The following is a 125,738-nucleotide window of genomic DNA, read 5'->3' on the forward strand; positions in this document are numbered from 1 at the left end:
ATTTTCGGCCACACGTTGGCAGCAGAGAGCAAGAAATAAAAATCCCTAAAAATAATTAAAAATTGATTGCAGTTCCGATTTTTGGCCACAGGGTGGGATCAGAGACCAAGAAAGAAAAAACATTAAAAGATACAAATAAATAAAAATTGGTTGCAGTTCCGATTTTTGCTCACAGGGTGGCAGCAGATCTCAAGCAATAAAAATCCCTAAAAATAAATAAATAAATAAAGTGGTTGCAGTTCCGATTTTTGGCCACAGGGTGGCAGCAGAGACCAAGAAATATAAATCCCTAAAAATAAATAAATAAATAAATTGGTTGCAGTTCCGATTTTTGGCCACAGGTTGGCAGCAGATCTCAAGCAATAAAAATCCCTAAAAATAAATAAATAAATATATTGGTTGCAGTTCCGATTTTTGGCCACAGAATGGCAGCAGAGACCAAGAAAAAAATGACTAAAAAAAGGTTAAAAAAAAATTGTTGCAGTTCCGATTTTTGGGCACAGGGTGGAAGCAGAGAGCAATAGATAAAAATGCCTAAAAAAAGGGAAAAAAAATGGTTGCCGTTCCGATTTTTGGCCACAGAATGGCAGCGGAGAGCAAGAAATAAAAATCTCCAAAAAAAAAAAAAATTGCCTGCAGTTCCGATTTTTGGCCAGAGAATGGCAGCAGAGAGCAAGAAATAAAAATCCCTAAAAATAATTAAAAATTGGTTGCAGTTCCGAATTTTGGCCACAGGGTGGGATCAGAGACCAAGAAAGAAAAAACATTAAAAGATACAAATAAATAAAAATTGGTTGCAGTTCCGATTTTTGGTCACAGGGTGGCAGCAGATCTCAAGCAATAAAAATCCCTAAAAATAAATAAATAAATAAATTGGTTGCAGTTCCGATTTTTGGCCCCTGGGTGGCAGCAGAGAGCAAGAAATAAAAATCCCTAAAAAACGTAAATAAATAAAAATTGATTGCAGTTCCGATTTTTGGCCACAGGGTGGCAGCAGAGAGCAAGAAAAAAAATGCCTAAAAAAAGATAAAAAAAAATTGTTTGCAGTTCCGATTTTTGGCCACAGGGTGGCAGCAGAGAGCAAGAAATGAAAATCCCTAAAAAAAAAAAAAAAATTCGTTGCAGTTCCGATTTCTGGCCACAGGTTGGTACCAGAGAGTAAGTAATAAAAATCCCTAAATAAAATTAATAAATAAAAGTTGGTTGCAGTTCCGATTTTTGGCCACAGGGTTGGAGCAGAGAGCAATAAATAAAAATCCCTTTAAAAAATAAATAAATAAAAATTGGTTGCAGTTCCGAATTTTGGCGACAGTGTGGCAGCAGAGAGCAAGAAATAAAAATACCTAAAAAAAAAAATAAAATGAAAAAAATTGCCTGCAGTTCCGATTTTTGGCCACAGGGTGGCAGCAGAGAGCAAGAAATAAAAATCCACAAAAAAAAAAAAATTGTTTGTAGTTCCGATTTTTGGCCACAGGGTGACTGCAGAGAGCAAGAAATAAAAATCCCTAAAAAAAATTAATAAATAAAAATCGGTTGCAGTTCCGATTTTTTCCACAGGGAGGCAGCAGAGATCAAGAAATAAAAATCCCTTTAAAAAATAAATAATTAAAAATTGCCTGCAGTTCCTATTTCTGGCCACAGGGTGGCAGAAGAGAGCAAGAAATAAAAATCCCTAAAAAAAAAAAAAATTGGTTGCAGTTCCTATTTTTGGCTACAGGGTGGCAGCAGAGACCAAGAAATAAAAATACCTAAAAAAAAAAAATAAAATAAAAAAAATTGGTTGCAGTTCCGATTTTTGACCACAGGGTGGCAGCAGAGAGCAAGAAATAAAAATCCCTAAAAAAAGGTAAAAAAAAATTGGTTGCAGTTCCGATTTTTGGCCACAGAGAGGCAGCAGAGATCAAGAAATAAAAATCCATTAAAAAATAAATAAAAATTGCCTGCAGTTCCGATTTCTGGCCACAGGGTGGCAGCAGAGAGCAAGAAATAAAAATCGCAAAAAAAAAAATAGATAAACATTGCCTGCAGTTCCGATTTTTGGCCACAGGGTGGCAGCAGAGAGCAAGAAATAAAAATCCCTAAAAAACATAAATAAATAAAAATAGATTTCAGTTCTGAATTTTGGCGACAGTGTGGCAGCAGAGAGCAAGAAATAAAAATCCAAAAAAAAAAAAAAAAATTGGTTGCAGTTCCGATTTTTGGCCACAGGGTGACTGCAGAGAGCAAGAAAAAAAAATCCCTAAAAAAAATTAATAAATAAAAATTGGTTGCATTTCGGAATTTTGGCCACAGGGTGGCAGCAGAGAGCAAGAAAAAAAAAAAATCCCTAAAAAAATAAATAAATAAAAATTGGTTGCATTTCCGATTTTTGCCACAGGGTGGCAGCAGAGAGCAAGAAATAAAAATCCATAAAAAAAAAATTGGTTGCAGTTCCGATTGTTGGCCACTGGGTGGCAGCAGAGAGCAAGAAATAAAAATCTCTAAAAAAAAAAAAAAAACAATTGTTTGCAGTTCCGATTTTTGGCCACAGGGTGGCAGCAGAGAGCAAGAAATAAAAATCTCTAAAAAACATAAATAAATAAAAATTATTGCAGTTCCGATTTTTGGTCACAGGTTGGTAGCACAGATCAAGTAATAAAAATCCCTAAAAAAAATTAATATATAAAAATTGGTTGCATTTCCGATTTTTGGCCACAGGGTGACTGCAGAGAGCAAGAAATAAAAATCCCTAAAAAAAAATTAATAAATAAAAATTGTTTGCAGTTCCGATTTTTGGCCACAGGGTGACTGCAGAGAGCAAGAAATAAAAATCCCTTTAAAAAATAAATAAATAAAAATTGGTTGCAGTTCCGAATTTTGGCCACAGGGTGGCAGCAGAGAGCAGGAAATAAAAATCCACAAAAAAAATAAAATTGTTTGCAGTTCCGATTTTTGGCCACAGGTTGGCAGCAGAGAGCAAGAAATAAAAATCCCTAAAAAAAAAAAAAAATTGGTTGCATTTCCGATTTTTGGCCGAGGGTGGCAGAAGAGACCAAGAAAAAAAATGACTAAGAAAAGGTTAAAAAAAAATTGTTGCAGTTCCGATTTTTGGCCACAGAATGGCAGCAGAGAGCAAGAAATAAAGATCCCAAAAAAAAAAATGTAAAATAAAAGCAATTGTTTGCATTTCCGATTTTTGGCGACAGGGTGGCAGCAGAGACCAAGAAATAAAAATTCCTTAAAAAAAAATAAAATAAAAATTGGTTGCAGTTTCCGATTTTTGGCCACAGGGTGGCAGCAGAGAGCATAAAATAAAAACCATTAAAATATATAAATAAGTAAAAATTGGTTGCAGTTCCGATTTTTGGCTACAGGGTAACAGCAGAGAGCAGGAAATAAAAATCCCGAAAAAAACATAAATTAATAAAAATTGGTTGCAGTCCCGATTTTTGGCCACAGGGTGGCAGCAGAGAGCAAGAAATAAAAATCCACAAAAAAAAAAAAAAAAATTGGTTGCAGTTCCGATTTTTGGCCACAGGGTAGCAGCAGAGAGCAAGAAATAAAAATCACATAAAACATAAATAAATAAAAATTGTTTGTATTTCCGATTATTGGCCACAGGGTGGCAGCAGAGAGCATAAAATAAAAATCCCTAAAAAAATCATAAATAAATAAAAATTGGTTGCATTTCCGATTTTTGGCCACAGGTCGGCAGCAGAGAGCAAGAAATAAAAATCCACAAAAAAAAAAAATTGGTTGCAGTTCCGATTTTTGGCCACAGGGTGGCAGCAGAGAGCAAGAAATAAAAATCTCTAAAAAACATAAATAAATAAAAATTATTGCAGTTCCGATTTTTGGTCACAGGTTGGTAGCAGAGAGCAAGTAATAAAAATCCCTAAAAAAAAATTAATAAATAAAGATTGGTTGCAGTTCCGATTTTTGGCCACAGGGTGACTGCAGAGAGCAAGAAAAAAAAATCCCTAAAAAAAAAAAAAAAAATTGTTTGCAGTTCCTTTTTTTGGCTAGAGGGTGGCAGCAGAGACCAAGAAATAAAAATCCCTAAAAAAAATTAATAAATAAAAATCGGTTGCAGTTCCGATTTTTTCCACAGGGAGGCAGCAGAGATCAAGAAATAAAAATCCATTAAAAAATAAATAATTAAAAATTGCCTGCAGTTCCTATTTCTGGCCACAGGGTGGCAGAAGAGAGCAAGAAATAAAAATCCCTAAAAAAAAAAAAAAATTGTTTGCTGTTCCTATTTTTGGCTACAGGGTGGCAGCAGAGACCAAGAAATAAAAATACCTAAAAAAAAAATAAAATAAAAAAAATTGTTTGCAGTTCCGATTTTTGGCCACAGGGAGGCAGCAGAGATCAAGAAATAAAAATCCATTAAAAAATAAATAAAAATTGCCTGCAGTTCCGATTTCTGGCCACTGGGTGGCAGCAGAGAGCAAGAAATAAAAATCGCAAAAAAAAAAATAGATAAACATTGCCTGCAGTTCCGATTTTTGGCCACAGGGTGGCAGCAGAGAGCAAGAAATAAAAATCCACAAAAAAAAAAAAAAAATTGGTTGCAGTTCCGATTTTTGGCCACATGGTGGCAGCAGAGAGGAAGAAATAAAAATCTCTAAAAAACATAAATAAATAAATATTGATTGCAGTTCCGATTTTTGGCCACAGGGTGGCAGCAGAGAGCAAGAAATAAAAATCCAAAAAAAAAAAAAAAAAATTGGTTGCAGTTCCGATTTTTGGCCACAGGGTGACTGCAGAGAGCAAGAAAAAAAAAATCCCTAAAAAAATTAATAAATAAAAATTGGTTGCATTTCCGAATTTTGGCCACAGGGTGGCAGCAGAGAGCAAGAAATAAAAAATCCCTAAAAAAATAAATAAATAAAAATTGGTTGCATTTCCGATTTTTGCCACAGGGTGGCAGCAGAGAGCAAGAAATAAAAATCCACAAAAAAAAAATTGGTTGCAGTTCCGATTGTTGGCCACTGGGTGGCAGCAGAGAGCAAGAAATAAAAATCTCTAAAAAACATAAATAAATAAAAATTATTGCAGTTCCGATTTTTGGTCACAGGTTGGTAGCAGAGAGCAAGTAATAAAAATCCCTAAAAAAAAAAAAAAACAATTGTTTGCATTTCCGATTTTTGGCCACAGGGTGGCAGCAGAGAGCAAGAAATAAAAATCTCTAAAAAACATAAATAAATAAAAATTATTGCAGTTCCGATTTTTGGTCACAGGTTGGTAGCAGAGAGCAAGTAATAAAAATCCCTAAAAAAAAATTAATAAATAAAGATTGGTTGCAGTTCCGATTTTTGGCCACAGGGTGACTGCAGAGAGCAAGAAAAAAAAATCCCTAAAAAAAAAAAAAAAACAATTGTTTGCAGTTCCGATTTTTGGCCACAGGGTGGCAGCAGAGAGCAAGAAATAAAAATCTCTAAAAAACATAAATAAATAAAAATTATTGCAGTTCCGATTTTTGGTCACAGGTTGGTAGCACAGATCAAGTAATAAAAATCCCTAAAAAAAATTAATAAATAAAAATTGGTTGCATTTCCGATTTTTTGAAACAGGCTGGCAGCAGAGAGCAAGAAATAAAAATCCCTAAAAAAAAATTAATAAATAAAAATTGTTTGCAGTTCCGATTTTTGGCCACAGGGTGACTGCAGAGAGCAAGAAATAAAAATCCCTTTAAAAAATAAATAAATAAAAATTGGTTGCAGTTCCGAATTTTGGCGACAGGGTGGCAGCAGAGAGCAAGAAATAAAAATACCTAAAAAAATAAATAATTAAAAATTGTTTGCAGTTCCGAATTTTGGCGACAGGGTGGCAGCAGAGAGCGAGAAATAAAAATCCACAAAAAAAATAAAATTGTTTGCAGTTCCGATTTTTGGCCACAGGTTGGCAGCAGAGAGCAAGAAATAAAAACACCTAAAAAAAAAAAAAAAACTGGTTGCATTTCCGATTTTTGGCCGAGGGTGGCAGAAGAGACCAAGACAAAAAATGACTAAGAAAAGGTAAAAAAAAATTGTTGCAGTTCCGATTTTTGGCCACAGAATGGCAGCAGAGAGCAAGAAATAAAGATCCCCAAAAAAAAGAAATGTAAAATAAAAGCAATTGTTTGCATTTCCGATTTTTGGCCACAGGGTGGCAGCAGAGACCAAGAAATAAAAATTCCTTAAAAAAAAATAAAATAAAAATTGGTTGCAGTTTCCGATTTTTGGCTACAGGTGGGCAGCAGAGAGCATAAAAAAAAACCATTAAAATATATAAATAAGTAAAAATTGGTTGCAGTTCCCATTTTTGGCTACAGGGTAACAGCAGAGAGCAGGAAATAAAAATCCCGAAAAAAACATAAATTAATAAAAATTGGTTGCAGTCCCGATTTTTGGCCACAGGGTGGCAGCAGAGAGCAAGAAATAAAAATCACATAAAACATAAATAAATAAAAATTGTTTGTATTTCCGATTTTTGGCCACAGGGTGGCAGCAGAGAGCATAAAATAAAAATCCCTAAAAAAATCATAAATAAATAAAAATTGGTTGATGTTCCGATTTTTGGCCACAGGTCGGCAGCAGAGAGCAAGAAATAAAAACCCTTAAAGAAAGAATAAATAAAAACTGGTTGCAGTTCCGATTTCTGGCCACAGGGTGGCAGCAGAGAGCAAGAAAAAAATGACTAAAAAAAGGTAAAAAAAAATTGTTTGCAGTTTCGATTTTTGGCCACAGGGTGGCAGCAGAGACCAAGAAAAAAATGACAAAGAAAAGGTAAAAAAAAATTGTTGCTGTTCCGATTTTTGGCCACAGGGTGGTAGCAGAGAGCAAGAAAAAAAATGCCTAAAAAAAGGTAAAAAAAAAATTGGTTGCAGTATCGATTTTTGGCCACAAGGTAGCAGCGGAGAGCAAGAAATAAATATCGCAAAAAAAATAAATAAACATTGGTTGCAAGTCCGATTTTTGGCCACAGGGTGGCAGCAGAGAGAAAAAGAAAAAATTGCCTAAAAAAAGGTAAAAAAAATGGTTGCAGTTCCGATTTTTAGCCACAGGGTGGCAGAAGAGAGCAAGAAATATAAATCCCTAAAAATAAATAAATAAATATATTGGTTGCCGTTCTGATTTTTGGCCACAGGGTGGCAGCAGAGAGCAAGAAATAAAAATCCCTAGAAATAAATAAATAAATATATAGGTTGCAGTTCCGATTTTTGGCCACAGAATGGCAGCAGAGAGCAAGAAATAAAAATGCCTTAAAATAAATAAATAAATAAATTGTTTGCAGTTCCGATTTTTGGCCACAGAATGGCAGCAGAGAGCAAGAAATAAAAATCCCCAAAAAAAAAAAAATTGCCTGCAGTTCCGATTTTCGGCCACACGTTGGCAGCAGAGAGCAAGAAATAAAAATCCCTAAAAATAATTAAAAATTGGTTGCAGTTCCGATTTTTGGCCACAGGGTGGCAGCAGAGACCAAGAAAGAAAAAACATTAAAAGATACAAATAAATAAAAATTGGTTGCAGTTCCGATTTTTGGTCACAGGGTGGCAGCAGATCTCAAGCAATAAAAATCCCTAAAAATAAATAAATAAATAAATTGGTTGCCGTTCCGATTTTTGGCCACAGGGTGGCAGCAGAGACCAAGAAAAAAATGACTAAAAAAAAGTAAAAAAAAATTGTTGGAGTTCCGATTTTTGGCCACAGGGTGGCAGCAGAGAGCCAGAAATAAAAATCCCTAAAAATAAATAAATAAATAAATAAATTGCTGTTCCGATTTTTGGCCACAGGGTGGCAGCAGAGAGCAAGAAAAAAAATGCCTAAAAAAAGGTAAAAAAAAATTGGTTGCAGTATCGATTTTTGGCCACAGGGGGGCAGCAGATCGCAAGAAATAAATATCGCAAAAAAAATAAATAAACATTGGTTGCAGTTCCGATTTTTGACCACAGGGTGGCAGCAGAGAGAAAAAGAAAAAATTGCCTAAAAAAAGGTAAAAAAAATGGTTGCAGTTCCGATTTTTGGCCACAGGGTGGCACCAGAGAGCAAGAGAAAGAATTGCCTAAACAAAGGTAAAAAAAATGGTTGCCGTTCCGATTTTTGGCCACAGAATGGCAGCAGAGAGCAAGAAGTAAAAATCCCTAAAAAAAAAAAAAAATTGCCTGTAGTTCCGATTTTCGGCCATGCGTTAACAGCAGAGAGCAAGAAATAAAAATCCACAAAAAAAAAAAAAAATTGGTTGCAGTTCCTTTTTTTGGCTACAGGGTGGCAGCAGAGAGCAAGAAATAAAAATACCTAAAAAAAAAAAAAAAATTGGTTGCAGTTCCTTTTTTTGGCTACGGGGTGGCAGCAGAGACCAAGAAATAAAAATCCCTAAAAAAAATTAATAAATAAAAATCGGTTGCAGTTCCGATTTTTGCCACAGGGTGGAAGCAGAGAGCAAGAAATAAATTCCCTAAAAAAAAAATAAATAAAAATTGGTTGCAGTTCCGATTTTTGGCCACAGGGAAACAGCAGAGATCAAGAAATAAAAATCCATTAAAAAATAAATAATTAAAAATTGCCTGCAGTTCCGATTTCTGGCCACAGTGTGGCAGCAGAGAGCAAGAAATAAAAATCGCAAAAAAAAATAAAATAGATAAGCATTGCCTGCAGTTCCGATTTTTGGCCACAGGGTGGCAGCACAGAGCAAGAAATAAAAATCCCTAAAAAACATAAATAAATAAAAATTGATTGCAGTTCCGATTTTTGGCCACTGGGTGGCAGCAGAGAGCAAGAAAAAAAATGCCTAAAAAAAGATTAAATAAATTGTTTGCAGTTCCGATTTTTGGCCACAGGGTGGCAGCAGAGAGCAAGAAATGAAAATCCCTAAAAAAAAAAAAAAAAAATTCGTTGCAGTTCCGATTTCTGGCCACAGGTTGGTAGCAGAGAGCAAGTAATAAAAATCCCTAAATAAAATTAATAAATAAAAGTTGGTTGCAGTTCCGATTTTTGGCCATAGGGTTGGAGCAGAGAGCAAGAAATAAAAATCCCTTTAAAAAATAAATAAATAAAAATTGGTTGCAGTTCCGATTTTTGGCCACAGGGTGGCAGCAGAGAGCAAGAAATAAAAATACCTAAAAAAAAAAATAAAATGAAAAAAATTGGTTGCAGTTCCGATTTTTGGCCACATGGTGGCAGCAGAGAGCAAGAAATAAAAATCCACAACAAAAAAAAAATTTTTTTGCAGTTCCGATTTTTGGCCACTGGGTGGCAGCAGAGAGCAAGAAAAAAAATGCCTAAAAAAAGATAAAAAAAAATTGTTTGCAGTTCCGATTTTTGGCCACAGGGTGACTGCAGAGAGCAAGAAATAAAAATCCCTAAAAAAAAATTAATAAATAAAAATTGGTTGCAGTTCCGATTTTTGGCCACAGGGTTGGAGCAGAGAGCAAGAAATAAAAATCCCTTTAAAAAATAAATAAATAAATATATTGGTTGCAGTTCCGATTTTTGGCGACAGGGTGGCAGCAGAGAGCAAGAAATAAAAATACCTAAAAAAATAAATAATTAAAAATTATTGCAGTTCCGAATTTTGGCCACAGGGTGGCAGCAGAGAGCAAGAAATAAAAATCCACAAAAAAAATACAATTGTTTGCAGTTCCGATTTTTGGCCACCGGTTGGCAGCAGAGAGCAAGAAATAAAAATCCCTAAAAAAAAAAAAAAATTGGTTGCATTTCCGATTTTTGGCCGAGGGTGGCAGAAGAGACCAAGAAAAAAAATTGCCTAAAAAAAGGTAAAAAAAATGATTGCCGTTCCGATTTTTGGCCACAGAATGGCAGCAGAGAGCAAGAAATAAAGATCCCAAAAAAAAAAATGTAAAATAAAAGCAATTGTTTGCATTTCCGATTTTTGGCCACAGGGTGGCAGCAGAGAGCAAGAAATAAAAATCCCTAAAAAAAAAATAAAATAAGAATTGGTTGCAGTTTCCGATTTTTGGCTACAGGGTGGCAGCAGAGAGCATAAAATAAAAACCATTAAAAAATATAAATAAGTAAAAATTGGTTGCAGTTCCGATTTTTGGCTACAGGGTAACAGCAGAGAGCAGGAAATAAAAATCCCGAAAAAAACATAAATTAATAAAAATTGGTTGCAGTCCCGATTTTTGGCCACAGAGTGGCAGCAGAGAGCAAGAAATAAAAACCCACAAAAAAAAAAAAAAAAAAATCGGTTGCAGTTCCGATTTTCGGCCACAGGGTGGCAGCAGAGAGCAAGAAATAAAAATCACATAAAACATAAATAAATAAAAACTGTTTGTATTTCCGATTTTTGGCCACAGGGAGGCAGCAGAGAGCATAAAATAAAAATCCCTAAAAAAATCATAAATAAATAAAAATTGGTTGCAGTTCCGATTTTTGGCCACAGGTCGGCAGCAGAGAGCAAGAAATAAAAACCCTTAAAGAAAGAATAAATAAAAACTGGTTGCAGTTCCGATTTTTGGCCACAGGTTGGCAGCAGAGAGCAAGAAGTAAAAACCCTTAAAGAAAGAATAAATAAAAACTGGTTGCAGTTCCGATTTTTGGCCACAGGGTGGCAGCAGAGAGCAAGAAATAAAAATCCCTTAAAATAAATAAATAACAAAAAAATTGTTTGCAGTTCCGATTTTTGGCCACAGGGTGGCAGCAGAGACCAAGAAAAAAATGACTAAAAAAAGGTAAAAAAAAATTGTTGCAGTTCCGATTTTTGGCCACAGGGTGGCAGCAGAGAGCAAGAAAAAAAATGCCTAAAAAAAGGTAAAAAAAAATTGTTTGCAGTTTCGATTTTTGGACACAGGGTAGCAGCAGAGACCAAGAAAAAAATGACAAAGAAAAGGTAAAAAAAATTGGTTGCTGTTCCGATTTTTGGCCACAGGGTGGTAGCAGAGAGCAAGAAAAAAAATGCCTAAAAAAAGGTAAAAAAAAATTGGTTGCAGTATCGATTTTTGGCCACAGGGTAGCAGCGGAGAACAAGAAATAAATATCGCAAAAAAAATAAATAAACATAGATTGCAGTTCCGATTTTTGGCCACAGGGTGGAAGCAGAGAGAAAAAGAAAAAATTGCCTAAAAAAAAAAAAAAACAATTGTTTGCAGTTCCGATTTTTAGCCACAGGGTGGCAGCAGAGAGCAAGAAATATAAATCCCTAAAAATAAATAAATAAATATATTGGTTGCAGTTCCGATTTTTGGCCACTGGGTGGCAGCAGAGAGCAAGAAATAAAAATACCTAAAAAAAAAAAATAAATAAAAATGTGGGACTGTAGGACTCGGATATGGGGCTGGAGGACTGGGATGTGGGCTGGAGGACTGGGATGTGGGGCTGGAGGACTGAGGTGTGGGGCTGGAGGACTGGGATGTGGGGCTGGAGGACTGAGGTGTGGGGCTGGAGGACTGAGATGTGGCGCTGGAGGACTGAGTTGTGGGGCTGGAGGACTGAGATGTGGGCTGGAGGACTGAGATGTGGGGCTGGAGGACTGGGATGTGGGGCTGGAGGATTGAGGTGTGGGGCTGGAGGACTGAGTTGTGGGGCTGGAGGACTTGGATGTGGGGCTGGAGGACTGAGGTGTGGGGCTGGAGGACTGAGATGTGGGCTGGAGGACTGGGATGTGGGGCTGGAGGACTGAGATGTGGGCTGGAGGACTGGGATGTGGGGCTGGAGGACTGAGGTGTGGGGCTGGAGGACTGAGATGTGGGGGTGGAGGACTGAGATGTGGGCTGGAGGACTTGGATGTGGCGCTGGAGGACTGAGATGTGGGGCTGGAGGACTGGGATGTGGGGCTGGAGGACTGAGATTTGGGGCTGGAGGACTGAGATGTGGGGCTGGAGGACTGGGATGTGGGGCTGGAGGACTTGGATGTGGGGCTGGAGGACTGAGATGTGGGCTGGAGGACTGAGATGTGGGGCTGGAGGACTGAGTTGTGGGGCTGGAGGACTTGGATGTGGTGCTGGAGGACTGAGGTGTTGGGCTGGAGGACTGAGACGTGGCGCTGGAGGACTGAGGTGTGGCACTGGAGGACTGGGATGTGGGGCTGGAGGACTGGCAGAGCACAGAGGGTCGTCGTTGGCGGTGCAGAGTCTGGTTGGAGACCTGTAACCAGTGGTGTCCCCCAGGGGTCGGTGCTGGGTCCGGTCTTGTTCAACATCTTCATCAATGACCTTGATGAGGGGATGGTGGCCACCCTCAGCAAGTTTGCTGATGATACGAAGTTGGGAGGATTGGCTGACAGCCTGAAGGCCGTGCTGCCATTCAGCGAGACCTGGACAGGCTGGAGAGCGGGGCAAAGAAAAACCGGATGAGGTTTAACAAAAGCAAGTGTAGAGTCTTGCATCTGGGGAGGAATAATTGCATGCACCAATACAGGTTGGGGGATGAGCTGCTGGAGAGGAGCTCTGCGGAGAGGGACCTGGGTGTCCTGGTGGATGACAGGTTGCCATGAGCCAGCAGTGTGCCCTTGTGGCCAAGAGGGCCAAAGGCATCCTGGGGTGCATTAAAAAGAGCGTGTCCAGCAGGTCGAGGGAGGTGATCCTCCCCCTCTACTCTGCCCTGGTAAGGCCTCATCTGGAGCACTGCGTCCAGTTCTGGGCTCCCCAGTACAAAAAAGACAAGGATCTCTTGGAAAGAGTCCAGTGGAGGGCCACAATGATGCTGAGGGGCCTGGAGCATCTCTGCTATGAAGAAAGGCTGAGTGAACTGGGTCTGTTCAGCCTTGAGAAAAGAAGACTGAGAGGGGACCTGATCCAGGTCTATAAATATCTAAGGTGTGGGGGGCAGAATGGCGAAGCCAGACTCTTTTCAGTGGTGAGTGGAGACAGGACAAGGGGAAACAGCTGGAAATTGCAGCATAGGAAGTTCCGCACAAACATGCGCAAGAACTTCTGTGCAGTGAGGTGACGGAGCACTGGAACAGGCTGCCCAGGGAGGTGGTGGAGTCTCCTTCTCTGGAGATGTTCAAGACCTGCCTGGATGCCGACCTGTGCGACCTGCTGTAGGGAACTGCTTTGGCAGGGGGTTGGACTTGATGATCTCTGGAGGTCCCTTCCAACCCCTACAATTCTGTGGTTCTGTGATTCATATCATCCTATTTCCAAAACACACAATCAGATGATAAAACGATAGGTGAAGTTTTCTCAAACACTGTTTTCACTCTCTGCGGCTCTGCTTGAGGAGCATTTATTGTTCGTATAACAACAAAGAGAAGTATAATAACAACATATATACAACATAGAGTTCGTATAATAACAAAGAGAAGTAAATTATATACAGAGCTTCTCTGTGAGAAGGAAATTCTTTGTGAGAAGGACACTTGGACAGCCTCCTCTCAGAAGATGTAGGGTTTGTGACTATGTATAAACCTTATTTGGAGCCAGTTGTTGCCCTTCTTAGAAAAATTGTAATGTGATCAAAGGCTGAGCCTACCCTTTGAAACACAGCATGACTAATAAGGTGATCTGCAGAGAAGAGATTCAGTGACAGTTACTTGGATTGTAAGAAGACAGATGATGACAGCTGGTGAGTTTATGTTTTTATCATCATGGTTGTCTGTGCTTCTGTTCTTCCCTTGGTTCCATCTTCATGCATGTCAGTGCTGCAGCTGTGTTGATTAAGTTCTGAGAATGAATTTGTTCTCTTGTTATTTCAGCCACATATAGGGTCCTGTTTGTAGGTCTACCCAGCAGAGACGTGAGGAGTTTGAGCTTTAAATGTTCATTTGTTTTGCTCACCCTTTTCTGATTTGATTGTGGTAGTTCAACAACTTAATTTTAACTCTTATTGAATCTTTAGTACTGTGCTTAGCAGGACGAGCTGCCAGCAATGGTTGTGTTGCGTACAGCTATCAGGATTAGTTTCTAACCGTCCAGCTGTGTTGCAGCACAGAATTAGAAAGCTGTCCAACCAACACTCCGCTCTACTCTGCATTTTTCCTACGTGAGTTATTTTACTCAGTATCAAAACTGTAGTTGTTGTCTTCATAACTGTTCTTCCCAACCATTGAAACACATGTGAAAAAGGACTGTCTGTAGGCTACACAAATTTAATTGAGGTACCAGGTGAAAGCTGAGCTGAGTTTCCCAGGCTTCTGACGGTTTTCTTGATACACTGCTATGTCTCCCTGGCTTTCTATGTGAAAAGAAGCCTGACAAAGTCACAAAAAAACATTACCTGACAAGAGCTGGATAACCTACCTTCTCCTCAGCTGTGGGTTTTGTTACCCCCTCTTTGGCATGTGCAATTGTGGAGAAAGTTGACTCAGGACTGAGAGCAGTATGGGAGCAGTTAAGTCAAAGTACTGAAGTCACTGCGGATGACAGCAGTTTTTTTTTCCAGGTCTTTTTTGCTGCTGCTTTTCTGAAGCCTTGGTTAATCTGGGCCCCTTGTATTTCCAAGGTAATAAAGCTCCTCTCCCTTTCAAGCTTAGTCTGCCTCTGTGGTGTACTTCAGGTACAGGCTGTCCCTCTTAGGCATACAGGGATGTGCAACCCAGCTGGGATCCTGTTTTGATCAAATCTTGACTGCCACAAATGGATAGAATTGACTAACTTTAGGCAACTCTTCTCCTTGAGCAGGTTACTAACACTGTTTTGTTGTATAGTTTTGGTAAAAAAAAAACGTAGGTATGGGGACCAGACAGAGCTCTCTACTCATATTTTTTCCTGTTGTTCTTTCACAGGTCTCTACTAATAAAGGATCTTCCAGTTGTTCTGCTGAAGGACAGACTTCTTAAGAGTCAGCCAACTGCAGTTCTCACAACCCTGTCAGCATGAAACCTGATGCCATCTTTTATTCCCATTTCACAGATAATTAAATGTAAAATTCTCTTTTGATCTTGATCCCTGCCCACTACACTTTCCATCTCTCAACTTGTATGGGAATTGTTGAATCACAGCCTGAACCACTGTTTGATCACCTGAGGCAAGCAGTGAGTCAGCCACAGGAGCACAGGTGAAGGCAATTCACCACCTGGCTGCACCTCTCCCAGACCCCATTTAAGGGCTAACTGCCACTAGAGAAGCATCTCTGTTTGGAGATAGTGATCTTTGGAGTTTTTGCTGTAAGCCGAGGATGTAGGTGAGTATTTCATTTATTTTTGATTATCACTTTCCACCACAATGATCTTTCTAGTTATACAACCTGAAAAATACTAGCCTAGCTATGCTACTCTGCTAATTGTGTTTGTTGAGAGTACACAGCTCTCACTTCATACAGCTGGAATGTTCCTGAGGATGAGGACTGTCCCCATGCTCTCATTACAGTAAGTATGTTTGAGATTTGCTGCTTGATTGAATTCTCTTACTGTCTTGGTTTAATTCATTAGCAAATGTTCTGCAGGAAGTTAGTTTGGAACTGATGTTCCCAGGTATTCTGGATCATGTATGAACATATTCTCTTTCAGACAGGCATCTAATGTTCCTCTTAAATTTGGACTTAAAACTGTATACCCATTATGAATTATTTACCAGCACTCTTCTGGCTGCTCATGGGCTATGGAGAGTGTTTGGGAATGCAAATGAGGCAATCTCATTGTTCCGCCTGATCTTAAAATCTAGTGAATGAAACTTACAGCAACACTGTAATTTTCAGTCAATCCTAACACACTTAAGCAGTGCAGAGGCTATTTCTAAGTGCCTTCAGAATGTCTGTTGCCTGGCAATTACAGAAGAAGAATACAGTAAATAATATGGAATGATAATATTTGAAGAATGTGTATTTTCTCCCACAGTTCTTGAAGTTTTAATAGGGGAGAAGTATTCCTGCCTCTCATTGAGATACAGCTGTACCTGAGATGAAGGGCAGCAAATATTTAACAGACTACTAGAGTCTACAGTTACAATAATTCAAGGCCATTTCTAAGGGATAATGTGTACAAAGATAGAGAGTAATGGAAATTTCATACTGTTAAAGAGATGCACTCCCAAATGGCATGTGGGCATAAATAGAGGTAGTGGCTGTATTCTGAAAGTATTGGCACAAGCTCCTCATTTCTGTTTTGTTCACACAGTGGTGCCTCTGTTGGCATAATCTTCTCAAATGAAATGTACAGCAGATTGATCAGGGGCTGTTCACAGGGAGGAGCGTGATACGAGAGTAATCACTGTTTGCTATGGAGCTTGGTTTGATGTTTGTTTTTTTTTAGGTTGGCTTTTTTTTTTTTTTTGTTCTGATTACACTCCCGATCGGATCAGCAGGTACCTTCAGAAAGGAATCATTTCCACTCTTCATCATGACAGAATTTATAGATTTCTAGCTCTTAGGCTGTAGTTCTCTGTACGTGATAAGGAACAGGGGAGAAAAGGACGCCAAGGAAGATCACTTCACCTGGGCAGTAATTTTCATCTTCCCAAGATGTGAGTTTTGCTTCTGCTCTCTGAAATACAGGGTCACTCCCAGTGTCTTAGTAAGTAATTCTTTTTTCTTTTTTTTTTTTATTTCCTAGATTTTATTTCTGTCATGTAGCTTCCCTTGTCTTTGCCTTTCAGTGATATCCAGCTCAGAGGCAGAGCCTAAGCAGTCCAGGAGAAGTTCTGCATCCATAACACCTAAGAAGGATGTGACACCATAGTCCACAGGATCTTTCTTCTCTTACATATTCCTTAAAGAAACCAGAGAGGTGGGTTTTCTCAAGAGAAATATTTTCCATAAGTGAATATCACAGCCTGTCTGCTTTCTGATCTGATGTTTAAAATATCTATTTCCTAAAGTTCAGTTTCCTTCTCATTTAGCTAATCATTGTGTAATAGGCATTGCCTTCCTTTTTTAGCCAATGCTGTGAAGAGCTTGATATCCTGGAGTTAAAATGTCACTCACAAAAACCAAACTGTTAATTGAGCTTTCTTTCCTGAGAAACAGACTGCTTTCTGTTTTTTAACTACCTGGTTTGATTGTCATTCTTGCATGTAGCTGAATTACCGTAGCCAAAATTGCAGGCCTCGGTTTCCTCTGGTCGCTTTGTTATCTAAAGGTCATATTCATTCTGCTGTGTTATTCTCAAATGCTCTGCTATCAGGTGTTTGTGTTCCATTGCACGGGAAACCCACAGCAGAATCAGAAGAGAACAGGAATCAAAACTGTCTATTTTTTTTTTTCTGCATTGTCTTTATCCTGAGGATTTAGCCATCCATCTCAGTATTTTAGTGAGGTGTTGTGCAGCTCAGAAGTTTGGAATAGGAGACTTCTGTGGTTATTATATTTACTGAAATCTCTTTGCTTAGGCACATGCATTCAAAGCAAACCCTCCTAGTCACTGGCCTTCTGATCTCAGTGTTCACTTACCATTGCTGAAAACACACGTGGTGGGTGATATAGTGGTTCTAAGTGACACTGGGCATCTTGTTACAAAGCCTGGTGCTTCATAAATACACAGAATCATCATGCTGCATCATCATTTTCCTCTTCTCGGCCATATATTCTGTATGCTTTTATTTGGTGGAAAATAATATCCCTTCACCATAAAGAGCACAACATCTAAGCTGCAACTCATATTACTGCATTTAATTTACTAATGCTGTCATGCGGCTCCTGCAAGTCATAATTTACTGTGCGTATCATCACAGAACAAACTTGCTGGCCTTGTAATTGTTACTGGGTCCAGAAAAATGAGTTGCTGACCTTTTGCAAGTGCTATTTCTGTTGACTGCTGAAAACATTCAGAACAAAGTTACGTGTTTCTTAGGGGTGCAAGCCAGACTCTTATCTGATTGCTAGTTCTCCAAATCTTAGCATGCCTGTAATGACAGCATGAGAGACGTCAAATAAGTACTCAATTTATCAAGCGTATACTCTAAGGAAAGGTGAGCTTCAGACCTTGCCAAGCAGTACTGAGATAATGTCCGTTCTTTCTCCTTTAGCAATTGGTTATGGTGAATTGTGTCAATGTAGCTTACAGTGTGCTTTTAACAGAAGAGCAAGTTTATGTCTGCCTGTATGTTTCTATGTAGACATACTGCTGGCCAACGCACAGCCTGCTTCACTGAGAGGTACTGTTGGTGGGGGTAGCCCAGTGCTGGTCTGCACTGTAAGGTCCTGATTAGGAATGCAATAGTGAAAAGTAAGAAAGGCATTACTTATTCCAGTGGCTCCAGGATAACAGTTGCTGAACACCTGTGATTCTGTTCTGCATCTCAACTATTCTGGGTATTACTTGTCCATGCTAGTTCAGAGCTAAGACCTCAAGCTTCTTCTTCAGTACAAGATAAAGGTAAAGGAACTGCCAGTTTCACAGTCCTGCAGATCATATAAGAAAACCACATCTTTCTAAATACAGTGGAGAAGAAAGAGTCCTGCGAAAGATTTGATAGGAAATTTCAAAACCAGAAGCATATGGAAGTTCCCTGCATTTTTCAGAATGAAGGATGATGAAGCCATATTAGCTAAACTGCATTGGAGAAATCTTAAATATTTCTTTGCTAAGGATTGTATCATAGGGGGGACGCTCTCCTAGCTGTTGTCTTTCAGAGCAGTAGGGGGGAAAGCTGAAGCAGCACAAAGGCAACAGTTTTGATGCTAGAAGACTAAAGGAGGGCAATGAAAAGCTGAAATTCCCACCCAGCAACTTAGTTTCTGGTGCTGTAGAAAGATCAGTCCAGCAAATACATAGCTTACTCTGCTGTCTCTAAAATGAGGATAAAGATCTTGCTATTCTTAAAGGAGTTGCTAATCAAATTGTGGGAAGGTATATATGTTATCTTAAGTAATTGGGGTTAAACTGATTCTACATAAAACAAACTGAAACAAGGTTTTGGGAAGCACAGTGCTGCTCTCCAGATATCAGTGTTCATTATCCTAATGCTCATTCCTTAGCTGGGTCCAGTGTGTCCATTGTTCGTAGACTAGTGGCTTTCAGTTCCTCATACTGGCACTTAGGAAATGTTTAAAAAATGCTTAGTATCAGCTGTGATTAAAGGTTTTTGATGAAGCCAAACAAAAGTGAGAAGGGAATGGTTTTATCCGCCTCTTTCTGTGAATATCTTATCAGCGTAGAAGAATAACACAATTAGTCTAGATAAGCAACACAATTCTTTGTTACTCAGCTATTTTCAACCTTGAGCAAGGCTCATTACTTTTGCTGAAGGTAACAAGTTTAAATTAAGTTGTTGACCTATGGGTTACACTAGCCTACTAAAGCAAAAGCATAACTGCTTCCTCTGGTGAAATGTTCAAATATTTGGCAAAAGCCTGGTAACTGTTGTTAACATAGTTGTGTGAGGAAGAGGGAAGTGGTTTCCAGAAGCTTCCATTTCTCAGAGCAAAGTTCTGTGCAGTTGATATACAATTTTCAAAATCAAGTCTGAAGCCTGCATTCAGATCTTAGCAGCATAGCTATAAATCTCATTACTGCAGGAACTAGTTAAATAACTACAGATTTATTTTCTGGTATTAAAGCTGAAACTGGAATGTTTACTGTCATAATTTTCAAATTACTGGTACAGCACATACATATTTACCTCTAATAAAAGCCTCAGGTCCTTCCTGCCATTATGTTTAATGTGGATATGCAAGGCCTGGATTCTGTCTTCAGTGAAGTCTTTTCCAATCCTTCAGGAGTCATACGGTTAATGTAAAGTGACAGCCCTTAGTAAATGTTTGACTCTATTGCCAATTGCTTTTACAGTCACAGATTTAATGAAAGTTTAAGTATATCACCTATGTCATATAGGCCAAAAATGCACAGTAGGCAAGGGTTAAATAGGCTGTTAGCAAGTTTTAACACTTATGATTTCCCTCCAAAACAATGCAAAACAACAGGACAGGTTGTAGGAAGCTGGGAGGGATGTGGAGCTGGAAAAGCAAATAATTCTGAGGATGTGAGTGTGTGTGGGGGGGGGGAAAAAACTCCAGTCAGAAGAATAGACAAACATACATATTGATGGGCCATGATCAAACGGTGGGAATTTTTATGTTGTACACAGGCATATGTTGAATAATTTGGTAAGGATACGTGAGGAGCTCATGAGCCAGCATTATCACTCAGGAAAGCTGCTAAAAGTCCCTTGCCCGAGAAATGGCTGAAGAGCCCTGGATAATTCCACAGTCAAAGTTAGAGTAGTTTATGAAGTGCCTGGGGAATGCAAGGCGAGATAGTGGGGTACCTGGCAGCACACTACACCCAAAGCATGAGGAAGAGCAGCATGCTGCTGGTCTCTTAACATTCCTGAAATTCTTCGAAGGTTTGGCAGAGGTATTTCTTAGAGCAAAGACAAGCAGACAACAATTAGCTGACTGGGGGAACAAAAACGCTAGCCATTCGGGAGTTTTGCATGTCTTTTTGGCAACTTCATGGCCATGGGAGTGTGCAAGTGTGTTCTGTCTTTAAAGGATATCAAGGTGCTGACTGCAGACCTGTTGCTTCCTGTAATGTTGGGTGGCTCTGCTCCTTTCACATGTGAAATTCAAAGGTCAATCAATGACTATGCTAGTAATTTTTCATCCTTCCTCCCAGGGATTTGCTTGTGAGATCCTCAGCCTGGGTAACTTTCACAGTATGATGGGGACCCACGAGGCTTTTGGTTATTTCTACTTTTTGCTCACTTGTACCCAGTCTTGGATTTTTCAGTGATATCTCACCTCTGTGCCCCAGACTGGGTAGGCTGAGTGCTGTGGAAAATAATAGCTAATGATAAGCCACGTTTTAAGATGCAGCGCATGATGAAGCAGGTGCTAAGTAGGAGATGTGATTAAGGAACTGGTTTTGGTGAAGTGACAGAAGACTTTTTCCACCTCTTCTGTAACAGAGCACTCTGGGACAGGTGCATTCAAAAAATGTCCCATTGCTGAGGCCTTTCCCTTGCCTGGCAGCCCTGTATAAGCTGGTGCTGGGCCAGGGTATCATGTTGCCTACTGCCATGAAAAGCTAGAAGTTTGATCTGGAAAGAATTAGAACTGCCCATGGAATGCTGTCAGACACATGATCGGATAGCAATTTGCTGAGAAGAAGATGACTGGGCCTCAATGTTATCTGAGATCACTATTGAGAAAACAAAGTTTGCAACCATGGCAGCAACTGCTGTCTCTTAAACATTATCCTTGACAGGGCTTGGCACCCCAGTGTGTTGTAGAGACTGTTAGCTCTGCTAGTCCTTTTTGTAGTGAGTGAATATGGCAAAAAAAAAAGTGCTGAAAGACCTTGTAGGAACAGGAATGGCTGCTCTTTTTGATGTCTGTAAGTTACACCTGCCCATTTATCTGCAGATGTATGCTTAGTGCGCACACTCTGTTATTTCTCTACCATCATTATTGTGGTGCTGTGATAATCTCTGGTGCCAAGAACAGAAAAGTTGCCTGTCAGTTATGCTAAGCACCTGAAGACTCTTGGCTCTCAGCCTGCACAAGGTGATTGTTATCTTCTACTATTTTCAAATAAGCTTCTCAGAGCAAAACTAACGATTCAGATAAGCTGCTGAGATCATAAATCATTTATAATATTAATGATGTTTACAGTCCTTTATTTAGTTGCTGAAATATTGTAATTTTCACAGCTATTCAGCTAAGAAACCTCATTGGAAAACAATCTTCAACTTGCCTGGTTCTAGGATCTGTTTCTGTTATTTAGGTTAACCAAAGTCTTTCTACATCTAAGGCACCTCTATAAATCCTTGGTACATAAATACCAGTGGATTACTTTGTTCTTAGGTTAGCCTGTGTTAGTAGGATGTATTTTTTTCAAGGTTTGAAATGTGAACAACTTCAAATTTCTTCTAGAAAGCATTTGTGTTGCTTGTGAGGATTCTCCAGCTCATCTTCAACTCAGTCATTCACATCCATGGAAAAAATGGCGAGTTCCTTTCTCTCTCCATATCTTTGGGACAGCAAGGACGGTAACACTTGATAAAGAACAGAAATGTCATCTGAAGTTAAGTTACCAGATTATGGGCAATAAGAAACCAGATAAGGTTTAACAAAAGCAAGTGTAGAATCTTGCACCTGGCAAGTATCAGAACTTCACAATGATGGTGATGAAGCACCATCAGGCTGCCCAGGGAGGCTGTGGATTCTCCTTCTCTGAAGATATTCAAGGCCTATCTGGATGCCTACCTGTGCACCTGCTATAGGGAGCCTGCTTTGGCAAGAGGGTTGACCTCTATGATCTCTAAGAGGAACCTTCCAACCCCTACAGTTCCATGATTCTGTGATTATGGTGAGAGGGAGTTTATCCTCCTCACCTGGGCAGAACAACCCCACAACTATCGGGCTGTGCTCCCCTGCTTTCCTTACACTCATTCAAGTACAGCCCCATAAGCTTTGGAGGGATAGCTCCTCTGACTGCTGGGAGAGAACATGCTTTTATTTTCAGACACTGGATAGTGGGAAATGATAAACATGATCTCAGATTTCCCTACAAGATATTGTTTCCCTAAAAGATATTGTTCCAGTGTGGAAATATGAACAGTATCTTGTGGTTTACAATGCTCAATTGTAGTATCAAATGTAAAAGTCACCAACAGTACTCTCCAGAGAGATCTGGTAACAGAACCCCATAACATGTCCTAGCTACTGTGGAGTAGGAACCCCCTTCTTTCTTTATATGAGCCTTCAGCCTTTTTTAAAAAAAAAAGCCTGACAACAAACAGAAATCACACCCACCACCTGTTAGAAGATATCCTGTTATATCTTCTGGCAGAAGAGCATAAAGGGTCTTAAAACCTCAGCAGGTGGAAAAATTAAGTGACTTGTACAATGACTGCTGGAAGGTCAGGGGCAGAGGGAAGATGAACCCAGCGGCCAGTCCCTGCACTAAGTGCAAGTGAATGAAAAGAGATTCAAGGAACTAAAACTTAGAAATGAGATTCAAGTGGAAACAAATCTCAACTACAGAAATCTCTCTGGGAATGACTTAACGTATGCTCTGGGGCACAACTGGTTTTAAGGGCTCTGGAATTATGACTGCAACATGGCACTCTGAGAGATTGCATAAAGAGCACTTGCAATCTATTCACATGTGCACTTGCTAACAATCATATTTGGTGCAGTTAAGTGCAAGGCCTCTGATCTTCAGAGCATGCATAGCTTTGATTTGTATGTCTAGATTTGAGTACATGAGTACAGCACTGGCATGTGTATGTCTTGTGTACTGCAAAGCACGCTGTTATGTGGGAACTGAAAAGACATAAACATACTATATTGTTACACTTCACTAGAAAGCATAAAGCAGTTCTGAAAGTAGCAAAGTAAAAAGTATGCTGACAAAGTCAGCAAGGTAGTTCCTCCACTTCAAACTTTCTCTGATTAAGGAGCATGCAGGATGTCACGTTTCTGTTTCATGCTCTAATGAATAAAGGAACATGGTCAGCAGGTTGTGGGAGCTGATTCTCTACTCATAGGGAAAGGTGCACATATGTGCATTTCTTCAGAAGTTGTCTCAGAGCCAGTTATCACCCTTTGTCTTCGTGTCCTTCAGGAAGGAATATGTTCTGTTTACTTCGGCATTGTCATGCAAGCAACCGAGGAAACACGAGATGATGACCTCTTCGCTTGCTCTCCTCGTTCCTGCCAGACCACCATCTCCTCTTCACTCCCTTCACACACAAGCTCTGCATCATCCACCTCCTCCAGGTCCGGTTCCGTAACACAGCCTGCAGCCCGCCACTCCCGACCTTTCCCTCAAGGGCGCCGACAGCTGTGAACCCCCACTGCCCCCGCTCCTTCTCCCTCCCTCTTTCGTTTGTTCTCTAGTGAAATTACATCTCCTCTGAAGGAGCACACACTGAGTTGGGCGGCGCTGGGCAGTCACTCAGCTCCTGGTTTGGTTGCCCCGGTGCCCCGCTACGGCGCGACACTGCTGCAGTGACGCCGCCGGGCGCTCTGCAGGCTCTGCGGAGCTTTGTGTCCACGCTGTGGGAGCGAACCGGGCTCCGGCAGCCGTGGGGGCAGGCCGATGCGGGGGTTGGGCTTAAGAGCGGGTAAGGGGAGGTTTTGTGCGCGCTCCGAGGGGACGAGAAGGCGGTGGCAGCAGGGAGAGATCTGTTCGGATTACTGAGCCGTCGGCTCCCGAGTTTCCCCCGAACCTATTTGGCCGCACCACAGAAACTGCGGGCCGTGAACACCATGGCTAGCGAGATCGACAACCTGAACAGCCACGAAGCAAAGACGGTATGCGAGGCGTTGGGGCGCTATGAAGACACGTTGCGAGGCGCTGTTCGGGAGATCCATGTGGACATTCAGGTGTTCAAGCAAGGCGTGAGTCGGCAGGTGGATGAGGTGCTGCGCCTCGCTAGCCCCCTGGCTCGCACCGTCTCAGAGCTGCAGCAGGAGAACCAACGCCTGAGGGTGCAGCTGGAGCGTCTTGCTCGGCAGGTGGAGGCCCTTAGCCGGTCGGCGGGACTGCCGCAAGAGTGGCAGGAGGAGGCAGAGAGGAGCCCTCCAGGTGTGGGACCCAGCTCTCCAGTGCCGGCTTTTTCTGCAGACAGGTTCTCCACCCTTGCGAAGCTAGCAGTGTCTGGTCGGAGCCAAGTAAGTGCCGGCTGTGGTTTGGGGGGCAATGTAGGGAGGGTCATGAGGATGCATGAGCACTTGATGTGAGTGGATGCGTCTACACTGAGCTGTAGGTAACACGGGGGAATGTTTACAATCTTGTGCATTGAATATTTATGAGCTTTTGGAGGGTGTCTAGAGAAATGGTCTTGACTGTTATGCCAGCTGGAGATGTTTCTGATTATAGTGCTACTTGGCCAAACTGAGATCTTGCTTAGAGTGGTAGCAATCTCTCAGTTGAGTGTGGTTAGAAGTAAGAAGAGACGTTGTGGCAGTCTCAGCTATCAGTATTTATGTGTAGGTGAATGTCTGTATATCCTTTTAAGATTCAGGGGGGACCTGTGTGCCCGCAGTGCTGTTTGTCAGTTGCCAAGCTCACAAAGGAGAAAAACTCAGCATATATGTAGCAGGTAATAATGTGCTTACCTAACACAGTGACTTAGTGTGCTGAAGTGTGACAGTTTTGAGGCACAAGTGCTGTCCTGTACTACTTTGGCTCAATTTTAGAGAGGTGTGCCCCATGCAAGCTGTCATGGTCTCCATGTCCTAAACTAGCACAGAGATGTTCTTCCCAGTGGTAGAACTGCTTCTGTGAGATGAAGCCTTATAATGTGGTGCATGGAAAGCTCAGTTAGTGGGAAGCTCATATGGCACTGAGCTTAGTGTAATACTTTTCTAGTGCATCTGGTTCTGTGGAAGGAGCTGAGAGTTCCTGTGCAATCCTTGATGCCAAGAGATTGCCTCCAGACAGTACATGATGATTGTTATGTAACTATGTGGTATTAGAGAGCTAGCTTTCAAAACTGGCAGCCTATTTCATTTAATATTAATCTATCTCTTGCAAGATTCTTAAAGACTTGGAGCATGGACAGTTGTGGGATTGGCTATCCAGGCCTTGGGGATAAAAAGTAAAAGCTTGGAAACTAAGCTAATTTGAAGTTGTTTGGGTGCAATTGAGCAGAGTCAGTACAACATTCCAGCCCTTTTACTTCCCACCAACCCGAAAGTATTTGGCAACAGCTGGCCAAATGAAAAGGCAAAGCAGCCACATGCAGTACTGTTCCAATGCTATTGTAGCAGTTGCTGCCTTTTCTCCCAAAAGATCAATATGAACAGCTTACACAACTTCTGGATCGTTTGTTTGTTTGTTTTGTTTTGTGTTTTTTTTCCTCCATGGAGCCAGCCACACTTATTACATTGCAAGAAACAGAACTAAGCTCAGTGACAGGGAAGGGATAAGAGGAAGTGGTGCCTCGTACAACTCACCTTCTCCATTGCCACTGCCTATTTGTGGTGGGTACTCCATGCTCTGTGATAAGGTTTGCACTGAGGCTATAGCATTATCCAGCTTTAGATAACAGTCTAGGCTGAAACACAGAATGTGCTTTTGTTTTGGCTGGAACCTTCTTACTTAGCTTTGAGGGTTCAGGGAAGATCACAAAAGTACTGTTAGCTCCCCAGTGTCCTCCCAGCAATTTTCCCCGCAAGGATGGATGCCTTCCAGGGTTAGCATAACTGACTGTAAAGGAATCTCAGTACTAAGAACCATGGGAGATGCAGCTAGAACTACACACACCAAATGCATGCAGAGATTACAGCGTTGATCAAAAAAATATGTAATGTGGCTGTGCTCAAATGACTAAGGAACAAGCCTTGATCACTGTGTTGGTCACCCAGTTTCTCTGTGGTAATGAAAATATTCCCTGAATTGTCTGAAATTTCTATTTGTGCAACAGAAGCACTTGAAACAGAGTATCATTGTACGAGAACTGCTGAATCATGGCCTGAACCTCTGATTGATCACCTGAGGTGAGCACTGAGTCAGCCCTGGGAGAACAGGTGAAGGCAATTCAATTCACCTGTGCTGCTGGAAGGGGTGGAGCCTGGCTGCACCTCTCCTAAACCCATTTAAGAGCTGACTACCGGGGGAAAGGATCTCTTCTGGAGATCCCTCCTTTGGAGTTTTGCAGTGAGTCCAGCATGCTGGTAAGCTTTCTATCTATTCTCTTTTTGTTATTATAATCTGCTTTGCCAAACTCTCCTCTTTATTTCATAATTGTAACATCTTTATATTCATTGAAATACAACCATAAATGCTACTGTGTTTGTTTTCAGGTAAATTAGTGGTTGTGATAAAAACTGATGAGACTTCCATCCGCAGTAAATGCTTATATAAGTCTGAGATAGGAGAAGCAATTAATATATTTCTGGAAATAGCAGCGAATAAGAGTACTCTTTTGCTCCTGAAAAAGATTTATTGGTTGGGTTTCTTTCTGGTGTGTAGTTGATGCAGCTCTTATCCCAGTAAGGAGTCGAGTTCTGTTCCCTTCAACGCTTCTATCAAAATGCTCCGGATGAGAGTTTCTTTCTCAGGGTGAAGATTAGGTATTGAAGATTCTGAGCATCTTTATTGTGTGAATTGTTGTTTTGTAACATTGCTAGATTACTTTTAAAGGTGATTTCATTGAGAAGAAAATGTGGCCAAGGTGTTCTGAGCATAATTAAATAGTAAGGGCACAAATATCCTTTTAAATATAATCTTTGGCTAGTCTCTGCTACACCGTCCTTGAAATCTGATATACGACAGTCTATGTGCTCATTTAGATGGACCCAGTTGCCTGTCTATCAAGTGGGGTAGACTAACAAGATAACAGTTTTAGCCCGCATTTCCTGCATGCAACACAGCAGTGACAGTGTTACAAAGGATTTGCGTTATCTGCCCGAGATCTACATTGTACTCGAGACAGGGCTCTCCAGGTACTCCAGGAGAAGGCTGTTTTGGGGGCGTGGAGTGGGGAAGGGAGTGTGTTCTTCGTGCTTTTGCTCCTTGTCTTGTCTTTTGTCTTTCCCCCTCCCCTTTCTGAGGTTTTTTGTTTGTTTTCTGTTTTTCTCTCTCTGCGAACATTTCAGTTCTGCAGAGCAGGACGGTTCAGAAAGTAACTTGTTAGTTCTAATATCAGGTGGTCATTTGTATCCACGGTTGTTACGCTGGCAGTTTTATTTGCCCTGTTCTTCCAAGAGATTACACATGGAAAATTGCTCACTTTTCCTTTTCCATCTTGGGTATGGATGGATTAGAAATCTTAGTAATGAAAGGAGAATCGCTTTTTGTATTTGCAGTGCTTTAGTAAACCCACTTGTTCAGTTGCTACAGCTAGATCTGTAAATTTGTTTTGACTTAAACTTCAGCTAAGTAGATTTTTCTGAAAAGTCTGAACTATTGAAACTGAATAAAGATGAGATCTCCTATCTCTTTAAAAATGAATAAACAATAACCAAGTATGTTTAAAAGTAGCTCTGTGGAATGTTCCAAGGTCTTTAGATTATAGCTGCTGAGCTGAGAGGGAACATCCAAATCCAGCATGGACAGTAGCCAGTATACAAAACTAATGTCAGAACTGTAGGGATTGGCTTAAAATTATTATATGTAAAAATTTGGATTAGTTTTTTGCCTTCTGAGTTAATTTTTCTTAAAGCATTTATGCAGCACTTTTGGCACATAGATTTTTCTTTTCCTTTCTTTCTTTTTTTCTTTTCTTTCTTTCTTTCTTTCTTTTTTTTTTTTTTTTTTTTTTCCTTTCTGTAATCATTGGAGCCAGGAAGCTGGTGCAAGGCTATTGGATAGCATAAGTTCTGGAGCTGGAACTACATGGATTGAACAGGATTCTGAGTTAATCATTCTGCAAACTGGATGTGATTTCTAATTATAACATGGTTACATTTTTAAGAGAGATACATTTATGTATCAAATAATACCAGCATAGTAGAGGCACTCTTGCGTGAGACTCGAACGCTACGTTAATATGTTCTGTGTGGTTTGGATGGTGTTGAGCGAATTGCAGTATATATTAAAAAAAAAAAAAAACAAACCAGGATAAAATCAGCATTACTTTGGAAGTAGCACCAACTTGTTCCAGTGATTTTTGTCAAGGTGAAAGAAAAGGACCTTGCTTTCTTTTTTCCTATTTGAAGATGTTTCTTTCCAAAAAGTTCTCTGCTTCTATGGTTTTATGTTTTTATTTTGGCGAAAGATTTGAGAATAGCTTTTTAGCTATTCAATGTGAGACTTGTTTTTGGACTCGGTGATCTTTGTAGGACCCTTCCTACTGAACTGTTCTGCTCTGTTCCGTCCTTTTTCTGTCTGCAAGGAAATACAGTACGAACTTGACTGAATTCTTGTGTTTCCATTGTTTGTAGAAGCACAATATTCTGAGCTCTGTTCTAACTGCACAATAATTTGCAACACGGCGAAGATCATGTTTCATTTTTTCAATTACATCTCCTGACAAGTCATTAGTTCCTTACTTTGTTTCTGACAATTTTTGGTCAAAGCTTTCGCTGCTAGTTACCTATAATGTCACTCTCAGCAGCTAGTTTTGCATATCTTCTGTGAAAAACAGGGAGAACAGCACAGAGGTACCTTTAGCAGCTAAAATAGATAGTTTGCCTATTACAGTCAGTGTTTGTGGTGTTGGGAGGGGTGTATCTGTTGAATACAAAGGCTGTGGAATTCTAAGGGTAGAGGACAGATTTTAGTGAATTAGAGTGTCCCCCTATTCCTTCCTTCTTTCCTGATGCCTAGTTTTTCACTTTTTGAATGTGAAAATTGTGGTAGAGCGCTGAAAAGTTCTGATCAAATCTCAGGTTTGGAGGATGTACCTATGAAATTCAGTTTCCATCAGCTCCAGAGAATTTTGACTGATAAAGGCAGTAGGAGAATTATCACTTGCTTAGGTCCTGCTCATCTGAAGATACTAAGTTGTTGAGTTAGTGTCATATAAACATCTGTGATTAAAAGGTCTACAAACATGTCAGCCCAAATTCTTATCAGGCTGGATCTAGATCAGCTTGGCTTTCAGATGGATAAAAAGCGATAGTACATTTCCACTTTCTTCTAATCTAGCATTACTACCCTGAACTTAAGCTTCCTCTGTCCAGAAATTTACTTTTACCTTGAATCAGGCTAGTAAATTGCACTTGTCATGATGAATCAGTAAGTATTAGTCAGTTCTTCCTTGAATAGAAAAGTCTGCTCACCTAGCCTTGCCTATTTTTTCTTGGTGTGACCTCTGGAGAAGCTGTATATGTAGATTATAGGACTTATTTCTGTCAGCTCCAAAGTCTGGAGAAGTTTGAGATTAAAGGTGGTAACCCGGACGCATTCCTTATGCGCATTCCTATGATGAGTCTGTCATGTAAACAGTCTGCTGATTTCCAGGGATTGAAGTGCCTGTTAAGAGTCTTTAGTTGGCAACTTCCCTCAAAGCTGAGGAAAATATCATTTAATTGAGAGCATAAAAACTAGGAAAACTATGTGTTTTCTCTTCAAAAACACATTGTTTGTAGATTGTCCTTGACTCAGCCCAGCAGTGTGCTCTTGCAGCTCAGAAAGCAGATGGTATCCTGGGCTCCATTAGAAGAAGGGTGGCCAGCAGGGACAGGGAGATGATTGTTCCCCTCTACTCTGCTCTTGTGAGGCCCCATCTGGAGTACTCTGTTGAGGTCTGGAACCCCCAGTACAAGAAAGATAGAGCTGTTGGAGAAGGTCCAGAGGAGAGCTATGAAGATGATCAGGGGACTGGAGCACCTCCTCTACAAAGACAGGCTGAGGGAGCTGGGCTTGTTCAGCCTGGAGAAAAGAAGGCTGTGGGGTGACCTAATTGCAGCTTTTCAATACCTAAAGAGAGCCTACAAACAGGAGGGGAATCAACTCTTTGAAAGAGTTGATAACAGCAGGACAAGGGGAAATGGTTATAAGTTGAGGGAGGAAAGATTTAAGTTGGATGTCAAGGGAAAACTCTTTACATTGAGAATGGTGAGGTGCTGGAACAGCTGCCCAAAGAGGCTGTGGATGCCCCGTCCATCCCTGGAAGTGTTCAAGGCCAGATTGGATGGGGCCCTGGGCAGCCTGGTTTAGCGTTAAACGTGGAGGTTGGTGGCCCTGCGTGTGGCAGGGGGATTGGAGAGTCATGATCCTTGAGGTCCCTTCCAACCCAGGAAATTCATTCTGTGAATTCTTTCCCTTCTTTTTCTCCTTCCTTCAGTCAATGCCCTCAGCCCCTAGAGGGACTTCCAGAGTCTACAGTTCGCCACGGTCAAAGATAAGGGCACCTCTAATGCTCCTTGGGAGGTCTGCTTGGGAAAGGTGTGGCTAGTCTAGGTTTCTGCCTCAGCTTGGCTGTTATGGTGGGCAGAGGCCATATTGGTTTCAATAGAAAGCTCTTCTCTGCCTCTCCCTGATGAGAAGAAAACAGGCTGCTTTCTGCCCTCACGATGTTCCTTCCAGAATTTTATACTTTTCTCCCTAGAATTTTTCATCAACCACATTATTGCTTTTCCATGTGTTTTGTTGTTGTTTTTTTTTTTTTTTAAATGTAAGTGTGATGAAAACAGGTGAGATCTAGCTTATAGCCCCACATATGTCATGAGGAAATGCCTGAAGATTTATCTGCAATAAGAGAATGACAGAATAATCACATAAATTAGCAAAGCTCTGTTTGATGCATCTTCTGGTTGTGACATAAAAGGAATATGACAGGTAAGCAGATGTAGAACACAACGCTGTATGAAACTGCTTACAAGTATGGTGCTCAGTATTCCAGTCTACCAGATGACTGTGCTTCTAAAGCCAAACAAAAAAAGAGAAGTGTGCATTCATGTGTTAGTTGTTAATCACAGTTGTTAACAACAGTCGGTCTTTCTGGTATTTTGATGCCAGATTTCAATTTGGTTCTCTAACCAGGCCCAATACTGAGATTTGCTTTTGTCAAGCTATCAGTTACAGATAGGTAATCATAGAGTCATAGAATGGCCTGGGTTGAAAAGGACCTCAAAGATCATCTAGTTTCAACACCACCCCCCTCCAGTCCCCCCCTCCTGGCCCCATGGCATGGGCAGGGTTGCCAGCCACTAGACCAGGCTGCCCAGAGCCACATCCAGCCTGGCCTTGAATACCTCCAGGGGCATCCACAATCTCCCTGGGCAACCTGTTCCGGTGTGTCACCACCCTCTGAGTGAAGTTATGTTTGAAGGATGAATTTTAAAGCAGAATCGCAGAGCTGTAGCTGTGTGACTGAGTATGCATCCTTTGTTGAAGGATTTCACAGAATTGTAGGGGTTGGAAGGGACCTCCAGAGATCATCAAGTCCAACCCCCCTGCCAAAGCAGTTCCCTACACCAGGTTGCACAGGTCGGCATCCAGGCAGGTCTTGAACATCTCCAGAGAAGGAGACTCCACAACCTCCTCTTGCAAGCCTCCTTCTACCTGCCAGTGATTATTAGAAAGGATGAGTTCTGACCTTTTTTGATGAGAAAATCTCACATGTTTGCAGGAGCACAATCATTAAGAATCTTTCTGCACTGTTTGTGGTTCAGCATGATGTCTTTGTGAACAAGGAGGACTAAAATTATAAAAAGGATGTTCTATTTTGACACTGTCAGAAAAGTCTCTCTTTAGTGTTGACAGACTGCTGAAAGGACATCTGCAGAGAACCAGCCTGCTATGGGGAAAGCAACAGAGTGATTGCCTAGCTGGCTATGATCGCTTACGAAGATCTAAACAAACATTATTCATTGGCATCTGGGGGCCTGATGGCACTCAACAGTGCTGGAGTAACTGCATGAGACACAAAGACCTGTAGTATACAAGCAGACAGATTAAATGCTCCAGAAGTCAACTTGCATTGTATACCATGAAGCCATCTCTGCTCGTGTATTTGACCAGGAAGTTTGGTCGTTCTGTTTATTTCTTCTTATTTTCTTGCAATTCCTGTAAGTGTCTTGTAGGAATAATTCCAAAGTTACCTGAATCTTCATTTAGGTGATTTGTTTGCCTGTTTTGTTGTTGTTTTATTGTGATATAGTGTGAACACCTGCTGAAGCTATAAATGTAGAGTTGTTTTCTCTCTTGTCAATTTTTTAATCCAGGTTTGCATCAAAATAAGGTTTTGTGAAAAATGCCTCTACGGTTTTTCTTCAGAGGTTACTCCATATGCAAAAGCTTTCTAATGCTGTTCAAGGCTGCTGCTTCAAGCTGAGCAGTTGGTTACAGAATACTCCTGTAATCTGACAGTTTCTCTGTGCTCTAGTAGAAGAACTGAGGAATAAGTGTGGTGCAGTTCTCATTAATGTCTAGCAGCCTTGATTGTCGTCCCTTACACATCTCACTTTTTCCCATTTCTGATGTATCAGTAATCTCCGTATGCAAAGCACATAGAGGCAACTGAGGAGCTTGCTTTTACGAAAATTCCTCTTTCAAGAGGTCTCTAAATGAAAGATATCCCACAAAAAACAGTGGACCTAATAGTGCTTTTGCTTCTAAGAGAGTTTTAGATTTTTGGACCACTGCTATTTTAGGTGTATATGAAACCATACTGGGGCATGAAAGAAAGTTCAATTGTCCTAATAGAGCTATAAGGCACGTTGTGTTAAAACTTGTGGTTGTGTTTGGTTTTGGCTTGTTTTTACAAAGCAGTACCTTTTACACATTTTAACAGTAAACAGACCAAACTTGCCTTGTTATGTAGCCTCCAGACCTTTATCTAGCAGAGCACAGAAGTGCGTATGTAACTCCAGCAAGATCACTGACTCAGAAACAGTCAGGAGAAGTAAACTAAACCTATTGTCTGAAAAATACTGAGTAAATCAAGGTTTTCTTTCCAAATAAATGGTTAAGTAAATACCAGATACATTCACCTATCTTTTCTCATATATAGATGGAAATTTATGTCCTCTGAAGCATCTCAGATTTCCATGTGCTCCTAGTATGGTGGACGCCCTTACTTTAACACCAGTCTTTCTGGTTCAGTATTTCTGATGAAATAAAAGAAATAGAACAGGAAGATTTGATCTGGAGTTACACATCTCGCATTTCTCTCGTCTCTCAACTATTAGACAGGGTCTTCAGTTTATCACAGTCACAGTGGATACTGATAGCTTTATCTAACAAAAGTGGACGATCCCTGCTAGTTGTATGGGGCCTGCTGGGACAAGTATGTGAGGATTGATGTGAGTTGTACATTCCAGTGTTCCGTTTTCAAGTTCTGGCCTTTGGAATTAAATAATTCCTCCCCTCCTATATCATGATCACTGGTAAAGGAAGGCCTGTTCTTGGCTGGGGTTTCTGGATAATTTAACTTTTGATGCTGTTTAAAATTTAGTCGTGTCCATTTTCTGTTCTGACAGAGTGTAGACCTGGATGACCACCACAAACCTGAGTTTAGAAGAGTTTGTAGTTCTTCCATCATTGAAAATGGGCATCAGTCTTCATCAGGTAGGAACAGGGCAAGAACTGAAGGATTACTTTAAAAAATACCTGATTCTGGCAGTCATAGAGCAGCTTTTGGATGTTGGAACCATTAAAATCTGAAATGGTTTCAGGATGGATTTTGTGCTGCGGCTGTTTATTTCCTAATTAGGAGTCTAACTTTTAATGTTCAACTTCAATGTTAAGCATGCACTGTGTTGTTTCATAAACTGGAGACTATAATCTCAGTGCCCCCCTGATAATAAGATCAGCTATTCTGAGTTCCATTATAGCCTTACATCTCAAAACATCTTGCAAATTACCAATCTATTTAAATCATCCTTCACTGGGGGCGTTTGCTTCTGATCTATATTTTAGAGAAAACTGAGGTGCCCAGCATTTTGTGAAACTAGAAAAGAACAAGGATGCTGATTTCTAATCTGCATCACGTGGCTGGGTTGCACAGAGGAAGAGGAGGAGCTTACCAAATGTAGGTGCTAATGAATTAATAATCTGAAAAGGCTGTTTTTGCTGAATGTCATGCAGGACAGGTACCAGGATTGTACTTCAATTTCTGCAGGGTGCTGTAAATGGTGTAATGTCTCAGAGGGAGAACTGGGTAGAATACTTTGATTGACTTTGTACAGAGTTTGTAATTTTATTACAAGTATTAAGTAGATTTATTTTCTTTCTGCTTTTCTCTTATTCACCAGGTCAGGCAAAAGCCTCCCATGAGCTGACCTCTTCTTATATGTCAGACTCTTCCCCTGAGGCCCATGCTCCTGTAATGACCTTACAGATGCCCCACCTTCCTGTTACTGCAGTAACCAGAACATCAGAGAAGTTTTCAGGAGAAACCGTTCATTCAGCAGGAACAACTAGTGCATCCACTGGCCTGCTTGGACAAAACCAGAGCAAAAATGAGATGGCATTGAAAACTTCTAACCAGTCAGGTAAAATACGGGGATAAAAAAAAAAAAAAAGCAGTATGTTTTCTGAAGCTCTGTTTCATTTCATTACTTCAAGAAACTAGGGATGTGGAGATTGTCCTGTAACCTGGAAGTAATTATGTAACCTTGCTTCTATGGCTTCCCTTTCATAATGGGATGCTCCGATTTGTAATATTGTGGGTCCCAGTTGGAGGTTGAGTTTATAATGTCACATCTTCTGAGAATTTTTGTTGCCTAATATAATTGAGTTCACAGTGCAACCTAATATTCTAGTACAGTTACTGAAGAAGTATCTTGAGAAGTTAAGGGAGTATTTGCTAACAGGTTTAAAAATTGTTTGGAGGGAGGAATGACTGACAGCAGACTGACAAATAGACAAAGTTACTGCAGAATTTTATCTGTAAGTTAGATTTTTTAAAATAAAAAAGCTCATGTCATTTGATTTATAGTCAGATAATTTGTCTTTGGGCTGTATTTTGTGTGTGTTCAGTGTTGGTGATGCTTTATTGATCAGAAACAGTAGAGATAGATCAGATGGAATTGCCAGTGAGAAACAGAGTATTTGCAGTTTCATCTTTCAAATTTTATCATATTCAAGCTAAGAATGTAGGAAAGCATTCCTCTGTTGCTTCCCCTCCCTCCCTCCCAATTTCAGTGAGAACAATGACTTCATCTGCCAATGGAAGTGAGTATTCCCACCAGTGTATCCTTATGCAAAGCATTTTGAGAGGGATTCCGTGTTCCATATCTGGGGGATTCAGATCTGAGCATCTAGTTCCATTTAATAGGTACGTGACAGTATTAAAATCGCTAACAAGATTGCGTGCAGATTCAATTTTCTGGGTATCGTGGATCCTTGTTTTAGTTTATTGGGCTCTCCACCAGTTCAAAGCAAGCGGGCATCTATGTATATCTGCGTAGTGGTATGCATGTGTAGTGTTAGGCATTCTCTACAGTGGAAAACAATAGGTGCCAGAGAAGAAGGTCAGAATGCAGTTTCATTGGTGAATGTCTCAGATAATCGGAAAAATGTGACTGAATGCAAGCTAATGACAGCTGGAAAGTAGTGGGCCCACTCTGGATTTTAAAGCAAATTTATCTGAGCAGAAGAAGAGTTAGTAGTCTGCATGTGTAAATGCGTAAAAGGACAAGATGCCTTTAGGACTTTTTATTCCAGTAGAAATAGACGACTTGAGCTTTATCTAAAACTGCTTCTGATTTATATCACCAAGCTGTTACCATTACACAATGTACTGGCATTTCACAGTGATCTCAAATCACACTCCTCCCCAGCTTAAAACCTGTGAGATTTGTACAGCTGATTGGCAGTTGTTTGTGGTTCCAGATTTGCTTCTGTATGCTGACATTTAATGGAGTGTTATAAATGAGATGTCTAGTTGATCTGAGTCCTTTAATAGGCCAGCGGTTCAGTGCCTTCATAGAGTGATTTGGACAGCAATTAGGTTGAATTGCTTCCAAGATGTCAGTCTTTCATCTTTGTCTATGTGAGAAGCCTTCCATAAATGAAGAAGCCTTGTACAAAACGTTTTGGCTTTAGTTAGTGTTAAGTCTGGACAAGTCACTCCATTCTCCACATTTGTGGTGCCTAGACTCCAGTATGGGGCTCTAAGATGGAAAGCACAAAAGATGTAACCTCAAAAGCAAGAGGAGGAAGATGCAAGGTTGATTTTTGAGCTACCTTTGGAGTACGTTCTACTTTAAAATTAGAAAAGTTCCTAGTGTAAGTTAAGATTGGGTAATTTAAATTATGCTGTCAATTGTGGTAGACATCCCAATACTGCTTAGATATGCCAAAATGACTGTGGTGAGCTAAGTCATAGCACACTTCTCTCCTTCCAGTGAAATATCCATAGCTGTATGCCCTCCTCTAAGGTCTGCACAAGGGCCTAGAAGGACCCAGTGTTCCCAACGCAATTTCACCAAAGGCATTTTCTTATAGACTTTTCTGGCCTGTTAACGCAATCTTTGCTGTAGTGCAACAGTGTTGCTGTGGGAATGAATCCCTGGGGAAAATCTTTACCCGGTTTTTTAATTTACAATAGGACCTAGACAGAGGCCTGCTACTTCTTACCGCAGTGGGTGAAAAGCCGTGCATGACTGTCTTACCAGGAAATGATTTGAAAAATCATGAGGGAAGGAGAGAAAAATGTTTCAACGTTAATACTACTTTTTTTTTTTTTTTTTTTTTGGTACAGTGAATGCCACGTCTGTCACTAAGCCTGTCTCTACTGCAAGCTATGAAGCAAGTAGTGGAAACAAAACTGGTGAAAGGTAAGCATTTACCTTGATGTTTTGTTAGGCCATTGTGTTCTGTATATTCTTGAAGTATCTTGCTGATTTATAGAACAGGTGAGTCCCAGATGCTGTAATTTAAACACATTAAAGTTTGTAAGCCTCCATGAGAGCTTTGTGGAGCAGAGATGAGAAGGAAAGAGGGAAAGAAAACAAAAATCAAAACCAACAATCAACCTTTTGTGGAGCAGTTTAAAGCAGACTTAGTTGTGGATTTCACATTTTTTTAAAACGTGCTACTAGCACTACGCTACTCTGCGGTGGATTTTTGTTAGGGGAAGAGAGATCTCAGGCATTTTGAAAATACTTTTAAAAATAGTCAGATGTGTCAGTTTCTGCTTTGAACTTATATTTTGAAAACCAGCGAATGACTGCCATCAAACATCCATAGTTTGGCTAGACTAGAGTTTGGTTTGTAGATAAACGCATTGCAGGATACAGAAGAGTTCTAGCTGTCTTTTTGGGGGGGGAAAAAAAAAAGGTTACTTTTTTTTAATTAATACAGTCACAGTTCCCTAGTATAGTGTTATGTGGTATGGCAATTACTACAGCCATAACCAGGCAATCCTGGCATGCAAAATATGCATCAAGAAAAGGGAAAGAATAGCCAATTTAAATCTCTTAAGTTGAGCTTTTTCATGCCTTGAAAATCATACAGATTTTGACATAACGTTTCTTCCAAGTTTGTTCCAACATTTGATATACCAAGCACTTTGCAGATCTTGCTGTCAGGAGAATGACCTCCAGATATATCAGAACTTAACAGTAAATTCAGTGTCACACTCTTTGCTTCAGTTTGTGCATCATGGGGAGCACTTTCAAAGCTAAGCCTGGCTTACTTCCTTAATTCTGATGCAGTGGTTTACTGCTCAAATAAACACGAATGAAAATATAATCCTTTATATTAATCATATTTTCAAGTTGCAATCAGTGAAGCAACACCAATGTGCTAAGGATTCTGTGTACTATAACTAAAATTTTCAAAATTACTTCCTGAATTGCTGTTCAAGTTTATTTTTAAAATGTGAATTAAATCTTCTGGGAAACGAACAGTTGGAAGTTAAAGGGATTCAGTACTTCTGTGTCTCCACAACTTTTGCTTTAATTTATGTGTTTTCTTAAAGGTGTTGCTGTTCTTCTACTCTGGGCTGTAAAGCCTTTGTGGCTTGGCTAACTATGTCTCATGCCTAAAAGTACCTCAGAACTTTCTGTACTTGAGTGCTATTGTCTATTAATAGAACTTTAACCTTCACTTAAATTACTTTTGACCCATTCACATACTCTTGAAGTTTCTGTTTTGACAGGCAACCCTGGGAATTTATGCTGACTGCTGGCACTGCAGAGTGCTACTTTTATTTTTTCTTTAACCACATAGTTTTCCTGTAATTCTTTTCTAGTGCAACTGATAGTTACTGTGGTGTGACACCCAAGCCTCACTCCTCTCCTCCTACTGTACATCGTCAAGTTGAAAGAAGGCGAGAACTGGTACGGTCTCAGACGCTTCCACGAACTACAGGAACACAGGCCAGGAAAGCACTTTTTGAGAAATTTGAGCAAGACAGTGGAAAGTATGTCACTCTCTTACATCTCCAGAATGGATTTGTTTATGGGAAACTAATTTGTTGATTGTTGCTAGCAGAGGGCAACTTGGTGGGAAGACTCTTACAGTGTAGAATTTTGAGCTCAGGGGGCTGTAAAGAAACGTACAGATTTGCTGACATTGCAAATTGAGCCCTGGAAATTTACAGGTACCGATTTCTATCTTTGAAGTTGTTTAGCTGAAGAAGCTGATGCCTTTTATTAGGAGTGTTGTGAAAGCTGCCTTCTCTTCTTAAAATAAGAAACTGAGGATCTTTTGTTGTCATTTGTTAAGGAAGAACAACAAGGACTACTCTTTATACATCATGATAAGGGCATGATTTAAACAGAAGAAGACTCAAAATCCTGGCTTCAGTGACAAGAAAATGTTTTTTATTTGTGGAACCGGCATGTTGAAATTTTAGCCATGTGTTTCTCAAATATCATCTGATCAGGGAGTGAATCTGGGCAAGGTTGCATATATGTTGCTGACAAGTAGGTTTAAGTTATTCTAGAATGTAATTTAATCCAGTCTCTGTTAATTTTCCAGAGGAAAAGGACAATCCAGACCTAAACTGAAGAGATCACAGAGTTTTGGGGTTGCCAGCGCTAGCAGCATTAAGCAAATTTTGTTAGACTGGTGTCGCTCAAAAACCATAGGATACAAGGTGAAGACATTAGCACTTCCAGCTCTCTTTTTCAGAAGAACCTACTCAAAAACTGAATGTAAAACATGCTAAACAGTGAGTTAACTTCTCCCGGTGTCACGGTGTTCTGACATCATGTTGCGTGGGCAACACTTCAGGACAGTCATTGCATGAATGAGATTTTTCTATGTCTCTCAAAGCATTGCAGCAGTGTTTGCTCTGGAAGCTGACATTTCCATGGTTACATATGTGGACTTCACTATACGCATGTATTTTTCTTAGATGCAGACTGTGATTTTTGCATTCTCATCACATAAAGTCTGAACAGTATTTTTCCAGTACATAGAACCTGTCTCATTTTGGCTGCACAAAAGACCAAATTATTCTCTTCTGATTTTAGATAAGTGAATTTTTATTAAATATTTGAGAGAGAATCACAACATGTTAGTGAATTAATTTCTGTAAGGCAACATCACAGTAGATAAGAGAATTCAGTTGCTGAGATCTTCAGTAATTTTACCTGGCCTTAAGCCATAATTCCCAAAGCAGTTTCAAGGGGGAAGAGAAAAATTTTCCAGTTTTGTTTGTGGCTTTTTTTTTCCCAGTAATGCATGTTCTTCAGCATTTTGTAAAATGTGCTAAATCACAGTATTTTCCAGCAGAGCTAATGAACGTGACTGTTAGTTGTTAAAGAGGAAAGTTGGATTTCAAATTTTATATGATGCGAAAGCAACACCAGCAGAGAACCAAAACATACTTTGTTTCATTCTGGCAGTTGAAAGTAACAATAAACATTAGTTCTAAGAAGCAGAGTCTGCAGTAGGCCTAACTCTTCCAGTATTTCTACTACTCTGTATAATAAAGAAGCAATGAATTAGGCCTTACTGAGCAGCAAGTAAGCAGGTCTTTATCCAGTATTATTTATCACAAGGTGAACCATTTTTCAATTATAAATACTTCACAGGCATAAGCAATGTCCTCACTGTACGTCGACACTGAGCTGGTACATTGGGCCTGCTCCAGAGCTCACTGAGTTTCACGAGATTCTTCACAGTATTTTACTAGCTTTTGGGATCAGGGACCTTGAGTGTATGTTTGCTTTGTATCTGGGCACGTCAGGCAAGAGGCCCTTTCTTCTCAGAGTACAATTAATGTATTGGACATGCGCAGAGGGGAAGGAAAACCACAAAGCCTGTGCTCTGTTACTCTAGTCAGTGGGAGAACAAGACAGAAAACTACAGTGAGTGAAAGCAACTGCTCTTCCATGTTCTCCAGCACTGCATTAATGTGTGGTTTGTTTTCGTTGTGACAGCACATTGATCTCCAGAACTTCTCCTCAAGCTGGAATGATGGGATGGCATTCTGTGCTCTTGTACATTCTTTCTTTCCTGAAACTTTTGATTATAATAAGCTTGATCCAGCTAACCGCAAGCAGAACTTTGAGCTGGCTTTCACCATGGCTGAGTGAGTATTCCTTAAATCTCTCTGAAGTGCTTGCAATTCCAATCTCATGAAGCTGGACAGCAGTGAAGAGTTTAATCATTCTTTCCGTAGATCCTATATCATTAACTTAAGTGTGTTGTGCTAAAAAATAAAGCTCTGCACGAAGAATGCATAGAACAGCAACTGAAAATCAAATGTGATTTTGCCAGACACAGAGTAGCTGACTGGAGTCCCATGTTCAGAACTATCTTTGAGTGGTACTTCAATTCTGCTTTCTCACTTCTGTGATCCTAGAAGCAACTGCTAGAACATGTGACTGCTGCAGCTTCTGTTAGCAGTAGGTTTTACTCACTGCATTTTACCACAGATGATATTGCTAACAAGACTGCTACTGCACAAAGCCATTAGCTTCAAAGGATCTCTGGAGTCCTTAATTCTGTTGCTTCTCATTGTTCCCTGATGCTGTAAGACTGTACTGTAGTTTTGATCTTACATTTGTATGCATTACTGGCTTTTTCAGTATGTTGTATGAGTGTATGTGCAGTCACTGGATTTCAGTTGTGCTCTACATAGATGTAGAAATTCACAGCTTGCACTTGTCACACTTCAAGGTGCCTTATTAACATCTGCTGTAAATGCTTGCCTTCCAATATTTGGTAGTGTGTATTGATAAGAACTTCATTACAATGGGATGCTGCTTTTAAAAGAAAATAGCCCTGGCAAATATATTTTATAGAGGTTGTTACTGACAGAATATTATTTCTCAGGTCATGTAAATGACTACCTGGAAAGTTCCTAAACCGTACATATTTGCATTCTCTGGGACTTACAAGACAAAACCCAAAGTGTATATAGCCCAGCCCATTAGAAACACAATATAAACAGAACAGATTGCATGACAGAAGTAATTGTTAACAATCTACTGGATGGCTGTGTGTTGGTAAGCGAGACTTGCATACTTTTATCTTGCGTGATCTATGTTTAGCTGTCCGAATAGTTTCCAGAAAAAGAAAGTTGCAACCTGTAGATTAAAGTACATTTTAGATATTTACTGTCTCTGTTGTGATTTTTACATTGCCAGTGGGTGTGCAGTATGACTTCTGCGTCCTTGCATTTCTTAATTGAGCAGTTTGGTTTCTCTGTTAGCTTCTCTGCGGCCAAGGAATGCTGAGTAGAAGCCATGTTTGGCTTCTACTTACACTGATGTTTGCCTAGGTCTGCAAAAGGTTATTAACAGGGAGGAAAGTTGTTCAATTATCAGCCTGCCACTTCATTTATCATGTATCTTTATTTTTGTATGGATTTTAGTATCAATGACAGTTAATCTTTCACATAGGCTATTATTAACAAATTCTACTCGTGCAGAATTACAGGGGTTTGCATCTGTGGAAACTGATGCTCAGACAAACTCAGTTCAGCCTAGTGAATGTATTTGAATACTACATACCTGTAATACAAATAAATGCAAATTACTCCTCAGTCTTCAGAAAGATTTATTCTGCATCTCTTTTATGTATTACTTGGGGAAATAATTATTTTGGTGATAACTAGCATCACAATGTTATGTATTTGATGGTTTATTGATCGGGGCACTGCAGTGCTCTCTCCTGATCAGATGAAGTGGAGACTAACTTTTAATTATGGGCAGAACTGATCTGACTGTGTACTCAACTGCAAAGATAGATCCCTCAGGTTCCCACAGATGCTTCTTTTGCAACAGACTGGTGTGTACCAGTTAAGATGGCATTTCTTCTTTCCCTTTCTGAAAGTAACAGGAACAAAGCTTTGGCTTCATCAGTGTTGTCGGGACCATGTACACCATTATATGCTATGCATGTAATGGAAATAAGGGTGTTGTAATGGAGAGAAATAGAAAGCGCAGTACTAGTGAAAACCCCGTGTCCTATCTCTTTATTGTTCTGTAACATATTCAAAGTCAAGAGGTCTGAATTGCATTATAAAGTGACTTCTTTCCAGTGTTCAAAAAAGATAAATTGTAAGCATGGGAAACTAATTTATAAAGAATAAGGGAGAGGCAGCCAGTGCTATAGTTCATGTAGAACTTATATTTCTAGAAATGTAAAGAATTCTATTGTGTGGTTCTCTGTTTAGGCAAACAAGTGCAGATCTTCAGCATTTCAGTGTAACTGTGCAATTAACATTGCAGTTGCTATACCACAAACATGTCATTTAAATTGGAAAAATTTAGTTGTAGTTACTTTGTCAGCCTTAGCTAAACTTGAGAAAACAGGCTAATGAGTTCACCTTAGAGGAGTAAAAAGCCAACCGCTGTATACTACTTCTATGTTTGATTTTTTTTTTTTTTTTTTAATTATTGGGGGAGAAAGTGTTGTTTGTAGGTTTTTTGTTTGTTTTTGTTTTTTTCATTTTGTTTTTCAAGTAATTAAGAAGTCTTAATGGATTTGTCCATGTCAATCATAAGAAAGGAAACTTGAATTCATAGAGCACAATGCATCCAACTTTTACTCGACAGCCCACTGGGACTGGACATTCAACTTGTAGCTTCTTTGCCAATCCCACTTGCACAAAACATGATTTGAATCTCAGGCATGTTAATATATGCAATGTCTCCAGGAAAATCTGTGACCCTTAAAGGGGAAAGAGCAAGCAAATTAACTTTTGGAATTGAGTTTTGTGTGAGGGTTCATAGAATCACAAAATGGCTTCAGTTGCAAGGAACCTTAAAGATCATCTAGTTCTACCTCCCCCTGCTCTAAGAAGGAATGCCAGACATTAGATCAGTCTGCTTACAGCCCCACCAACCTGATCTTGAATGCCTCCAGGGAATGGAGCATCCACAACTTCTCTGGACAACCTGTTCCTGTGCCTCACCAACCTCTAACTAAAAAATTTCCTCCTAATATCTTACTTAAATCTCTCTTAAGACCATTCTAACTCCTTCTATTACTATTTGCCCATGTAAAATATTTGGGCTTTTTTTTTTATAAGCCCCCTTTAAGTACCAGAAGGTTGCAATGTGGTCTCCTCAGAGCCTTCTCCAGGCTAAACAACCTCAACTCCATCAACTTTTCTTCATAGATGAGGTGCTTTAGCTCTCTGATAATCTTGGTGGCCTCCTCTGGATCCTCTCCAACAGCTCCATATATTTCTTGTGGTGGGAGCCTTAAGCTTGAACATGGTACCTCAGATGGTGCCTCACAAGGGCAGAGTAGAAGGGGACAATTGCCTCCTTTACACTGCTGGCTGCTACTTTTTTTTTGAGGCATTCAGGATGTAGTTGACCTTCTGAGCTGCAAATGCACACTGCAGGCTCATGTTGAGCTTTTCATCCATCAGAACCTCCAAGTCCTTCTCTTCATGGCTGCTCTTAATGAGCTGTTCTCCCAGTCTGTACTCATGTCTGAGATTGTCCCAGAGAAAGTGCAGCACTTTGCATTTGGAATTGTTCAACCTCATTTAGTTCATGTGGGCCCACGTCTCAAGCTTGTCCAGGTCCTTCTGGATGGCATTCTTTCCTTCTGTTGCATCAACTGCCTTGCAGAAGTTGAGGTAGATGACATCAGTTGCTCTTCCCTTGTCCCTATTCTAGCATCTGGCAAATTATTTATGTAATTTGTGAATCACAGTTTTTTACACAAATAAGCATACACAAATTTTCTTACACATCAGTGAGTTAAAATGACACTACAGCATTTTCAGATGGTTACTCTCTGAACTTAAAATATATACAACTCTCAAAATCAAAGTGTGCTTTTACCTCAATTTCAATCTAGCAATAAGTATAAGGAAAAGTCAAGAACTTGAGCATGCACACAAAGAGAGACATTGGGTAAGAAATATCTACAGAAATTACTTCTCCTTAGCTGTGATGGCATCTAAACTGTTCTCTTATTGCCAGAAAAGGTTCTCAATTATTGCTGTTAGCCATAATGTGAGCTCAACAGCTCAAATGCTTACTGTCTTTGTGATTTTTAATCCTAGGCTTGAGCAGATCTTTCTTTTTCTTTACAATGCTCTAGATCTCAGGTTTATGCTCTCCAACATGACGGTCATCTTGGACAGCAATCCAAGTTGCTCATGTAAGGACAGGGGAAAGCAAACAAGAAGAACCTATGGCCACTTTGGCTTTTAATGAGCACATCTGATCTCATGTTTTCCTATTCTTTAGAAGTTTTCTGTTTAATAAGTAGAAAAACTCACAGCTTGCAAACTCATTTTGCCCTGTTTACTAAGTCTTGGGCACAGGAATGAGATTATATTACATGCCACAGAAACATAGGACAGTGAAAAAGGCCATACAAGATTGGGTCAGATCACAGTATAGAGGAAAAGAGGGGAAGAACAAGTATTTTCCATGATCGCTAAAATAACAGACTCCAATATTACCTCAGCCTGACCATTTCACTGTTCCTGATAAATCTCAGGATTTCTTATATCCCTCAGTGATGCTCAACTCAGAGCAGCAAAGAATCTTGGAAATAGTTACAGGCTTTGGCTTTAACTCTTGATTTGCTGAATCTGTTTTATTATCACTACAGGAAAATGGCTCACTGTGATCGTCTGATAGAAGTGGATGACATGATGATGATGGGCCACAAGCCAGATCCCATGTGTGTCTTCACTTATGTCCAATCTCTGTATAATCATCTACGACGCTTTGAGTAAAACCATCACCACCCATCCAGCCAGAATGATCAAGTATATTATGCTAATGGGAAGACTGACATTTTGCAAATAGAACACTGTTAGTTCTTGCAAGCATGTGGACAGTGAAAAGCATTCAATTGTATTTGCTGACTGAAGTGTTGCTGAGCAGTGCCTATGTACTTTTGGTGCTAATAGTAGGTTTAATTTTTAATATTCTTTCAAAGGTTACAGGAAGCTAAATCTCAGCTCCTGTCTCTGTTAGAATTACAGAATGGCTTGGGTTGGAAGGGACCTTAAAGATCATCTAGCTCTAATCCCACCGCTGTGGGCAGGGTTGCCACTCGCTAGATCACGTCGCTCAAAGATTCAGCCACCCTGGCCTTGGATACTTCTGGGAATGGGGCATCCAAAACTTATCTGGGAAATCAGTTCCGGTACCTCGCTGTCTTCATGGTAAATAATTTCTGCCTAATATCTAATCCAAATCTCTACCCTCTTTTGATAGGGTAACTCCTTGTCCTGTTGCTACATTACTGGGCTAGAAACAGTTTTATACGCTGACAAGTAATTCTGCTATGAAGATGTTCCCTCCTAAAAATACAGGTAAAACTCTAGGAGGCAGCTACTTCACTTCCACTTCTTTGCTCAGTATACCACAGAAGTAATAGACAGACAAGAAAAATCCTGTTTAGCAAATTTAGCAATATTACCCCTCCACCATCTCCATCCCACTTCAGTGAACGTGTGCATGCACACATGCGCATGTGAAATAGGCACTATTCTAAGCTCTGGAGAGCAGAGGTCCAGCATGGACAGGAATGAAGCCTTTACAGCTTGTTCAGTCCCCATGTTCTCTCTCTAATGTGGCCAGGCAGTGTTCCAAAAAAAAGTGTGAAATACGTGGGAACTCTAAAATGCCTTGGGCTAGTATCTGGTTTCAATTAAATTAATGTTAAATCAACAGTGTCTCCATCAACTAGAGTGGGTTTGCGTCAGAATTGCTAGACATAAAGTTCATGTTTTATCTTTTCTGATTTTCTGTTTGCTAAATCAACATAGCTTTGTTCTCCCATTGAACACTGTAAACAAAAACACTAAATAAGCTTTTTTTTTTTTTTCTAGGGCTTTTTAATGTATTTCTATTCTAAGAATAGTCTATATAAAGTAAAAACAGCCAGCCACAAGCCCTCAACTCATGCTAGAGAATGGGTTTTTAACCTGCATTTATTTATGCTCTTTGTAGATAGTTACAAAGATGACTTTGGCTCTGTGTTGATGACAGTTTATAATAAAACATATAAAATGTTCTTTAGAATTACTGCTTCTTTATAGAAGGATTTTATTTTATCCTTCCTTTCCAGTGAAGTTTACTTAAGAAACCATGAATGAAGCAACCGCTTTATCAGACAAAGTCTGAAAAGAAAAAAACATGTAAAGGTAGAGTATAAGCTAACTGCTGAAGAGCTGGATCACCAAAAGCTGTCCACAATGTGCCTAGCCTGTTTCTACAACATGCTGGAAACAGCTTGAAAGCATGTTTTAAATGTGCATCTTAGTATGTTTCTGAAAGATATGTGATTAAACTAGTAGTAATCCCAGGCACTGCTCATACAGGTTTAGTGCAAGTGGACAGAGGACAGGCAAGGTGTTTGTAATGTGTCTGCCATTGTCTTTGGTTCCTAACTTTCTTGAATGATCATAGTTCTGATGAATAAATTGTTCCAACAAACGCTCTGTAAACTAGTTGTGTTTTGGAGAAATGATCAAATTAGGCACAATGAGAAATGAGTCTGCAGTAGGTATGTGATGTGCATATTTCCATTCTTATAGCAGAATATTTTTCATTGACTAGCAGAGCCAAGTTCCACTGCAGCTATATTACTGGCAGCAGCAGCTTTATACATTTAATTTGTACACAGTCTCAGGTCATGAATGATTGTCCTGTGTGATTTGAGTGCTGAGGACATGGTTAAGTGCTTGGCCAATTTTGGTCTAGTAGCAAATAATTATAAAAAAGGAAATTCTAGGCATAAGTAGTTTTGCCAATTCATTAAGGGGAATTAAGGCTTTTGCTACAGTTTAGCTTGTTCACATTTACCCAAAAGCTATTTGTGCAGTTTCCAAAATTTCTCCCATTTTAAAGAGACAATCATAAAGGTATCTTGCCAGCTGGGGAGTAGAAGACAGGTTTTAACTCCTGATGGTTTGTATATAAGGACATGATAGATATGGTATTATCGCATAGTTACAGAAAAGTACAGTGCACTAAAATGCATTAGAGAATGCCTGATCTATAATATATAGCCTGGATGAGCTTGTATGATTAAATTTAATAATGTATGTAAAGTATGCCCCTGATGTTTTTTTAGTGTTTCTAGTTAAAAGTAATACAGTGTGTATGAATATGATGGTAAATGTGTTTAACATGAATGACAAAGGAACAATATATTAAGTCAGCATATTGTATTTTACACAGATGGAGTGTCTTGGATTTTTTTTTTTTACAGTTTCTGCACTGTATCCAATATCCAGTACTATCTCAGTTTGTTGGCATCTTTATCCTACTTCTAAAGTCTGGATCAATTTTTTTTTTTAATGTCAGATTTTCAAAATACTCCTAGCAGAGCCATTACCTACTGTTTAGGTGATTATATTTTTCCTTGTTAAAACTTTCAAAACCCTCACACTTTCAGCCTTTAAACACATTTTGTTCTCTTTAGTCAGTGTTGTTGTTTACAAGCCATTTCTGAGCAGTTTTGCCTTAGAACATAGCACTGAAATAAACTACATGCCGGAGGATTAACCTACAAATGCTGTGAGTAATTCTGTTCTTAAAAAGCAATGCAAGTGACTCTCTATCTTATTGTACTAGCCGTATATGAAATTAACAACAAAGACAAAAGGATAGCTGTTAAAGATGCGCACTGAAATCTAAGCAGTGCAAGCATTTTCTTAGGCCGCAGTTCACTGCCACTGTCTATTTGATTTTCACTTTTGAAAAAGTATCTCCATAGGTGACTTTCAAGTAACCAAATCTATTGACCCATCCTGAAGGCACTGCATCTGCTACAGAGAGATATTATTACAGTAAGATTAAAATGGTAGCCCAAGCAAGTCCAAGGGATCTATCCCAAACCTGTCACTGGCAGAGGTTTCCAATTTGTTGAGACTCTACAGCATCTCTGCCTCTAAAAATCCTGGCTTCTAACAAGGACTTGTAGACATAAATGGTGAATGCCATTAAATCAGTACTCATAAGACAAATAATGATAGAAGTGGAGGAAATATTCTATGAATATAGAAGATTCTTGTTTTATTGAGCAAAGCAGCAAGAAAGTTCTGATTAGCCTACACATTCTAGACTGAGGGAGGAAATACAGGTCAAATTCCAGTTCCACTTTATCTGCATTCTGATTTTGATGCTCTCCAATGGAGCACTGTCACGAGTGCTGACTGTAGTAGCAGTACCAAATACACTGCTGGGATCATCACCTGATCAAGCATGGATGGAAGTAGGGAAGAGATTGGGACAGGGCCCTAGGAAAGAATATTCCATGAACTTCAGCTTTTTAGGGAAAAAAAAAAAAAAAACACATTCACTTTTAGAACTATTCCTCACCTCTGGTTTGTTAGTGTTAAAGCAGTTTTTGCCAATGATGAAACATTAAGAATGCTTTTATGGAGGGAAATCGAACACTCAAGCTAAAGGCTTAGCTGGTTTTTAAAAGTATACTTAAGCTGCCATTCCAACTGCTGATTTTGTCTCAATATACACAGTTAAAGAAGTTATCACAGAACAATCCAGTGGCCTGGTTTGAACCTTATGAACAGGAACTGTCAGGCCCCATTATATTCTACGTAAACCTATAGAAGATTATGTCATTTCAAATTTGTTCATGATTCAAAAAAAGCTTAAAAAGGACAAAAATCAGGCTGCATCCTGTAATTCCATCAAAGAAAGTGCCTTCTTATGTCCACGAACACGTTACATAGAGGCAGTAATACATAATAGATTTGTTATAAAAAATCATACAAAAGTCATACAAATCATACATGATTCACCATGACAGAGAACTACTGCTGTCATCACAGTCTTATTCCCATTTCTAAAGCAAACAGTGGTGACGGGGTGATACTTTGATATTGTGAAGCAAGTGTAGTACTTTGCCTTTGGCAAGGGAATAGGCTACAGTAATCAAGATAATATTAAACAATAATACTTTTCACGTAATAATACAGATTTACAATACTAAACAGTGTTTGTGGTAAGAGTCAAAATGCATGTTTGAAGTAGAACACACAAACTCATCATGCAACTCTGTAGCCGAATACCACATTCATTCATCTTTCCTCTCATTCCTGTAAGTTAGTTTCAGCTAATAATCAGCTGCAGTCTCATGCTTTATCCTAATGCCAGTAAAATGTGAAAAAGCAAAAAACCCCCACCCTACAGTAATCTTTAACATGCGTGGGTCAATGAATAAGAACCATGCAGGAAGCATTTATTGTTACTGATAATAAGTTCATATAATGTTATAAAATTCATCCCATAAATCTGGGCTTTTTAATCATAACTACTAGACAGCTCAGTTTACCTGACATCACATTTTGGATTATATGTATTATATACATCAAGACACTGTGATCTTGGATGGTTAACTTTACACAGTGACCTGCAAGGCAATGTACAGACTTCAGTCAAACTTTTTCTCATCAGATTTGTAAAATGTTAGCACAGTAAACACAGAGTTTGATCTTTCAACTGCATTGGAATTGGTTTTGACTTACGTCCATTTCTACTGATTGTGCTGTTAAATTTATTTGCAACTGCTTTTTTTTCCTGTTGTTGTTGTTGGTTTGTATTTACACGCGTGGGAATTTGGATATAGTTTTCAGTATACCCAGCAGCGTCATCTACACAGTTCACAGTGGAAAGCTTTGTACATCAGGAAATACCCAGACAGCAGCTGCTGTGCCGCACCACCTTTCTGAGAGGATGATGGTAAAGAGAGCAGGTGGTGCTGGAGCATTTAATATAAATTGCAACAAACATTAAAATACGCCTTTGTGAATTTAGAGCTGGAAATGTGTATGTTTTTGTTAGCATAATGTCAGTGTCAAGATGGTCGTACATGACATCACAAGCACCACCTGGGCGTCAGTTCCGCCGTTTCTCTGGTGCCGCGGTTTCCGGGGTGCCCGGTTTCCGGGAAATCCCGTGACCTCGCGCCCGTTCCGCGCCCTTCCCGCAGCGAGAGACTGGCAAGTACCGGGGAACGAGCGCGGCCGGTGAGCCATAGAGCCGCGCGAAAAGCCAGAGGCCACCAAAACACGAACTGCGGCCGCAGCAGCGCACGCATACAAGCCTGAAACCGCGACCGTTGGTAAGAAGCGCGTTGGGGGGCGGGCCAGGCTGTGGAGACAAACCGATTGGCTACGGCAAGTCAAGTGGCGCCTGCGATTGGCTGGCGGATGTTTGGGTGAGTGGAGGCGTTGCGCTCCCAGCGGGTGGGGTCGGTTTGTGCGGAGCGGGCAGGGGCGGCGGGCAGGGGCGAGCTTGGTGTTCTCCTTTGAGGAGTGATGGGGCTATTCCGGAATTAACAAACCACTCTAATTTCTTTATAAATTATCGCAGAATTGATTTTACCGATCGTTTGATGAACAGCACGCTCAGGAAATCTACTATGACTTAAGCCCTGAAAACCACCTGAGGTAAAATTTTCTTCTGTTTTAGAATTTGTATTAAGGGACAAGTTGTACATGGAGTGTTAATTTAGACTTTAACTTTAGCATCTAATGTAGTGTTTTTCTGTCTCCTCCATTACTTCTCTCAGGCTCCTAGTCTTTTGTCCCAGGTAGGTCAAGAACACAGTTCCCATGAAAATGGAGTAGAGAAAGAATACTGCTTAAAAAATATTGTAAAACTGAAACTTCAGATAGGTGCACAGCACACCTTTCATTTGATTTCAGATTTTTAAAATGCATTTCTGCAATATATCCATTAAAAATTACTGTGGAAACCATTTCAATTAACATACAATAAGTTTTTATTTCTAGACAGACCTTATCTGTCAGAGAGTGAAAGGAAGTACTCCTGTACTTCCACCTGATAGAGCAAAAGCTGGTTGGTTTGCTAGAAGCCATGTTGCATAGCAACCACTTTGTTGATCTCCCGTGTCGTTCAGAGCCCCCTCCTGGAATATTTGTCTCACATTTAAAAATGCACTGTGGTGCTGCTCTGAAGATAGAGATGCAGATAGAGACTCCCAACAGTTGGGAGCAAATCCCACAGTGAAGGGAAACAGAAGATGGGGCTTTTAGCTGGGGTCTGACCTTAGGAATAAGCAGTGTGAAGCAGTATCAGTTAAGGGGAGAAAGAGATGTTTTAAGGATGCCTGTGCTAGAGCAGGGACAAACTGTGTGTTGCAGAGGAACTGCTGTGTTTATCTGTAGAGAGAAGTTATTTCAGAAACACTGGAGAAACACAGTGCTCTAAAAGAAAAACTGATATTGAACCAAAATGCTATGACTGTGTTTTGGGGACACTGGTTTTAACTGCCTTAGAAGTGTCCCTTTGTTCTTTGTTCTTGTTTAGCCCTCCCTAGACTTCTCAATTTACTTTTATCTGGTGTACTTTCTCCTTCAGTTTTCCAGGTCTTGTTGTCTCATATTTTTCCAGTGACTGTGCTGCTGCTGCTGGTGTTTTTCTTTACAGTCTACCACAACTTGCAGGACACTCTTAAACTCTTACATTTGTTAACTTTTTTTTTTTTTTTTTTCCTCCAATTTGCTATGATTGTTTTTCTCTTCTTCTAACTTCCATTTCCAAATTCTCGTTTCTTCATGCTTTTTTGAAGGTTAAAGGGACAAGAATTTTTTTTACCTTCCTGGACCCATCCTTATATATTTTTGCTTCTGCAGCCAAATATAATCCTTTTCCTGTTTTCAGGCTCCACATTCCAAAAATTCACCTGTGTTACATGCAGAACCTTTCAAAAACCAATGGCCAGAATGCTACAAGCTCCACCCAAGTTGCATTCTTCAGAATGGCACGTTGCAAACAAGATGCAGTGTGCCAGTACAGAGTCTCAGAAATCCAGTTCAGAGCGCTTAGTAGCTGAGAGTCGAAGACTGGTGGATGAAATAGAAAAGACAACTCAGAAAACCCAAAGCAGTGTCAACAAGAAAATAGGTAATCCCATGTATACTTTTCAAGTGTCATTTGAGCTAGGTGTTTAAGAGGGACTTAGAAAATTACATGATTGTGAGTAAGAATATATGTCAAGGGCATGTTATCTGATCTCGTGGAGAAGTCAAGATATCATCCAAAAATATTTTCAAGTGGATTCTTTATTTTGTTTGAAATTATGTCTCCATACATCAGGTCCAGCATGAAATTCACACAATAATGAAGTCATTCTATTTCTAGCCATATCTAAGATACGACCAACAATGCTCTGGCTTTTATTAACAGTTGTTTGAAATTTTCATTCTGCAGAACAGAGACTGGAAGAAATAAAGTTCTGGAAGCAAGAATTAGATAACAAACTTGAACAACTTGTTAATGAGACAGAGGTACTGTTTACTTTCAAGATCAGGCTGGAGAAAGCCTTGGAGAGCTGCAGAGAGCCACTTGTAATTTCCCAGAAGTGTCTCCTGAACAGGTGAGATTAAGAGGAAAAACATTCACGCAGAGAAGAAAATCTATGTAACAGACCTTTAACAAATACAACAGTGGCAAACTAAGGGCCTGCTTGTGCAGCAGAATCACTGTCTGGTTTGTGTTATAACGTTAGAGGCAAGGAGAAGCTGTGGATACAGAATGCTGGGCTTCACCACTGTCTGTTAGCTATAGGCGTTTTAGTAATGTGACTGATGCTTTTCTCTTTCTATTTAGGCAGAGACGAGCTGGGACTGACTTGGTGCATGATGAAGTGGAACAGGAATTGGTCAAGGAAGCTGGAGTTCTGCAGGGGGTTATTGCTTTGCTTGAACGTACATTAGAACAAACGAATGAGCAAATCAGGTGCAGAGACAAAGAGCATAACAAACATGGGTTAGCTGAAAAGCAGGGCTGTCATAATCTTGAGAAGTTATGTCAGGCTGAATGCGGGGCCAAGATTACCTTCAGCGCTACACAGTTATAGAAGTCCTGTTCTAATCCATAACATTTGATAATTAATTGTAAGAAGTTCTGTTAGAACTGAAAGTACTGCCACATGATCTACAACCTTCTCAGCCAATCCTGTGGCTTTAATTCCAATTGAAATTATACCACTGATTTATACGGAATTTGAACCATGCTCTAGGTCTTGGGACGTTGCAAATAACAGTTTGTGAATGAGGAATTTTGAGCAGCATTTGCATTGCCTGGTGTACCATTTCTCACATGCATATTAGGGAGATCTATAAGAGCTTAGACTTTGGCTTAGAGTGCGATCATTTCTTCCTCTAGACTAAACCGTTCCACAAAATACAACCTGGAAATGGATGTGAAAGACAAGTTCACAGCTTTGATGATTGACAATTACTGTGCTAGCTTGACAAACAACACTCCTGATGTCAGATACACTGATAAAACAGTGGAAATAGAAGGAAAGTAAGTGGTTATTTAACTTGATGGATATACGTTAATTATATCAATTATAGGATGAACTACTGCAGCAGCAGCAAAATTAAAGTAGCTGTGTGTAAGACAATTCATCATTGTTCTGTTGTACTTGTGTAATTTTTTTTATACTTCTGTCCATCATTTTAGTATCTGTGTAATACATTGTTGGAATAAGCCACAATAATCATATTTCCAGTGAATTGCTGTTCACCAGAAGTTTTTGAGTCTCACAGATAGCTATAGTAAATTCTCACATGGGTTAAACCCAGAATAGATTCCTCTAACTTCCTCTCCTCTCTCAGGGTGTCCAAGCAGGTCAAATGCTGGACTGAGGCAGATGAGGTATGTGAGGTTAATTCATCTGTCCAGTGTGCAGATGTTGTGTGAATTAGTGGTTTCGATGAAGAAATACCTACCACAAAAGAACAGACTGGCAAGAAGAAACAGGCTAAGTAGCGAGCTGACTTGCTTGGAATACAAGGGACTGCCAGCTCTTCCCACTAGCCCATGTTAGTTGGGGTTGTTTACGGGTTGTTTAACTCAGACCATACCCAGAACAGCGTTCGCTGCTATGTACGAGTAATGATTATTGAAATGAAACAAAGAAATCTCTGAGGGACTTCCCAGAGACCTGCCTACCAGCCACTAGTGCACAGACAGTACTCTCCCCTTCTGAGGATGGGCTTCCCAACTATTGCTGGAAGTGACTATGTAAGCATGTAGGGGTGTCCTGTGTGCACAATTAACGTGTGCATAGTAAGTTGGTGTTAATAATACTAGCTGAATTGTATTACTTGTAATACCTTCATTGATGAAAGATGTTCCAAGAAATACTGGTTATTATATGTGTCTGCCTATTTGTCCATATCTTTCCTTCCTATCTGTCCATATCTTTTCTCCCTTTTCCTGCTATAAGTCAGTCTCTTATCAGGAAAGGAAAATAATAACAAAGTTGTTTTGAGATTGTAGCAAAATGATTTTTTTTTTTTCCTTTTACACTCGTGCTTGGTTTGTGGAGTAATTATAGATTTATGAAATAGTGGATGCTGCCAGCTGATGACCTTTTATTTTGAATCTCTTTCAGTTTTGTTAGCCCTGAAGACTGGATATATTTCTCAAACATAAATGTTGAAAAGGCTGACAAGCAGAGAAACAATTCAGTGGCACTAAGGGTGCTGATTGACAGCATCCTCTCCCAGGCAGTGAATGACATGTGCAAGCAATATGAGATAGTGAATATCGCATTTAGAAATAGAGTGGAGGAAGTCAGAGGTGCCAAGCACAAGCTGGAGACACTCCTTGCAGTGGTAAGTTGTAGGAGATCATCAGTGAAAAGATGTAAACAGTAAGCTTTGGTTATCAACCAGTTGGCTCAGTCCAGTATATTGAGGTGTCTTGAGCTACTGTGGTTAAGAATTTTACCTTTGCAATACTGGCAACAGCTGCAACACAAGCTTGCCTCAGTTTCCTTTAACAGTCATCTTCGATTTCATTTACTTATCCAAATGTGCACTGCTATAAAGGTGTATTCCTCAAATCAGTCAATTGATTGAAGTATTCTAGTAGATTTCACTGAAGCCAGGACTTCCCTTGTGATTTTTAGATACATGGGGCTGCTAAGGGTTTTTTGCGATTGTGCTGTAAGAGTTTAATGGCTTATAAAATCAGGGCCAGTGTGATTGAAGTTCAATGTATGAAAACTGTGCTTGAGTTCTAAAAGTTAACCACTGAACTTAAAGTGATGTTGGCCCCTCTCCAGTCATAATCCTGGACAACCTTTGTGAAAATCTGTTGATAAAATAACACCTTAACATAATGAGTGTTACTGTAATTACTGTTACTACAGCTATTAAACAAGATGTTGAGGATTTTGCTGATTGTAGGAGAAAGTGTGCTGTGCTTTCTTCTGTTGGATTTGTTAAGGTGATGAAGGAGGCTGCCTCGCAGGAGATGAACATTGTAGCTTTAAAGAAAGCAATTGCTGATAAAGAAGGACCTGTTAAAGTGGCTCAAACCCGCTTGGAGGCAAGAAATCATCGCCCTGGAGTGGAATTATGTTATGACACAGTGCAATATAGGTTGACCGGTGAAATTCAAGAGATTACAAACAACATTCAAAGGCAAGTGGGAATGACGAAAGAGTGGGGAAATCTGTGGTACAGATTATTTGGTTAAATAAATAGTCCAAGTAACATTGGGTTCCAGCTATTCTCCATGAAATTTTGAGACATGCTTTTTCCTTAAGGGTAGCACACTTTAAAGCATACTGCATGGATATTGTCTGATTGTGAATCCCCGTCCTTGTTTTTTCACTTCGAATTACTTTTGTGTATGACAAAATATCGATGTATTCTCAACTAACTTCTGGCTGTATTTTCCCTGTTAGGTTAAAGGACACACTGGCACTGGCTGAAACAGAGCTGAAAGGTCTGAGACGTCGGCAGCTTTCCCTGGAGGAGGAGATCCAGATCAAGGCAGATACATTATACATTGATGAAGTGCTCTGCAAGCCAATGAGAGAGTCTGTTTGCATTAACAACTTTTAAAGCCATATTACTGGACAGTTCATGCTGAGATTTTTATTGACAAACTCCAAATTTATTGATTTGAATTAATGCTGTCCTCATTCTAGATGTGTGAGGCAATTAAAACAGACAGTACTTACAGCTAGGACTGTGCTCTTGAATGTCTGATGAAATCTCCCACTGGGCAGTAAAGTTCCAGAATAAGAGGGAATGTGGGAATGTGCTTTCCATGTTATCTCAGGTACAAGCAATGATATTTTTTGCCATTGAGAGGTGTAGAAGTTGTGGAAGCTAGAGCAGTTCTCTCACAAGACACTGGTAAGCTGGTCAAGTGGGAGTGTTGACTGCCAGGATTAGCTGCGGTATGTTTTTTTTCTTCTTAACATCTGCTGTTAAGAACTGGGCAGAGAGTGTGTTATTAAACTCAACAGGAACTAGGGAATGATGATGCGGTGGAATGGAGTACCTGACTGCATCTGAATCAAGATGAAGCCAAGGCTGATTTTGGGCTAATCGTTTCCTTACTCCATGTCTCAGTTTTCCTATTTGTAAAATGGGAACAAACAGATGGCCTCACTGGTAAGCTATTTGAAACTCTACAAGGGGAAGTGTTGAATGAAGAAGAGGGTCTTATTCTTACTAGAGGTGCCAACGAAGGCTGAGGAAAAAGCTCACTGCTGCTTCTGGTTCTGGTGAGGGAAAACAAAAAAACGGCAAGAATAAGTGATACTGGAGATATAAGAGGCTGGTTGCCAAGTCCAACACTTTAATCCAGGGCATAGTAAAATTGTCCTTTGCATACGATGGTATCTCCCTTTCAGAGGGATGCTGACAAGATTCAGTTCTCCTATTAATGCCCTCCAAAGGATTTGTTCATCATTTGCAGATGTAACTCCTTGTGGCTTTACTCCAGTGGATAGGTGATGACAAAATAGTTAAGCTCTGAGTCAATCAGATTTTTAAATTTCTTGTAAATATTGTGCAACAGCTGCTTCTCTTCACTGGTCTCCCGTCGGGATGTGTAAATCCTGACCTGTGAGCATGAATGGTGGTCATGTCTCTCAGATATGTGCAGCAGTCTCAGCCCATTAAAGCTTGTGGCAAAAGTAAGCCTTTGTTGCTACTGAAGAATATGGAGAAGCCAAATTCTTAGAATAAAATCCTAAAATTTACTTACAGTTTTCACTCTGAACTGAGTGAAAATTACGACTCATCTTCTGCCAAAGAATTTTTGGGAAGAGGAAAGTTCCTTTTACCCTCAAGATTGACACATTCTTGGAATATGCATGGCTCTGGATCTAATACATTTACAATTCAGCAAGCAAAATAGTATGACAGTATGGTTTACACCAGCTGCATTTGTGGAGTGGCCACATACAATACAACATCCCTTTTTGGCGAGATGTGTTTATATCTTTTGTTTAATGAGATTCAACTGTCATGCTTCAATTTAAGCATAGATATGAGTACGAGGACTGAGTGGAACAGACAATCCCTAGCTTAATATAGGAGGTGACAGAGGGAACCCATGGACTAGCATAGATTTGTGGAATGGTTGGTGCTGGTAATTAAATTTACATAGTATTCTGTAATATTCCTACTTATGGATTAGTAGGTTGGAAAGACCCATTTCTAAGTGGTTCTCAGGATTCTTAAAATGCTAAAACATTATATAGGGAAGGTAGTTATGCTAACATTTCCTTCTCCAACCTTACTGCGGGATTATAGGGACCTCAGCATTTCTCTGGATATGGAAGAGAGGAAGGTAGATAATGGGAGTTTTGAAGCATCGAGTCTTACCTTTATTGTAGTCAAAAAGCATTTCCTTTCTGCACGATTCTGTAGCAACCTCTCCACAAAAGTAACACTAAGAAATGCCCAGACTTTCAGAAAAAACAATCTCCTGCATGATAAGATAAGCTGTAGCAGCTCATCATCCAGCAGCTCATTGTCATTGTTTACTTCAAGGGTTAATTTCTTCAAAAAGAAAGAACGCAGTCAGTTCTATGAAACAAGGCTTGCACTAGCTAAACTTCAAAGTGTTTCCCAATTTTACCAACAGAAGTGATTGACAGCAGATCAGCTGTGTATCTTGACATTAGCAGAGAACCTTTTTTTTTGTTACGACAAAAATATATGCAGTGGTAATTTCCATTCTCCCGTAACGATGAGCTTCCCATGTACGTTATATACCATCCTAAGAGACAGACAACTTCCAGTGGGTGCTATACCCACAACTCATGCCATGGTACTATTTTGCATACCAGAAGTAATTCAAGATTAAAAGTACATCAAAAAACAATTTCTAGAAAGCTTTACTGATCTGTGGTGTCTATTGCAAACTGCAATGCATTAGGCCTTAGAGAAATCTGTCAGTAACCATCAGTTATGAGGCCACGTGCTTCTCTCAGGCACACACAAACTTGATGCTCATTTATATGGGTCAGGTGTTGAATACCTTTCATGATACATCCTTGGTGATACCAAAATGCTTTGACTGAAAAGCTTTCCTACAAAAATAACGCTTTCCTGCCTGAAGGTTCCTTTTGCTCACAGCTGGCTTTACAACCACCAGTATTTTTTGAGTGTTTTAGCATCTTGTGCTAAACACTTTCATCATGCTAAAACATGCTTGGCAACCTGACATAAGTGACATTTGTGAAGAACAGCATAACGGACATTGTAACAAGAACAATCACTTGAAAGGGACTGTATAGCTGGTACACTGGAATGGCTAACTCCTAGGGTTATGTAGAATGCCTATAAAATTACTTTGCTTAGCTTTGTGCAGCGAGTTGTCGTGACTGCTTGCCTTACCTGCAGCGCATGCCAGTAGGCTGGGAGGATGTTGGTGAGAGTAGGTCTCATCATCCAGTCTGGGTTTCTGAAATAGCAGCTCCGTAAACTGATGCTCCTAACTGGTATCTCCACTAGCAGGATCCTGGCTAGATGGTCATGTTTCATGACTCTTTCAAAGTAGAAGTTCACATTCAATTTTGAGGCTCTTTTGGCCAAGTTGGCCCATGACATTCCCTGGACCACTTGCCCATGGGGGTCATGGATATGACATTTGATATTCAAGGTGCACAGGGAATGAGCACTGTTCTTACAGAGATTGTCCAGCAGTTCATCAGAAACACAGTTATAATTGAAAGTCAGGATAACCAGGCTGTGGAACTTGGACACAGTATGGTGGAACAAGGTGCTGCTGTAGACAGGAAGATGGAGACTGAAGAAATCCTCAATGTTTATTTCGGATATAAAGCTTTTATTAGTCAGGTAGCTCAGAGAATTCAGAAGCTCACAGCCTTCTTCCAAGGTTACTCTTGCTCCTTTTAAGTTGAGATAATTAAGCTGTTTGCTCATTCTTTTCAGAAAGGTACCTAAGTTCTTGATAAACTGAGCCCTGACTATGTTTTTCCAGACCAAGCGATCTAATTCCAGGTGCTTGATGCTCAAGGATATCAGGCGACAGTTACATTTACCCAACTGTGAGAAAAGGCTTCTCATAGACACTTGAAATTTTCGGGTAAAGACAGTACTGTTAGGATGCAATAGCTTGATTTTGAGGTGTTCCAAATACTTGCCAAATTTCTTGACGTACCATAGTGCAGTTTCATATTCAAATGCATGTGCCCTTGATGGTTGGCCATTGAATGTGATGGTTCTGGTTCTCCAGAGGGATCCTGAGTACATGGCTTGATTCCATTTTTTACAGACCAATGCAGCTTGAGATCTGTCCTTGTCATCTAACCAATAGAAGACATGCCTCAGACAGACATCAGGTAAATTAGCCCAGGAGCTCTGCTTAAGGTCACTGTCATCCTCCATTGAGGAAACACTTCTTGACAACTCTTCTGAGTGCAGAACAAAACCTAGATGAATCAGTTTGCTAGCTAAATGGCTTGTAATCCCCACAGGATATGCCTGTAAAGCAAATAGCTAAAGGTTGCCTTTTTTGCATCCAGTAGCGATAGTCCTTTTTTTGCCTCTGTACTCAAGTTGTCAGGATCCAAGTTCTTACGTCTAAACTGTGGTCTAACCTAAATCAAAAGAGAAAAACAAACAATGAATAAAAAACAACCACAGTAAGATAAGAGCACAGGACATCATTGAACATTTTGGCTTTTAGTCTGGCTAAACAAGGAAACGGTATAATAGAGCAGTTGTTGCAATTGATAATGGCCTGGGGCCTTGTATGGGAACTGCTGAATCACGGCCTGAACCTCTGATTGATCACCTGAGGCAAGCAATGAGTCAGCCCTGGGAGCACAGCTGAAGGCAATTCAATTCACCTGTGCTGCTGGACGGGGGTGGAGCCTGGCTGCACTTCCCCTAGACCTGTTGAAGAGCTGGCTGCCAGTGGGGAAGGATCTCTTTCTGGAAATCCCTCCTTTGGAATTTTACAGCCTGGGACACAGGTAAGCACTCTATCTGTTTTCTTTTGGTGTAATAACCTGCTTAGTCAAAGTCTCTGATACGTTTCATAATTATAACATCTGTATATTCATTGATTATAAAGGCCTGATACCTAGCGTTCTGGGCTATACAGAGATGAACAGTGATCTGTGCAAAAGCAATGCAAATGACCATTCTTAGATCTTCAGAGTATTTGTCAAGAAAACCTGAGGTAGTACCCTGCTGTAGATGGAGGTACAATCCCTGTTGAGAGTAATGAGCACTATAAGCTGTTCTATCTCTTTGCAAGATGTTTAGCCATTTTCCTCCAGTGGATAGGAAGGAGACTGAACAGGAGATCAGGTGTAACAGTAAAACACAGAAGAAAGTAACCACATTGCAAGAAATTACCAGTTCAACTCTCAAGGCTAGGCTCTTAGTATTCAGCTGCCTGAGCACCTTTCCAGATTTGATAGTTTCCCACCTGTGTTCATGATTTACTTTCTGTACCTCCTCCTGCCCCTTCCTCTTCCAAGTTCAGTCATTGCTATGAAACCAAGAGGTATTCTTTGTGATGTCACAACTGAATTTATGCTAGGGCAAACAAAACTGACTTGAACCAAGTTAACTGGGCTGAGGTGAAGACACTGGAAAAGAAAGATTTGCTTGGTCATCTCAGGAACAGAAAAATACAAGCCATAATCTACAGACATAGGTGGAAGCTATATGTTTGTTATTAGCACTTTTCACCACCTGGATAAATTGGATCAAGCAACTGACCAGTAAAGATCCAAATAGGGAAACAATGCATTCCTATTTCTTCACTTATGATTTGCAAACTTTAGCTGTGAAATGCAAATTACCTTCCATGTATCTGCTAGATGCTTGCTTTCATAAGATCTTTTATACAGATCAGGGTATCAGTTGTCTCTGCCAACAGCCATACACGGGGAAAACTTGTATTTTGTTAGTACTTCTGCAGTGAGGCAAAAACGCAGAATGCAGGTACTTCCTATCTCTACAGTGCGCATATTACCATGTCCGCTTGGCAAACCACTGCTTAGCTCTTGAGAATTTAAAAAAAAAAAAACAAAAAAAAACACCAAACAAACAAAAAAACAAAACCACAACAGCTGGGGATACTGATCTATATGATCTACTCCAAAATCAAGGCTTAGTTGCTAGCATGACCAAAAGACAAAACAACTAAAAATTAGGTGATGCCAGTCTTTAAACAGTCTCTTTCCTCCTTTGTATGAGAAATTTCCTTGTTGTAGTGGAAATGCTAAGTCAAGTTTGTAGAACACTGAAGCAGTGATGGAGCAGCTGGTGTGAAGGCAAGGCTAGCCCAGGGAAGCTCAGCTGCATGCAATGTACCTGAGTGACTAGAAGGGCTGGAGCCAGCATTCCACCCCTTCTCAGACTTCATTTAATGGTTGGCAGTGGAGGTGAGGGTATCTTGCTGGAGATCCCTGCTTACCTGAGGCCCTCCAAAGGTATGCAGCTTTTTACCTTTGTTCCTGCAAAAGCTGCATTTCATTAACAGGCCTATAAGGTCAGGCTGGCTGCCCAAATCAACTTTGCCTTGCTGCTTCCCTTTTGGATTGGGACTGTTCTGTCATACGTTATTTCTGCATTAGAAATTAGAAACCACCCTCCGTTCTGTTAGCACCATGTCTATTCCTAGTTTCTTTCCCTCTCGGTACAAAAATTCTAGCTGTCAGCAATGATCCTTAAATAAGTCATGGGGCTGTAATTACTACCTCGCTTTCATTGTTATTTAGGACTCACAACACTCCTCACCCCACAAAGAGTTTTGTTTTTAGCATTTTTTTAACTACCTTGAAACCTTTCCTACACGAATGCAGGTTGGGGGCAAGGGGATGTACAGTGGCACATAGTTAAGATTTGTTGTGCTTCTTCCTATCTGGAATCCTTAAAGTGAATTGGCAGGGGAAAAAAAAAAAAAGCATATGTGACTGTAATATATAGAAATACATTTCTATTAATAAGGAATTATTTACTGAGATGCATTTGCTCCTATGGTAGCACATGAATGCAAAAGGGTATAAATGCCATTGTGTAGAACTTACCAAACAACAACAACAAAAGCAAAAAAACCCAACAACAAAAAAAAAGTAGTGCTTTAGAAGTCATGAAAAGTATGATTACAAATCAATGGTGGGACTCACAAAGCACTGTCAATTGGCAGACAGCTCTAGGATAAGGGTAAATTGTGTGTGTGTAGCAGTCAGCTGCTGAGCTTGAAGGGAGAAAAACATTCTGGGGTGGAAAGAGGGAACAGAAGCTGCCAAGAGCACTTCTTCAGGCTTCAGGTAAAGTACTCACCAAGAGCAATTTTTCAGGTAAAAGTGTTTTTACTAACACTCTTTATAAACGCTCTACACACAATCTTATCTTTGTTAAGATGAAAAAAGACCTCAAATATCACAAAGCACAACCCCCCCCTTCCCACTAACCCCATCTCTTGGTGCCACATCTCCACAGTTCTGGAACGCCTCCAAAGACGATGACTCCACCACTTCCCAGGAAGGCTGTTTCAACACCTGGCCACTCTTTCTGAGAAGACATTTCTCTTAATATCCAAGCTGTCTTGTTTTCTTTTAGGGTAGGATTGTAAGGAATGCAGACCACTTTCTCAGCACTTTGGTTTTTTTATCTGCCTGATTTGCTGAAGGACAGTCCAAATGGTTTCTGGTCCAGCACTGTGCCATCTATCTACATCTCTATCTCCTCCAGCTGCAGAAGACAGTGGGTGGTGTCATCTGAAGTCTGGAATCATCAATGTATCAGCGGAAAGCAGTAATTAAAAAGCTTTCCTAGGCCTCTGGCACCTAATGGGTTATCAGAAACAAGAATTATGTGGCCACCGACCACTGCACAGCACCTGCAGCTTCGTTGCAGAGATGCTCCCGTTGCTTGCTGGGACGTATCATCGCTTATGCCCTTTTCACATCATTCTCCGTTCCCGCATCTACTCGCGCTCGTCGCGGCAGGCGACACCGCCGCGCAGCACCATCGCCCCGACCCCACCGGGCGCGGTCACCTCACAGTCTAACGGCCGCTGCGCGAGCGAGAGGCGGCAGCCAATGGGGAAAGCGGGAAGCGCCGCCGCCAATCAGAGAGCAGGCGGGGCTGGATTTGAACGCGGCGGCCGAGACGGTTGTCGGCCGGCAGCAGTCTGTCCCCTCTCGGTCTCCTGCCTGCGTAAGTACAAACCCAACGCAAGCGATGGGCAGTTGTCCGGTTGCGGCCCGTGCTTCCTGCCGTAAGAGGAGACTTTGTCTCCTCCAGTCTTAGTATCTATCGCCTTTACTACCCTTCTTGTTGCGGTTTCAGCCGTGCGGTGCGGAAGCTCGCGGGGCAGGAGTGGCTCTGCGGGTGCGGCCACGGCTGAGAGCGACCAGCGGGGATAAACAGTGCTTGACAGCATCGATTAACCAACAGTAGACGTCATCTTATCACAAAGAAGCGGGATCAGGGCGTTGGACTCCATGATCTCTGGAGGTCCCTTCCAACCCCTACAATTCTGTGATGGCTCGGTGCTCTCGCCGTATTGATATATCTCGGGTAGTTGGTTAACTTCTCAATTACAAGCCTTTCCTTGCTGCTACGTGCAAAAATGCACTGAAGGCATTAATACCCTGAATGTTTTTTGATTTAGAAGATTTCATTAAAAGATTTCTTGCATTTTGAGATAAATTAGAACACTTCTGAGAGGTGGGGTCTATTTAAGAAATGAAATTTAATAAGGGATATATGGAGGGTTTTGTAATATGTAACAATGGCAGAAGTCTCCTGGTGTTTTGTTTTTTTTTTTTTTTTATCCACTGTATGTCTAATTCATAATTAATTATTGGTAAAATTCACTCTTAATTCAGGTTACTAAAATACATTTGCATTTCAGTTGCTTTTCAGAAGTAATAGCAGTATATTTTGCAAATGAGCTAGTGAAAATTAAGAATTCAGAATACATACTTAACATTTTTATAGATTGTTATAAGCAATGGGCATTTTAGCCCTTCTCGCTTTTCTTTTGTCACTAGCAGGCATGTCCACTTTTGGACTTGTCTATGTACAGTTATAACAGTGACTAAAGTGTAAGCTTTCAGGCAGGAGCAAACTTGCCTGGGAGTAGAAAGGTGATTTAATGAAGCCACAAATTTTATGTTAGACCGTGGTTTAACTTGCAGTTGAAGTCTATCCTACTTTACAAGATTGAGTTTCACAGTTTACCAGGACTGATGTCCTGAAAACCAAACAAATAAGACTTGCTCACAGATATACATAAATAGCTGTAAAAATTCATGTTTTCTTCCCTTCAAGCTCAGAAGTAAAATGCTTGCTTGGCTCTACTTTTGTTGTTTTACGTAAATGTAGCTAAACATATTATAGAACAGTTCCATTTCTCCTTTTCCACACTGGTGCACCTTGCTCTAATTTCTCTTATTCTCATTATTTTAAAAATAAGGTTGATGAAGAACAGGAACAAGATGGCATCTATGCTTCAAAATATCAGAGCAACAATGGACTGGCAGAGACACCTGCTTTTAGCTGACTTTGAGAATGAGAGCCCTGTACCAGACAAATACAAGAGAAAAACTTCTTTCAGTTCTCTTAATACTATCGGCATGTCTCTAAGAAAGCGAATACCGTTAAAGCAAGTAGAGCTGAATTTCCATGAGACACCACTTTGGGAAAACATGGAAGCAAGAAAGAAAAGCCAAGTGCTCCAAAGTATTACAAAAACAGCAAGAAATGCTTTTGGAACAGTGTCACAGGTACTTGTCTTTGCAGCAACATGTAGGTAATGTCTTTTTGCTTCAATTTCAGTAGTAAGATTGTTGGGCTTTCATGTCCTCCTTAGATTTATCCTCTCTACTGCACAACGTAGTGGTTGGCTCTGGAACATAAAAGCTATTGGAGGGTGTCCAAAGGAAGGCTATAAGGATGGTGAAGGGTCTAGAAAGGAAGACATATGAGGTCACTTAAGTTTGTTCAGCATAGAGGAGGGGAGGCCTCATGGCAGCCTACAGCTCCCTCACCAAAGAGCAGAGGGTCTCTGCTGAGTTCTGCTCTCTGATGACAGGACCTGAAGGAACGTCATGGAGCTGCATTGGGGATGGTCAAGTGGGGACTGGGGAAAGATTCTGCACCAGAGGGTGATGGGAATGGAAGAGGATCCCCAGGGAGTGGTCTCAGCCCCTTACTGCTGGAGCTCAAGAAGCATTTGCACAGTGCTCTCAGACATAGGATTTCAGTTTTGGGTGGCCCTGTTTGTAGACAGGGGTTTGACCTGACTATCCTTATGGGTCCCTCTCAGGGGGCCCTCTCAGCTCAGGATAGCTTATAAGTATATGAACTAGTTGATTTTTATTATCCCTGCTAGGTAGCTCTTGCCTTTTTATTATCTGGATAAATTACGGCTATGACAGAACAAGAAAGAAAGTGAAAAGTAGGAATATGGGAAGTAGTTCAAGCAAAACCTTTTCCCTTACTGCATTTCATAATGTAGGACAGAGCAGCCCACACAAGGAAGAATGTGGGTAGGCTGCCACTGCTTGCAAATAATTGTTTCTGAGAAAGGTGTAGCTTTATATATTATATATATTTAATCATTCTTGTACCCGCACTGTTTATTAGGATGTTCTTCCAAATTGTCAACACAATTTGGACTCATAAAATTCAGTTGGTAGTATGTTAGCAAAGTTTGAAGTTTGTATTGTTCTAACCGTTGGCGGCAGACTTTAAGTTAATCAGCATATATTAAGGAGCCTGGCTCTTTCTTGCACAAAATCAGCAGGTGCTTTTCTTCTAAAGCATACAGAAATCCTTGGCAAGTTTCAAGGATTCGGGGAGCAAATCATTCAACCCAAATGGGTACACAAAAAAAGCATTCATGCTAGACTAAACCTAATATGAGAAAGAGAGCTAGGGATTCGGTTCAGAGAGGCTTCCTCATCTTTCTGGTTCCAAACAATAGACTGATGGACTCATTTAGCTTAATATGTCTGTCTAATGCATATTTCAGAAAATACGGAAGACTTGCCAAAGGCCAATACATTCAACTGTGACCTTTCCAGCTGAAGACACCGGCAGCAGCTCCGCAACCAGTTTTTCCAAGAAAAGAAGAACAGTACAAACACCTTGCCTTAGTATAAACAGTGTTACTTCAGCAGCTAGTTCTACATGCACTCCAAGGTCCAGCAGAAGATGCTTGCTTTGGCCAACAAGGTTATCAGAACATACAAAATTGACGGGTTTCCCATCTTGGCGTGGTGAAGATGCTGTCCCACTCGAGATCAAGGAGAGCATCAACAGCACTGAAGAGCCTCTGTTCATCACCTACTCCTGCCAGCAGAAGAATGTAAGCTGCATTCTTTTGTAAACCTTATTGTTCTTTTTTTAGTTATTGTTGCTATGACTAAAGTATTTCTTAAGAATAAAGGCAAGATGAAAGTTGTTAACCTATTCCACTGAGACAACATACTACTAGAAGATTTAAATTATTATTTACATGTCCCACAGTCAGAAATAGACCATAACAAACAGCATCCGATTCAAAATCACAGAAGAAATCATAGAATGGCACAGGTGATCTTAAAGATCATTTAATTCCAACCCCCTGCCCTGCGCTGTGGGCAGGGTTGCCACACGCTTAATCAGACTGCCCAGTGCCCCATATAACCTGGCCTTGAGCCCCTGTAGGGGGTGGGGTATCCACAACTACTCCAGACAACCTGTTCCAGTGCCTCATCACCTTTTGAGTAAAAAATTTCCTACTAAGAGAGGGAACACTTAAATTAAAACCATTCCCCCTTCTTTTATCACTGTCTGCCCATGTAAAAAGCCTGCCTCCCTCCTGTCTTTAAGCTTCCCTGAAATACTCCAGTACTGAAATGAGGTGTCCTCAGAGCCTTCACATCTCCAGACTGAACAAGCCCAGATCCTTCGCTTTTCTTCATTGCTGAGGTGTTTTAGCCCTCTGAGTATCTTTGTGGCCTCCTCTGGACCTGTTCCAACAACTCAACATACTTTTTGTGTTGAGGGCTCCAAGCCAGGATGCTGTACTCCAGCTGGGGTCTTACAAGGGCAGTGTAGAGGGGAACAATCACCTCCCTTGCCCTCCTGGCCATCCCTCTTTTGATGCACCCTAGGAAACAGTTGACCTTCTGGGCTGCTAGCGCATGCTGTTAGTTCATGTTGAGCTTTTTACCCCTGAAAGTACCAGATTACTTCTCTTCAGGAGTGCTCTCAGTGAGTTCTTTTCTCAGTCTATACACATCCCTAATTCAAGTGCAGCACCTTGCATGTAGCTTTATTGAATCCTATGTGGGCTCACATCTCAAGATCATGCAGGCCCTTCTGGGCTCTTCCTTCTGATGTATCAGTTTCATCACTCAATTTCGTGTTATTAGCCAATTTGCTGAAGGTACACTCAATCCTACAATTCAGATAACTGACAAAAATGTTGAAGACCACTGATACTAAAATGGAATCTTTGGGGTTGCCGCTTGTCACTGACATCCACCTGGATTTAGAGCCAATGACCACAACTCACTGTGACCATCCAACCAATTCCTTATCCACTGAATAGGCTTGGGTATTGTCTCCTGTTCAGTCTGTTCATTTTAATCTTTAGTAATGACAATTCTGCCTCCAGAGAGGAGTTTGACGGTGAGTTGGAACTGGTCTCTTCAGGGATTCACCAACTGAAGTATCTCTTCTGGGCCCCTGATAATGATATTGTATAAGGGGAGATGTAAATACTGTTAAGTATCCTTCATCTCAACTCTCTCATTTGTAACTGAAGATAATGTCAAACAGGTGAAGTAGTTGTTCAATTACCTTGACTAGACCTGCATGTATCTATGAGAAAATCTGCTGTTTGGACAGCGAAAGATACATTAATTCTAACTTATTTAAAACTTCAGTGTGTGGAACCAAAAGGTTCTTCCCTCATATTCAGTGTGGCTTCTATAGCACATTGTTGCACAGTTATGAAGCTTAAGCTTTATATTGAGGATTAGTTAAATTTTGTGACTTTGCAATGAGCCATAAGTTAGGCTTCTATGTAAACAATTTTTCTCATCCCATATGAGAAAATGACTGGTACTATTGTCTTTGTCACGTGACCTTAGTTCTTACTGATTACTAAAATTATGAAGCACAGCAGAAAAAACTATTGCCCCAAACAGTCTAATTTTAGTCTTTTTATCTCTAGCATTGTCTTGGCAGTTAATACAATGACAAAAACTGTAGTTGATGCATGCATCGTTAGCATTTTTAAACACAATAATTGTACTTCAGTGAATGGGGAGCAGTAGTTCTTTGTTCTATGTTTCTGAACATCACTTTTAGTGTCAACTTATTGAACCATTACTAGGTTTGCTATGAGAATGTTACAAAGGCCTCACCTACCTTCTCTGTGATCTGCACTGTGATATTAACACAATGTCCAATACTAAAAGGAGGTTATAATCAGGAGGGAGAAAGACTTCTAACATGGTCTGATAGTGACAGGACAAGGGGGGAACAATTTTAAACTAAAAGAGGAGAGGTTTAGATATTTGGGGGAAGTTTTCACGGAGAAGGTGATGAGACATTGCAACAGGTTGCCCAGAAAAGGTGTGGATGTTCCACAAGGTATAAAAGGCCAGGTTGGATTGAACTCTGGGCAACCTAATCTAGCGCCTGATTTTGTAGCTGGCAACCCTGCCATGGTGTGGGAGTTGGAACTGCATTGTCTTTGAGGTCTCTTTCAGCCCAAGCCATTATATCATTAATACCATCATCTATTAGCATTTGAAGTATTCCTTTTGTTTAAAGGGGAAACTATACTGTGTATAACAGTTACTATTCTTGTAACAAGTTGTAGCAACATCATTTCTGTAACAGTTAAAAAAAAAAAAAAAAAAAAAAGAAAATTAAAAAAAAAGAAAATTAAAAAAAAAAAAAAAAAGCTCTCCCCTACCTGTGCTGGATTGAGGCTTTAAACAGTGATGTGTGCTGCTTTCACTGAGCAATTCATTCCAGTTTTCCTGCATAGATAGATGCATACAGTGCGCTGTCACTGGCTGGTTTGTAGGTTCTGCATTTGGAATACCTGTAGAATAAACTTTGCTTTCTGTTCTGGTATATAATTTGCAAGAATTTTAGCATCGTAGCTCCTGCTTACCTTTACCATGATGAATCAAGATTTGATCTCAAACTGTCAACGGTTGCTATCTCCATGCATTCAAATGTATCTGTTTTAAATAATTAGTTTATATTGCAAAAAATGCTCCTGTTGGTAGTCAAAATGTTGCCATACTTAATCAGTATACTGCTGTTTATGCTCAATGAAGGTTTAAGATTTTTCCAGCAATGCATGTGAATAACCAATCATATAACCTTGATGACTTTATGCTGCTAATAGCAGTCTTGTTCTTCTGCAGGCACCATGCAATATCAAACTACTGCTATTCTAATGGCATGAAGTTTGCAGCCTGTGCATCAATCTTGGGAATCACAGAATTGTAGGGGTTGGAAGGGACCTCCAGAGATCATCGAGTCCAACCCCCCTGCCAAAGCAGTTCCCTACAGCAGGTCGCACAGGTCGGCATCCAGGCAGGTCTTGAACATCTCCAGAGGAGACTCCACCACCTCCCTGGGCAGCCTGTTCCAGTGCTCCGTCACCCTCACTGTAAAGAAGTTCTTGCGCATGTTTGTGCGGAACTTCCTATGCTGCAGTTTCCAGCCGTTTCCCCTTGTCCTTGGAACTTCCTCAGGCTGTCAGAAGACAAGGAAAGAAACTCCGTTCAGCAACTGGTGCCTGGACAGAGATGGCTATAAACACCGTTAGTTTATGAATATATATATAAAGGAAAACTTCATTTGAGATATGAGACTATACCTTATACTCTGCATAGAACTGTGTGCTTTAAAAAACAATTATATTTTATAATATTTTTGGCAGAGCAGCCTAAAACTACTCTTCCCTTGCTTTTGCTGTTCAAGTCAACTAGAGAAATAAATCTGAACCACAGTGTACTACCTATCTTCTGCTGAGACAATGGACTATCTTCAATGGGGCTTTCACAACTTTCATAAAGCACTAAGTAGGAATGGTCAAAGCAAGGGCAGAGATCTACAAATGATGATCATAGGAAAGAGTAATATTCAGATCCTCCTATGTATTATGAAAGCACTGATCTGTTATTTTCTAAGCTTAACAATTTATCTTATTTTTTTTAATACTAACAAATCAAAACCTAACTTTACACGTTAAAAAATATTTTACAGTTTAAAATGTTAACTATAATGCTTAAATGATTGCTATTTGAGTTTTGACCCCAACTGCCATTCCAAGTCAGCAGGTTTCTGTACTCATTTCAAAGTCACAACAGTGGAGCCATGTTAGGACTCCAACTCACAGCCCAAGGATTGCTGTTAAGTAAGTGAGCCCAAGTAGTTCTACCCTAAATCATAGCAACTTAATTTTTTGCTCCTATTTTAAATACCATAATGGCAGCAGAGTTAAACATTGCTTTTGTACAACACCATCTGTCATTTAGTTATATGCAGAAATTGCTTATCAGTTAATATACATAAGTTGCTCTGAAAGTAATGCCTTATATTTATTTCCATAAATATTCAGCAAGTGCTGATGAATGTCAGTGGGTGCCATTTTTTTTCCCCACACAGAGGAATTCAGTTCCTCACCTTTGCTTCATACAGATCCTATTTTGTCAGACTGCCACTCTCTGTTGCATGACAAGAAAATGTAACAGAATAATTGTTTTAAATCACTAAGAAGATTCAACCTGTATTGCCATGCTACCAACATATGTTTCTGATGTTGCAGGCCAACATCATAAATGAGAGGCATTCATTTTGGAGCAACGCTCTTATTATAACTACTGTTATTTGCTGATACAATGCAGGCATTCTGTTCAGTGAAGTATACTAGGCATTTGACACGTCTTTCAAACTTAAGCAAAGATTTCTTAAGCTTCTAGAATTCAACAGCTATTTCTACAGTAGCAGTTTTGTGCAAGTTTTGGCATTTACTTTCTACTCTAAGCTGAACCTTCAAACAAAAGACAGATTCAGAGACCTTTTCCGTACAGTGACTTTTAAGATGCACATGTAATTTGGTAAAACTGGAACCGCTAGAATGTTAATGATATTAAGTATAAATGTAGGTAACAGTCATGTTCGATTCTGATTAAAGTACTGATTTTTAAACTTGTTTCTGATTTCCTTTTTACCTGTTAAACTAATTTATTAAATAATGAAATAATTAGCAAGCTCTGGAAGCACGAAGACAACCCAGCCTTCAGATGACTGGTGAGAATGTTATTTTTCTTTTTTTTTTTTTTTTTTTTTTTTTAAACAAACTGAACCAACTAAACAAAAAACCCACTGCCTTTGTATATGGAACAGTAGTTTAAGTTAGTCTTTGTATGTAGTGAGACTGCTTCTATAAAATTTTATAAAAAAGGATGGTGTCTCATTACTGAAGTATCTTCTCATATTACTTTTGAAAAATGAGGAGGGTTGGAGTTCACAGGTTGACTTCTATTCACAAATTGAAGTTTTACGCCAGATGGTCACCCATATTAAAAGCTTGTATACTGTTTCTACTTGTTACTACAACATGCAAACGATGATCTAAGACTTCCAATACCATTGATAAGAAGAGTCTGGAACACTGCTTGCTTAAAGGCAAGGAAGGTTTTATTTAAGTGATTAATATAAGATTTTAAAAACCATCTCACATCAAAATCTATACGAGTTGTAGAAATCTTACTCCTTATTTCATATTAAGAAATGCATTATTGTACATTTTTGAATCTTTACAAGGCAGTCATAAGAAATATAAACATTTGTTACCAGATAGAACCTTCTCACTGACCAACAACATTTAAAAGTTTACACTCAATAAAACTATAGACTGAAAGAACATGTACAATTTCAAGTTTACTTACAGGAATTAAGTTCTAAGTGGACTGCCCTTTCCCCTCCCCAGCAAATAGAAAAATATATTAGGGAGACAGCTTGGGGTTCTGTGAGAGAACTGCCATTTTGGCCTCTACCCCAGAGGTCCCAGAATTGCTAACCCTTAGAGGCTCCAATTTTTAATTTACACAGTAATCTCTATTAACTCATATCTCAGCAGTAAACCTGTTTCTTTTTCTCTTTCCCCCTCTCTTCCTCCACTTGAGTTCTATACAACCTTATCAATTAATGATCTGCCAAAATTTTTCTCATGCTCCTCTATCCTCTGAACAGTGCTATCCAATTTTAAAGGTAGCTTATTGGGCTAAATAAAAATAGAAAAATTTTTATCCCCTTACCTTCGGCTTAATCTGAAAGGAGGGAGAGAGGGAATACAACACCTTACTTTGATTCCAGAGTCCACGGCACAGGATTCTATCTGCTCCAGGACATCTCCTATTTTTGAAGAAAAAGGGCTCTCTTCATCCAGAAAGGAGTGTGATTACCTTTTTTTCTTTTTTTTTTTAAAAAAAGGAATTTAGGATCATAAACAGAAACTTAAAGTTACAACTGAATGATTAAATAGTATTGAAGTCAAATTACCTTGTTAAAATCACAATTTCTACCGAAGCGATGAACATAGATCATAAAGAATCACTGCTCTCACAGAAGCTGAGGAAGAAAGCTGGAAATATTTGCGCTTAGGGAATTCTATCTTGTACCCAACTCCAGATGTAAATGAGAAGTGCCACTTTCTCCCCTGCATGACTGAAATGAACAGTTCAATGCAGATATCTTGACTTAAGTTTTTGTATTTCAAGCTGAAACCAGAACAAATTATGAAACTGCACCATATAATCTCTTCTTCTTTCCGCTATTAAGCCAACAAGCTTATTAAGAAAGGGTCCACATTGGAATTGTCTAGTACTTTTATAACATACTCACTATCTGTAGCTTACAGGCAAAAGGAGGAAAAATGTGGGAAATCCTATCTGTTCAGTAAAAATTACTGCAGCAGTTACAAATTATAAAAGCTGAAAATACCTTTGGTTTTCTGGTATAATTAAGAATGCTTTCAAATGAAGTTTTTAACACATTTAGGACAGGAAGCAATATAAAAGGAGAATGAATTTCATTTTTCCCTTCTGAATTTATACTGTGAAATACATGATAATTCTACAGCCTTAACTATTGGGGATTAACTTAAATACACATATTAACAGTGCTATGATATTGCAATGTGTAAAATACACAACGTGTTCACTAACAAAAGCAAACAGAGGCTATTTTGCAAAATGGTGGAGCTTCAAGATAAATGTCACTGTTCTTATTTTAATTGTAGATGAAAGTATCAAGTTTATTTCTCTGTGGTTTCCTGATAGCTGCACTTCTACATAATGAGTAAAAAGTTTTAATTTTGTTAAGAAATTATTTCCCTATGTAGTAGAGAAGTGATATGTAAGAATGAAAGGCTATTTTCATCCAAACAAATCAAAATAGCAATTCTCACAAATCCCCAAGGAATGAGAGGAATGATCAATACCATGTCAATTTTACACTTGACAAAATTTTTATGCAGAATAGATATAAATCATGTCACAAAACTAAATAGGTGTAATTTGTCAAACAAGAACCTGTTCCAAGTGCACTAGCGAATACAAGTATTTTTTTAATTGAATAAACACAGCCATTGTTTAAAAACAAATTACAATTGTGCTGTGAAAGCAGAAACAAAGCATCACTTAAGGTTGCTTTCAGTAGTTACACAAAGATGCCACAGTGTAAATGTGTGTTTTCACAATATCTCAAATCTTGATAAGTCTAAAATGGCCACTGATTACAGTTGTTTTTAGTTTTTGTTTAATACAGTAATTTAAAACTGGATATACATCAACAATTCAAAGAAGTGCGCGGCTCACTTTGCACTGACTTGCACTACCACTTCAGCATTCACTGAAATAACAGCTTTGTGTTTCACAGTTTCACTTCTGCTTCTTCTGTTTGGCAGATCAAGTGTAAGTGCTTCTCTGTAATATACAGCTTCTCTGTCTGTTTCTCTTCTGTGGAGAGGCTTCAAAACTTCCACAGACTGTAAGGTTAAAGAAAGTATTGACTGTGCAGAGAATGCAGCAGTGAGGAACAGTAGAAAACTGAAAGACTATAAGATCATGCTCGACCTCAGTGAATGGCCTGCTCAGGAGGCCTGATTATGCCTCCATGATAACAGAAGTGAAACTGTAATCTCAATAGAAAATGAATGCCTGTGAACAGCCACGTGGTTTTATGTAGACAAAGTATAAAACTAAAGCACTGACTAGAAACAAATGTTCCAGGAGAAAATGGGATTGAAGAAAGTATGCTGTAAAAAACTAGCAATTCATCAGGGATTGTCCCAAACATAACTGGGGAAAAAAAGGCCAAAAAAATCCCAAGTAATTGAAGTCCTTAATCATGTCCACATGAACTGCCAACTTAGCTGTGAGATGCCTAAATCACTACCACCTCTTTCATACTCTTATCTCCAACATAAAATCTGTGTCATTTTAGTGTCAGCTGGCTAGGGCTTTCAAAAGAAATGCATCTCATGTTTGTGAAGATAAGCTCCAAATAAGCATGAAGCCTTAACCTCCAAACTGATGTCTGCATCACTGTTTGTCGAAATGCTCAGATGGAGGCATGCTATCAGGCGATGAACCATTCTATCCCTGAGCATTAGTAGTGCTGGCATGATGAAATGACCATGTGAGTTCTCATAGGAAACAAAGTTAGGGAAAATATTTCCAGCTGAATTCCAGTACTACGTTTAGAGACTGAATGGTTACCACTCTAAATCAAGAATGAAGAGTAGCACTTCTTTTACTACTTCTAGCTCATAATATACTGTATATACATATATAGAACCAACACAGTGGCTAAAAAAAACCCCAAAACTGTGAGAGCCATCTGACCTTGTGTTCATATGAAGTCTTTTAACAACAGTCACAGAATCACATACAGATCTCTCTTTTGAAAAGAAATAGGTCTTTTTATGTTAGCAACTTAAATCAGAAAATGGATTTTGGCATCTCCTGGCTTATAGAGGTAGACAGCTAAAGCAGAATTAATTTTGCTAATACTAGTAGGTATAGTGATTACTATGAGGAGACATGCTACCCAGCACCCAGTGCTTAAGAAAGTAAGTTCAAATTCTGCAGTCAGTGTTGACTTTACGTCCTCTAAGCAAATGTCAAGTCTGCTCTTTGCATTCCTTCACTCTTCAATTCATTCATCTATTTAAAACCAACAACCAAGAGCATGCTCGAAATACTTATGTTCCATTGGGCTTGCTCTGGCAAGAGTCAAAACTGCCAGTCATTAAAACACAAGAAAATAGAATGTTTGTTTTCCCAGGAGGCTGCCAAAACTGCTCTGTAATATCAGTTACGTATTGGTCAGACACCACGCTACTGTGGCTAGTCTTTTCCGAGGATGTACTCTGGGCATCTTTTTTTTTTTTTTTCCTTTCTTTTTTTTTTTTTTTTTTGCTACCTGTTAAAGCAAGATATACTTAACAGAAAAGGAGCACAGATATAAACATCAGATATGCATTTTTGCTACCAGCTTTTTTTCTTTCCTAGATTAACAGCAGGAAAGAAAACTCCATCAGTACGATAAAGAAGCCTTCCCTGCTCTAACATCATCTCTGGTACCTGTGCAAGCAGTGAACTGACTGGAGGAAGATGGAGTATGCTCTCTGGTATACCTTGTGCAATCTCTTCCTAGCTGCAGAGGCTAAGAAAAGAAATGGACACAATCAGAATAAAAACACACAGTGGACCACGATAAACCACTGAAAACTACTTTAAATTTACGTCTTAAACAACTATGAAACTAGTGGGAAAACTGTAAGCCTGAAGACTGCTTCAGTTCATTTAGCTTTCGCAGCTGGCTACCTTGTCAGCAGAGATTAAAAACCCCAGGCTCCAGTAACATAAGTTAACCGTGAGCTACTAAAATCTTAACATCCTTCCTAAATTTTCAGCAAAAAATTACCCCTTCCCTTACAGGAAGCATTATGAAAAACTACTGATGTGCCAGAGATCTTTCAGGATGTTTGAAATAGGTAACTCAGAAATTTGCTAAGTGACAAGCTTAAAAAAAACAACAACAGCAATCACCACCATTTATATACTAGTTTGCTGGTCGCCTTTTAAGACAATAGCCACAAAGCTGTCCTTCAAAAAGCACACTGAAACTTTTGTGTGAACAAGGAGTTATCGGACTTACTTCTGCATTGTCATCGTAGTTTTCCACTGCATTCCTTCTTTGTTTTACATACCAATTTTGAACTCATTATCCAACAGGCTTGTTTCTGTTCCTGCTATATATTAGGAAAACCTAAAAGGGAGGTTGGGGATGACGACATCCTCCCCCTGGTGCCAAAAAACTGAGGGAGGGAAGTCAAAGAAACCAAATCTAGAAACAGCTCAAGAAATCACCTGTTGACTTCAAGCTTTCTCAGGGTCAACACTCTGATCTTAACTTTAAAAGAAAACTGTTTTTTTGCTCTAGCAATTTCACTACAGGTTTTGAAACATACATCAGTTCTATCACAAAAGTTATATTGGTGAATTTGGCACAGTGGAAATAGATGCATAATGAACTAGAAAACTGCAACTGTATTAAACTAACTACAACATTTATTTTAGAAATATTATCACTTAGGGAAAATTTCACACATTTTACTTCTAATAAGTAAAAGATCTAAGAGAAACCAGGAGAACACACATTTGGCACCTCCATTCTTTGAAGCTCAACTGTTGCAAGTTTGATTGCTATAGATTGTCTTAGCAGAGCACTTGCTGTCAAGCATGAGAAGGTAAATAATTTACTCCATTAGCATTTATTACTCTTTCATCCTGCAGATTAAAGATTTTAGTTAGAATAATGAAAAAAGTGACCACTCTGCAGATTGCAGACCCCTTAGTGAAAAGGCTCCCTTAAGGCGTCTGTCTTAGAATCTATCTCAGTCTGAAATGGTCAAAGACACCTCCTTACACACAGTTCACACATTTTACACAGTCATCAAGTTTCACAAAAGTCACAGTTTTGTACACTTGCACATCACTTTGCATACAGCAACACTAATTACTTCCAACTGTGGCAGAGATGTTTATTTCTAACATTAAGCATTTACGATTTGGTTCACAGGCAGAGTTCTATTTATTTGATGTCCAGCACCTTATACAGGATGAGTGTCTATATTAGCATCTGTTGACCAACAGTATAAGCTGAAAGGAAATGTTGGACTCAAGGCACCCAAAAATCATCTTGCTGTACAAATCCTGATGACCCATTTTTGTACCCTCACCTCTGCTTCCCTTACAAATATATCGCTTCATCAAAAGTGAATTGGCAACAGATGAAACTATTTGTGTAAACTTTCTCTGTACTAAACTAAACTAAAGTGTAAACTTTCTCTGTAACCTAAGGGGTCTACTGTTTATATTGTTTTGGGTGCAGCTAGTTAGCTAATACTACAATCCTTTTGCGTAAAAAGTCTGTAGCAGCTTTTTCTCTTATTGCACATTTCATTGTATCTGTTGTAAAAAGTAACTGAAGACTTTTTTTTTCCTGTTGCTTTAATGCTTAAGCACTTGGGATAGTTTTAGATTGTTTTAAAATTTCCCAATACGTCACAAAACTGGAAGTTCTCTGGTTGGTGTAAGAAGGCATTTTTCAGAGCAGGGAAGACTCTGAGGTACAGTTTCCCCTCTACACCTCCTAGTTTGAAGCTGCCTAAATATTACCTTTTGAGGCATGATTACAAGTTAAATGAAGGACACCCAAAATCTACAGCCTCAGGCTTCCTAGGGAACAGATTCAAATTTGTGGACTCCACCCCTAACCCAAGCAATGGAAGGCAAATGCCTATCATGATCTTTGTCTGACTCGGGCTGGCTCTGGGCACGCTCTGGTTTGGGGTTGGAAGAAGGTGGATCAGGTTGCTGTACAGACATAGTCCTGCGGAGATGGTTTCTCTTGCGCAAAAATTCAGGTTGAGAGTGGAGGCCAAAGCTGCCTTTTCTCAAGATCATCCGAGAGTTGTTCTTTTTAGGTCGTGAATGAAGACTGAACTCCAGTGAAGCCAAGTGGGCTGCATAACCCTCACTGAGGAACTGAAATATGAAGGAAAGAAAGGGAGTGACAAATTACTGCTGCCTCAACCTATAGACTCTATGAGGAGTTAAGTTTATATCTTTGGCAGCCTAGTTAGAGATATATGAAAGAATAATATTAGACTCCTCTTGCTCTTATTTTCAATGAATTCTTCAATTTTGTTGTTCAAGAATATGCTATGCATGCACTTGCAGGTACAACTTGTGACCATTCAATTTTCTTTATCATTCACTCTGCCATAAAATGCCTCCTCCGAGACCAAAACTGCTTTTTTTTTTCCTCTGACATATTCTCTGCTCTTTATTTGGTGAGTCTGTGCATGCATGTGTGTGCATGCACACATTAACACAGACGCATTTCCCTGCTACCCTGAAGACTTCCTAGTTAAGTAGCAAGAGTTACTTACTTGACATTGTGCCTGGTATTTCTTTGTCGATCGTCCAACTATGTAGATCTGGGATGGCGACAGAGCTAAGACATTGTAAACGGAAATATCCTTTGTCGAACCATATGCAGCACAGATTTTGATGTGGCACTGAAACAAATATTACTTCCAGAGTGAATACTCTGACTACCGAACAGCATGCATTACAGGAATGGAACTTATTCTGCACTGAAGCAGCAGATAAACTCACTTAACATTTCTGTAAAGCACACACAGCCAAATCTGTCTATCTCAATGACAGCAAAATTATGAATAGGTAGACAGAAAAGAACAAGTAATTTATTTATTTGTAATACCATAAGCCAAGAGGTGCATTTGGATGTTTTGTTAGCCATCTTTGCTCTTTGAAAAGTAAGAAAAGACACGAGGAATAGCAAAAATATAACAACAGTAGGATTTACTGTTCCAAAGGAAGAGAGCTTTTACTTCAAACAATGACAATTTCTAGAAAAAGGTTTCAAGGATATCAACGTGTTTCTAGTACGTACCTCTTGCATGAGATTCCTTAGAAAAATAGTCTTTTGTCGCAGTGGGTCATGAACAAGTCCATCAGAGAAGAAGATCATTCCTTGAGGGAAGTTGTGTTGAGATAACCATGAAACCACACGCTGCTTTTGCATATCTGGACGGCCAGTAATATAGATAATCAGATATCCTAGGTCCTGCCAATGTCTGTCACAAGCAACAGATAAATTATATAGGTGAAGAAAAATAAATTAATGCCCACAGGTCACATCAGTATTTCTTTGCCTGGCACAGACCCAGTCATACAAGATCTTTCAACAGGTGTGAATCAACATGCCTAAGCATCTGCACCTATAGAGAAATGATGTAATAAAATCTTCATCTTGGGAGAGATGGAGGAAAGCAAGCAACAGTCCAGTCTTATACAGTATGAGACTTATAAAAAACTTAAAAACTCACAACAAACCCAGGCAACTCTACAGGCTTGGGAGGAGTGGCTGGAAAGCTGCTGGATGAAAAGGGACCTGGGTGTACTGATGGACAGTCAGCTGAATGAGCCAGCAGTATGCAAAGAATGCCAGCAGCATCCTGGCTTGTATCGGGAATGGTGTGGTGAGCAGGACTAGGGCAGTAATCCTGCCCCTGTACTCGGCACTGGTAAGGCCTCACCTCAAGTACTGCATTCAGTTTTGGGCACCTCTATACAGAAGGGACATGGAGGTGCAAGTCAAACGGAGGGCAACAAGACAGGTGAAAGGCTTGGAGAAAATGGCCTATGAGTGAGAGGAATTGGGGCTGTTTAGTCTGGGGAAGAGGAGGCTGAGGGAGACCTTATTGCTCTCTTCAGATACCTGAAAGACGATTGCAGTGAGAGCAGGGCTGGTCTCTTCTCACCAGTGACAGGTGATAGGATGAGGGGAAATGGCCTCAAGTTGCGACAGGGGAGGTCTAGGTTGGATATCAGGAAAAATTTCTTTACAGAAAGGGTAGATAAGCACTGGAATAGGCTCTCCAGGGAAGTAGTTGAGCCACATTCCTTGAATGTGTTTAAAAACTGTTTGGATGTAGGGCTCAGGGACATGACTTAGTGGTGAGTTGTTAGAGTTAGGGTAGTATGCTTAGGTTGTGATTGGACTTAATGATCTTGACTTTTCCAACCTAAGCAATTCCATGATTCTATGAACTCGAGCTATATCTCAAGTTCTACTACCTTTGAAATTTATAATGAGATTCCCTGTGATTTCAGCTGTAGGAAATGGAAAACTCTTGAGAATTGGCATCCCTCCTTTCCCATGCAAGCTCCAAAACGAGCGCTGTTTTCTTTGCCCACTGCAGCACTGCAAGAATTGCAAGACTGAATTAAGTCTTTTAACTTTTCCTCCAGAAAATGCTCTTGCACTCATGGCACTTTGTCATTCAAGAGCAGAATTCTGTCCTTATTTGAAGCTGACAAAATATAAAATACACTCTTTCCTAATCACAGTAACAAATGAAATCATTATAAATTCATTATGCTCACTTTAACATCATATTCTCCAACAGCAATCTTTATGCAACTTAACGTACAAATTATAAAGTAAACCACAGCACTCTAAGATTCCTCTGAAAACCAAGAACAATTGTTGTCAAGGTAAATACATAAACATATCTGCACAACATTCTACCCGTTAAAGAATTTTTGTATAGTTAGTAAAAAAAATCTGTTCTACCCTCCTCTGTCCTATTGTGCTCTAACAGAAAAATTAGAAATTTACAAAGCGAAGCATGCAAGCTATACTCACCTCACAACATCGACAGCCCCAGCTCGGACTTTGGGGTCACTTCCCATTATTGAAACACTTGCTGCAAATGAACCATCAATGCTGAACACAACGCATTCCATTCCTCGGGGAAGCACAGTCAGGTAGCTTGTGGCGCTGCTCTGGTCCCCTCTGGAGATTGAAAGCAATATATCTTTTTTAAAAATGAGAATATTTTCTGCATGTTCTAGTTAAGAACTTGTACTAGATCTGACTGGATCTGCAGCTTCAAAAATCTGTGTTAAACTGGACTTTTCATTTCAGTCCTGTATGGGAAAATTAAAGCCTACACTTTTAAGAAATAACTTTCCAAACAAGAAATTTGGAAGCTGACTTTAATAAGACATCACATTCATACAAATATACGATTTATTTCAAACAAACAACATTGAAGAACTTAAACTTTTAATGTTGTCTATATATATATATATATATATATATACACACACATACAGATAATATACTAATGCTCTGAGTACATACGTGCGTTTTGCACAGAAATTAGCTGTATCTTCTTTTCCCGAACAGTCTATAACTACTGGCAAATTATTAGAAATTACAGTGGAAAAACTGATATGCATCATTTATTGGCATCCACCTGCTTATAAACATCAACTTATCTCTACTAGAATTTTATTAAACAGAAGAATTTTTAAAAGCACAGCTTACCCCACTAGTCCTGCACCTGCGCCAACAAATTTTATTTCACACCTTTTCCCTCTTCATGCTTGACTTACCACAGAGTTGGTTTGTGTTGTTTGTTTTTTTGTTTCTTTGTTTTTTTAAGTGCTGGAGAGCCAGAAGAATTTATCTCAATGAACTGTTACTTTTAAGTGTTGTTTTCTTCCCTCAATTTTAGAATAAATATGGTCTTACAGAATTATAGTATATAATTCTGAAGTGTAGAATTAAAATGTCTCTTATAATCAGCCTGCCATCAACATATAAATAGCTGGCTGAGAAGAAGGCAGTACATGCTCTACTGTTCATGTCAACAGGAAAAGCTTCTTATTGAAGAACGCATGGCCATACCCATCAGTAATCTTCTCCTCAGTGAAGAAGCTCTGAAATAATCCAAGTCACACACTCTTGCCGTAACAAGACTGATTACAGTCATTCAGTCTCCCTAATTTTGCAGGTCCAAATGTCACTAAATTGAGTTATGTTGAGGATTTATGTTGCAGGAGGGATAAAACCCACTGGACTGAACACCTTTAAGCTGGCCAGTATGCACACAGTCGCTGCTTCAAATCTAAGCTGATAATACAGGAAATAGACCAAAGAAAGATAAACAGAACTGTCACTGGAGACTTGAGGTGCAAAGAAATTAAATCATTTGCCTAAGGCCACACAGAAGTCTGCAGTATAATCTAGAACTGGATCTAGAACATCCTGCCTGGATGCCTACTGTGCGACCTGCTGTAGGGAACCTGCTTTGGTGGGGGGTTGGACTCGATGATCTCTGGAGTTCCCTTCCAACCCCTACAATTCTGTGAACTGACCAAAATCCCCCTCCATGCCCCCTTCTATCCTACATATCAATATCTTCCTGATGACAAGAGCCCATAAAAGCTGTAGTATCAGGTTGGAACTGTTACCTGACAATCATTCTGATGGGATATACACCAACTCTCAGTCTCTTCTGTTTGGGTATACTGTAGGATATCCGGCCACTGCTGTTGGATATCTCTGTGTCAAAATAGACCCACCTACCAGAAGATGGTTCAGTCATTATGAAGATATCAACCTGCAAAACCAACACAAAGTCATCTGGTGTGATAGTGGGCAATTTTATTACCACCTTAGGAACATGGCATGCCAAGTCTTCATCATATTATTATCTTAATTCGTGTTTTGTAACCAAAGGTTGCAAGCTTCAAGGAACTTTGAAACTCAGAAACTTCTCAGATGGTCCTCACAACCAGAAAATGCTTCCTAACACACAGCACAAGAGTTCATTATTGTCTTGATCAATTAAAACACTCAGTACTGAAGGTATCAAGAAAACACAGAGCTCAGGAATTCTAAACTTTCAGAACAGGCAACACGAAGTCTCCGTGCTTCTGTTTTATTTGCAGCTCAGCAACACTGCTACATTAATTTCCATTAAAAATTCTTAGTCTCACTGAATGTGACCAAATGAGTTCACTCAATATTTATTTGGCTTTGTTATTTTTAAACTTCGCTACTGCAGTCAGCTTTAAGAGCACCGACTGATCCAGCTACGTCACATTACTGAAATTCTAAAACTACTCTTTACTCTTCCATGTATATGAGAAACAGCAGCTACCCAACCTTTAGAATCCCAATTCCTTTATCTAGTTCTCTTACCTTGAAAGGTGTATATACACTTTCCTTTAAGTGACTTGCCAACTGCTATGCAACTATTTTTTATCCTTACTCAAGTTAATCATCTCCAGCAGATGATGCAAACAAATGACAAGTTCAGAAATCACTGCATAGCATATTCTTCTTTCACCAGAGGAAATGTCCAGCATCATATAAAAAGAATATTAGCTAGAAAAAATGCAATCTACCGAAAAATGTGCTTACAGCATGGTGGGATGCTAGTTATGTACTCCCCCTCTCTGTAAGGCTCTCTCTGGTATTATGAACTACATGTGCATTATATTCAACAACTATCTGTATGTCAGTTGACAACAAATAAGGAAATAGAATACTTGATCTTTACCTTTTCACCTGTTAAAGCTACCATGTCCAGAGGTCCATACATAAAGCGCCCAACAAGTACCTGAGGACCATCTTCTGCAGCAATTACATCATTTGCCCGATGATTAGCAGTCACATTCTGAAATGAGACCGAAAAATGGGAAGTGTTAGTTTTTATGTAAGGTTACTGTCTCTATTATGTTGGTAAGCACAGTGATAAAGAAACACAGTCCCAGTGAGTTTGAGGAACTTTCAGCAAGAGCCAGGATCCCATTAATGGGGGTGTTACTGAATAAAGACATCACTGAGAACATCCAAGATGACAAGGTAAGAGAGTACCTTTATAGAAACTCCAACTATATAGGAGAGTACGCTTAAGGGAATGTCAATTATCCTTCAGTACAAGCGGTGCCATAGAGTAATATTATCACATGCAAGGCATTCATCCTGTCAGGCACTTTCCCATATTTTTAGTAACCAGAATTTTTCATAAAATTAATGCATAAAAGCAAATCTCCCACAAGAACGCTTTAACTGATGCTAATGCTGGAAGAATATCTACAACTTGGCAATACTTTCAAACTGAGTATACTTTTTAGCATATACAGGACACAAGCATTTGCTGATGATCATGCTTCAACATGCTGCGCTCTGAAGTGCATACTAACACTTACAGTATTACTCAGTACTTGTTAAAAATGTATCTGAAACGTAGTGGGCTCATTTTTCTACAGCAAAAGAATAGTCAGAAGCTCCGTGACTTGTGAATGAAATTTCACAATATGTGAATTTTTTTCATTTATTATTTAAGCTCATGACATCTAAAGAAAGAAGAAAATATTTTTTCTTGGGTCTTGAATTCATCCAGCATGTAAGAAAACAGAAGAATAACCTGTGCTTAACAGGTCCTTCTGTTATTTAAACACATGCATTTGGGGAAAAAAAAATTTCTAATGGTAAACCAAGTATTAATTGCTTTTATTTCTTAACTGCTAGATCACCTCTGTAGTTTGCAGTTAAGTACAATTCCATGCTTTGGGAGATTAGGCTCCACTTAAAGTGCTGCCCAACTCCATTTCCATAGCTATCCTGGATATTCAGAGACATACTTACTCTCAATTTGACGTGTGTCCTTTTGCGTAGCCATTTTTCTCGTGGATTGGACGGGCTTAGCGTTGCGGGATCCAGGCTATCATTTTCTTTGAAATTTACATTTTCATATCTCATCACCTGAAATGATAATAACATTCTAAAAAACTGTGTGCTGCCTGAGGAGCCCTGCACTTGACAAGGAAAGGAGTTATACTGCTGTCCCAGCTGAGTGACAGTGCAGAGCAAACAGCACAAGCAAAACAGAAAGATACAGGCCATGACGTCCTATTAAGAATTTAAGCCACTGACACCAGCGCAGAGAGCAGGACTTCACACTCGGAGACCAGCCAAAAGGAGATGTGAGAGCAGCAAACACGCTGACATCGTCCCAACTGATTTAATCAAGAAATATGACTGTAGTTTTCTGCACTCTTCTCTTGACCATTTTCCTCTGAAGCAGCAGCTGTTTCATCATTCACTGGACAAAAGATACACTGATTTCTGGATTAATCCAAATTAAAATGTTTATCACTGGATTCTACAAGGAGGATCATCTTGACTTCTTGGAGAGATATTTCTACTGCAGGTCACACTGAAATATCACTAAATTATTTTCAACCCAGGTGAGATTTCTCAACCTCACCACTTTCTCTAGAGGTCACAGCACGAATCATTTCCAAGTCACTGACAGCTGTGATCTAAAAACCGGAACAACAGGAATAAGAGAGACATCACATACCTTAGAAATGAATTCTAAGGAGACAGTGCGCACAATGCCTATAAACATACTAGTACAATTACAGGAGAGTCTGGTAATGAACAGTCTTTTCTAATACACTTCAGTCTCCTCATTTTTCCTTATTCCCTCTAAATTAGAGCAGCTCTTTCTTTGTGGAGAGAGAAAGAAACATCAACAACCTGTCTTAAAATGAATGCCACGACGTCTGTTGATTCCCAGTAGCTGGCATGGAAAAGATGTGGCAGGGCTACAGTTGGAAATGCTGTCAGGACATCTGGACAATACAAGGCATAATCAATTCGCTTTGTTCCCCACCACTTAGCAGTAACTACAAAAAAAAAAAAAAAAAAAAAAAAACCATAACATTTCTAAAAGATGTCTTCATAACAAATCTGCTGTATAAATGTATAAACTAGATAACAGAATGAAGCCTTCCGTTTTTTTAATATTGACATCTGGAGCCTGTTGAAAGCATCAATCTAACACAGAAGTTCTGTTTTCACTCACTGCATAATCCCTTGAAGTTCTGCTGTCTAAACTGCATTGCAAGTTTTGGGAAGCAGAGGTTACCACAGCACGATGCCCTTTGCTTCCTGGCCCACAAAAAGTGTACAGGAAAAGATTAGTTAACTTTATGATCGTATTATATAGCAAGAATTGTAAATACTTTCCAAATAGTGGTGACAGTACTAACGTAGCATTACAGTCTGTAAAAGAAGAATATAATGATCTATAGCACTTAAGAGAAATTATTCTTATCTATGTATCTTTCTTCATGCTTGGACTAGGGCTCTAAACCCAAGTTTGTCTGAAACTCTTAATAGCTTTGACTGTCACCTTAATATAAGGGACTATATAAAGAACTTCATTTCTATTACTTCACCTACATTACTATGGACAGTAGAGCAAGCTAAACTGTGTTATTTAAAAAGCACAACAACTTAAGCTGTTCTCGTTCTCCTCAAATTTCCAAAAAATTAATTTTCCTAATAATCAGAGTGATTAGGAACTCCCACATTTTCACAAAATGGCATTTGCTATGCACACTGCAACAAGCTTCACTCACTGTTGGTGAGGCATGCTGATGACAAGCTCTCTGCTGATCCTGAGTTTTCACTGTTTGTGCTGGCCAAGCTCAACCTTCTCTCTTGTTTCTGAGATGTGTTCATAGATTCAGAACTCTCCTGAGAGTGAGTTATGTTCAAAGAGCTGCTCTCAAGGAACAGAGCACTGTAGTTCTGGATAGCATCACCTGCAGATAACAGAAATAGAATAAAGCAAAATAAAATAAAGAAACATATATTCATTCACATATATACATATTCATACATACATACATATATATATATATATTCATACATATATATATGAATGAATTTTCCTCTGTCTTCTTTCAGTACTTGCTAAATATATTTGTGCCATTCTGACCCAGATTATTTACTTTTATCATGCTAGTTCAAATCCTCTTGAGCTGTGTAAGGAGAGAAACGTCAAGAGAACATTAAATAAACAGAGCTATGAAAATAGGTACTATACCTAACTGATGAGATCTTCCATCCCCCAGTGGGTATCTCTGGTATCGTGGAACACTGAATGGAGGCAGGAGATGAAATCTTTTCTCCAGCAATGGTTCAAGTCTGCAGGCAGATGGGTCAGCAGAGTGAAAGAAACTGTACACCTGGCTGCAGGCTGGGCGAACCTGACAAACTTCAATGAGAATGAAAGAGAGAAAGAGAGTTTGGTATTGCCACTTTAAGATTTTCAAGGAGTCTATGCATAAAGATGGTTAATATGGACTCCTGCAATCTCAGTCTTCCAGTGATCCTACGACACAATTTAAAATTTCAGGAAAGCAGATTCCAAAGTTACTTTTAAAGGATATGTTTATATATAGCCAATAATAACTTATAAAAGTGACTGTGGCACTTTCGAACATATAAACATTTTCACACACAGTACAGTACTCAAGAGAATGTAATCAGACTGCACACAAAATATATAACTTCTGAGCAAACTCTCCTGCTGTGGTGTTAAAAACAGCTCACAGCCAACACATCCAGGGACCAAGTTTAGTCATGAGGCCAGAAATGAAAAAGATGACATACTAAACCAAACACAGATGCTACTTTTGGTATCATTTTCAAGGATTACTCCTTGGTGAAGTAAAAGCTTTCACATTGCCCTTCGAGGAATATATATGATCAGCAGCAAATGACACACTACTATGAATAGGTGAGCAGTGACACCGCTGGAATTAAACTCCATCATCTCATGTCTTAGTACTAGCTTGCACTGACATTCCCATCTTTCAGAAGAAGGAACCCTTCAAGCAGGAAATCATTCCCTAGACTTCCAGTAGATGCCTTTGTTTACCTGCTTTTAAAATAACCTCTTTGTTTACAAAGTCATTAAGCATCCTGCATTCTAATGTTAGGAAGAGCTTACCATTCAGACCTGGCAGAACAGTACTCCTCATGGCCAGCACCAAACCAAGTGGTGATCCAAAGAGGAAGAAATCAGACACCTCAAAATCAAACCGGCCCAGGTTTACATCTGAGAGACTGGAATTCGCAGGAAGAAAGTCTGCGTCATCTTTCAGCACACTTGAGCGGATGCTGAGTAAAGAAAATACACTCATTTAACTATAATGAACCCAGAGAAGAAATGCATTCCCCAGACAGGTAGCTTAAAAAGCTCTAGCATCCAATATAGATTCAAGAAACATGCCTTAAATAGTAGAAAAATAATTACAGTATAGCAGCCACTTATCATGATTTCCAGTGTGGATATTAAATGTATTACCTTTAACATGCACAAGCTTTGTACTGTTGAAATACTTATCAGCAAGTTATGCAAGAACTCTAAAAACTGAAAAATTACCTCTTCTTCTTGTTAGCTGTATAGATGCGTTTAAGCTTATTCTGAAACTTTTAATATGAATTTGAGCCTCCTCAACTTGTATGAGGGCAACGGTATTAAAAAGTTACAGTGATGCCTTGTGCATAGCTTTTCATTTTGTAAATGATTAAAACGCTGATTTAGTTTCTATGCCACACATGCATAGAAATGGCTATATATTTGTTAGGACACAAATAAGTTAATTATGTTAAATCTTGCTCCCAGCCTCCTTCCATCTAGGCAAGACATTTACTCAGTTTTAGTTGTTGTTTTGCTTTAAAGATAGTCTGGAGCTTGCTGACCAATTGAACAGCAAAAACAATCATCTTTCTCTTTAGAGAATAAAGGAAAGCCTGTGAGGGGAATCCAAGGTTTGGGAAAAAAAAAAAAGTAACAAATTCATCCATCTTGACTTCTGTGGGTTCTTCTGAAGAAATGAAACTTGCATTTAGTTTTGCATATTCAAAACTCTCACAGCTGAATAAAAAATAAATAAAAAACTTGTGAGAAAATTCATACCAAACCCACTAAATCTATGTCTTTGGAGGATGTTTGCAAGAACTTTAAGCAAATCTCTAAAAACACAATAGAACCAATAGAAATGATTCTGCCCCTCCAGTGCTGACAAGCTGAATTGAGTGCCAATCCTATTTCTTTTACTCAGTTATCACACACTAGTTACCTAGACAGGAAAGCATGATGATTTGTTATAGTATCACAGTTGTAGGTGGATGAGTCACTCTGTTTCCTAGGCAACAGCTGTCTTGGCTCTTCATCCTCCATGATTTCTGAGATGTCAATATTGCTTTTGCTCAGGTGTTTTCTGCCACCCAGACTGGAGTCCTCTGTTAAAAGGGGATTATCCTTCAGAGAATGAACAGAGCAAAAAGAAGACTTAGACAGGGATCGAAATTCAACAGAGCTTATACAAACGGGATGCATTTATACATTTGACCTCATTTTATCAAAGCAGTGGTTGAAAGGGTTAGAAACTAGGCCAATTCAGCACATGTTTTAGCCCTAGCAGGGAGTGAGAAACACTTCTGAAAAGCACACTAAACCACTTAAAAATACACCAGGTAGTACATTAGAAGAAGGCTGAAATGATCAGTATAAAGACTATTCACTGCATTTCAAACTATTTAAAATCTTTTTTTCTATTGATAGAAACTCTCTCAGTGCCACCAAATGCCACAATAAAAAAAAAACTCATCTGCAGTGAAATGGTATCAATAATTAGGCTCTGAATCAGTCATCCACAGGTGAGTTTTATGTATTATATATCCATGTGGTAAAAATCATCAATTTTCTCTATCTCTTCTAATGACAGTTGTCTGCGTCAAAATAATGTGTTTTAGCTGTAGCAGCAAGAGAGAACCATCTTCCTCTTCTAAAATGCAATGCTTAGTTCTTTTCAACTTAGAACTTACATTAGAAATGAAATGGAAGAGGGGAAAGATGGGGACAAAAACTGGGAAGGAAGCACTACAATGTTGTGGAAAAGGAGAAAAGTAGGAAAAAAAGAATGTAGGAAAACTGGAACAATAAGCAAGAGCAATGCAGTCAAAGAACCTGTCCTACATTCTGATGTCCTTCTGAATGTCCTACATTCCCCCATTTTTGGTGAGAAATGTAACTAAAGAGTCAAAAGATGAAACAATTTAGCTAGCATCATAAAACCATCAAATAATACATTACAGGCACCTCATTCAGTATCAACACCACTCTTCCATATCCACTTAAGTCTAAAGTACATAAAATTAGTTGAACTCAAGCATTCCTTCTCAAGTGGAGAACACACAATGCAGCTTATATGACAGAAATGTTTACAAAAAAAAAAAAAAAAAAGTGCTTCTACTACCAAAAAAATACCTTCTGGATCACAGTGAGAATGAATTTCTCCTATTTCCAAATGTAGCACTCATTTAGAGACTTTGTTACTCTCACTGCCCTGTTCATTCAACCTCGGGTGACTTACATTTTTCACCAGAAAGTAGGCACATCTCTCACCAGTTAGCAGAACTTATTTATGAGCACATCTTAATGTTAGAATACCCCTAGGCAGTAGTATAATTGATCCTATAGTGTCTGGAAAAAAAAAAATAGACTGGCAGAAACAGTACCCTGAGATGACTGGGAGGATACATCTACATCTACAGTTAAGATGTCACCCAGTAATCCTACTTTAAAGATTTACTAATAAAGCCTTCACTACTGATGATGTATCATAAAACTCAAGCTGCAGACTTAATTTTCAGACAGCAATTTTTTGAGATATGAGCAAAATCCCATGCCATCATTATTATTTATCAAATCCTTAAATTTTTTGTGGTTTAATATGGACCTGAATTTCTTAGTTTCCCTCTAGGGAATGAATCTATATATAGGGAATGAACTTCAGCTGAGTAGATTTTTTTCTCTTCACCTGGATGCTGCTGATGCTTCCTCTCCTGCTACTGTTCTGACTCTCATCAGTTCTGTTAGTATTATAGCAAATGGCATCAAACCCCAAAATGCCTCCAATGCAGTCACCAATGAGACACACCTGAAGGAGTAAAAAAAATAGTGAATTAGTGAAATGTAGCAAGTATTTTAGAAGAAACAAAAACCGTCACAGACCTGCAGAAAGATACCCTACTCATTTTAAGCCCTTGTTCTTTTTTTCTTTTTAATACCTTGCTTCCTACTGCAGTTGAAGTGTGTAGTCACTTTTTCCCACTTCCTCTTATTTACAGACATATGCCCCATGCCACGAATATCCATCCCAGTGACTGTTTTGATAATCATAGAATTGCTGTAAATGGACCACAGAATTCTTCACTACACTGTACACCAAATGCAATTTTTTCTTCCCCCTTGTGAAAACAGGAAGTCATTGTACTTTAGAGAAATGAATGTTTCCAGCTATCTAAAGGGCCCTATAATAAAACATCAATAACTCACACAGAGTAGCAGTAACATATTTACTCTAAAGTAGGTAAGTACTATTTCTTTCTAGTCTAGAGATGGAGAAGCAGGAATAATAATAATAACTGTGACATGTCAGCTGGAAGAATTCAACAGGTGACTTCCCTGAGGAGTGGACCATACCAGAAAAATCAAATGAGTATACCAGAGCTACATGGGAAATCTGCAAAAGAGTCAGCAACTGAGTATTTATCTTTTGAGTTTCTCTGCTGTCAAATGCTTTATTACTACTGTGATGGAGGCAAAAAAGAAGCAATAAATTTTGGATTCTTTTTGCTGTCAGGGATGTGCTGATGACCCAACTCTTCAGCTATGGAAGGTGTGTGACAAACTCAGAAACACAGATTAGCAGTTGTTGTTTTGGGCTTGCAGACTTGTCCATTGCTTAGTATAATACACTCTTAAGACACAACTAAGGCTCCTGTATACTATCAGAGTTCATAGCAATAATTACTAAGAGCTTAGGTGTCAAAAGGCTTGTGGGAGAAGGTATAGTATTTTCTACCGACTGAATAAATCCAGGTTAGATTCAGCACAGGATTCCAGAAGGGTCTTCCTCATGCTGAGTACTGAGAGGGCATTTTGTATAAATAATCCCAAGCTAACGTTCATGCACCAAATTTACAGTATTGTTCTCTCACACTCATAACTTAAAACCATGAACGCATACTAGAAACAGCTTAACAAGAAATATACTTGCTCCAAAGGAATTTTTCTTTTATGTAAGAAAATAATAGTCCTACCTGCCCATTAAACCCAACTCCATCTGTAGATTTGAGAAAGTCATTGTAAACTTGGTTTGCTCTACTGATCACCATGGCAACTGCGTCCTGGTACTGAGGGGATGAAACAGCCAGCAAGGGCAAAGCAGCCAGCGGGATGTGGTCTTCACTGCTGCTGAGACAGCTTTCATCATAGCTGTAAGGATTTAGGCTAAAGCAGAACATGCTATCGTCAAGAAAAACGCAAAAAGCAGCACATAGCATTAGCAAATGAATAGTTATTAACAGAAATAGGCTGAGCTCTTGCAATTCACTATGAAAGCACAAAAAGGACCATTTGATCACAACACTCAACAGTTAAAAATCAAGGAGTTACAGCTTTATGAGACTAAGACAACCCCAGAACACAGTCCTGAAATTAAATACACAAGGTGAATTTTTTCCACCTTATTTTTACACATACAAGTGGACATAACTTAAGAGAATAAACTGATTATTCCCTATCAGCCTTTTTCCCCCCCATATACTAACTTACTATATTAAAGAATGGGATTCAGAAACTACAACAGAATGTTAGTTCCTAGAACAGCAAATAGAAACATTATTCAAAAGCATATAAAAACATTTTTCCAAATGTTCCATCCCTTCAAAAAGATGGAACAAAGTTGCACTGCCTCCAAAATTATATGCAATTGTTTTCACAGAAAAACGTTTCAAAAAGGAGGTTTAACAGCTAAAAATGTAAGCTTAAATTTGACAGCATGGCATTCTAGTTTGGATGTGTGCTCTGCAAATTTTTCAGTAAATTCCATTCATATCTTGACTGATAGATGAATGGAGAAAACAATTCAGAGAACCAAAGGTGCAGGTCACATAACTTGTGCCAAGGCAAACAGATGGTTGCTCTACGTTGGCACGCGCTATGCTGACACATTCATAAAATTGAGTATACACTCAAATCAAACATGAAATTTTATGCTGCTGCTTAATCTGGCTCACACTTGATAAAATATTTCAGTAATTTAAAACACACTTCCTTCTCCACAGTTTGCTAAGTGGGATGTTTACCACAACTTTACATTCCACAACTGCTTCCTGGAGTTCTGACTGTAAAAGCTGCTGGTGTGAAGCTACAGCAATGTGAGAGCAGGGAATCACTTCTCCTTTTGTCAGCTCCAAACAGATAAACCACAAAAGCAGCTCTGTGCAAGAACATATCAAGGCAGTACCAATCATATGTCAGCACCGGGAATGATTCCACTGGACATTCAAATATTCAGCTTAGCTATTTTCAATTGGGCTGAGTACTGTATAATGCAACTAGAGAGAATCAAAAAAACAAAGAAAAAGCAGGAGGGAGTCTTTTCATTTGGGGTGCCAGCACAACCTTCCTTCTACTCTACCAGCTCTTCTTGCAGTCAATCAAGCCCCATGGGCTATACTTTATGAGACACCTAGGAGATGCTACTGATCTGGCTCCATAAATAGCCCATTTAAAGTGGGATCCTTCAAAAGCCTTTCGATGCTTCAACTCTCCTTCTTCTGCTGGTTCGCTTTCTTTACAGGGTAGCTACTTGGACACACACTTATACTTCTTTCCTGGCTGTTTCAGTGTATTCCCTCTTGATGTGAACACTGTTGCAACTTCCAGCAGTCTGGTTTGCCCTTAGTCATCCCTTCCTACTATAAGCCCGTCAACAGCTTTGAGTCCAACCAGTATTTCGGAACTTTAATGTATACTCTAATCCCTCCATTCCACTGCTGTCACCTAGATAGCAGGCATCACTGTTCTCACATCTAAAGGTCCCAAATGTGATTTTAAAAAACTCATATCCTCTTCTGTGAGGTTTTCTGCTCCACAAAAAGTTCAAATGTAAGCTCAGGTGTTATACTGCAACAAAGGCCATAAAAGAGACCATCATTTAAAGGAAGTCTCAGGAAAAAAAAAAAAAAAAAAAAAAATCAAGCAAGTCCGAATCTTTCCTCCCCATCACCAGAGTTGCTCTTGGTTTACAGTCACAGAAGACTTGAATTGGGCCCAAGAACACATTTCTTTCTTCATTCTCTATCATGCAGAAAAGATAAGTACACATCTCTAAAATATTTATATCAAGGAAAATGTCACCAAGGAAATACACGTTACCTGAAAAGGTTCTCTCATTTAAGGGGTGAATTTCAGGACTGAAAAGAAGAAAAGTGGGCACAGACAACCAGCCCACTAGAAAATTCAATTTGGTATTTTAAATTCAGCTCACCAAGACCACAGAAATAAATAAAAACAGTGAAGAGATTTTTAATATTTTAATCGTTATGTTACAGAATATTCTGCATGAGCTCAGTTAAAATACTGGTTGGACTAGTACCAGCACCACAGCACAATCAGAACTACTGCTACCCAAGCTGGTAAAATATTATTGGTTACCATTATGGGGATGTAGAAGCCAGTTATAACAGCACTCGGAGGAAAACCTGCTCAGGAACTAAGGCTATCAAGTGTTTAGTGTGCCAGTAATGCTGCATGGAAAATTTTTTACTATTGGGAAAAAATGTAAAATTAAGCTGGTTACTCTACTGCTGCTATAGCTCTCCTTTCTACATGAATCTTATAAATGTAACATCCTCTGAACATACAGGCTAAGATCAGCTGCTGTCCCATGTTAACAACCTGACAAAGAGAAACATCTTAACCATGGTACTCTCTTATACCCATATTCCTTAAATTTTCCACATATATTCTAGGCTACAGGTACAATTAAAAGACAGCATAAATATTCCTATTTCTTCCTCAGGCTTTGTGCTAGGCTTTTGGTTAATGACTGAAAAAAAATATCTCTTTGTATTATTTTCACCTTGTATCTCTTCCAACTTCAAGAAGTGAGGCACTGATGAACCAATTTACTCATTCAAGGTCATGCAGGAAATCTACTGCAGACTAAGGAATACTACTCTTATTTCCTGACTTCCATGTTAAGATTATATCTAAAAAGTCTCCAGGAGCTGCTGCTACATGTCATTTTTCAATTCTCACAGCAACATCATTACGAGTGCATATCTGAAATTTTTACTGTCATATATATAATGATTGTTAAAATTAATAATAACAACAGTTTTTCACTGTGAGGGTACCTTTCATACAAGCATGCAAAGGAACTTCAAAACATACTACTGATGCACAGTTAAGAGTTATGTTCTTGCTCTGGGCACAGTAAATACCAAACTAAGCAGGTCTCTAAGCTGCTAATTACCCTTTCTCTGAAATTACATTCAGAATTTCCTACTGACTTGTTTTTGCATTGAAATATTATCACAGCATACTACACAGCAATAATTATCAACTACAGAGCTGACTTGCTACAAGAAATGTGATCTGATGAACAACCTCTTTGGTTTGTTCAGCCCAGAGAAGAGGAGGCTGAGGGGGGCCCTCATAGCAGCCTGCAGCTTCTCACAGGAGAGCAAAGAAGCAGGCATTGCCCTCTGGTGACAGTAAAAGGGCCAAAGGGAACAGAATGGAGTTCTGCCAGGCGGGGGTTGGGAAAAGGGTTCTGCACTAGAGGGTGCTGGGTATGGAACAGGCTCCCCAGGGCAGCAGACGTGGCCCCAAGCTGCCAGAACTTTAGGAGCATGTGGATACTGCTCTCAGATATAACTAAATCTCAGATGTACTGTGAACTGAAGCCTTCAATAGCCAAAGGTATTGTTTCTTACAGATGCATTCTCTGTAACTCATTCAAGACTATACTGCATTCACATACTGCATTCTTAATGGCAACAAATGAATACCACAGAACTACAGGACTTCAAAGAGTGGTAGCTCCTATTGGGAATGAACATGTCAAAAGCCTTTCAAAACCACACTGCAAAGCCAAATAATATAAAGCAAAATCAGCTTACTTGGAAACAAGAGAGAAAGCTGCTGAACAGATTGCTGGGCAGGGAACAAGTCTGATTAAGATGTGGCCCAAAGCAGCAGGGAAATGGTCTTGTGTCACCTTCTCAAAGACAGAACAGAAGGTGTTGATGTCCGCCAGCTTGCTGCTTTGATCCTCTCCCCCATTGTCTAAGATATTCCCTCCATGTAGGATCAGAATTAGCACACGAGTTTTGCATTTCTGGTGTTGAACTACTTCCTATGAGAAAAAAAAAGAAATAAGAAAGTAGGGAGCCTTAGCGTTGGTATATTTAGGGTAAATGTTCACAAGCACTGATTTCTTTTTTTCCCATTCCCACTGTGATCATTTGTGTCACCTGACTTTGGGAGGGGGTGGGGGATGGCATTTAATTCAAGTATATCTGAATCAGGTAGAGCACACTAAGCTCTGCTGTAAAGCCCTTGCAGCTCAGATTTAGGTGTTGGACTAACAAAAATTATAAACAACTTTGTACACATCAAAAGCTATTGGAAATATATCCACACTGGAGAAGACGTCAAACATTCACAGACAGCCTAAGTCTCTAGGTATTGTGAACTGGGATGCTGCAAATTTGGAAAGGTTTATCTCAAATAATCATGGGATCTGAAAAGAAAAACAAATGAGAACATTTCTGGTTATTTTCATTTCTGCCAATAAAAGCATCAAGCAAAAGAAGGTGACAGAGTTTTGACAACAGCAGCCTCTTGAAATTGACAAAATATTAAAATGAAAAAGTGGGGTTAACTTACCCAGACATTTACTGAAAGAGTAAAAATTGTACTGGAGCTGACAGCCATAAATCTCATAAATAAATTTATGAGCACGTGAATGCATGCATACACAGACAACAATCTACCATGGAAGGTGAAGTGATGTGGTCTGCAGAAAAAACAAGATGTTATCTACTTGAAACTGGAACAACGTTTTGCAAGTTTCACAGATGCACTTCTATTTTCCCCTTCTGTAGACTCTACACATTCACTCAAAGGACAACTTACTAAATACATTAAAAGATCAGGAAAATTAGGTGATTTACTGAGAAAGCAGTTGAAATATAACAAGATGTTATACTGTGAAATAAACTCCATTTATTTCCAGCAAGGTCTTTTAAATTAATTTATATTTTTTTATATTCTACTACAACCTGATCATAATCTAATACGTCTGTATCTTTATCTGCTGTGCTCAGATGATGTCTCTTCTCTTTTTCATTCCTTTACCAGTTTATCTAAACTGCAAGACATTTAAGGCAAAAGTCAGTTTCATTCATATCACAGCGCCTTCTAAAAACAGGCATTCAAACATGCCACAATTCATATATATACCCCTCCGGAATGCAACTCTCAGCACGGTATTATGTTTTTGTGAGGAAACTGACCAATATTATGACAACTGTGTCCATTTCTGGGCTCTCCAGCTCAAGAAAGACATGGAACTGCTAGTGAGAATCCAGCAGAGGGCAGCAGAGATGGTTGGGGCCTGAAGCACCTTTCTTAACAGGAAAGGCTGAGAGCCCTGCGGCTGTTCAGCCTAGAAATGAGAAGGCTGAGAGGGGATCTGATCAGTGTTTATCAAAATCAAAAGGGCAGGGGTCAGAAGGGAGAAACTAACAAAGTAACTGCACAAACACACAGTTCAGCCCATAGTTTAGGAGGATATGCGGGGTGGGAGGAGAGGAAGAAGAGGCACATGTTGGGGTGGAAACACTGACACAGATAAGGAAAAAAGATGTAGTTCAGCATACAGAATAGTGACAGAGAAATGGTTGAAAGAGAGAATCATAAGCTGTTCCACACAGCCATTATCTCTGTTTAGCCTACATTTTTTAGTCTCCAATAACATTTACTCATTTTAAGTCTCATAGTCATCTCCTGAAGGCGTGTTTTCTGCCTTTTAAGTTTTGGATATGCATGTAAGTAGAATGAGTATTTTTAAGGTTCCACTTTTTCCTGCTCTAAGTTACAAATTCTGACTCCATTTATTCCCAATCCAGTCATTCAAAGAGAAACTTAATTCCATTTAAAAAGCTAAGAGTTCTTTCTAAAGCCAACATAAGATTGTAAACAAGTAGCGCTGCTGAAAGGTTGGTGTAACCAAAAGCTTCAAAACAGAGAGAAAAGCTCAGGTAAGTCAGTACTGCTCAAGTCGCTGTTACTAGAAGTGCCTCAGCTAACTGCATTTAACAGGTATCCTTTACAGAAGGAATCAAAGGGAGTGAAAATAATTTGTCTCTAAGGAACAGCCCAGGCATGTCTAAGGAAAGGGGCTCAAGGACCAACTCAAAGAGCATCTGAAGTGAAAGACTATCAAAATTTCCAGGGAGCTTTAGGACTGGGATTCCTCAAAAACAAAAAAGTAGGCATTTCTGTTTTCTGTTTACATGGGAACAGATGACCTTAATCAGTCAACTGGAAGGACTAGAATTAGTTTTGATTCTTTGCATCTTCTAAAGAAGTAATTCTGTTACTATCAATTTCAGACTGCTGCTGAACCTTCTCAAAATATGCATTTGCACTGGAGCGCTATGGATACATAAAAATTTCTCAAGAGACATAGGGTCATATTTCCACTCAAATTAATTATGCAATATTTTAAAAACTTGGCTTGATTTTCTGTGATTGCACGTGCACTTACTGAACAAAAAGAACATTAAGCCACCAAAGAGGCTTATGATTCCATAATGCAATATGACAGTATTTCCGCATGTCTGCACCCTGGAAATCAGCACAGTTTGTTTTGGGAAACACTCACCTCACTGTCCTCATGTATTTCAATACTGCCTTGTGCAGGTATCCTTTGTTTTCTTAATGAGGCATGATATAATTCACCTGAAAGGAAGAGAGACATAACTGAGTATATAAACACTTGGGTGCCTCATCTTTCACAGACATCTGTGGAGTTAAGATACAATTATGGTTTCAAGACAGAAAGATTCACATTCTGTGGACAAACAGAACAACAAAGTTCTTTGCAGTCCTGTGTAATACAGAGTCCTCTATTCCTAACAGCAACATCTGTAACAAGATTCTCTGTAACAAGATTCAAGTCATTATGCAAAGGTATACTGTATCAGCACAGGTACTGTTTGTCATCTGTGCCTTTCTGGAACAGGCTGAAATGATGGACTCTGCAGTATTACTTTGTCTAAACATAAATACTGTCAGGTAATGAGAAGGAGCAGAAACTAGAATAAGTTCATTATAAGAAGTATGACATGGTAAAAACTATAGGGTTTTTTTTTGCTTAAAAGTAAACAATTACAAACTAGAAGTGCTAAGTTGTCTTAAGATTATATCTGTTGTTCCTGTATGTCAGTGGAATTTACACAGTAATTAAATATTGCAATATTTCGCTAAAGGGCAATTACTTCAACTGAAGTCTGGAAGATTAGTTCTTTGAGAGGTTAACCCTTCTACAGACAGTGATGAAATCCCAAATGAGATGAGAATCTTCCCATCTCTGTTAACACCTTCTCCCTTACAAGTGGGAAGGAGGCTATAAGTGCACGCTTACAGCTTCCTGAATTGAAACAGACTTTTTTCTCTATTTCCTGCAGCATGTCTGAAGAAAATAAAATGCATCATATAATGCTACAGACAACTCGGCTTACTTTTTCTTTTGGAGTACTGAACTCATACCATGTTTGTTACTACTCCATTTGAGACACTTTATAGATAGTCTGCCAGACTCTAGAAGAATAGACTAGTTAAGCAGGGTCTGGTCAGGCTATCCTAAAAGCACTGAACTTAGTCCAAAACAAACTTCAAATACTCTTAACTTCTGCATTAGAATTGAGAGCTAATTCCATAGCCAGTCTTACAAATATCATTCCTTATATCCATCAAACAATATGGCCACATTTCTCCATATTTAAAAACAAATTGATTATTCTTGCCTTTCTGGCAGGCAAAGATTTAAAGGATTAGTCATTTAATATTTGTGTAAAACAAAACATAACACCATCACTAAACAACCCCCACACAAGAAACACCCACAACAAACAGCAAAAAAACAAACCCACAAAGCCTTAACTTTCAACCAAATGCAATCACACTATGGAACTCTCTAAAAACTGGTCTCTGCAGTTTAAAGATGCTTCTAACTGAAAGTGGTGTTTCCAAAAGCTTGGCCAGCAGACCCACTTTTCTTTCAGTTGCATACAGGAAGAATGTCAGTTTTCTAGCAACTTAGCTCACAACAGAACCAATACCATACAAACATGAATTCTGAGTCCTGAAGAAGGGTTATTCTAGACCACGAGGAAACATCTTACAGTGAACTATAATATTTATCCTCAACAGAGTACTTAAGAAATCCAGGACTCACCAAATGCTCAGAAACCTTCACTGCTACCTTTCTCCACAGCGCACCACACTAGGCAAAATGCTTTCTGGAATTACTTATACCCTGTTCCTTTGAAAATCCCATTCTAAAAATACATCTTTAGAAAGCAAAGAGAGTGGTTTGCTTTTTTCTTAATGCACTGGATGCCAGGTTGAATGATAATTCGCTACTGGCCTCACATGCATGGAAAAAAAAAAAAAAAAAAAAGTCATAGATAACTGGATTTTAAAAACCAGGAATTGTGATATACTGGGCTTCTTTCCAAAGAAGCACGCGTGTGTGTGTGTGTGTGTGTGTGTGTGTCAGGGGATATGTGCCTCCATTTCACAATTCAGTTTTGCTAATTGTATGTTTGGAAGATAACCAGATTTGGGGACTAGATTCAGCTTTACTGTTTTGGTTAAATACCAGACACTGAAGTAATGGGGAACCTCCTCCATAATGAAGATAATATAATGAATCAGACTACTCAACAGCTGAAGCTCTGTCCAAGAACATGCATCATGACGTATTGCAGAAAAACGCTGAAATTTCATTAGACAGCAAAACAAACTGATCACAGAGATTGCATATTTTATTATTTATTGGAAGGGCTTTAATGAGGTAAAATACTAATAAGGCTTGTCTGACCAAACCTCTCTGATGATGTTACCAACATTTTACAAATTTTTCCAGTAGTCTTGATTCATACTGTCATTAGACCAAATTATGCTAATTGTGTCATTATGCAAATTACAGTAGGGAAAAAAAAACAGTATTGAAATCCTATAGTAAAAAAACAGTGGGTTGTAACAGATTACATTCTAATACCTAGTAATATAGTCAGGAAAGTTCAGGATGAAATAAGAAAAAAAACATTTGAAAAGTAGTTATTTAACTTGCAAATTCACCAACTAGAAAGACACTATGGCTTCTCAAAATCTGGCACAAGAAGATACAGGAACAGGAGAACCATCTGAAACCTGATTCCTCAGGACAGTCAGCTCTCATACAGGTATCTAAATAAACTAATCAACAGTGAGCAGGCAGTAGTAATGGCTAGTCCCCACTGCTATCCTTACGTTCAAGTTTTTAAAACTAACCAAGCCCCAAACATATTGAGAACTTGGAAAAATCCAGCCTTTCTATTGTGTCTTTCTGGGAACAGGACTCTTGAAAACCCAGATCTAGACACAGCTGCTGAGCCATCCTACACAGCTCTAGCTCATATTACTGAGAAGATTCTTCTGGGAAATACTGAAGAATTCTTCATGCTCCTGAGTGAATGTGTCCTAATAGCACTCCACTGGTTTCCTGTAGGCTACAAGTAGGAATGAAAAGTCATTGTCTTTTTCTAAACACTTACTTGACCCAGCCAGCATGCCAGGTTGTAAGGTCACAATCAATTAACCTGCTAGTATATAAAGACATTTCTCTAGAAATTCAAATAATCTTGCCTCTACAGACATGAGTATCTTTTTCGGAGGTAATCTGAGATTAATTCACTTAGCACAAAACTTAACACCTTCCACTCCCACTGCAAAACACTCTGCCTGTGAGGGAACAGACTTGAAGGTACAGCAGCAGCAATTTAAACAAAACGGAACAAAACAAAACAACAAAGATTGAGAAATAAAACTGCTGAATCACAAAACTACCTTGCACATAGAACTCCACAGTGGACAAAAAGAAAAACGAACGGACTGCATATGAGAAATTTAAGCTAGAGCACATTACTATACTCCTAAAGATAAGCCACTTTAGGACAAACTAATGAAACAATTAAATAATGATCTGCCGGCTAGGATATAAAGCTCAGTTCAAATTTGTGCTTAGTGTGTGCTTCTTCTGTATCACATATTATCACACTTCTCTATGCCCTTTCTTTAGCTATGCAGGTGGATTCTAGAAAACGGCTGTATTACAAGGTTATGCAGGTAATCTATCAGTGAATTTCTGGATTTGCAGGATTAGCACAAGAACAAGCTTAATGCAGAAAAGAAAAAATATGAACAAAAAACCCGGTCATGTGTTTTCCCTGTGGGAACTCCATTTAGTATTTTACAGTAATGCTTCATGCTGCTCAAAACGCCCTCCTAGAGAACACTTCCTGCTTCATCTAGCAACATACTACATTACTAGGCTGTTTTGCACTTCTTATTAAAAAAAAAAATTAAAAATTTTTAAAAAAGCATACAGTCTGTAAAGCGTAATGCACTATTTAATGCACTGAGTCTTACAGGCACTTTTGGGGTACATTTTCATAAACCTCAGTAACAATAAAGAAATTACGCAAACACAGCCTTTGCCCTTTCATACTCCAAAAAATAACATTTGACGAAAGCACAGTAACACACTTTTGCTGATCAAAATTTATTACTATCTCTAGCTGTTAAGCAGCATTGAATACAAAGAAAAATGAAAATAATGTTAGACTCACGTTGCTTTTCCTGTAGAAAGCCTGATGAACAAAACACAGATTCTTCACCTGTAAAAGGGAAAAAAGAAGGGAATGAAACAGGACTGATTTACATGAACATCAAGTTCCTTCCTTTTTCTAATATATTACAGTGAACAGTTTGCACATGACCACTATGCTGATTTTTAAAACATCCAATGGCTTCTTTGGAAAGAGCTTAGCAAAAGACACACTGGAGAATTACTTCCTAGTGAATACGAGTCTTGGCTGTGTAACATGGTGTATTTGCTTAACATTCCAAAAACACTTTAAATGAGATGCAAAATACAGCCAATTCTTCACAGCCCATTATTTCACACAGCAAGTACACACATACAATCCATAGGCAAAATAATGTAAGCAAAGTCAGCTAGAAATTCTAGATTTCCAAAGAAATTAACACATCTCAAAACCACCTGATACTATATTTTAATTCTGAACTGTGACATTGTTAAATTTTCAGATGCCACAGTTAGACATCTCATGAAGTCTGCCCCCCAAATGCTTGACACAAAGTTCTTTCAAGTACATAACTAAAATTTGATGTCATCTATTCTCACAAATATTCACAAAATGTTGTTCATAAGAAGGTAGATCCAGAGAAGTATGTTCTTTTAGCTTTCGGGTATCAGTTCCTGAAGTTCGGTTCTGGTCTCATTTCCTCCTTCTCCTCACAAGTACCAGTAACCTGTTTAGTATTCATCCCACAAATTTACAAGCAAATTTACAAGCATCTTTTTAAGTCTAGACCATTTAAGGAAAATAAACTAACAAACAAACCTTTCCACCTTAACTAAGTGGAAAATGTTAATTCACAGCCAAGATAATACAGTAGTATTATTAGACTACTACAATTCTGTTCAGTGTCTTGCAGAAACTGTGGCAAATTACACAGACTGGCAACTGCCTCCCTCATCAGTCAGAAATGTGCTGTTTCACACACAAATTACAGTTGTTTTTTGTCTTACATTAGATGGAAAAACGGTAAGATCCAAAAGATATATGAGAGGCCATAAAATCATCACTCTGCAAGGCTTCTTTTTAAATGCAGAGTGTCATGGAGTTACCTCTAGATCTATCTGCCTCCGCGACAGGGGGACAGCAGGCCCACAGGCCCAAAAAGGGAAAAAGGGGAGGGGAAGGGAACAAAGAGAGAAAGAACATAAAAAAAAAAAAAACAACCAAACAACAGTGGCAATGATCTGAGGAAAGTTAGTTTACTAGTCATAATAGCAGAAATACAAGTTAATTGGGATTGAAGCTATTAAACAAAATAAATGAGAGAGTGTCCAAAACTGAAGGCCTTACTCTAATGCTGAAGGCAGGTGGCTGGGGAGAACACGGCACATAGATGACCAATAAAAAGAAAGGGGCAGCCTCGTGACATGGGAACAGTTTATCTTTCCCTCTAAATGGAAAACGGAAACAGAACAGTGAAAGTCTTCTGGGAGATGGAGTTCTGAGACTAGGTACCCAAAAACATCGGCAGTCCACAGAACTGGAACATTAGCTCTTAACATTAACTCCCAGTGCATTAAATGATGTTATGATGTGGAAAACTGATAACAAAAATCATAAAACTATGACATAGAGTTACACAGAACAGCTGTAGTGGTATGGAGCCACAGTGCACACTACAGTCTTTGGAGAACAATTCATAGTAAGTTTTAAGGAGAGAAGTACAGCATTTGTTATTAAAAAACAAACAAACAACAAAAAAGAAACAGTAGGAATTGCATGGCTCAATTCTAGGTGGTGCAGAAAGGACAGGAGTACAGACGTAACATAACTTGTCCAACAGTAGCACTTCCCAGCTCCAAAGCACTACCTCACAACTACACTGGGTGGGAGAATTAATGTTTAGTCTAAGTCAACAATTCAAATAAGTCCTAAAAAGAGAGCAGTATTACTATCAGCATTTTTTTTTGCAGATAATCAGTGCATTAAAAGATGGAAAGATCTCAAAACCTGGTCTTGGGTGGTGATACCAGGACAGAGCTTTAATATATCAGGTATTAAAATTCCCAGTTGTGTAAGCTGACTGTGTCCATCTACTTTGCTGGTTACCAGTAAGACAATCCCATCAGTCTGTACATGCAACACATGAAGCATGGGAAAAAAGAATTTCACAGGAATTCTATGGCTAATTACGTTTTAATCAACTAAAATCATGTTTTAATCAACTAAAAATTTATTTTCTAAGTTGTCTACCTGAGAATTCATCATAATCTATGACATTTTAATTGAATTATCTGGATTTACAGTGCATAACAGTAACATATGACAGAATTGACTAAAGGCTCTTAAAATGTAAGTAGGGCTTATTAAATCAAGTTACCCCATCAAAGCTGTATTGCAGAAATAATTCCTTTGCTTGCTTATGTTATATTCTACAAAAACTATCACTAATGGCAACTTCTTCTCCTCCTTCCCTCTCCCTTCCACACCTGCCCCTGCATAAGATTTCCATATTGCAGAAAACAAAAAAAAAAAAAAGAAAAAGGAAAAAAAAAAAAGGAAAGAAAGGCAGCATGCTCAAGTCCTTGCTAGAAATTTGGCAGAGCTGACCTTTAAAAGTTGAGAAGTTAAACAATTAACATAGCTCTTGCTTATTCTGGCCTAAGCATAATTCTGTCTTTCAGAAAACACTAGTCCAATAAGTTTTAGTTTTAATTAGTCAGACTGCTGAGTATTAATATAAATTAAAAATTAACAACTATCATAATAAAAGTAAAAAAACCCCAATAAATTAGAAAATACATAGTAAAACATTAGAAAATAAAATTAATGATTAATTGCAGCTGCAGCATCACTACAGTTTCTTTTTCTTAGAGAAGCAGCAGCCTAGTAAACTAAAAAAGTGGTATGTAAGGGTTTACCACAATTTAGCAAGAACAGTGCTCTCATCAAAGCTAAGAGGAATATGATCACTTCCGTCAACAAAGCCAGATCACATAAAGAAAGAAGAGAAGCAGACAGGTCATTTCTGAAGAAAAGCAAAAGGTTGTCATTAGAACAAACATCATTTAAATACTCTGACAAGCACAACTGGTTGCATAATCTTTTGTCTTGCCCTCTATCATAATTGCAAAAGTAACGATAGGAAAGCTAAGATTTAAAATGCTGGCAGCAGGACAGAGTCACATTACCTAGTATGATGCATGGAAGTATAATTACAGTTAACGAGATTAAACTAACAAGAAGGGAAGCATAGAGTATTAGAAAATACCTGCCAATAACCAGACCTGGCCAACAGGAAGGAAAACAATGTAAAAGGAATGACAGCAAATCTCTGTCACTAGCAGTTCTTCCATTCCTGCAGCAAATTCAGTGCTTGGTCCTCTCTTTCTCAACAGGTAGCTTACCACATCCCTGTCAACTGACACTTCTCCTGTGAGCTGGCAATTTTTACAAACACTGTTTGTGAGAAAAACCGAGAGCAAAAAGTAAGCTTCCATTTAGTGAGAATTAGCTTTCATCTGCCTCAAAGCAGGCAACAGACTTGGCCAGTAAGATTTTTGTGAGTCGGGAGAGCAACATCTATGCTCACAGCAACAAAAATAGCCTTTGTAAGATTTCTTACAAAGTTCTTACTGGTGTGAACTTGTGTAAAGCGTTTCACAAACACAGTCTCCCTGTCAAAGAGTTTCCAGTCTAGAAAGGCCAAGTAGACCAACAGATAGGCAACCAGGGGAGAGAGAACAACCCCACTATTCACAATTCATGTGACTTTATTTTTTTTTTTTGTAATTTAAATCATGCTCAGGTTTAGTCTCAAACGTGTAAGCTCTGACCTCACAGTTAATACCAACCACATCAATGGAATTTTCCCCTACAATTTCACCTGCTGAAATGCCAATACAAGCATAAATTGACCTATGAACTACTAACTTGGATTGAATGGCACACCTTTTCTGTAACAAATACTTGCCTGGTTTGCTAATTAAAATGTTTCATGATCTCAATTCTGACTATAAAGAAACTCCAGTAATGAAACATACTACACGCTGAATTCAAAGTATACAAAAAGTCTGCTGTATTTGCTGAGAATTCACCTCACTTTAACTGTACTGTGTCAACAGTACAAGGCTGTGCTGTCGTTCAGTGAGAACTGGACAAGTTGAGAGTGGGGCAGAGAGGAACCTGATAAAGTTCAACAAGGGCAAACGTCTTCCCCTTTCACCTGGGGAGGAATAACCATATGCATCAGTACAGGTTAGGGGCTGAGCTGCTGGAAAGGAGCGCTGTAGCGGACTGAGGTGTCCTGGTGGCCAACAGGCTGACCATGAGCCAGCAGTGAGCCCTTGTGGCCAAGAAGGCCAATGGCACCCTCAGATGAGTTGCACAGAGCATGGCCAGCAGGGTAAGGGTGGTTTCTCCTCCCCTCTGTCCTGTGAAGGCCACATTTGGAGTGCTGTGCTCCCAGCTGAAGGCAGACAGGGAACTGGCGAGTGGAAGGTCACAAAGATGATCTAAGACTTGGAGCATCTCCCTTACGACAAAAGTCCTATGGCTGTTCAGCCTGGAGAAGAGAAGGCTGTGAGGGGACCAATGCTTGCTGAAATCTAAAGGGCAAGAATAAGATATAGGGCCAGGCTCTTTTCAGTGGCGCCCAAACAGAAAAAGGAGGAATGGTCACAAGCTAGAACATAGGAAGTTCCATCTGAACTTGAGGAAAAAAATGCTTTACTTTGAGTGTGACAGAGTCCTGGAACAAATTGCCAAGGTTGGTGATGAAGTCTCCTTATCTGGAAATATCCAAACCCACTCGGATGCTTTCCTGCATAACCTGCTCTATTGAACTTGCAAGGAGTTGGACTGGAGCACCTCAAGAGGTCTGTTCTAATTTCCACAATTCTAGGAACAATTACTTTAACCTCACAAATGTTAACAATGTTTACTTAAAGATACGGGGTCAGGTGGCTAGACTAAATGCAAAGCACTGAAAACAACAGTCTGACTTTGCTCCTAGTTCTCAGAGCACACAATTTTCTATAAAGCAATATACAGATACTTTATATCAGTAGTGAATTTAACTGCATAACTATGATGTGTGAAAATGCTGTTTATCTTACCTTCTGTAACAGAAACTTATTAGATTTAAATGCTGCTCTCAGTAAATAAAAAAAAAAAAAAAGAAAAGAAAAGAATTCATTGGATAAGCAGATCATACTTCTTACACTTTTCCACTGAAAAAGTGAAGTACCACATCAAAGACAACACAGGACCTCCCTCTCTTTTCTACACAGTACTTTAAAGAAAAAAAACAGCTTTACCTGGACACATAATTTTTGACTATAAACACTTGAGCTAAGGCTGAAATACTTCCTACTCTATCTGAAGATTACTGATCACAGATATCTCTGAAACTGCTGAATCAGTAATTCCACTCAGCCTTATTAAGCTATAACAAAAGCACTGTCTAATTATCTGTATTAAAAACACTGTGGTAAGTATTTGGCAGATAATTCCATGAAGACAGACACAGCAGATGTAAAGGAAATCAGTAAATAACAAATCAGTGGGGCTGAATTTGAAAGCTTAACATGGCAAGGAAAAGAAGGAAATGCATGTAACTGCTTCATCTGCTACAAAATCTCACATATTTAGCAGGCATGCAAGATGGTTCATGGTGAGCCATTTAGAAAACTAAGCCATATTTGATACAATACCATATTAATTTTTCTTACTACTCTTTTTTGTCTTGCAGATAAAATGGTATAATACACCAAATCTAGCAACTCTTCCAAACTGCCATTTGGAGTCAGAGACACAATGAAGTAAGTTACCAAGTAACATCAGAGAAAACTTGGTATCATTGTTAAGAATAAATGTAAAAAAGAAGTCTTCCCGAATTACCTATTTAACAATTGTAAACATATTGTCTGGATTGGCATCTACTTGTCATTTTATTGCTAGCAATAAAACATTCCAATGGTAGATAATCAAAAAGTTTCTGAATCAGATAAATATTACTTTTAATCAATCCTTATACTGAAATACACTGGCTCATATTTACTTTCAGGATTGATTACATGTAACAAATCAGTACAGAAAAGCCTCCAAAAAAGGATCTTCAGATGCACAAATCCACCACATTCTTAAAAAATTTAGATTAATAACAAGCACTATTCTACACAAATTCCCTTATCACAGATGGGCAAGTAAGATAGGTCCACCATTCTCCAACCCAAATCATTCTATAGTTCTATGATTCTCTGTAAATTCAGTGAGGTAATTTTCATTTTTAAATGACAAGATAATTTAGGAGACAAAGAAACAATTAAAAAGAGTTGCTTAGGCTTCTGTCTTAAGGCCTAGATTCCTACTGGTGTATCAGCATTCACTTCTCACTCATAGCAGTGGTCCACTATTACCTAAATGTTAAGCTAAAGCTGTCTGAAAATATTCTTAGTGCGTCTCCTTGAAATTTTGAGATAATGATTTGTTGACGTTGAAAGAAGACTTCAGAGTGTTTAAGTAACAAAGACTTACTCTATGTAGAAAATAAACTAATAATAATGACCAAAAAATCCTTAATATAGATTGATCACAGGAAATACAGAAAATGCAGGCTGCAGTCTTGTAAACCATCTTGTAGTTTTTGAGCTTTCAATCTAAAACAGTCCCACTGTGTCAATACATTTATGATGCTACTTAGCCTATCAGCGAAGTTTCTTCCTGGAATAGATCAACTAATTCACTTCCCATCACTAAAACATTACTTACATGTTTATTTAGATCTTTAAACTATGTGATATAATGAATTTTATTTCTGTTGAGTATTTACATATCCAGCACCTAATTGCTTAACTTTAAATAGATATGTAAGGCAAGCTAAACAGTACCTTGATTTTCTTCCAGCTTCCCAATTGTTTCTATCTGCTCAACAAGGTCATTTGAGTTCCACTGGCTCATGCCGATGAGAATAGCACTTTTTCCTTCCACCACCTCTTCTGTATGAGGAAAAAGGAAAAATAAAAAAATAAATGGCAGTGATGAATATGAAAACACCACAAAGGACTAAAACTAGGAACTGTGTGAGAAATAAGCAGCCGAAGTTAGCACAGGCAAGACTCTCCAAAGAAGTTTCCTGCTTGACATATCCTGAAGTGTACCTATGCACTACACAAATTTTGTGCAGGAAAACCAGAGAGGAGAGAGTTGTTTGAGTATTTGCTCTTATCTCAAGCAGATCACTTAAAAACAAAGTTGGGGATAAATCACTCAAGTGTCTACTATCTTGACACTAGTTAGAATTCCTTCCCCTTTCCCCACTCCAGGAAAGCACTGAAGATCAAAACAACCCTAAAACTGACATCTTTGTTTTTTCCTAACAGCTTGCAGAAATTTCACAGAACCTACAGCCCTACCCAACTCAAAATTCTCCTTCCTCAGTTTCTAAAAATTGAAAATACTTACAGCACTAAACTATTAACTTGTGATTGTTTTTCATATGAAACAGCCATACAGAGTATACTCTCACATTCATTCAAGAAATGAAATGAGCTATACTATCGTCCACAACAGTCAAACTATATGAGCTTCTCAGAATATGAGTAAGAATTTTTCTCCAGATGTAAGGGAAACTTTGGTCAACATAGTAAAACTTACACATATATTGGTAGTTCAACATTCATTTCAGCCTGAAAATGGAGCTTTGTCCTATAATTATAAGCATTTTTAAGTTTCTTATATACCACAATTTTAACAAGTAATTAAAAGTAGTCCTACTCCAGACAGGCCTGAAGTGAAAGATGCAGCAGAATATGCTCCACATTGCTCTGATGCCAGATCCAGTTCCTGGCTGCTTATTCATCCACACCAGTGCTTCACCCATCTCTGATACTCAGGCCTGTTAAAAAACCATACCTCAATCTGGTGAAAACAATGTTGTTAGTCCATTCCAAAACGAGCTTACTCGCAGCAAATCTGGCAAAAGAATAGGGATACTACAACAAAACTTTGCACTGACCTCGAGCATCAAAAAACTCATCATCAGAGCTTTCCACAGAGTCTTTGCGGATGTTCTGCATGTGCCACTGATCACCAATGAATCTGCGTAGGCCAGCTGGAAATACAGAGAGACTGACATTAACCCAAGGAAATGCTTGCTTCTGTGCCAGTACAGTAGAAGTACAGTAATAAGCATTGGTGGTGATGTTTTAAGAGGATCCTTTTAGTCAGAGCACCTAATCTCAAAAGGATTCTCAAGATGGCATAAAAATTACACTTCTCACTTTCACTTAACAAAAAATTATTAAAACAAGGTTTTGATTAAAGATGAGCCCGCATCACTTTCAGTTAATGGAGTGACTTGAAAAGATAAATTCTAGCATATGCAACTCACCAGGTTGTCCAATGCCAACACTCAGACTATACAACATTTGTTTCTGAGACCTCAAGCAACATTTCCCCAGGTCATGGCAGTGGTTCCTGTTCAAATTATACTTCACTTCTGAGAGAAATGGCATCCTATTTGGCTCACATGTGAACAGACAAACTAATGAATACTCATTCATTCAAACTTATTCATAGAGTTTTTTCATCTGAGAGCTTTGTTTTGCCAGAGACCTGTGCTTACATTCATAGCCTGTAATTACAAGACAGGAGGGCAAAATCCCAACAGAACAGGTACAGTAGCAAATACATTGACAGTAGATTCCAGGGGCTACATATAACTCAGGCTAATTTTTTATTAGAAAACCAGCCCTACACAATTACATCAGTCCTTCTTTCATCTACAGCAGCACATATATTGCCTTACACTGACAATAAACACACCCCAAAACACTGCTGAAACAGGAATCAAATTGACTGTAATAACTTAGGCAGAGCCAGACTCCTCACAGCAGCACTGGGCAAGGACAGAAGACTCTGGGCATAAGTAGAAGTGAAAATTTCATACCAGCTTTAGGGAAAATTGTTTTTCACAGATAAACATTCATTGAAGCAGCTCCTCAAAATTGTGCAATCTTCATTTTTTGGAGTCTTCAAGGCCCAGTTGGATAAAGTCATGAACAACCTGGTCTGCTCCCAGACCTGTACTGTCTGGGAAGTCACAGGCACAAAGAGGCACTATGATCAACGCTGTATTCCTAGATTTTGTATTAAATGCTTAAACACAGCTCAAAATGATTGGAATCATGTATTCTGCCCACTGCATGGGAAACTTAGCCATCACCTCCATTGATGATACTCTCACCATCTCACAAGATAATAAAAAAAATCCCATCACACCTGTAGAGTCACTTTTCTATTCTTCTTACTGACCAACTTACAAACAAAATATCTTTTTCCACTGGGCTGACCACAGCCTTGCATAAATGCACAGCATATCTCAAGCAAGGAGAAAGAAAACAAGAAGAAAGGAATGGACGCAGAGAACTTAGGCGACCCTGTTACACAACAAATCACTGCAGATCCTTGCAGAGCCAGAAACTTGAAAGATAAATTAGAGAAAAAGAGCAATTTACAGATAGTACAGATGAAAGGGAAAAAAAGCTCATGTGCCGTCACGGGCTCTGTTATAAACTCAAGAAGGCAAGGTACTTGCAGCAGGATTCTATACTGTGGGTCAAGAGCACACAAATTCTGGATGTCTGTGATTGCACACAGCAAATATAGCACTTTCAAAGAGTAGCCATCTCTCTCCACAGTACTTACCAGTGAGACAAGGAGACTTGACTGTGTCTCCACTCTGTCACCTTCTTTTATTGGTCTGTTTCCCTAGAAAGCCAATTCTGTCTGGTGGTTGCCCAGACCTATCAGAATCAGATTAAAACCTGCTTTGCAGCCTCTGCAGTTGGCCATAGTACACTAGAATCAGCTTTATGATAAGGATGAAATGTATTGCAAAAATTTTGCTACCAAAAAAGACCTTGGCAGCACCAGCTTTATTATATCTCACTAGGAATGCTTCTAGATTTAGAAGCAACTTAAACAAAGACACAGCTGGCAGCACAAGTCTGCATATGCTAGCTGCAAGCAGTTCTTCATATTCACATTAATTTGCTGGCTGGACTGCAACACACTGCCCTAGTATAATAGTCTTACCAAGTCTGCTTCATTCTGTGCCAACAGCTTAACATTCGCAGCCTCTGCAGGACTCTATTATCATTCCTTGATTGTATTAGACACTGCCATTGCCTGGGGTCATTGATTTCATTTACAGCATCAAGTGCTGCATATTTTATTATTTAATTTCAGAGAAGGAAAAGATCAGATTTACTCCAAAATACAGGCTACCTCCCTGGTGATGACATTTGATGCTTTTAAGGATTTCTCTTTAAATACTAGACTTGTTGACTGATTCCCAGCAGATAGATTTCAGCATTTTTTTGAGAGCAGGGCAATTAACTTTTAATTTCAGTTGGTCTGTATTGCTGTTTCTGAGAGTAGCAGGGAAAGCTACCCAGAAAAGCAATCCCTATCATAGAAACCCACATCACTAACCTGCAGGTCACTCACACAAGTGAGCTAGAAGCACATGCACAAATTTTCAGAGGCTGCTGGAGGAAATGTACCAGACTGACAGTGAGGACACAAGCGGAATACTTTCACGCAACACAGACAGTCCACAGAAATGCACAGAGGCTTTCCTCCTAAGAGAAGCAGAAGCAAAGTTTTCTATCTAAACCGCTTTCTTTTGTATAGTACTGCTGATCACTACACTCAACTGTTTTGCAGACAGCTGAGTGTGGGTTTGCACTGAGCAGAGCCATCCTAAGCACTGAGCAGAAATGTTGAATTCTCTAGTTATGCTCCTGTATGACTCCAACTTTGGGCAAAGACCTTTAAAATAAAGAAATCTTACACTACACCACTAGAACATGTCCCTTAGTGCCACATCCATACATCTCCTAAATACCTTCAAAGATGGCAACTCCACACTTCCCTGTGTAGTCTGTTCTGACAACTAACCAACCTTTCTGTTAAGAAACTCTTCCTGATGTATACGTATAACCTAAAACTCTATTGTAAATTAATTTAGATAAATTTAGTTTCAACAGGAATTAGGATTTATTATTAACTCATGGTAAATAATGAGTTAAGATTCTGTGATTTTTATAGCACAACTTGAGGTCCTCTCCTCACACTCTGAACTGGGTCCTGATATTCCATTGAGCCCACTACAGACCAGCTACAAGGTGAGCCAGGACAAACAAACAGGAAGCTTCTCATTTTCAGCTACACTCACAGTTACAACTATCTCATTATAAAAATGGGTTGTTAAATTATAGTTTTGACGGACTTGCAATGCTAGGCCAAGTGTATGTACCAGTGCTGACCATAATCTTTTCAGATCCAATCTGAATGCTTAATTTTATGCACGTACTTCATCCCATTGACATTTGTAGAAACACTTGTACGTATGAAACTAAGCAACTGTTAATGTACTGTTGGAATTAGGACTATGAGATTATAAACACTTGGATATCAAAAATTAAATAATCGAAATCAATCTGCATGAAGTTCTGAAATTTTTTCAAAGATTTTCACTCATTGATTCCCCCCACTCATTTAAACATTTTCTTTTCTACCTTAAGTTTGACTACTTCCCCACCTTATTACAAAAGCCCTGATGTTCAAAACTCATTAATTTCTGAAGACCTAAGTATCATCCAACAACCCCACATCTCCTACTACCAGTACCAAGTGTTGTTTCAAGATTGCTTGTTAAGGAAAAATAGAAGATTAAATGTGTATCAAATGATGGGGGAAAATAAACAAAATCTAACAAAAAAACCCAACTTATTCCAGCCCAGTAACAGGAATTGGCTCTGAATTAGAATAAACCAGCATCGTGCACTGTAGGCCTCAGGTCTTTCGATGAAATACATCTAGAAGTAGAATGTTTGTATAGAGGGCACAGTAATATCTTCTGCAAAAAGTGAAGAATACTTGCCTATGGAAATAATGTCCTATAGTAAGCAGTACATTTGGTGAAAACGCAGGGCTCCTGGATCTACTGACTTGAGAAATCATTTTACAAATGCACTGGGAAGTAACCCTAGCTCTCATGTCAAATCAAAACCATGCCACCTTTTCTCATTGGCTCTCCTTTTCCCCAGCTTTGAATAAGCTTTTACAAACCAACAGCAGCTGAAAATGAAAATCGTGACTTGTGTCATCACTGCTTATTACAGCAGAACTTCACCAGCAGGGTCAGCACAAGCACTTTGTGAGTGGGCTTTCCTGCAAGACTCATTCAGTGCAGTTCACATCATCGTCACGGTCATAGACTGCATCAAGCTTTGAAGCATGCCCAGCAGTCCGCTACATTTTTCGCTTGATAATAAACATTTACCAATCAACTGTAGACACAAACAAAAGCCACAGAGTGTTGAACATTAAAGTAGCACTCATGGATACTACTATCAACCTATTCAATAGAGCTATATTCTGATAACTACTGAAAACTCAGTATACTAGTAAATTTCTGAAGACTGAACTAATTTCAAAATAATTCATCAAAAATTGACTTCATTGCATAGATTAAACCTTTCTGCTTACCAAAACTTATTTTAGAGTTGTTTTCTCTTTGCATTCAGGAAAGGTTTTTCTAGTAAAATCAAAAAGCACAAGTCATATTCTGTTTGGAAAGAAATAATGGGTACAAAGACTTTTGTTGTTGCATAATACTTCTTTCTGTTCTGTTGGTTTCAGATGCATCCTTCGTACCCTGTAAGTGATTTAAGTGAGCTACCCACACAATGTTACCTAGGAACTACAGAGCTGAGTCTTACCAGAGGCTAAAATTATCCATTGCTATTTTCTAGCTATATTTTATTTCTTCTATAGCAAACACAAAACTGAAGATAAACGAATTTTAACTGCTGGACATACTTCTTGGACTTGAAAGACTCCGACAAAAAAGGGGGCGATGCTGACATTCCCTCATATTAATCCACATTGAAAACTGATGTAGGAAGTAAGCAGCACACATGGTGGGGAGCAGGGGCTGGTCAGTACGGGAGTCTGAGAGGAGCAAGAGGCCTCAGAAGAGAGCACACAGAACCAGAGGAAGAAAGACAGTGAGTCCAGATGTGGAATCCATGGGACAGCTGGGAACCAAGAGTGGAGCAAGGGGAGCAAGGGGAAAAGGAAGACCAGCAAGGGGCAAGGGCCTCCCACCAGCTGCAAGGGATATGATCCTGTTTCGTTCCACCAGCTAGGCACAGCATTCACTTAACTCTGCAGTTCAGCCTGTAAAGCCAGCAGAAATGTTCCAAAAATTTAAAATAACAAAGAGTTTTCCACTTCTTTGGTTGCCAGAACTAGGCTTCAGAAGAGCTGGGGAAGCTTGGTAGCTGGCAAAGGAAAGAGGAAAGGCACCAAATTTCTCTTATTGTTGTCAGCAAGGCACCGGATCATCAAAGTACTCCGCATTCATGGTCTCGCAGTACTCCAATTACTGCCCTTCTGAAATCTGCATACACTTACAGTCTTGAGAATGGACGACTTCTAAGTACTGCTGGCACTTCAGAAAGAGGAGAGACAGGGGGATTAGTCAGGAAGAATTAAACAGTGGACAGAAATGGGCGCTCTAACTACAAGAATTAGGAGAAAGCTTCTGGTTTAATAGGCAGTGAGATAAAAGACAAAAAGTCAGAAGCATGTTTGCATGAGAAAAAGATATTAAACAAAGGTAATCTTGAAAGAAGAATCAAACAAGCAGGGGCCTACAGTAAGCAAAGTCAGTATATTTAACAGAGAAGCTGAAGCCCAGAGAACAGGTGTTAACATAATAACTCAGAGTAGATCTGGGCTGACAGAAGCACAGTGCTGAGATTCAATTTCTAGCAGGTAGGAAAGGTGCTGGCAAGTACAGTGAAAGAAGAACTGAGAGGTGAAGAAAAGCATTAAGGGATGAATAAAGTAATCGATGTTGTAACAGATGCAGCTTGGGACAAGAAGCAGAGAAGAAAAGCATCACGAAGACAGTAAGTCAGATGGACACAAGAAAAAGGACCTCCCTTTATTCTCACTGTGATTGAACCTGTACCAAAATAAAAATGAGACAAAGAGCCCAGTTGACTCAGCCACAGACAGAGTTAAAGACAGAAGTTTCACACAAAAAAAGCAAGTTCCGTTGCTATGAAGTAAAAGAGCTAACTGGAAGAACAATCCAGACAACTCCATGGGCAGAAATATCCAATATTATCAGCTCTTCTCAACCATCTCCTCACTCTGTGCCTTTCCAGTACTAGCATTTCAGCAACTGAAAGTCCCTTGCTACCTACTCTGTACATCCTTCAACTGACAGTTCTGCAACAGATGGCATGGATAGGTTTATATGTTTGGCTCACTGAGAATAGAAAATGAAGCAAGAAACTAAGTTATGCAGGCCTTTGAGCCCCTATTTTAAGGTACCAGTGACATTTTCAGTCTTGCACCTTATGGAATTACCAGTGAAATAGAGGAAGAGTGAGAGGTGGTTAAATGTGGTGGTTCAGGCTCCAAATCCTAAACTAAGCTTGCCTGTAAATACAGTACATCTTTCAGAGCTGTTTCTTGATGCTTCGGATGCCAGTGCTTCACAGCAGAAACTAACTTCACCCTCTCAGCAGCATCACCACCTCCTCCACACTCACTCTCCAAAACAAGGAAAATATGAATATTCTCTAACCTTTTCTTGCAACAACTGTAGGTGGACTGCCTGCATCACATCTGAAAGGCTCTACTTCCACAGCGCAGACATCTTTGCTTTCTGTGAAAGATCTGGTAATTTTGAGTCACTGCTGTTACAAAAATGAAATGAAGACGAAGAACAGATACCACACCACCCACAGGGACATGTCAGGTAGATCTGCAGCTGCCACTATATGCTCTGAAACTTACAATCCTGCATGAGCCTGAGCATTTCTTTACAAGGACTTTATTCCAGTTGCTTAAGATCTGGTGAATATGTCAAGCTGACCACTTCTGAAAGCACTTCATAAATACACGTGACATTCAAAAGTGATAAGCAACACATTTAACAGCCACTAGAATAACAGTCTTTCTCTGTATTTGTGACAAAATAATGGTGGCAGAAAGGCAAGGAAAGCACAAGCACAACAATCACATTTGTGTATTTGTGCATATTCCAGCTTATGTATAAACTCAATTTATAAAAGCAGTAAAAATTTGCTCTGCTCCTAACCAAGATATATTTAATTTATTGAGGATGAAAAACAGTGACAATATAAATAGCTGGCATCAAAAAACACATTTTACCTACAAAAGTGTGTGGAATCAATTAATCACGCACAAGAGAATAGCTACACTTGAAAATTCCCATGCGAAGTTGTGCATGAATAAGCACGCTATGTCTGCAGAATAGAATACCAAAGTACCACTGAATGCGAAAACACCATCTCCTTATCTTCCTATCAAAGCTAAAACGTTAGCAAATGAATGCTCCAAAAACCAACATGACTTTTTCCACTTTGATTAGAATCATAGAATCACAAGGTTGAAAAGACCTACAAAATCACCTAGTCCAACCATCCTTCCATCACCATCCTACCATAAGCCACTAAACTATATCTTGTAGCTCCTCATCCAGACGCCTCTCGTACACTGCCAGGAACGGTGACACCACCACCTTCCTGTGCAGCTATTCCAGTGCCTGACCATAAGGAAAAAGTTTTTCCTTATGTCTAATCCAAGCCTCTTCTGGTACAACTTGCGGCCATTTCCTCAGGTCCTGTCTGCCGACTGGGAGAAGAGGCCAAATCCGTCCTTATCGCAACCTTTCTGCAGGAAGAGTGATTAATCCTTAATTTATCAAAGAATAAAACCAACCATCTAGTTCTATATTCAATTTTTTTTTTCATTTTGTGAAGCCACTGATGCTCTCATATTCTTGAGTGCTAATTCTTAGGGTTGCTACCAATCCATGTCTATCCAGGGGCGGAGGGGAATCCTGTTTGGAAGGAAACATTCGGTTTTAGCTGTAATACTACCATATTGATGTAAAGATGCACCAGCAGATATCAGTGCTGGCAATGAACACCTGGTAAGCTTCACATGCAGACCAACAGGCATTCAGTCATGACACAGTTTGGCCACCACCTTCCAAAGCAATGGGCTCCGTATGCAACCTCGAGAAATTTACCACTGCAAGCAAGAGGTTTCTTACTGCATACCAACTATGCACCACCTGGTGCAGAGGCACCACTACTACCAAGCTTTCCAGCCTGAACCTTAGCGAGCCGATTTTTTCCAAATTGCACTGTGGGTAAGGAAAACCAAAAACGCGTGAACCTGCAAGGTGTAGGATGCGCTGCTTCTGCCTTCCTCCTGAGCAGTTACTACTCGACAAGCACGCCTTTACTATTTGCAGAGGAGCCCGCGCTACCGCGAACCACACAGTTTCTCCCAGGTCTGGCAGCGGCGCGCATCGGTTCCGCCGGGCCACGGCCACGAAGTTCCCCCAACGCCAGGAGCTCCCGGGCGAACCCCGCGACGTCCCCGCAGCCCCACACGGCACCCCGCGATCGTCGGCACAGGCAGCAAAGGCAGCGCGGGCCCCGCTCGAACGAACGCCCTGCAGCCCCGCGAGGATTCCGCGCGTCCCTTTTGGAGCCGCGCAGCGAGCGCGGGCGCGTTCAGGCTGCCCAGCTCCGCCGCACCACCCCCGCGATCCACCACACGCTCACTCACCAAGGCGCAGAGCTTTCTCCATCTCGGGGCTACCCGCTCCAGGCCAAGCCGTGGTCGGCCGCGTCAGTTGCTCGCCCGCGGGGCCCTCCCGGTGCGCCGGCACCCGTCGCCCCACCGCCCCATCTGCTCGCGGCGGAGGCTCCGCACCGCCCCATTCCGCCGCGCAGCCCCCGCCGTTAAAAGCACAGCGAGCGGCTCCCACGCGCCATAGGGCCGAGCCCAGGCGGTGCGGGCCGCAGCTGCTCGGAATCGGCCTGGAGAAAGCTGCGCGCGAGGATCGACCGCGCCAGCTCGCCCGCAGGGCCCGCCTCCGAAGCCTGGCTGCCGCAGGACGCGGGCGGAGGCCGTACGCTTCTGGCGGCTGTGATGTTCGCAGCCGAAGGCCTCGAGGCGCGACCCCGCCCCTCCCTCCCTCCCCGCGTCCGAGGAACGACTCTCTGCCGTCGCGGCGCACCTCAGAGAAGGGAAAAGTTGGCGGCAGCCCTCCCGCGCCGCCCTGCGCCGAGCCGCCCCGGTGCACAGCGCCAGAGGCTCACCGTGCACGCGGCTCGTCACTGCTGCAGCACTGCCCGCGCGGCTCCTGGCAGAGACCTGGCATCGCAACTTCTTTGCCTGCCGCCCAGCCCTGCGCCGATGCCGCGGCTGAAGTGCTGCAAGGCACTGCCTTGAAGTCAGCGCTCTGCTGCACAAGCTGAACTAGGGAACTTTCAGGGCACAACTTGTTTTCTCTCCCTTCACATCCCTCTCTTTCACTAAAGCTTATGAGGGGAAAACAGAGCATCCAGCTCCTAAGAACTGGGAGAAACTCAGCGCAAGAAGTGGATGCCTGACTCACAGGAATAATGGGAGGAGACAGGCAGAAAAACTCTGAGGGGTTGTATTTAGTTACAGCATGTCAGTCAGTACACTACCACATAAAGCTCAATAAACAAAGTTTTGCCCAAGGAAGCACACAGTTTAAGAGCCAAGCAAACACAAGGCAAAAGGGACCTAAATCAACGTAAGAGGCTTTCCAGCTGTAGGTTGGCACAAACATAAATATTTAATTTGCATTAATATTACTAAAAAGCTCATTCAAGCAATCAAAGCGAATACTACTGAGAACAGTGCTTAAAAGCCCAGAGAACGTTAAGTGGCTTTGGTTGAAGCGTAAGTGGAACAGTCACAACTCCAAGTAATTTTCACCCCAAAGTCAACTGCCAGTTAGCTAACTGTAATTTATGCTACACCATCTACAGGTGACAGCTCCATGGTGGAAAGTTTGGGCTGGAGCTTCATTGCCTCTGCTGTTTCACTTCAACCCCCAGTTGAAAGATGCAACTGCACAACTAGTTTCCGCAAAAATGTTGTAGTGTCACTAAACTGCCCAATTAAGCAATCTCAAAGAAATGCCATGGATAAAATATTCACGGGTCTGGTAGAAATACCAGTTCAGCACAAAAATGTCTGAAAGACGGGGATATATTTGAAGGGAGTACTGCACTACTTACTCTATGCTGCTCCCTACAGTTGTAATCTTTCCAAACTTTTTCTGTCTTGAATAGATGTGACCCACCAAGGAGCAGGCCAGTAATAAACAGGATTAAAACATCTAGTTTAATTTCGTGTTAACCCAGTACCAGTTGGAGTAGGAAGCGGAACAAAAAACAGACTGCAGCTTACTTTTAACAAGCATTTGAAAATTCATTATTATATACAGATATCAAATTTATGACAAGTGTATGTTTATCATAAAACCTATCATGATAACAGCATAAAATGGACAAACACACAGCATTTGTCTTCTCTATGTTACTGACAGCAAGTGTGCACTAAGCTTTGCTTTCTGCCTGTGCAAATTCTCTGAACTCAAAGTGAGTATACATAGGGGCAGAATTTCATCTCTCATTTCCAAAGGTGATGTTGTCACCTATGCAGAAGGCCAGCACAAGAGTTACGCACTACTTCAGCATTGTTTCAAGAAAGCCACCCATACAGGAGGCTCATGCTAGCAAGAATCTATCAGTAACACATGTCCAGGGATATATTTGTTACAGACCAGACACTGATCCATCTGCACTGTAGCTTTCTTAAAATGTCTTCATCCTTTCCATATTTGCATTCAGACTGGACAGACATGGACCACAGTAACTTTCCAGAGGTGCCAACCTAATAGTTTCCGTTTCAGCTACCATGTAGAAGCCACACCAAAACAGATTCTTATAATCACCTGAACAGAATTTTCCATGAGAAGTTTTTCTAGGGCTTGGAAGAATTTATTTTGCAGGTAAGACATAACCAGGGAGATTCCCGTGAGGCTATTATCTACGTTAACATCTCCGTCCTTCATTAACTGCACTCAATTTAATAACCAGACTGACATTAAAGTGAAGGTGATTTCTTTTTCATGCTCCTCAAATCTTCATTGGGAGAGAAAGGGATAGAACCTGCCTTCTATTTAGAGATGTGAAACAGTTCATGCAGACACAAAACAATGTAGCCTTTTAAACAGAATGTCTTCAAGATTTATCCGAAATCATTTTATCAATACGATTTTTGCATTGTATTATCTTCTCAGTAAGTGCAAATACTGAACTAAGTGGAATTAGTCTTTTCCTTAGAAGACACAAGATGCAAAAATTTCAGCATTAACATCTGCATGAGATTCAAACTATACAAATTGTTTTCAAAAACTACTGTATTCTGTTTGGCTAATATTACTGAAAGAATAACTTTTCTTCTAAAATGCCCTGAGAATTTGAACTGTATAGAGAACATGAATAGGGAAAATGTTAAATTTCCCCGACCTTTGTCCCGTACCCCCTTTTGAAGACACAGAAAGCAAAGTAGCATGACTAGAGTCAATATCCAAACCCTTTTGCATTCCCAAAGCTCTGCTCACCACGCTCAGAGGTTCTTAATCAAAAAATAAGTCCTTTCAACTTAGATAGCAAAGAGGAAATTTAAACCTTGCAGTGATGGCACACTACAAGATATATCCCAAGCTACTAAGTTTGTGTAATATAATAGCAGGCAAGGGCTGGTACTTGGGGTGGGAGTACTGCTGCTGTATCTGTTACACAAATAACACTGCTTTTCCTTGTCAGCTTCTCAGATAAAGCACACCTTCAATAACATGCAATCCTTGCCTTTAATCAAATTAATGCCTCTATGAAAACATTCTAAAGTCAAATTCCGACCCAACTGTTGAAAGAAGAATGTTTAAGTAATCTGATGGCACTGTTCAACTTTTTTTTTTTGGTTAAATACAAATCACACCAGTTCACTGTACTCAAAGAATATACTTCTACAAAGCATTCTTCTCTATCGTCATGACTCTATCATCTTGGACTCACTGCAGATGTGCTGTCACCCCACTCATCATTCTTCCCAAAGAAAGTTGAAAGCCTTGGATGCATGTTTAAGGACCTATGCAGAAAAAGCTGAAAATCGGTTGGCTAATATCTCCTGGACTAAATTAAAGTCTGGATTCTATTCAGTTGTGCCTGCTGACAGCGTTCAATCTGTTTTAAACAGCCTTCAGGGTCAAACCAGGAGAATGCTAAGGAAGTAAGAGAAATGGGAGCTCTGTCCACTGGAGCCCACACAGTTTGGACAAAGTTACAAAATAATCTTTTCTTATTTCAAGAAGTGGGGATGCTGAATGCAGTTCCAACAGCAGGTATAGGGTTTCAGAGTGCAGACTCAAGCAAAGCAGCTGATGAGAAGAGGGCAGTGGTCAGGATGGATTTCAGCTGCTATAACCTTGAAGTCACCAGAGAAATCAAGAGGCAGCTCTAAGGAGAAGACACTACATTGAATGAGAGAAAACAGCAGGTGGTAGAGCTGAACGTCAGACACTCACTAGAAATGAGTTGTACTATGCTGTTTTACTTTTGAATGACTGAAAAAATCTCTGGCAGCAGTGATTGTGACTGCTCATGCCAGTGAAGATAACAGAGAAGCTGTCCATGATCCAAGAGATTGCAATTTTTGGCAGTATAACATTAAATTATTTTAGAGTTCTCTCTGCATTGTTTATATTTCACCTACAGCCAAAATTTAAAAAAAAAAAAAAAAAAACAAGCTACATCAGATTCCAACAAACTAGGAGAGCAGAAGCATTCTGCCAAAAAACAAAGGGAACAAAATCATAACCCATAGAAGCAAAACAGAAGATTTTGATGGGAACTTGCTCCAGCAAAGATTTTGTAGTACTGAGGCACAGGAAATTCTCCAGCAGAAAGATACGTGCGTTGGTGATCAGACTTGGGTGTGTTGTCTGCCAGGTTGCTGCTAGCTCTAATTAATCCTAGGTACCACAAATCTTGCATCATACAACCCTTACCACCAAGGCTGCACTGACTGATACCAGAATGCATGGCCGTGAGAAATTCACATCAGGCACATAAGACCAGACAAATGCCTGGGCCTAGTAATGTTCAGTGGAAATAAGGGTAGCCAAGGCTGTAGCTATCCTCCCCTGCAGAATAAAGACCTTCACACCGTCCTGCCATGCCATCTGTGTCACTGAGACTGAAGTTAGATCTGCTCTTGCTAATTAAGTCACTCTCACAGCTGAGATGGCACAGCTAGGCTGGCCTTAACTTGTTGTGAATACTTTTATGGCGGTGGTAACAAACAGTTCAAGAGAAGCTGCAAAAGATCTGTAGGAAGCAAAGATGTTACTTGGGTAGTTAGCTCCACTGAGTTCTCTACTACTCTGGGTATACTGCAATCTATAAACAAGTAAGACTTCAGCTCTAAGCAGGCATCGAAGCATGACAATATCACACATTTCTTTACATTTGTTCAGGGTCAACAGTAACAGTTCCCAGCACATACAAAGTACATTTAAAAAAGGGTATTATCTATGTCCTGAAGAAAAAAAAAAAAAAAAAAAAAAAAAACCCCACCATTTCTCCCTATATTAAACAGTTCACTGCAGATGAGTAGGAGCTAGTCAGACTCAACACATTTCTTAATTATTCCTGTTACTTCCTCCCCCAGTTCTGATACTAATCTTACAGTCTGGTGGACCATTTAATACCCACACGTAGTCTACCTGCAGTATCCTCCAGAGAGCTGGCCCGCTCCAGAAACCCAGGCTCAGAACAGCGATGAGTCTCCCTCCTCCTGCTGGTACACATCCTGCCATGCAGGTGGGCTCTTATCACCAAGACACACGGTTTTCCCAGACGCAGAAAGAAATGAATGACATGTTTGTGCAATGTTTCCTATAAGCCAAGTAGAAACATCAAGAACACAGCTCAATACAGCCATAAGCTGCAGTGGTCACCAAGGAATTTTCACCCTGGTCACCTCTTACAGGCTGAGACCAGTAACACCAGCTTCCCCGACCAGTCACAAAATCACAGTCACAGGCTATCTTGAGTTGGAATGGATCCACTGAACCCACCCAGCTCCTTTTCTGCACTAGAAAACTGTCTCGTCTTGCCCACTTGAGCCATTAGCCATAACAGCAGCACCCTCTTGGGTGCAGCAGTCCACCACAGACACATGCTCCAGTCCGTCACAGTGTCCCCTTTGTGGGTATGTATGCCTCTGGCACAGCTAGGCTGAAAGTGCAAGTCTCCACAAATGAACAATGAAGAAAAGGTAAGAACTGACAACAACCTTAATGCTGTGGGAATTTTATGCAATTTTTTTGTTT

At 39.6% G+C, this 125,738-nt stretch overlaps 5 protein-coding genes across 17 annotated transcripts; 3 read left to right on the forward strand and 2 right to left on the reverse strand.

The window, feature by feature from the left end:
* Positions 1 to 14,940: 14,940 nt before the first annotated feature.
* Positions 14,941 to 48,055, forward strand: SMTNL2 (smoothelin like 2). Of its 5 annotated transcripts, XR_008208136.1 has the most exons (13): positions 14,955 to 15,044; positions 16,454 to 16,584; positions 21,672 to 21,748; positions 23,372 to 24,419; positions 33,624 to 33,711; positions 34,398 to 34,637; positions 36,851 to 36,926; positions 38,345 to 38,515; positions 39,076 to 39,193; positions 40,485 to 40,636; positions 45,136 to 45,438; positions 45,750 to 45,847; positions 46,606 to 48,055. XR_008208136.1 is itself a non-coding variant. In XM_052689122.1 (11 exons), the coding sequence occupies exons 4-11, from the start codon at positions 24,015 to 24,017 to the stop codon at positions 45,260 to 45,262; spliced, it is 1,377 nt and encodes a 458-aa protein (XP_052545082.1). In that variant the 5' UTR covers positions 14,955 to 15,044; positions 16,454 to 16,584; positions 21,672 to 21,748; positions 23,372 to 24,014; the 3' UTR covers positions 45,263 to 48,055. The 5 variants fall into 5 exon arrangements, 2 of the variants coding, with proteins under 2 accessions (XP_052545084.1, XP_052545082.1); XR_008208134.1 differs by having other exon boundaries at positions 45,136 to 45,847; XR_008208135.1 differs by having other exon boundaries at positions 45,750 to 48,055.
* A 2,359-nt stretch (positions 48,056 to 50,414) lies between these two features.
* Positions 50,415 to 56,528, forward strand: TEKT1 (tektin 1). Of its 2 annotated transcripts, XM_052689127.1 has the most exons (9): positions 50,415 to 50,724; positions 50,880 to 50,956; positions 52,194 to 52,436; positions 52,743 to 52,908; positions 53,142 to 53,270; positions 53,700 to 53,843; positions 54,940 to 55,162; positions 55,779 to 55,975; positions 56,242 to 56,528. In XM_052689127.1, the coding sequence occupies exons 3-9, from the start codon at positions 52,247 to 52,249 to the stop codon at positions 56,399 to 56,401; spliced, it is 1,209 nt and encodes a 402-aa protein (XP_052545087.1). In that variant the 5' UTR covers positions 50,415 to 50,724; positions 50,880 to 50,956; positions 52,194 to 52,246; the 3' UTR covers positions 56,402 to 56,528. The 2 variants fall into 2 exon arrangements, with proteins under 2 accessions (XP_052545087.1, XP_052545086.1); XM_052689126.1 differs by lacking the exon at positions 50,415 to 50,724 and having other exon boundaries at positions 50,739 to 50,956.
* A 601-nt stretch (positions 56,529 to 57,129) lies between these two features.
* Positions 57,130 to 60,212, reverse strand: FBXO39 (F-box protein 39). Its single transcript, XM_052689125.1, has 3 exons — positions 59,198 to 60,212; positions 58,181 to 58,357; positions 57,130 to 57,413 (listed from the first exon to the last, which is right to left on the reverse strand). Exons 1-3 carry the CDS (start codon positions 60,209 to 60,211, stop codon positions 57,285 to 57,287), a joined length of 1,320 nt encoding a protein of 439 aa, XP_052545085.1. The 5' UTR covers position 60,212; the 3' UTR covers positions 57,130 to 57,284.
* Positions 60,213 to 60,422: 210 nt separating this feature from the next.
* LOC128083648 (uncharacterized) lies at positions 60,423 to 72,167 on the forward strand. Of its 3 annotated transcripts, none has more exons than XR_008208137.1 (5): positions 60,423 to 60,801; positions 63,287 to 64,006; positions 65,271 to 65,580; positions 66,831 to 67,166; positions 70,237 to 70,303. XR_008208137.1 is itself a non-coding variant. In XM_052689128.1 (5 exons), the coding sequence occupies exons 1-4, from the start codon at positions 60,960 to 60,962 to the stop codon at positions 70,267 to 70,269; spliced, it is 753 nt and encodes a 250-aa protein (XP_052545088.1). In that variant the 5' UTR covers positions 60,812 to 60,959; the 3' UTR covers positions 70,270 to 70,303; positions 70,557 to 72,167. The 3 variants fall into 3 exon arrangements, 1 of the variants encoding a protein (XP_052545088.1); XR_008208138.1 differs by having other exon boundaries at positions 63,407 to 64,006; XM_052689128.1 differs by lacking the exons at positions 60,423 to 60,801; positions 63,287 to 64,006 and adding exons at positions 60,812 to 61,033; positions 70,557 to 72,167.
* A 6,058-nt stretch (positions 72,168 to 78,225) lies between these two features.
* PITPNM3 (PITPNM family member 3) lies at positions 78,226 to 120,659 on the reverse strand. 6 transcript variants are annotated; one of them, XM_052689108.1, is made up of 20 exons: positions 120,540 to 120,659; positions 111,408 to 111,503; positions 110,281 to 110,388; positions 103,415 to 103,462; positions 99,403 to 99,479; positions 96,632 to 96,867; positions 92,759 to 92,948; positions 91,474 to 91,593; positions 89,731 to 89,912; positions 88,596 to 88,765; positions 87,687 to 87,857; positions 87,217 to 87,402; positions 86,330 to 86,478; positions 85,433 to 85,549; positions 84,342 to 84,458; positions 83,248 to 83,396; positions 81,632 to 81,781; positions 79,874 to 80,057; positions 79,347 to 79,475; positions 78,226 to 78,939 (listed from the first exon to the last, which is right to left on the reverse strand). In XM_052689108.1, exons 2-20 carry the CDS (start codon positions 111,466 to 111,468, stop codon positions 78,631 to 78,633), a joined length of 2,853 nt encoding a protein of 950 aa, XP_052545068.1. In that variant the 5' UTR covers positions 111,469 to 111,503; positions 120,540 to 120,659; the 3' UTR covers positions 78,226 to 78,630. The 6 variants fall into 6 exon arrangements, with proteins under 6 accessions (XP_052545068.1, XP_052545066.1, XP_052545069.1 ...); XM_052689106.1 differs by lacking the exon at positions 120,540 to 120,659 and adding an exon at positions 120,086 to 120,449; XM_052689109.1 differs by lacking the exon at positions 120,540 to 120,659 and adding an exon at positions 112,341 to 114,394.
* Between the last annotated feature and the right edge of the window lie 5,079 nt (positions 120,660 to 125,738).

This window comes from Tympanuchus pallidicinctus, unplaced genomic scaffold (genome assembly GCF_026119805.1).
Source record: "Tympanuchus pallidicinctus isolate F22 unplaced genomic scaffold, pur_lepc_1.0 scaffold24, whole genome shotgun sequence".
Lineage (NCBI taxonomy): Eukaryota > Metazoa > Chordata > Aves > Galliformes > Phasianidae > Tympanuchus > Tympanuchus pallidicinctus.

Excerpts from the sequence above, each read along its gene's own strand:
- LOC128083648 (XM_052689128.1), top strand. The coding sequence starts at position 60,960 with ATGCAAATGACCATTCTTAGATCTTCAGAGTATTTGTCAAGAAAACCT. Across the intron at positions 65,581-66,830 it reads CTTTTGGAACAGTGTCACAG|AAAATACGGAAGACTTGCCA; the intron begins GTACTTGTCTTT and ends TGCATATTTCAG. Across the intron at positions 67,167-70,236 it reads ACTCCTGCCAGCAGAAGAAT|GCACCATGCAATATCAAACT; the intron begins GTAAGCTGCATT and ends GTTCTTCTGCAG.
- PITPNM3 (XM_052689106.1), bottom strand. The coding sequence starts at position 120,107 with ATGGAGAAAGCTCTGCGCCTTG. Across the intron at positions 96,868-99,402 it reads AAATACATGAGGACAGTGAG|GAAGTAGTTCAACACCAGAA; the intron begins GTGAGTGTTTCC and ends TTTTTCTCATAG. Across the intron at positions 87,858-88,595 it reads TGTTCTGCCAGGTCTGAATG|TTTGTCAGGTTCGCCCAGCC; the intron begins GTAAGCTCTTCC and ends TTCTCATTGAAG.
- FBXO39 (XM_052689125.1), bottom strand. The coding sequence starts at position 60,211 with ATGGAGGATGACAGTGACCTTAAGCAGAGCTCCTGGGCTAATTTACCT. Across the intron at positions 58,358-59,197 it reads CCTACTGGCATGCGCTGCAG|AAATTAACCCTTGAAGTAAA; the intron begins GTAAGGCAAGCA and ends TTCTTTTTGAAG. Across the intron at positions 57,414-58,180 it reads GCTTTTTGACTACAATAAAG|GTCAGGATTTACACATCCCG; the intron begins GTAAGACTCGAT and ends TCATGCTCACAG.
- TEKT1 (XM_052689127.1), top strand. The coding sequence starts at position 52,247 with ATGGCCAGAATGCTACAAGCTCCACCCAAGTTGCATTCTTCAGAATGG. Across the intron at positions 52,909-53,141 it reads CAGAAGTGTCTCCTGAACAG|GCAGAGACGAGCTGGGACTG; the intron begins GTGAGATTAAGA and ends CTTTCTATTTAG. Across the intron at positions 55,163-55,778 it reads TGGAGACACTCCTTGCAGTG|GTGATGAAGGAGGCTGCCTC; the intron begins GTAAGTTGTAGG and ends GGATTTGTTAAG.
- SMTNL2 (XM_052689122.1), top strand. The coding sequence starts at position 24,015 with ATGGCTAGCGAGATCGACAACCTGAACAGCCACGAAGCAAAGACGGTA. Across the intron at positions 39,194-40,484 it reads CAAAAACCATAGGATACAAG|CACATTGATCTCCAGAACTT; the intron begins GTGAAGACATTA and ends TCGTTGTGACAG. Across the intron at positions 40,637-45,135 it reads CTGGCTTTCACCATGGCTGA|GAAAATGGCTCACTGTGATC; the intron begins GTGAGTATTCCT and ends TTATCACTACAG.